General features: G+C 43.2%; 2 protein-coding genes and 1 long non-coding RNA gene across 7 annotated transcripts; 2 read left to right on the top strand and 1 right to left on the bottom strand.

Annotated features, from left to right (window-relative positions):
* The first annotated feature begins 1421 nt into the window (after nt 1-1421).
* Nucleotides 1422-21504, top strand: BLOC1S6 (biogenesis of lysosomal organelles complex 1 subunit 6). 2 transcript variants are annotated; one of them, XM_009005380.5, is made up of 5 exons: nt 1422-1592; nt 6428-6569; nt 14996-15083; nt 17288-17374; nt 18230-21504. In XM_009005380.5, the coding sequence occupies exons 1-5, from the start codon at nt 1493-1495 to the stop codon at nt 18347-18349; spliced, it is 537 nt and encodes a 178-aa protein (XP_009003628.1). In that variant the 5' UTR covers nt 1422-1492; the 3' UTR covers nt 18350-21504. The 2 variants fall into 2 exon arrangements, with proteins under 2 accessions (XP_009003628.1, XP_002753470.1); XM_002753424.7 differs by having other exon boundaries at nt 1422-1574.
* A 14230-nt stretch (nt 21505-35734) lies between these two features.
* Nucleotides 35735-92339, top strand: SQOR (sulfide quinone oxidoreductase). Of its 4 annotated transcripts, XM_035259574.3 has the most exons (11): nt 36055-36115; nt 45837-45905; nt 57119-57369; nt 60155-60325; nt 68118-68171; nt 74618-74812; nt 77094-77303; nt 83651-83834; nt 89775-89842; nt 90138-90316; nt 92056-92339. In XM_035259574.3, the coding sequence occupies exons 3-11, from the start codon at nt 57136-57138 to the stop codon at nt 92111-92113; spliced, it is 1353 nt and encodes a 450-aa protein (XP_035115465.1). In that variant the 5' UTR covers nt 36055-36115; nt 45837-45905; nt 57119-57135; the 3' UTR covers nt 92114-92339. The 4 variants fall into 4 exon arrangements, with proteins under 4 accessions (XP_035115467.1, XP_054095584.1, XP_035115465.1 ...); XM_035259576.2 differs by lacking the exons at nt 36055-36115; nt 45837-45905 and adding an exon at nt 35735-35888; XM_054239609.2 differs by lacking the exons at nt 36055-36115; nt 45837-45905 and adding an exon at nt 35735-35835.
* LOC128928765 (uncharacterized) lies at nt 50163-54990 on the bottom strand. Its single transcript, XR_008474272.2, has 2 exons — nt 54683-54990; nt 50163-51065 (listed from the first exon to the last, which is right to left on the bottom strand). It is a non-coding gene; the product is annotated as an uncharacterized LOC128928765 (long non-coding RNA).
* Nucleotides 92340-144179: the final 51840 nt, after the last annotated feature.

Raw genomic sequence — 144179 nt, forward strand, 5'->3', positions numbered from 1 at the left:
GGTCTCACCCTGTCACCCAGGGTAGAGTGCAGTGGAGATACCCAGCTCCCTACAACCTCTGCCTTCCTGGTTAAAGTGATTCCAGGATAATCTATTTCAACACCAGGTAATTAACAACATTAATTCCCCATTGCTATGCGAGCTAACATATTCACAGCTTCTGGTGTTTAGGCTGTGGACATCTTTGAGGGGCCATTATTCTGCCTACAATCGGTAATAAGGAGGAGCTAATATTAAGAGGAAAAGAAGCTCAAAGAGGAAAGGGTGTGAATGCACTGATAAGGGGAATGGGGAGCCAGTGCAGGTTGCAGAGGCTTGCAAATTCTAATTTTTTTTGAAGTAAACTTTGGTTACAGCTGAGAAAACTGAATAGGCATAATTGGGGAGCAACATTAGGAGGCCACAATTACAGTTGAGATGAGTAGGTATAAGCTAGAGAGGGCAGAGCTAAATCGTTTTCTTTGGTCCAGAGCTGCCTATGTATGCCCTTTGTGTTTTCCAACAAAATTCATGAGACCATTCCACAGGATCTCAGCAAGCGCAGTTTCTGATAATTTGGCCAAATTTGTTAACTAGGTGCTGCAACTGAAGGCATAAATCACTCACCTGTACTTAACAGGTGAAGACCAGAAGAGTGGCAAAGCCCCAGTTAACAAGGCTGAGGCTGGCAGAGACCTAGGCACCGAATGTTTGTTTGCATTGTTTTTATTTTTGAGACAATCTCCCTCTGTCTCCCAGGCTGGAGTGCAGTGGTCAGAGCTTGCTCATCACAACCTCTACCTCCCGGGTTTGAGCGATTCTCCTGCCTCAGCCTCCTAAGCAGCTGGGATTACAGATATGCGCTACCACGCCCAGCTACTTTTTGGTGTTTTTAGTAGACAGGGGTTTCACCATGTTGGTCAGGTTGGTCTCGAACTCTTGAGCTTGTACTCCGCCCACCTCGGCCTCCCAGAGTGCTGGGATTACAGGAGTGAGCCACTGCGCCTGGCGGCACTGAATTTTTTAATGGTCCAAATCGCAGGGAAAGCATGCATTCCCTGTTCTTAAGGTTTTCCTTAAACACGGAGACAATACTAAAAAGCTGTGCCGCCTTAGGGCTGGAAGTCCTGTTTTCTCCCTAGCCTTAGTGAACAAAGCCTGACAGCTCGCCCGCGTCCAACAACGACAACGCTCTTCCGGTCTTCGTGACCCTGGGGAGCAGCCCAAACCCGCCACCGTCCTCTCCCAGCTCCCGCCAATCGGGTTGCAGGGAGCCCCGCACTGCTGAGTCCGCTGACACTGCGTCCGGGGCCAGATGACGATGTCAGCGTGGGGGTCCTCACAACGCCATGCAGTTGAATCAACTCTCGAGCATGTGACCGGAGCCTCCGTCACTTCCGGGTGCGACAGTAGCTTGCGTCCGCTGAGACGCTGGGGTCATTAGGCGCCTCCTCCTTGCTTCTGAAGGGCTAGACGTCTTCTTCCCTTTCCCTCTGTTCCCAGCTGGAGGGATATGAGTGTCCCTGGGCCGTCGTCCCCGGTCGGGGTCCTGACACGGCCACCCGACAGCTTGGAGGCCGGGGAGCCGACGCCGGGTACGTACTGTCTGGCGGGTACGTACGGCCTGGGATGGGTGTGAGGGGCCGGGACCTGAGTGGGTAGGACTCCGGAGAAACCCTGGAGGAGTAAGCGCCTTTTGGCAGCTGCGGCCCCCGGGCTCTGACCCTAGTGCAGAAGTGGGGAACCGCTCTGGCCCCTCTGCCCAGGGGAATGGGCGGAACTGAAGTCCCGAGGGGAAGCGGTGTATTGGGGTGCGATTGGAGGCCGTTGATGGTGAAGCCGTTCTGAGTTTGTGTGACTTCAATACGGTAGTGGTGGGGGATGGATTTACCGAAAGATGATCAATTTAGAATTCAGAGAGGTGACATATTCTATAATACTGATCACTCATTCATGAAATTCTGGTCAGCTTGGTGGTATTACCTCATCTCTATTCCTGCAGCAGTCTTTTTCAGTAGAGTTCCTGGAGAGATTTAAACTCTGATGCCCGAAGGCATCAACTGAATGGAATGAACTTGCTCTGCACCCAAATGGTACTATTTATGTACCATCCTTGGGAGAACTGAGAAAATGGCCACTCAGAGCATTTTCTGTGTTCTGTGGTTCAGATGAGGCTCTAGATGAGAAAGGCTGCAGGGCTTTGGATGCACTTTTTGTTTTACTTCCTGCTTCAGAAGTATAGGGGTTACCGCCAAATAGTGCTCTAGCACTTTCCTGGTCATGCTTTTCCTCAGCGATCTCTTTACACTTTCATAAGTCGTTTCTATAAATATGACTTTCTTGTATGTATTTCCAACTTCGGCCCCTCTCTTAATTCTTGTTTGCTTCTCCATCTGCTAGCTGGATACTTTGACGTGATTGTTTTGTGCTAATATCACACAAGGCATGTACATAAATGAAAACATGTCTCATCCTGTTAATGGTGGTAGGCCATTCTGACTTAAAACTGAAATTTCTCTGGACTTTTTCCTTTCTCTCTCCTTCCACCTCTAGGGGATTCTCCAATACAATTTCCATCTCCTTGTAATTTCACCCTTAAAACAGCCGTTGAAAGGCTAGTCCACCTCCACACTCTTACTCTTTCAAGGCATCTGCTCCACTGCTGTCACATCACTGTCCCAAGTTAAAGCTTCAGTCATGTCATTCCTGTGTTCAGAAACCTTAAATAGCTCCTCACTACTTACTAGCAAACGTCCAAACCATTCACTTGGCATTTAGAGGCCCTTACTAGCCTTCCACATGGTCTTACAGCTCACTATTGCTATGCTGCATATGCCCCATGCCTCTCCAGAAGAGTCCTACACTGTCTTCCAGCCTTTCCTCATGCTGCTTTCTTTATCCATACTGCATCCATTCTACTCTTGCTGTAGATTTCTTCCCCATTTGGAAATAGTCCTCACAGATTGTTGGTGGGAGTACAAATTGGTGCCAATTTCTTAGGAGGGCAGTTTGGCAGTGTCTGTTTAAAAAAATGCGTAAACTGTTTGTCCCAACAATCTACTTCTAAGAAATTTTTCTACAGAAAGTGACACAAATATAACGATAAGCAAGGAAGCTCACTGTGGCATTGTTTGAAATAGCAAGAAGTGAAAATAACCTAAATAACCCATCCGTGGGGGGACTGGTTAAACCAACTGTGGTAGAATTCTACTTTGTTAGAAAGAATGTAGTAGATCCCTATATGCTGGTATGAAAAGATACCTAAGATACATATTTTAAAAGTTGCAAAATGATGTGAGTAACAGTTCATTTGTGATAAAAACAGTATATGCATAGGTATGCAAAGACAATTTCTGGAAGGCTCTGTGAAAAACTCCAGAGTAACTCCTACTGGAGTTAGGGCGTGAGAAGGAGTATTTTTACTTTACAGTTTGTGCCTCCTTCTGTAGTGTTTTAAGCTTTTACAGTGAGTAACACGCAAATAGACAAAAAGAAATGAAAACTCCATCCACTCTTTGAGCTTTAGCTTAATGTCCACACTTCCTTTAGGAATTTTTCCTAGACTTCCCTAGTGAAAGTATTTCTCCCCCGAATTTCCATAACATTTTCTGTTTCTCTAATGGCAGAAACAGAAAATGTTATGGAAATAACGTTCATTTATATTCTGTGATTCCTTGTCTTGTGCCCTTCCAGGGAAGGGGACTTGCCTTATTTTTTGTTGTAACCTCAGAACCTGGTACATAATACAGATGTTCAGCAAACCTTTCTTGTATGAATAGAGTAAGGACCCTCCCTTTCTTCTTTGCTCTCCCACAGTAAAGCTCCTTGGACGTAGTAATTACATATTTATAAAAACATGAGTAACTTCTTAACTATTGCAAGCAGAGGCTAAAAGAGAGAAAAAAAAACCAAAAACAAAAGTAAGAGTAACTGAGACTTACCCAATAATTAACCAGACCATTGGGGCAGGAGGAGGGTTTGTGAGTTAAAATGTATATATGTATTGTAAGTGAAGTGAATTAGTTGTTATTCCTTAAAGTTGAAATGCCGTTTTTTGGTTGTTCGTATCATAAAACAGAGAAAATTGTTTTCTGTATTTATTAATACTTAAAGTTGCTGATTGCATTGTTATTGTAATCAAGCCTTAAGCAATGGCATAATTGATAGATATATTCACTTCCTATTCAGTTGGTACATTAATATCTCTAAGTGCTTCACTTTTCTCTCTCTCTCTCTCTCTATATATATTTTTGGTTTTGTATTTTATATGTGGTGTGCTTCAGTGTCTAGTTAGCTCTTGCCTGTTTGAATGTTGCCTTGCAACTCTGAGAAGTCCAATGTTTGTTCATATATTTCTTAGGGTTAAAATAAAAATTATGTAATTTTATTTGATTTTGAAAAAGCTTATTTTGAATATAATAGCATGTTGTTTTCCTCAATCTTTTTTTTTTTTTTTTGAGACAAGAGTCTTGCTCTGTCGCTCAGGCTGGAGCGTAGTGGCAAGATCTCCACACACTGCAGTCCCTGCCTCCCATGTTCAAGCGATTCTCATGCTTCAGCCTCTCAAGTAGCTGACATTACAGGCAGACAACACTATGCCTGGCTCATTTTTGTATTTTTATTAGAGATGGAGTTTCACCATGTTGGCCAGAGTGGTCTCAAACTCCCGACCTCAAGTGATCCACCTGCCTCTACCTCCCAGAATGCTGGGATTACAGGCATGAGCCACCATGCTGGTCCTGTTTTTCTCAATTTTGCCAAAATTTAAATCTGTGGTAAAAATTATACCTAGAAATGTGTCACAAGCAATGTGTTGTGATAACTGTATTTTATGTAGTGATCTAATTTGATGTTACTGATTGTTACCAGGCTGTGATTGAAGATGTTTCAGAGTTTAATATTAATCATAATTTTAGAGTGTAGTTTTAGTAAAGTGACCATCTTACTTTTTTTTTTTGAGACAGAGTGTTACTCTATCACCAGGCTGGAGTGCAGTGGCATAATCTTGGCTCCCGGGTTCAAGCAATTCTCGTGCTTCAGCCTTCTGAGTAGCTGGGAGTACAGGTGCGTGTCACCACGCCCAGCTAATTTTTGTATTTTCAGTATTTTTAAATTTTGTATTTTCACTGTTGGCCAGGATGGTCTTGATCTCTTGACCTTGTGATCCGCCCTCCTTGGCCTCCCAAAGTGTTGGGATTACCAGCATGAGCCACTGTGCCCAGCCTTTTTTCCTCTGACTGTAAATCAGTGATTCCATCTTACAAACCATTAAACCCTATTTAGAAATTGTATTTTTCTTGGTAGGAATGGTGATTGATAATTACTCATCTTAGACATTTTCGAATACCTAGCACATGTTTACACTTATTATTCAAAGGAAAATGATGAGGCATTGATCCCAGCATCAGATCTAGGTTTATACATAAGACAATGATTATACGCTACTTTCTATGGTAAATTAAGATGCTGAATCTTAAGAGAGGAGAAATTCTTAGAAAATCCCTCTTCTCCTTCCTAATAAATAACACAACAACCCCCCTTTTACGTGTAAGTAACATGTCAAACTATATGTAAAATGAATGTTGACCTATATTTTTGTTTTCACAAAATTGAAAACATACATTTTTCTAGGCATTGCATTTTTGTTTATATGATTTCTTCATACTTTTGAAAGCAAGAATGCTTTAGTTCAGTGACTGTTATTCACATTTTGGCCTCAGGCTCCTTTATTTCATTTTTATATTTATGTATTATTTTGAGACAGGGTCTCGCTCTGCTGCCCAAGCTGGAGTGCAGTGGTGTGATCATAGTTCGCTGCAGCCATGAACTTCTGGGCTCAAGCGATCCTCCCACCTCAGCCTCCTGAATAGCTGGGGCTACAGGTGTGTGCCACCATGCCCAGCCATTCTGGGCTCAAGTGATTCTCCTGCCTTGACCTCCCAAAGTACTAGGATTACAGGTGTGAAGCCACTGCCCCTGGCCCTCAGATTCCTTTGAGAATCCAGTGAAAACTATAAATCCTCTGCCCTGAAAAATATATAAAGACACAGAATTTTGTGTATGTTAATGTTCATTTATCATAGACTTTATCTTATGGTAGTAACTTAAAAACAGTTTTTGAGCGTTTATAACTGATTTTTTAGAGGACGCTCAGAGGTAAAATTTAAAAAGAAAAGAAGGATACCTGTGATTGGTGGAGTGTGTGTGTGCTCTCAACCGCCTTTATGGGCTTCCTTTCCTTTCTACCTCCTACTCCCCAACCTTCTTTTATCAGCTGTGTCAGTTTAAATGGTTCTGGCTGGTCGGAGTGCAGTGGTGTTTATAACGAGTTGATCACAACCAGTTACAAATTTATTTGTTCTTTCTGTACTCCCACTGCTTCACTTGACTAGCCTAAAAAAATAAAATAAATACAAGGTTCCTAAACTTGATTTTTTGCTGGGGACAGGTTTAAGTGACACTTCTCCAGATGAAGGGTTAATAGAGGACTTGACTGTGGAAGACAAAGCTGTGGAGCAACTGGCAGAAGGATTGCTTTCTCATTATTTGCCAGATCTGCAGAGATCAAAACAAGCCCTCCAGGAACTCACGTAAGCAAGTAAAAAACCAGATATACACGCATTTCCGCTGTGGCATAGTCTTAATTTAATTGTATACTGTGTTAAGACATGATATTTTTTAATATTCAATTATAATTGAGTGTGTCTATATCTTTATTGACAGCAGATTGGAATAGAGGAGTTCATAATATTCTAAATGTAAAAAGTGAAATGAATACTTCTAGTTGTTTGATTTCTTCTAAGCAGTACTCCTAAATTTTACCTAGACTCTGTGATTAGGTTTGGTGTTTTATTATTTATGAAACTATTGCCTATTGGGGATTGTTCGGATGGGTATACGCCTGTTTCTGAGTAGAACTGAAAAATTGCCTCCATAAGTCACACTTGTTTTCAGTTGCTGGTTCAGATGAGTTGCCAGAGACCTGTAAGTATCTTTTGAGATGATCTGTTTCATTCCTAGTAGATAACCTTACTAGTTAAGATTGGAAGATAGGTTGAGAAAACAGGATAAGATAGAACAGAACTCATAGAATGGGATCAGTATACTAAACATAAACTCTGGCTTTATCAGCTTCCAGCCACAGACAACAGAGGGCCTCCTGGGTCAGGCCCTCTCTGGATAGCCCAGGTTGGCCTGTCTGTCATTTCTTTCCATAGTGATCAGCTTTACACTGGCAATGAACTGGTACTGCTCTGAGATCTACCTTTTGAAAACTCACTTAAGAGACTTTTGTTAGAGCAAAAGGAGAAGAATAACAACTATGCTCATTTTATAATTATAAGTAATGTTATAATTCTTGGTGTTAAGGTGTTAAATGCATATAAAGTGGTACTGAGGCAGGGTGCGGTATAATCCCAGCACTTTAGGAAGCTGAGGGGGCAGATCACTCGAGGTCGGGAGTTCGAGACCACCCTGGCGAAACCCTGTCTCTACTAAAAATATGAAAAATTAGCTGGGGGTGGTGATGTGTACCTGCAGCCCCAGCTACTTGGGAGGCTGAGGCAGGAGAATCACTTGAACTCAGGAGGCCGTTTGCAGTGAGCTGAGATCTGCACCACTGCACTCCAGCCCAGGTGACAGCGAGACTGTCTCAAAAAAAAAAAAAAGGTACTGAGTTATTCTAAGACTACATGTATACTATAGTTATGGAATTGGCAACCTTCTCAGTTTTGTGCTAATCACAACCAAGATTTTTTTTAACCCTAGTGTGTGATAAAGTTTATATTTTGTTGCTAATCAACCCTTGTTGTTGTATGAGGTATGATAGACGGAAGGAAGGTTAGAAACTGCAAGCAAACATACCTGAAAAATACTTTTACTTTCAGGAAGCTGGGAACCAAGGTTTAATTGCAGAGTTTAATTGATGATATTGTCTAAAATTTAGCGTTGCCCCTGATTATCTTCCTACGCACTCAGACAACAATGATTATTCTGATGATAATAGTAAAATCAGCTACTGTTTGTTATTATATGTACCTATTATATGTACCTATGCTCAGCACTTAAGCATATTTCAGTTACTCCTGACACCAACTTTATGAAGTATCTAGTATTATCTTCATTTACAATTGAGGACACCGAGACTCAGAGAGGTTAAGTAATTTGAAAACGATTACACAGGTAGTAGTACAATTAACTATTGAATATGACGAATTAGTAGTTATTATGCTTTTTTGTTTTCGAGATGGAGTTTTACTCTTGTCATCCAGGCTGGAGTACAGTGGCGTGGTCTCAGTTCACTGCAACCTCCGTCTCCTGAGTTTAAGTAATTCTCTTGCCTCAGCCTCCCAAGTAGCTGGGATTACAGTTGCCCACCACCACGCCCAGCTCATTTTTGCATTTTAAATAGGGATGGGGTTTCACCATGTTGGCCATCCTGACCTCAGGTGATCCACCCACTTTGCCTTCCCAAAGTGCTGGGATTACAGGCATGCGCCACTGCGCCTGACCACATTCTCTGGAACCTTCTTTGAGAGTGGCCAGACTTACGGGTCAGGAAAAACTGTAATTAAAATTACAGTTTTATTATAAAGAGTACACATCAGGACTAGCCAAATGAAGAGTCACACATGGTAATGCCTGGGAGGTTTCTGAACACAAAAGTTCTGTTTCTTCTCCCAGTAACATTAGGATGTGTCACCTTCCACCTCCAACCCCTGCTGCCAACACATCAGTATGTTCAGCAGTGTGGTGTTTGAAGCCACAGTGAACTATGGTCATACTGCTGTGCCCTAGCCTGGGTGACAGAGTGAGACCCTATCTCAACAACAAAATTCAGTCTTTTAATCTGTGTACTTGGAATGTCTCTACTATCTAGATGTTCTTTGCTATTTTTCATTAGCCTCCCATCTTGAAGCTCTAGGGGCCCACCATGAGTCACTTTATTAGTGTAAACTCAGGTGTGATCCAGGGAGCTCACGGATAACAAAGACACTTCTGTCACTTGGAAAATTCCAAGGATTTTAGAAGCTCTGTGCCAGAAACCTGGGACAAAGATCAGACAAATTCTTTGTTAGATAACAGGTGTCTGTTCAGATCTTTTGCTCATTTTAAAATTGGATTGTTTTTCATGTTGTTGAGTTTTAAGAATTATTTGTATATTTTTTATGTGAGTCTTTTATATTTTTTGCAAATATTTTCTCCAAGACTGTGGTTTGTCTTACTACTCTCTTTACAGTGTCTTTTGCAGAGCAGGAGTTTTTAATTTTAATAAATTTATTAAATTTTAATAAATAAATCCGTTTTTTCTTTCATGAATTCTGCTTTTGATATTGTATCTAAAAACTCATCACCAAACCAAGGTCACTTAGATTTTCTCCTGTGTTTTCTTCTAGAAGTTCTAGTTTTGCATTTTACATTTAGACCTATGGTTTATTTTGAGTTAATTTTTTTTTTAAATAGAGATGGGGTTTCACCATGTTGACCAGGATGGTCTTGATTTCCTGACCTCATGATCCACCTGCCTTGGCCTCCCAAAGTGCTGGGGTTATAGGCGTGAGCCACTGCGCCCGGTCTATTTTGAGTTAATTTTTATGGAGGCTGTAAGGTCTGTGTCTATTAATAGATTCCTTTCTTTGCACATGGATATCCAGTTGCTTCAGTGCCATTTGTTGCTGTTGTTTGAGACAGGGTCTCACTCTGTTGCCTAGACTGGAGTGCAGTGGCAGTGTGAGCTCACTGCAGCCTTGATTTCCTGTGCTCAGGTGATGCTCCTACCTCAGTCTCCCAAGTAGCTGGAATGATGGCTGGCCAATTTTTATATTTATTGTAGAAATGGAGTTTCACCATGTTGCTCTGACTGGTCTTGAATTCCTGGGCTCTAGTGATCCTCCTGCCTTAGCCTCCTAAAGTGCTGGGATTACAGGCATGAGCCACTGTACCCAGCCATCATTTGTTGAAAAGACTGTCCTTTCTCCACTGCATTGTCTTTGCACCCTTGTCAAAGAGAAGTTGATTGTTTTTGTGTAGGTTTATTTAAGGGTTTTCTGTTCTGTTCCATTGATCTCTATGTCTGTTCTTTTGCCAGTACCATGCTGTCTTGATTTCTGTAGTTTATTTTGGTGGTGGTGGTGGTGTTTTTCTTTGAGACAAGATCTCACTCTGTTGCCCAGGCTGGAATGCAGTGGCATGATCTCAGCTCACTGCAGCCTCCACCTCCTGGGTTCAAGTGATTCTTGCACCCCAGCCTCCCAAGTAGTTGGGATTATAGGTGTGCGCTACCATGCCCAGCTAATTTTTGTGTTTTTAGTAGAGATGGGTTTTCACCCTGTTGGCCAGGCTGATCTTGAACACCTGCCCTCAGGTGATCACCTGCCTCAGGTGATCACCTGTCTCAGGCTCCCAAGTGCTGGGATTACAGGAGTGAGGCACTGTGCCTGGCCAGATTTCTGTAGCTTTATAGTAAGTCTTGAAATTGGGTACTGTGAGTCTTCCAGTTTTGTTCTTCAGTATTGTGTTGGCTCTTCTATGTCTTTGCCTTATCGTATGAACTTTAAAACAGTTTGTTGTTATCTATACGGTAACTTGCTGGAATTTTGATTGGGATTTCATTCAATCTTTAGATTGAGTTGGGAAGAATTTACATCTTAAAAGATATTGAAGGGCTGGGCATGGTTGACACTGGTAATCCAAGCACTTTGGGAGGCTGGGGCAGAAGAATCTTTTGAGGCCAGCCTGGGGAATGTAATGAGACCCTGTCTCTACAAAATAATTAAAAATATCAGCCTGGCATAGTGTGCACCTGGTCATAGCTACTTGGGAGGCTGAGGCAGAGGATCCCTTGAACCAGGAGTTCGAGGCTGCAGTGAACTGTGATCACACCACTGCAGTCCAGCCTGGGTGACAGACTGAGACCCTAACTGAACAACAACTACAACAACAGTTGAGTCTTTTAATCTGTGTCCTTGGAATGTCCCTATTATTTAGATTTTCTTTGACATTTTTCATTAAGAGTTTTATAATTTTTGTATATAGATCCTGTATATACTTTGTTATATTTGTACCATAGTATTTCACTGGGAATGGTGAGCTACTATAAATGGTATTGTTTTTTAAATTTCAAATTTATTGCTGGTTCATAGGAAGGCAACTGAATTCTGTATATTAACCTTGTTTCTGAAATCTTACTATACTTGCATATTAGTTTCAGGAGGTTTCTTATTGAATCTTTGGGAATTTCCACATAGAAAATCACCTGGGAACAAAGACAGTTATTTTTTTCTTCTCAATTTGTATACCTTTTATTGCTTTTTCTTGTCTTACTGTATTAGATGGAACTTAAAGTATGGTATTGAATAGGAGTTGTGTGAAGGGACATGCCTTGTTTTAATCTTAGGAGAAAATTATGTCTTTTCTCACCCTAAATGTTAGCTGTAGGTTTTTAAAGGTAATCCTCATTAAGTTGAGGAAGATCCTCTCTCTTCTTAGTTTGTTGATGGTTTTTAGTCATGAATAGATGCTGAATTTTGTCATATGCTTTTTCTGCATCAATTGATATGACAACATAATTTTTCTTCTTTAGCCTGTTGATATGGTAGAATTCCTTATTAAGTTGAGGAAGATCCTTTCTCTTCTTAGTTTGATGATGGTTTTTAGTCGTGAATAGATGCTGGGTTTGGTCAAATGCTTTTTCTGCATCAATTTATATGACCATATAATTTTTTTTTTTTAAAGATGGGGTTTCAGCATGTTGGTTGGGCTGGTCTTGAACTCCTGACCTCAGGTGATCCACCCACCTTGGCCTCCAAAGTGCTTGGATTACAGGCGTGAGCCACCACGCTTGGCCTACTATATAATTTTTATTCTTTAGCCTGTTGATGGTAGATTGCATTGATTGAATTTTTGAATATTGAACCAGCTTTGCATATTTGGAAGAAATCCCGCTTGGTTGCGGTGTGTAACTCTTATTACACATTGTTGGATTCAATTTGCTAATACTTTGTTGAGGAGCTTTTTATTGGTGTTCATGAGGGATACTGGTCTGTAGATTTTCTTTATTGTAATGTCTTTATCTGGTTTGGTTTTAGGGTAATGCTAGCCTCATAGAATGAGTTGGGAAGTGCACCTTTTGCTTCTGCAGTAGTTGCTGTTTATCTAAAGGAATATAAGTTCCAAAACCCCCAGTGGATACCTGAGACAGCAAATAGTACCGAACCATATACCGGTTGAATATCCCTTATTCAAAATGCTTGGGACCAGAGTGTTTCCGATTTTGGATTTTTTCCGATTTTGGAATCTTTGCATATACATAATTAAATATCTTGAGGATGGGACCCAAATTTAAACATGAAATTTGTTTGTTTCATATATATCTATCTTATACAGGCAGCCTGAAGGTAATTTTTTAATACAGTATTTTAAATAATTTTATGCATGAAACAAAGTTTTGCCTGTGACTCATCACATGAGGTCAAGTGGTCCATTCATTGTCCAAACGTTTCAGGTTTCGAAACATTTTGGATTTTCAGATTATGGATGTAAACCTGTATATGCTATGTTTTTTCCTATACTTACATAATATGGTAAAGTTTAATTTATAAGTTAGACATAGTAAGAGATTAACAACAATAACTACTAATAAAATAGAACAGTTACAAAGTACTGTAATGAAAGTTAAGTGAACGTGGTCTCTCTCTCTCAAAATATCTTATTGTGCTGTACTCACCCTTCGTGTGATGATGTGAGATGATACAGTATAGCTGCAGTTGACTGGAGATACCTCAAACTGAAGAAGGCAAAACTGCAGATAAAGTGGGACTGATGTATTTTCTGGAAGAGCCTGTGGGGAGTTGGTATTGGTTTTTCCTGAAATGTTTGGTAAAAATTACCATTGAAGTCCCGGCATGGTCACTCACACCTGTAATCCCAGCACTTTGGGAGGCCGAGGCAGGCGGATCATGAGGTCAAGAGATCGAGACCTTCTTGGCCAACATGGTGAAACCCCGTCTCTACTAAAAATACAAAAATTAACTGGGCATGGTGGCGTTCGCCTGTAGTCCTAGCTACTCAGGAGGCTGAGGCAGGAGAATTGCTTGAACCCGGGAGGCGGAGGTTGCAGTGAGCCGAGGTCGCGCCACTGCACTCCAGCCTGGTGCCTGGCGACGAAGCGAGACTCTGTCTCCTTGGAAGATTATTACTTACTGATTCAATTTGTCTAATTAATATAGGCCCACATAGACTTTGTGTTTCTCCTTGTGTAAGTTTTGGTAGTTTGTATCTTTCAAAGAGTCCATTCCATCCATGTTATCAAATTTGTGAGCACCGAGTTGTTGAAAGTATTCATTTATTATCCTTTTAATGTCATGGGATCAGTGGTGGTTATTGCTCTTTCATGAATAATATTAGTACTTTGGGTCTTTTCTCTTTTTTCTTGGTTGGTCTGACTAGAGGTTTATCGACTTTATTGATCTTTTGAATGTGTCTTTTTAATAAGAAGCCTTGATTGAACTTCTCTTGTGTTGAATTGTTATCTTTCAAATGTTGAATTTGTAGGAGGATTTTGAACTTACTTGAGCATTTGGAATAGATCTGCTTATTATTGAAGACTTAGAAAAGGGAACCGTGACCTCGCATAGAGGCTCATGCCTATAATCCCGGTGCTTTGGGAAGCTGAGGCAGGAGGATTGCTTGACCCCAGCAGTTCAAGAACAGCCTGGGCAACATAGTGAGACCTTTTTGTTTCATTGATTTTTCCCCCCTTTCTATTGTTTTCTAGTTCTAATGCCTATTTTTGCTGCCCTGCTTATCTCGGATGGTTGACTTGGTGGGTTTTCCTCTCATCCATTCTGTATTTCACTTTCTGTGATTTCTAGTCCAAGCTAAAGGGACAAATTTATTTGTTTATTTTTATTTGTAGAGATGGGGTCTCACTCTGTCACATAGGCTATAGTGCAGTGGTGTCATTATAATTCACTGCAACCTCTAACTCAAGCAATCCTTCTGCCTCAGGCTCCCAAGTAGTTTGGACCACTGGTGTGTGCCACCTTACCCAGCTAATTTTTTTTTTTTTAGTTTTTGTAGAGATGGGGTCTTGCTTTGTTGTCCATGCTGGTCTTGAATTCTTGGCTTCAAGCAATCTACCTTCCTTGGTCTCCCAAAGTACTGGGATTATAGACATGAACCACCATTTCTGGCCAAGAGACAAATTTATGACCTGTAGGGTATGCCAGACTCAGTGCTAGATGGTAGACATGTTGTAATTGCCCTCAATCTCTTCATTGCTATTTCTTTTTTAATCATTATTCTCTAGATACCACAGTTTTATAAATGTGCTTACATATGTGATTTGCTTATAAATCTGTGCTATCTAGAGAATAATATATTTTTCTTTGTAATATTCTTTAAAATATTTAGGTAGGTGACCCTTTTAATGTCACTTATACCTATGATCCTAACACTGATTGGTGTGGAAAGAAATATCAAGGAAGTTGACTTCTATTCCTTAGTAGATTTTGAATCAGAATTATCATGAGAAACATTAGAAATTATCCGGTCTGACCTTTTCACTTTGTAAATGAGGAGCTATAGGCCAGAGAAATAAACTGAGTTTCTAAGATCATGTAACTGGCTGTTGGCCAGGGAAAGCTATGATTTCTAGTCCTATGCTTTTTTCATCTTACTGCTTAATTATCCCTTTTGACTTACTATCCTTTGATACTGCATTTTTCTCTACTGTAATCTGAAAAGCCATTGTTCCTCATTTCCTTTATGGGAATGTTGCAATTTTAAGTTATAGAAAACATTGGATTTCTTGGGCAAAATTCTATAAAAAATTTCTGTTTTGGAATAATATAGAGAGTTGTTAAAAATAAGTAATAAAATACTTTTAAATGATTGGATTATTTTGAGTTATTACAAATTGAAGGAAGAGTAAAAGGCACAAAGATGAATGTGATTCCTTTTAATGGACCAGTTTTAAATATGTAGAGTTTATCTTGGCTGTGTGTCTTTGTTTCAGACAGAACCAAGTTGTGTTGTTAGACACACTGGAACAGGAGATTTCCAAATTTAAAGAATGTCATTCTATGTTGGATATTAATGCTCTGGTAAGTATGATTTAGTTGATGTAACTTAATGACCTTTTGTCTTAGCAATAGATTTTAAGTTTAGAATTTGTCTTTTTAACAAGAAACCTTGATTGAACGTCTATTTTGTTGAATTGTTATCTTTCAAATGTTGAATTTATAGTAGGAAGTTGAACTTATTTGTGCATTTGGAATAGATCTGCTCAGAGTTGAAGACTTAGAAAAGACAACTGAGACCAGGCACAGTGGCTCATGCCTGTAATCCCAGTGCTTTGGGAAGCTGAGGCAGGAGGATTGCTTGAGCCCAGTAGTTCAAGACCAGCCTGGGCAACATAGTGAGACCCCATCTCTACAAAAAATAATTTTAAAAAATAGCTGGATGTGGTGGCACATGCCTGTAGTCACAGCTATTCCAGGATGTTAGGTGCAAGGATCACTTGAGCCCAGGAAGTTGAGGCCACATTGAGCTGTGATCGTGCCACTGTATTCCAGCCTGGGTGATAGAGGGAGACCCTGTCTCAAGAAAAATAAAACAAACAAACAAAAAGGAACTGAAAGTAAAGAACCTTTGAGGTACCTTTTTTTTTTCTTTAAGGAAAGTGTAATTCTCTTGACCAATTACATGTTTTCTTAAATTACCATTTTATTTAATTATGGCATATTCATAATGCTATAATAAATTTATGCCATAGGCTGAGGTAGACACTTTGAGAATGATCAGTTATGTTTTTCAATATCAATAGCTGAACAGTTGAATTTCATCAGAAGCTCTATAGCTTTTTGACGAGAGGAAGTGGTACTCTTTATTGTAAGAAACGAAGAATTAACAAAAATAAGGAACTTGTTGCTACCTTTCATTTCTATTGAATATTAAAAATAGTTTGGTTTGTGGGCTGGGCATGGTGATTTATGCCTGTAATCCCAGCACTTTGGGAGTCCAGGAGTTTAAGACCAACCTGGCCAACACAGCAAGACCTGATCTGTATTTAAAAAAAAAAACAACCTGGGTTTGCATGACCGTAGCCATTTGTACATACCTAAAAAAGTGGACTTTGCTTTGACAGAGATTGTTTACTAATGTTTTCCATTTATAACAATAAAAAACAAAGTTCATATTCTCTGGCATTGGACAGAGGCCCATGGAAGTAAATACAGAGTTGTTTGCCCGGTAGTTCTGGTTTCTTGTGAGGGAGGGGGACAAGGCTGGCTATATTGACCTATTTTATGTTCCCTGAGATCCTGTTGCAGCAGAAGGAATATTTGTTGAATGAATGAATGTTGAATGAATTAACCAAGCAGATGTAATACCGCTGCTTTAGTCTGAAGGGGCAGGATGGAGTCTTCTTTTTTTTTTTTTTCTCTGAGTCAAGAGTAGTTTTGATAATCATCTATGAACTGAAAACTGGAAGTCCCAGGAACTGAAAACTGGAAGTCCCAGGGTATATAAAAAGGAACTGTAATTTCTGAGCTAATAAGACAATGACTACTTGCAGCTACATTAATGCTGTGAATCTCTCTACTGACTTTTCATTCTTTTCTTCTCTTTCTGTAACCTTGTCTGAAAATAGTGTGCTTTTCTCCTTCTCTCTGACATCTCTAGGCTTGCACCATCTTCCCATCTTCTTCTGACATAAGACTTAATTGTAGATTATGCTGGTTGGCCGAGTTGTAAAGTCTGTACTTATGACTCCTCAAGAAGGAAAGTGTCATCACAGAGATCATTCTGCTAAGTGACTAAATGGGCCCAGGGAATAGGATTAAACTTGTCCACTGTCCTCTCTGTTGAGGGCTCTGTGGCTACAGCTTGAATTTTCCTTATGAGCAGCCTCGTCACTTAAACTGTTTCATGTACTCTGGCTCAGTCTCTCCCTTATAAAGGCAGAGAGCATGTTTTACTTTTCTTAAATGAAACTGATAGCATTATTAGATAGTCTTACCTGAAATTTTAGAATTACATGTTTTTAAAGCAAAATATTGTCTATACCCGTCTTAATATAAATGTCTATTTTATGGTTAGTAACACTTTGTCAATCTGAACTAAGTCAAATGTCTTTAAAATCCTGCTAATGATATAAGAATCTTTATTTTGGAATTAAAATATAGAGATGAGACTGTAAAAATTTTGACCAATTTAGAAAGCATGAACTGTCATTTATATATTGTCTTATTTATGTATTTTGATATTTTAGTCTATTTTAACTTGACTTTTATTTTTCCATGTTAAGTTTGCTGAGGCTAAACACTATCATGCCAAGTTGGTGAATATAAGAAAAGAGATGCTGATGCTTCATGAAAAAACATCAAAGTTAAAAGTGAGTTGAAAATTCTTTCACATTCTTTACAACAGTAGAGGTTTGATTTTTTTTTTCCCATTATTATTATTATTATTACTATTTTTGAGACCGAGTTTTGCTCTTGGTGCCTAGGCCGGAGTGTAGTTATACCATCTCGGCTCACTGCAACTTCTGCCTTCTGGGTTGAAGTGATTCTCCTACCTCAGCCTCCCAAATAGCTGGGATTACAGGTGCCCACCATCACCCCCAGCTAATTTTTGTATTTTTAGTAGAAACGGGGTTTCACCATGTGGGCCAGGTTGGTCTCAAACTCCTGATCTTGTGATACACCCGCCTAGGCCTCTCAAAGTGCTGGCGTGAGCCACCATGCCCGGCCAGTATTCATTTTTTGACTTTCATACCCTCACATACAATAGCATAGTTAATTCATGGTACATTGTTTTCTTTTAAACAATGTTGTTTTTAAAGAAATATTAGAGACAGGATCTTCCTATGTTGCCGAGGCTGGTCTTAAACTGAGTTCAAGCAGCCCTCTGGCCTCGACATCCCTAAGTGCTGGGATTATAAACATGAGCCACTGCGTGCAGGGTAAAATATGTCATTTTTTTTTGAACTGCACTCTCAGCTTCATTACAAGTACTGTGCTGATAGGCTTAGATTCTCTGGATGTGTACTGCAGTTTTCATTTAAGAGCTTAGAGCAACAAATATTTTTCAATCAAAGGGACCTTAAATTATCCCAAATTTAAATGTCCAAGATGAAATTTATTAGTGTGAATGAACTACCTCAAAGCAGAGCACTATTATTTTCAAATTAGGCCATACCTGTAACCCTTGATTGCTCTCTTGGTTTAAAAAAATTTTTTTAACACAGAAAAGAGCACTTAAACTGCAGCAGAAGAGGCAAAAAGAAGAGTTGGAAAGGGAGCAGCAACGAGAAAAGGAGTTTGAAAGAGAAAAGCAGTTAACTGCCAGACCAGCCAAAAGGACGTGAAAAGTTGTGTGTGTGTGTGTGTTTTATTCTCCTATCCCATATTTGGGTTAAGATGACTTAAGTGTAGACTGAAGCTGAGGTAGTGCCTTATGCCATTATGTCACATGTTGAAATTCTTATTCCAGCATTACTGTGTCTCCATGCCTTTTCAAAGGGTTTTCGATATTTTTATGTAAGTTTTTCAAATTGTGTTTAATTTAAAATGTATTATTTCTATCTTGAATCACTTATAAACTAGAAAATGGTTTGATTATTGTGGGTGAAAACTCTTAAGTGGTTAAAAATTCGTATGAGTTTTTTGGCTTCTTAATGAATATAGATTTAAAACTGGTTCTTACTTTATGAAGTGACTTGCCTTTATGGCAATACAATGCTGATTTTTAGTAATTGCCTTTTCATTGCTTAGTTAAGAAGAAATGCCAGCTGTTTAATCATACCCACCTCTGGAAAAGAGGTGAGCCTTTTGAACAGTTGAATTTCATCAGAAGCTCAATAGCTTTTTGGTGAGCAGTGATATACTCTTTATTATAAGAAACAAGAATTAACAAAAATAAGGAACTTGTTGCTACCTTTCTTTCTGTTGAACATTAAAATAGTTTAGTTTGTGGACTGGGCATGGTGGCTTATGGGAAAGAGGTAAGTCTTTGTGAAGAACATAATGGCAAAGTACATGCATGGGAAATAACAGCACTTTAAGTATAGTTCAGGTGAGCAAGATGCCAGATAGATTCTACTAACCATGTACTCTCTCTGCTTCTTAGCATCATTGTCACTGCTTCTGCAGCTTTTGGATTCAAAGTAGATTACATCTATTCTTAAAGTTTGGTGGAGGTGGTGGATCTGTCACACTCAAAAGAGCTTGTATATTTATAATAGTGTAGTATTATAGTAACAGTTATCATACACTGGATAGTTTCTGTGCTTGTAAAAAATTCTTGAAGTGAGGGCAGGCGCTATGATTCACGGCTGTAATCCCAGCACTTTGGGAGGCCGAGGCGGGTGAATCACGAGGTCAGGAGATTGAGACCAACCTGGCCAACATGGGGAACCCCGTCTCTACTAAAAATACAAAAATTAGCTGGGCGTTGTGGAGCGGCGCCTGTAATCCCAGCTACTTGGGAGGCTGAAGCCAGAGAATCACTTGAACCTGGGAGGTGGAGGTTGCAATGAGCTAAGATCAAGGTACTGCACTCCAGCCTGGCAATAGAGTGAGACTGTCTCAAAAAAAAAAAAAAATTATTTTGAAGTGGAATGATGTACACCAACTACCCACTTTATAGATAATTACAGGGATGATGAAAACTTAGAAAATAGCTTCACAAAAGAAGCAGCATGATAACTTTAGTGTTTTCTAGAATTTTTTTCTGTATATTATATGTAGAAACTTACTATAAGTGAGGGAAATCTTAGGAGGTTTCATTGTTTAAAATCAAGAGTGTATTATTTACTGTTTTACAGTATTATTTAATATCCACCTGGTCTCCAATCTCTATTACATAGGGACTGTACAGAGCCTGTAAAGATGTATGAATGTTTGTGTTTTATAATCCACAGTACATTTTTGGTAAGCTGGAATCACTACCTCTGATCACATATCAGGCTAATGATAGAGAAAGCAGTAGGTTTAAGTTGAGGGCTAAGATCTGGTTTGTTTAAAGGTGTAAATTGTTGGAAAGAGTGTTTGCCTCTAATGAATGATGGTCTCACAATTCAGTTGACTTTGACCTAATATTTGAAATATATTTATTTCAAATAAATATATTTTATTTGAAAAGGCTGAGTGTTGTCCTCAAACACTTGCTAAAACTGCCTGGGGCAAGATTCATTAGGGCTTGCAGACAATGTCACCTAAATTGCTAAATGTACTCGTTATGATACGATATCTGACAAAGGTGTTACAGTATTTCTAGGTTGTTTTGGACCAACTGCAGTGGTTATTTAAAATGCCGATTCCTGCACACGACTCTCAATCTACTGAAGCACATCTGTTTTCTTTGTTTTGCTTTGCTTTTTGTTTTTGAACAAAACAAAAAGTGGTTCCACTGCACCTGAAGAGATGAGAACTATAGGCTTCGTGGTCGGTTGGGGTATCCCACGCTAGGCTGCATAGCATTATCACCTGGGGACGTTAAAAAAATACAGACGTTCTTGATTCTTAGTGTAGTTATGATGGTGGATCCCATGTGTTTTTTAAAAAGCTCCCCAGATAACTTTGATGTCAGGAGTCACTAGTATAGACTCTCTAGTGAGTTGTATTATAAGGAATGAAATACTTTAAAAGCTACAAAGCTACCCAGTAACTCTGGCGATTAATTTTGTGAAATAAATTCTGAGCTGCTGCTTTCGATATAATCAGACTTAAGACTGAACCCCAGCAGACAGGCAATTCATAAAGAATTCTGGTTAGTTACTTGAACTTTGTGACCTGTATAAAAAGAAATCGTACTTATTGAACAAATGACAAGGCACAAATACTTTCAGAATTATATTATTTAAGTTTTGGAGAGTTAAAGAAATGAAAAAATGAATATATATTAGTATCGTCTATTTTAAGGTTAATCGTAAACAAGACGTACTGTTATTTTGGTGATTAAAATCCAAAACTTTAGCTGTATTTTAGTAACAAAAATGTATCTTAGTAGACTGTGATGGCTCACACCGGTAATCCCAGTGCTTTGGGAGGCTGAGGTGGGAGGAATCTTTGAGCCCAGGAGTTCAAGGCTGCAGTGAGCTCTGATTGCACCACTGCACTCCAGCCCAGAGGACAGAGTGAGACCCTGTTTCTAATCACAAAATAAACAAACAACATATCCTACTGACTAAACTGGAATGGATCTCTTATAATTAGTCTTGCTGTATTTTTCCACAAAATAGTGAATTGGTACTTGGGAGACTTCTGTTTTTTGTTGAAAACTACCTTTGTTTTGAAATTATATCACCTGTGTTCTGAACTAAAATGATGGGAGCTCATTTTGTATTTACTTTGCAGTATCATGTAAATATGCAAATATTGAATGTAAATATTGATTGTGTCCTCATTGAGTTTTTGGATGATACAGTTTATAATTATACCAATTATACCTTCATACATTTGTCTGATTTTGAGCTTGTAAAATAACTACTTTTTACACATTTAATAAAAAAAGGTCTCTGAATTACCTGATGTCATTTATCAAGCATCCTTCTGTGCATAGCACTGTATACTCCCTTCGTGTACACTATTTCAAACATTCTACTCTTTTGCTCTTCTCACCTGTCATTTCTCTTAATGTTCTCCATCTATTGTATTACAAAATTATGGGTCCATTCAAGAAATCTCTTTTAGAAAGGCGATAGAAAGGCCAGGCATGGTGGCTCATGCCTGTAATCCCAGCACTTTGGGAGGCCAAGGTGGGTGGATCACTTGAGGCCGGGAGTTCGAGAACAGCTCGGCCAACATGGCAAAACCCTTTCTTTACAAAAAATACAAAAATTAGCCGGGTATGGTGGTGCACACCTGTAATCCCAGCCACTACTCAGAAGTCTGAGAATCACTTGAACCAGGAGTCAGAGTTTGTGCCACTGCACTCCAGCCTGGGTGACAGAGTGAGACCCTGTTTCAAAAAAAAAAAGTGATAGAGGCTAGGCACAGTGGCTCACACCTATAATCCCAACACTTTGGGTGGCTGAGGCAGGCAGATCACTTGAGGTCAGGAGCAGCCTGACCAACATGGTGAAACCCTGTCTCTACTGAAAATACAAAAATTAGCCGGGCATGGTGGTGTGCTTGTAATCACAGCTGCTTGGGAGGCTGAGGCAGGAGAATTGCTTGAACCCAGGAGGTGGAGGTTGCAGTGAGCTGAGATCGTGCCCCTGCACTCCAGCCTGGATGACAGAGCAAGACTCCATCTCAAAAAAAAAAAAAGGTTTCCACTATTCTTTGAGAACAAAAATAATAGCTACTAGTAGTTTGGTACAAAGTGCTTCAAAAAGATCCCTGCTTATAAAAATGAAAACTTATAAAAAAATGAAAATTTCCAACTAATAGAATATATTAGGTCAGATTTTAACTTTTTTTTAAAAGGCTGTTTTACTTAAAAAAATGTGGGCTCTGGGGACAGAATTAGTCCATTCAGACCTTCATATACATACCCTGAATAAGGGAGGCTTATAGGCATGTAAAGAACAATAAATAAAATCCAGCTATTTTTAGTTAAAAGTAACAAAAGGTTGCCCCCTAGTGTCACTTCATTGTAAACAGGAAAAGTTTGTAGCTGTTCATTCAATATATTTGTGGATTAGACCATAAATATATTCCTAGTGAGCTCTAGGAAGTCTGTGATGATCAAATCCTATTAAGGAAGGGTTGAAAATCACTCAGAATGATTGTCACTTATTTTTAGGCCTGACTTCTATTAGTCTATTAGAAGAGACAGTTAAAAAGTACAAGGGAATACTAAGAAAAACATGTCCATAAACCTGAAGATTCCTAGCCTCCACTTTGATTATAAAATTTAAAAATTTAAAGCCTATAGGGCCTTAGTAATATAGTGGCTAGGATTATGGACTCAAGTCAGATTGAAGCCAGGTGTGATGACTCACACCTGTAAAACCATCACTTTGGGAAGCTCAAGCAGGAGGAGCACTTGAGCTCAGGAGTTTGAGACCAGCCTGGGCAACATAGTAAAACCCCATTTCTACCAAAAAAGAAAAGGAATCAGACAGGTGTGGTGGCACATGCCTGTAGTCCCAGCTACTTGGGAGGCTGAGGTGGGAGGATCACTTGAATCCAGGAGGTCAAGGCAGTGCACCATGATCCCACCACTACACTCCAGCCTGGGCGATAGAGCATGGTCCTGTCTCTAAATAAGTCAATAAAGTCAGACTGCTTTAGTTCATGTTCCTGCTTGATTTGGGGCCTTAGACAAATTGCTTAAATTCTGTATGCCTAAGTTTCTAAAACTGTGAGGTTAGGATACTAAGAGCTTGTAGCTTCATAAGGATGTAAAGTTTCATGATAGCTATATAAAAGCCCTTATTAACAAAATAGAGCCCAAATGATGACTATTATATCTTAGTACCTTGAAGTCACATGTCTACATTGGGGGACTACTTATTTTGCCACCTTCTGCACATCTATTTTTCTCATTAGGTTTCCACTGCCTATAACGTCTGCCTGTTGGATAGGTGTTCATTCTTTGCAAGTCAAATGGCACTTCTTTATGGTTTTTCTCACTGCCACCCAAAGAATTTATGTTTCTGTGTTTCCATAGTACTTTCATAATACATTGCCTCAACACTTAACAGTATTAGTTGTGTATTTGTGTAAACACAAATTCGTGTAAAAACATGCGTTCTGGGTATGTGACTGAAGGGAGTTGTAGGAAGCAGTGAACTGCTGCCTGGAATCTTCTCCCTACCCCATTCCCTGCAGTCCCACCCTCTGCCCAGCATGCTTAGGAATGTTGATTGTAGGTAACCCAAACAACCCCTGTAAGTAGGAGGTAAATAGAAGGTAACTAGAGGAGCTTAAGAAAGCAACCAGATGGCTTAACATGTCATCAGGGACTTTCTGCCCACTTTCTCTTTTTATGGTATAAAAGGTTAGGTGTATCTTGCAAGCCCTGCGATGTACCTTGTCTTGCTACTGCCCAAGACTGTCTACTAGGTAAGTTTCCCCTGAATACGTTTTTGGCTATCAACCTGGAGTGGTCTGCCTCTTTCTTTGGTCTGAGCTTGCCCTCCGCTTATGGAGGCAATTATTGTTCCAGGAGGGAGTTTTCCTAACACAACAGTAAAGATATTTCTTAATTATAAATGCCAAATAAGGAATATTACAATTAAAAAGTTGAATTTCTGCAATTCAGAGATGGCTAAGGAACCTGTAATCCTTGGATAATACAAGCCACTGCTTCCATGCCTAATTATGTATTTAATTAGACTAAAAAATAATGATAACAGGTCCAGAGATTTTAGAAATTAAATGAGCTCAGACACAATGAGTGAACTGGAGTATACAAAAATAGATGTCATGTCTGTTTAGATTTATATCTTCTCCATCAACTAGGGGCTGCTCAGGTCTCTTAAGTCTCAGGAAAAGAGATAGGCAGATTGAGAGCAGGTTCAACAGATAATCCTGCGCTCAGACTTTTTAACTGGACAAAACACAAAAAGGATAATGCTGCCATCTTGTGGTATTGTTCCCCTAGTTCTACATACTCTAGTAATGTCTCAATTGGTTTGATGAAGTTAAGCCGGCCTAGGCCTTTTTCTTTTTTGAGACAGTCTTGCTCTGTTGCCCACACTACAGTGCAGTGGTGTGATCTCGGCTCACTGTAACCTCTGTCTTCTGGGTTCAAGAGATTCTTGTGCCTCAGCCTCCCAAGCATCTCCCAAACTGGTGACTACAGGTACCCACCACCATGCCCAGCTAAGTTTTTGTATTTTCAGTAGGGTTGGGGTTTTGCCATGTTGGCCAGGCTGGTCTCAAACTCCTGGCCTCATGTGGTCTGCCAGCCTCTGCCTCCCAAAGTGCTCGGATTACAGATGGGAGCCACCGTGCCCAGCTGGCCGCCACCGTGCCCAGCTGGCCTAAGCCTTTTTAACTATAGCTTTTTAGGCAAGTTAGGATTTCTTTGTTTAAACAGTGAGATACTTGAAAGCAATCTTTCTGAAACATTTTATAGGATTTAATATATTTTCTAACTTTTTGAGTCTTCTAGTTTGATATTAGTCTTGAAGTTTTGATCAATTAATGACCAATTAATCTGTCATCTTTTAACAACTATGCTCAGAATCCCCATTTAAGAAAAACATTCCCAGTCCAAAGATCTTGCTGGGATCCCATGTTTTTCCATGCTTTTATTCATCTGAGCCTACGATGTCAGGCCTTAGTTGGTTGGAGATGGGGTGGATACCTGGCCAAGAGTAGGCAACCCATGGGCTGGTCAGTGATGAATTGGCCTGGCAGGAGAAACTCGGCCTGGACGGAGACTGCAGGAAATCTCAATGGCTTAGTCAATTACTGTCTTGGGCATATGCACTAGAATAGAGAAAGTCAGCCCTTTAGTAATTAAATAAGTGAGAGGGCACACAGGTACTCACAGAGAGTGGCTGAGTATTAAGTGGAGATGAGTGGCGGTCCATGAACTTCTGCTTCTGAAAGCGGCCAAAGTAATCGGTTTCCTCAAAACGCCTTGAATTCTGAGCCAATTTGCCTGTATGAGCTCTGTGGGACTTGAGTGCTAGACTTTTCTTGGGTTCCATGGGGTTTGATTACTAGGCTAAGGTTCTTGTTCTCCACATTTTCACAAACATTTTTACAATCCCATCCTCCTGTCCCTTAAAAATCTCTATTTATTGCAACTATAAGCTTATCACTGTCTTTTAGGTTATTCTAGTAAGTTATATTTTTCTTTCTTTTTTTTTTTTTTTTGAGACAGAGTTTCACTGTTGTTACCCAGACTGGAGTACAATGGCAGGATCCCGGCTCACTGCAACCTCCACTTCCTGGGTTCAAGCAATTTTTCTGCCTCAGCCTCCCAAGTAGCTGGGAGGCACGCACCACCATGCCCAGTTAATTTTTGTATTTTTAGTAGAGATGGGGTTTCACCTTGTTGACCAGGATGGTCTCGATCTCTTGACCTCGTGATCCACCCGCCTCAGCCTCCAAAAGTGCTGGGATTACAGGTGTGAGCCACCATGCCCGGCCAGTAAGTTATATTTTTCAAAATGTTTTAATGTACATTATTTAATAATGAGGATCCTACATAGGAGTTTATGTATTTCCATGTCTGCTAATCCAGGAATTCAAGGACAGAGATATCAATGACCAGCACAGAGATGTAATCTTGCTTAGTCACACACCTGTTTTCTTTGCTTGCTGGGTGTTTTCCTTATTTTGTCCAGTTTCTTTCCTTATTCTCATATTTGGCTGAATTTCTAATACCAGATCTACTTCAGCTGCTTCCCAAACCTAGAATTCAGAGCCCCAGCTCTGTTGAGCATCTATTATATTTCAGTTGCTTTATACATGTTATCTCATAACAGGAGCCTTAGGAGGTAGCTATTGTTATTGCCATTTTACACGTGAGAAAGCTGAGACATATTGGGTCTGATAACAGCTCAGGATCACACAGGTTTAAGTGGTGGGGCTGGGATTTGATTTTTGGAAAAACCCAAAGCTACTGAATTTTCTTAAGTGGGAGACCCTAGAAGTAGAGAGAGAATTGACCTGAGGAATTTAACTTTAAATATCTTGATAAAACTGTACCCATGATGGGAAATTATGGGGCAACACCAATTTATCTGCCAATTTTCTTTATCCAGTCTGATGATATTGGAAGAAAAGAAGTGGAGGAGGCATGAGTTTCTCTGTTAGGAGAGAGCCTAGCGGTGAGGATGAACAGAACTGTTATTTTCCTGCAAGGTTGCTTTAATTCTAGACAGACTCTAAAACTCCACACCTCTAGGGATAGAAACAACCAACAGTGAGACTGGAACTAGATGAGATTTGGCTCAGGAGCCTCTCCTTGAGATGGCAATGATCCTGATCGAGGGAAGACAAAGCTGCTAGGGGAAATTAACGACTCCAAGATGGTTAGGACATTTCTGTTAAGGCAGGGCTTTTTTGAGACATTTCATCTCCACCACCATCTGGGGAAAGCTATCTTTGATGCTGCCTTCCTGGGCCTGCATTTCTGGGTCTGTAGCTTACCACTCAGCTCTAGCTCTTTTGTACCTTTATAGCTTTGGAGAAAGAGCATAGCTAGTACTAGAAGCCAAATTTTTCTCACTGGAGAAAGTTTCCCTTAGGGATAAATGTGAAGACAGGAGGTGATCCATAAGACTCTCCTGGCGTTAATGTACTGTGACATCAATGGCTCTTGCTGCAGTTGCAGCTTCCAGGCAAATGCAGTCATTGCAGACACGTTTTTGGTTTGTAACCACCTCACAGCCTAGGCGTCAAGCAAGGAATCCTGAGGTCAGTACATTCACCCTCTCAGAATGGAGGAGCAGGGAGTAGACTGCTTCTGAGTCAGAACAAGTACTTCTTTCCTGTTTGGATTGCAAATATAATAGCAAGGAGAAAGGAGGTGAGGCACACAGGAGTCACTTTGTCCCCATGTGGTCTACCTGGGAGCCCTCTTATTGTATTGACTCAAAAGTCACTCCTCCTGAAAGCAATGTCATCCTGAGCAGCAGCTTGTGCTATACTTACAAGTCAGACCTGTTATTAAAGATGCAGACTGGCCCGGGCGCGGATGCTCAAGCCTGTAATCCCAGCACTTTGGGAGGCTGAGGCGGTGGATCATGAGGTCAAGAGATCGAGACCATCCTGGTCAACATGGTGAAACCTTGTCTCTACTAAAAATACAAAAAACTAGCTGGGCATGGTGGCGCGTGCCTGTAATCCCAGCTACTTAGGAGGCTGAGGCAGGAGAATTGCCTGAAACCAGGAGGTGGAGGTTGCGGTGAGCCGAGATTGTGCCATTGCACTCCAGCTTGGGTAACAAGAACAAAACACCGTCTCAAAAAAAAAAAAAAGACACAGACTGGAATTTAAGTCAGGCTGTGTTACACCCATCCTGGTCTTTGTTCTGGCTCCTATGGTGGCCATGAGGATATGCCTCACACCTCCAGTCACAGGGAGCAGAATGGCCTAAGGGCTCCAGCTCTGTACTCTGAGACCTATCTGCATTTGCACCCAGGCATGCTTCCTACAGGCTGCTCCTAGCAAACAGTTAAGGCTGGCACGGATACTAAGACAGGTCCATTCCTGGAAGACATGGGACTTCTCTGACTGGTTCAAGGACTCCCTGTTAGCTTTGGTGAAGCTCTGCTTGGTAGTTTAATACTTTTCCCCAGTCTTTCTTTTTTTCTTCACTCAGGCAGATAACACAGATAAGAATAAAGAGGCTGAAGGAAGTGGATGTGTTGGAAGGGCTATATTATATAAGGCCAGGCCAGGAGCAGTGGCTTAGTCCTATAATCCCAGCACTTTGAGAGTCCTCAGCTGGCAGACTGAGCTCAGGAGTTCTAGACCAGCCTGGGCAACATGGTGAAACCCTGTCTCTATTTCTGTAATAAGATATTATGTTTATTTCAAAATTAAAAAATACATACGGCCAAAAGATCCACCAGAGAATATGTCCTATGAGAAGGCACACAGGATACACCATGCTCTCAGCCATCAAAATGCACTGATGAGAAAGGCACCAACGTCACTAAGAAGTTCTGCAGGCCGGGTTGATGGTAGGAGTGGCAGTTACAATCTAAGCTTGTCAGTCTCTGTGGGCATGATGGGGGCCAGGAGGTGGCACTTCTCTGGCAGGAGCCAGGAGGTTTTAATTACCTTACCCCAAAGTCAGGGTTTGAGGGGCAATCACTGGGCTTTACTAGCAGGGGGTTGTGGAAATGGTTAATGGAAGATGGTGTCTATTTTGCACTTAGGAGCAAAATAGGCAGACAGTCAACAAAGATGCTATTAGCATCATAACGGGGTCAAAAAGCTGTTCAGGTAAAGGGCTAAATATTTTAGACACTGCAAGTAACATGCCGTTTGTGGCAACTGCTCAGCTCAGCTGTTGTAGCACAAATACAACCATAGACGATCTGTAAGCAAATGAGTATCCCGTGTTTTAACAAACCTTTGTCTATAAAAAACAAATGATTGACTAGATAGGGCCATCAATGGCTCCTGAGCCATCATGTGCTGATCTCTGACCTTTTTTTTTTTTTTAAGCAAATTGGAAGAGCAAGTGGTTGAAGGAGTCATTTCAATAAAAAGTCCTGTTCCCAGACTTGAGTTACTTTTTAGATCTGGACCCATGGACTAGAGAGGTGGCTGGAGGAAGAACCTGCAACCCGATGGCAAACATGTACTGTGCTGATTCCCCTGGTCTCCTCAAAGGGACTTAGGGCCATTTTCTTGGGTGACTATACAATAAAGGGGGAATAATCAGACATTTATAAAATGATTGGACAGGCTGGGTGTGATGGCTCAGGCCTGTAATTCTGGCACTTTGGGATGCTGAGGTTGGCTGATCACTTGAGGTCAGGAGTTCAAGACCAGCCTAGCCAACATGGCAAAATCTCATCTCTACTAAAATATAAAAATTAGCTGGTCATGGTGGTAGGTGCCTGTAATCCCAGCTACTTGGGAGGCTGAGGCAGGAGAATCACTTGAACCCAGGAGGCAAAGGTTGCAATAAGCCAAGATTGCGCCACTGCATTCCAGCCTTGGTGACAGAGTGAGACTCTTTCCCCGTACACACCAAAAAGTTACTGGACAAAGGGTCTGAGCTGCACTGATACTGAGAGATCCAAAGAAGCATCATGGCCCTGATGTTAGAGCAGGGTTAATGAGGACCAGCTAAAAAATGGGGTGCTGGATAAAGTCCAGTTTACAGTGGGCCCAGGAGGCCTGCAGATCCATTCAGTGGTCATACTGCATCTTTTCCCACCACTCACACCTCCAACACCATGGGAGTCAGCTGGTAGAACTGACTGCACTGTGGCTTGGACCTGCTGCAACACCCTTTCCTGTTCTAGCCCCACTCAAGCCAACAGCTTTCTATGTCACCCAGTTTATGGGCCAGAAAAATATCCCCCAGGGGTGGAGTATGTTGTCTCCAGAACACAAAGAGGCCTACAAGGCACTGCCTTCCTTCTTTTAAACAGGGCTAGAAGATACATCAATTTGCTTTTTACTTTAGAATAGCCTATTCCAGAATACTTCCAACCACCGGACCTCTAAAAATCTTACTGAAATGGCCTGTTCTGGACTCTTCACAGGGTTTATCTCCTACCCTCTGAAATGCATGCATCTTATCAAGGCCTCCAGCCTACTAGCCTCTCTGGCTCCTGTCTAATCAGTTTGATGTCATCTCACTGTAATGGATCAATGTGATATGTTCTTGGATGTTTAAGAGGTCCAGATCTCTCAGACTGTCTTATAATAGGAGGTGGGATAGGTAATATGGCTCTAAGGCAAAGTGTAAATTAATATTGTTAGAGGTTTTTCTGCCCACAGAGCGTCAGCCAGCACTTCTAACTGGAAGCTTAAGGAATGCTTGATCCACAGGTGTGGAATCTTACATTGCAGAGCATCCAACCAGGGAATCTACGTCAAGTGAAGGAGGTGTGTGAGCAGGTCATGACCTTGGGATTCTCTGGTTGTGATATGAACTGCACCACCCAGAAGTAACTGGCCTTATAGATTGTTGAGATGGTCTGAAGTTACAACTGAAATGCCAGCTCTGAGAAAAGATGTGAAAGAATGAAGTGCCATCTTTCAGGACATGGTACATTAATTACGTCAGTGACCTCTATAGGGTGCTATGAGGAGCTCTGTGAATTTGTTAAATCTAGGCTTGAGGTATCTGATGACCTGGAAAATGTGCGCAATTGGGTAGTGGACACTTGTTTACATAAGGGAAGTCGAGATAACATGAGTATTGTACTAGTTTGCTTTTCAGATGCTCCCAAAGTCTCAGATGAAGCAGTGAAAAAAGATTCAGAGTTGGATAAGCACTTGGAATCACGGGTTGAAGAGATTATAGAGAAGTCTGGTGAGGAAGGAATGCCTGATCTTGCCCATGTTGTGCACATCTTGTCTGCAGAAAATATCCCAAATTTGCCTCCTGGGGGAGGTCTTGCTGGCAAGCGCAATGTTATTGAAGCTGTTTATAGTAGACTGAATCCACCCACAAAGTGATGGGGTTGCTGGAGATCTAGAGCACCCGTGGTAGCCTTAATAACCTTCTAAAATGCTTTTGATTCTGAAAATTGGAGGAAAATACTTTTAATCACAATTTTCTTCAATACAAGAGGAAAATATTCTTGTGGATTCCCAACGTTTTGTGATATGAGCAGAAAATCATTAGCATTTCCATCATTTGTTCATATTTGTGTTTTCTGACAGTTGCCGCTCGTAGCATTGCCTGTCCAGCATTTTTTGCCAACCTCAGGCATACTCATTATATCTGTATTGAACTTTTGGCCCTAGAAACCAGTGGAGTTATTTCACCACAAATCAACAATGTGCCTGAGGTGCATGGGAAATAATAGCTATTATACAAGGGTCAGGAATAGTTAGCTATATAATTAGCTATTATACAAGGGTCAGGAAACTAAGGGATGGAAGGAGACGGATGGCCCCACTTACCATTATTTCCAGTGGCCCACGTACTACCATTCCCCAATGATCCACTGGGGGATTTTCTGCTTTCATTCTCTGCAATTCTAGGCTCTGCATGACTGGAGGTCCTGATTCTCAAAGGGAACACACTCTTGCCAGGAATATAATAAAGGTCCCACTGAACTATAATTTGTGACTGCTGACAGAGCACTTTGTACTTTTTGTGTTCAGGCACCAGCAGGCAAGAGAGGAATTGGTATACTAGCAAGAGCAATGAACTGATCATTAGGGGAAGGTAAGTTTATTTACAAGATAAACCAAGGAGGAATATGTGTGGAACTCAGGTTTGGCACCTCCTATACACCCTAGCCCCATTATAACTGTGAATAGACAGATGCGGCAACCCCAGCCTTAGAATAGTATAGTTATTGTGAGTTCTGACCCCTCAGGAATAAAGGTTTGGGTTACACCACCAGGTAAGCCACCAAGACCAGCCAAGGCGAGAGCTGAGAGTAAAGGGGATTTAGAATGAATAGTGGAAGAGGGAGAAGGTAAGTACTAATTGTGGTCCTGGGATCAACTGTGGTGATCTTGGGACTGTAATTTTGATGGTTCTATGAATCCCTGAGACCCTTTACTACTTAAGAGATCCAGAGCTGGTTTCTTTCTTGCATCCATGAATGCTGATTGAGATGGAACCTCCATATACATTAGTGCTTCTTCTCTGGGAAAAAAACAACAACTTTAACTTCAGTGACAAAGATGAGGAAACTCCAGCTACCCTGTAGACAGACAGCAGTTTTAATTATTTGATAAGCTGTGAGGAAAACAGCACATTTTGGGTGTGTCGGGGCGTGTTTTAAAAGCCAGGCATAAGACACAAGTATTACCCTGTGATATGGCTTGGCTGGGTCCCCATCCAAATATCAACTTGAGTTGTATCTCCCAGAATTCCCACGTGTTGTGGGAGGGTCTCAGGGTGAAGTAATTGAATTATAGTGATAGTGAGTTAGTCTCATGAGGTCTGATGGGTTTGTCAGGGGTTTTTGCTTTTGCTTCTTCCACATTTTCTCTTGCTGCCACCGTGTAAGAAGTGCCTTTCGCCTCCTGCCACGTTTCTGAGGCCTTCCCAGCCATGTGAAACTGTAAGTCCAATTAAATCTCTTTTCCTTCCCGGTCTTGGGTATGTCTTTATCAGCAGTGTGAAAACAGACTAATCCACCCTGTTCATCTACCTGTCTGGTACTGAGACTGCCTTGTGATTTGGCAGGATAAAACACCATGTGATGCTTGCTCCCTGGTGCATAGCAGAAACTCATGCCCAGCTCCCCACAGGTGTCAATGTAGCTGTGAAGCTTTGGCTGGGTTACTGTCCCAGCTAGCGAGGGTTTGCTGGGGAGGCTAGGGTATGAGCTGTGTCTCTAGCTACTCACCCAGGAAGTATTTGCTGCAGGCAAGGGATGAGGGCGATCATGCAGAAAAGACAGTAGATGAGGATCAGCCTCTTTGCCCTGATCTTCCTCCTGAGCGTTCCCTTTCTTGCAATAAGGATCCCTTTCTCTGTTCCATTCTCTATTTCCACTCATTCCTATCACCAACCCTTCCTGCCTATGTGCCTGCAAATCTTCCCAGAGCCCCGGTTTGGATTTGTTTTCCTTCTCCCAGATATTCTTGAATTGGGGTGTGTTCTGCTTGGTGCCAGCCCTTCCTATCACTTCCTCTTTCCACCCTTTAATGATCTTTCTTTCAGTTTCCCATATCCCCAAGTACACTTTTATTCCTCTGCAAACTTCACATGGGTAGGAATCAAGTCTGATTGTTTTTGACAGTGTATACCATGACAGCAGGCACAGGGCTTGCTGGACACAAAAGGCAAGGACTCAGAGAATATCCATGAGATGAAAGAATGACTACATGAGTAAGTGAGTCAACTCTCAGTCCCCTTCCTCGTCTGATGGGCAAGTTACAACTTCTGCTCTCCTTTGAAATGTTCTCTTTTGTATTGGAAGGAGGGCTCTTGGGTGAAATAGTAGAATAAATACACTGGAGGCTCTCAGCATGTGGGATATGGTCAGGACATGTTTCTTAGCTCTGAATCGATTCCACAGCCACCAAGCTCAAACCACCCAGCAAACAGCACGTCTCCTGTGATTCCTCCCTGCCTGCATCCTTCCCATTTAAACCGGGGTTTCTTGACTTGGATGTGAAGGGTGATGGGTGTGGGAGGTGAGGTGAAGCATTTTGGAACTATAGGAGGGGGCTTTATACTTGTCATAAATTTGGGGCAGAATCTATTGACATTTAGAGAGTGAGAACCAAGAATGCCAACCTGCCATGGTATGTGAACAGTGCCATATAACAATAAACAGTCCTGGCCACACATGGTGGCCCACTTCTGTAATCCCAGCACTTTGAGAGGCTGAGGTGGGAGGATGGCTTGAGCCCAGGAGTTCAAGACCAGCCTGGGCAACATAATGAGATACCTTCTCTACAAAAAATAAATACATTTAGAAAAAAGGCAAGTTGGTACATGCCTGTGGTCTCAATTACTTGGGAGGCTGAGGTAGGAGGACTGCTTGACCTCCAGAGTTCGAGGCTGCAGTGAGCAGTGATTGCACCATTGCACTCCAATCTGGGTGGCAGAGTGAGACCTGGTCTCAATTATAAAAACAACAGAACGACAAACAAAAAACCCAATTAACTGTCTAGAGTTCTGCACAATCTCTGGTGTCCTGTCCCTTGTGTCAACATTCAAAAATGCAAAAAACATTTTTTTGGTAAAGTTATTTAGGTTCTAGTTCAGATAAACATTAGGCATTTTGCATGGTTTTAATACACAAAAGTTTCCAGGAATGGATTCTGTTGGAATAAAGAAAGAAAAGAGTATACTTTATTTTGTTCAGAGCTGCTTTACCAGAGTTATTTGCCATTTCAGAAAATCATGTTGATGGGGCGCTCATACCTATAATCCCAGCACTTTGGGAGGCCAAGGTGGGCAAATCACTTGAGGCCGGGAGTTCAAGACCAGCTTGGGCAACGTGGTGAAACCTTGTCTCTACTAAAAATACAAAAATTAGCCAGGGGTGGTGGTGTACCCCTATAGTTCCAACTACTTGGGAGGTTGAGGCAGGAGAATCACTTGAATCCAGGAGGCGGAGGTTGCAGTGAGCTGAGATTGTGCCACTGCACTCCAGTCTGGGTGACAGAGCGAGATTCCATCTCAAAAAAAAAAGAAAGAAAAAGAAAATAAAATCATGTCACAGAAGCAATTGCAGATGGAATTGAGTTGCCAGTAAACGTCTACAGTCTGCATTTGTAATTATATTGTTCATGATGATTTTGCCATAGATACAGTCAGTCCCTTTGATTAAAGATTTTGCCATAGATACAGTCAGTCCCTTTGATTAAAGATAGAAAGTGGTCAATTGAAAAAAATTTAAAAAGTAATTAAGCAAGGCCGGGCACAGTGGCTCAGGCCTATAATCCCAGCACTTTGGGAAGCCCAGAAGGGCAGATTGCTTGAAGCCAGGAGTTTGAGACCAGCTTGGCCAACATGGTGTGAAACCCCATCTCTACTGAAACATATAAAATTATCCAGGCATGGTGGAGCACACCTGTAGTCCCAGCTACTCAGGAGGCTGAGGCACGAGAATTGGTTGAACCTGGAGGCAGAGGTTGCAGTGAGCCGAGATTGCTCTACTCACTGCACTCCAGCCTCGGCGACACAGTGAGACTCTCTCTCTCTATATATAATTTTCAAAATTCATAAAACTAAATAAATGTAAAAGAAATGCAAATAAACTTTCAAGGCTTTTTAAAAAAAATTTTTGTTTTGTTTTGTTTTTTAAAAACTTCTAGAACTTGCATTTCTCAAGTTTTAAGATTTTTGGGACACCCTGTTATTGTAAAAAAAGTTACTGAATCTGGTACGCTGGAGAACGACTCACTGACACTTCACATCCACCTAGAAAGAGGCGTCAATTGAAAATGTCCCCTCTTGAATATGTGGAGGCCAGTGACTGGAAGCCAGCTTACCCCAGCCTGCGCGTTTTGAGGCAAGGGCTCCAGCGCACACCAAGTTTGAACCTCGGTCGCCTTATTTGTGAAATGAGCGCGGGAATGTCCGTGTTTCTGGGCAGCCGTGGGAACATGGTGAGAAGCCCAGGGCACACTGGAGGACCCAGTGGGAACTGCCAGGACCTCTCTGCACCCCGCCCCGCCTTTGCCTGCCTGGATTACAAAACGCTGTTGGCACCGAGGGGCGGGAGCGTCAGGTGGCTTAGTGCCCTCCGCCAGGCGCACGAGCATGCCGGTCCGCCCTTCAGGGCGCGCAAGGGGCAAGTCTGGCCCGGGAACAGCGCCCCAGGTCGGCTGGCCCCTTGTTCCTGGTTCTGTGCCCCGTGAGCGCTCAAATCCCTGGTGTGTGCAGTGACCATGGTGCCTGGGCTGCGGTGCCGGGCGGGGCCCAGCGGGAACTTTCAGGACCTTTCCTGGGGGGAGCCTCGTTTTCCCCGCCTCCAGCCTCCGCACGAAGGGCCGGGAGGGCGTGAGGGCGGGCGGAGCCCGGGTTCAGGCCTTGAGACCCAGAAGGGAGCGGCTGGTTTTGCTGCGCCAGCGCAGTGACCGAAGGCTCCGCTCACGCCAGGGTAAGAGGCATCCGGCGGCCGATCTCCGGCCCTAGGCCAGGGGAGGGAGACTGCTGGGCAGGGACAGCGAACACCACTGAGGCTGTTTGTTGCCCCAACTCGGTTTCCGCAGCTGGGACTCCGCAGACCGGGTGTGCCGCGCCCCAAGCTTGCCTTCCCCAACTCCGGACACCCGCAGCTCTTGCTGCCCTCGTCTGGAACCTGGGTCTTGGGGGACTCTTGCTTCCTTCTCGGAGTGTTAGAGCCTCAGGGCCGCTGAGAGGCCACCCCGCGAGGGGCGCTTAAACCGAAGTATCGGTGGTGTTGGTGTGTGGATGTTTCTGGCGCCTTCCACTTGTTGCTGTCACTCGGCACCTTCCCCGAGAGGGAGTGGGTGCTCAGAGTCCCGGGGCCGGGGATTGACACAGTCATCCACCGACACTGCACGTGGGACAGAGGGGCGCTCGAGGGGTCGGCTGCAGCTGAAACCTGAAGGGGAAAGGATTTAGGGCACCTGCTGAACAGGAATTGGTGGAAAGGGCAAAAGGATCTTATGGTGGAATCTGGGTTCATTTCCTTTCTTCTTCATCTCTCTCTTTTATTTATCAAAATTCCAACCTGGCTTTTTGCTCAGACACTGAGCAGAGCCCCTGGCTTTGCCTGGGCTGCCCATTGCTATGATGCAGGACTCTGGTCCATTGTGTGCTGTGCTCCCCTTTGGCATTTCTGGGAAGGCTAAAGACTCTTTCTCAGAACAATACTTTTTTGTTTGTTTGTTTTCAGACAGTCTTGCTCTGTCACCCAGGCTGGAGTGCAGTGGCACAGTCTTGGCTCACTGCAACCTCTGCCTCCGGGGTTCAAGCGATTCTCCTGCCTCAGCCTCCTGAGTAGCTGAGACTACAGGCACAGGTCACTACATCTGGCTAATTTTTATATTTTTAGTAGAGACGGGTATCATTTTGTTGCCCAGGCAGGTCTCAAACTTCTGGCCGCAAATGATTCACATGCTTCGGTTTCCCAAAGTGCTGGGATTACACAAGTGAATCACCGTGCCCTACCAGAGCAATACGTTTTAAAAGTTATAAAATAAAAGGAAGAGTATTATAAAGAAAACGAATTGCAAAACACTTGTCAAAACATTAAGAGAATTTATAATAACTAAGGGTTTTTTTTTTTTTTGAGATGGAGTCTTGCTCTGTCACCCAGGCTGGAGTTTGAGTCTCCTGCCTCAGACTCCTGAGTAGCTGGGATTACAGGCATGCACCAGCACACCCAGCTAATTTTTTGTAATTTTAGTAGAGACACGGTTTCTCCATGTTTGTCTTGATCTCAGGCTGGTCTTGAACTTCTAACCTCAGGTGATCTGCCTGCCTCAGGCTCCCAAAGTGATCTGCCTGCCTCAGGCTCCCAAAGTGCTGGAATTACAGGTGTGAGCCACTGCACCCAGCTATAAAAGAATTTATGATATAGTAACATATGTGCCTTTAAAAAACGAATGCAGTATTTAATAACAAAGTTATATTAACTGCTTTGGTTTGTTGGCTACATACATAACTGAAGTAAATGTTAAATTTGAATTAGATACTAGAGAAATAAAAAGATGTAAATAATAAATATCAGTAAAAATAAAGATGTAAAAAATGTTTCCATCAAAGGTCTTGAGTTCAGGTTAAGATCCCCTGATAGTAGAAAGGGCACCAACCAGGAAGTAAGGTGACTTGGCTTCTGGGCTTGACCCTTCCATTGACATTTCCAAGGTCCATTGTAACCTTGGCCGAGACATGGTCTTGCTCTGTCACCTAAGCTGGAGTACAGTGAGGCGATCTCTGCTCATTGCAACCTCTTCCTGGGTTCAAGCGATTCTCCTGCCTCAGCCTCCCTAGTAGCTGGGATTACACCAGGCACACACTACCACACCTGGCTAATTTTTGTATCTTTTGGTAGAGATAGGGTTTTACCATGTTGGCCAGGCTGGTCTAGAACTGCTGACCTCAAGTGATCTCTGCCCTTCCTGTCTTCCCAAAGCAGCCACCGTGCCTGGCCTAACCTTGCTTTTGAACTTCTTTTAGCCTTGGCTTCTCCATTGTACAGTGGAGATAACACCAAATATTTGGGACACCCAGCACTGCACCTGGTATAGACGGCTGAAGTAGGTATCATTTATAGGAACTTATATGTATCCCTCTCACATTTATGGCCTTCGCTGTTATATCCCCAAGCCTGGGGAGGTTCTCAATATTTACTGAATGAATAAGTGGGTTGGAAATGGTTACTTGTGACTACATCCAAAACCAAAATTCATTAAGGAGACAGCTGGTGGTTTGGGAAATGACTTTAAGTCTGGGGCTTTTTTTTTTTAACTGGATGAACAAATATATAAACACATCTGAAAGGGGGAAGCTTGAAATGTTAGGGCCCAGGGTCTGTGTGTGCGTGTCTGTGTGTGCGTGTCTGTGTGTGCGTGTCTGTGTGGCTGGTGTTCTGCCAGGGAAAATGTAACTGAATGTTGACAGGAAACCAGATTCCTTTGCAGAACAGTTTCTCCTCCATGTTGCTTGTGTCTAGGTTTGTTCATCCCATGTGTTGTAATACAGGAAATGTCTTATAAAGAATGGAGACAGACTCATGACAAGGCATTTCTGGGCGTAGATGCACTTTTTTCTTCTCTTTTCCCCTTTCTCTGCTCCATTATCCACTACATAACTCCTCTGCGACTCTGAAGACCTAGTGAATAGGAGCAGTGTGGGTAGTTTATGAAAAGCTGCCTGGACCTGGCTTGAAGCCAACTAGTTGCTTCTTAATTCCAGCCTTCAAGACCTGTGTAATCCCACAGATGAGGATGGTAATAATGATGAAGAAAAGTAGATCTAAAAGTAGATCTAGCCGACCATCCCTGTGCTTTACGTTGCGAAAGTGCTAAATTGGGGCAGGAGGTAGAGAACTTTGTGAAAAAACCAAACCAAACCAAACAAACAAAAAAATCCCCAGGAAATTTAGAACACACTGGGACTATCTATGCCTATAACTTTGGGGAGGGCAAATACTGATGTTAGGAACTCAGTTGGGCCCCCTCTCCACCTCCACCAAATTCATATGTTAAAACCCTAACCCCCAGTATCTTAGAATGTGACTATATTAGGAGATAGTGCCTTGAGCACCTGTAGCCCAAGCTACTTGGGAGGCTGAGGTGGGAGAACTGCTTGAGCTCAGAAGTTCGAGGCTAGCCTGGGCAACATAGCAAGACCTTGTCTCAATAAAAGAATAATTAACTAGCTGTGTTGGCTCATGCCTGTAATTTCAGCACTTTGGGAGGCTGAGGCAAGCAGATTGCTTGAGGTGGGGAGTTCGAGAACAGGCTGGCCAACATAGAGAAACCTTGTCTTTACTAAAAATTCAAAAAATTAGCTAGGTGAAGTGGTGCACACCTGTAATTCCAACTCCTTGGGGGCTGGGAGGCATGAGAATTGCTGGAACCTGAGAGGAGGAGGTTGCATTGAGCCTGGAGATCATCACATCACTGCATTCCAGCCTGGGCAACAGAGCAAGACTAAGTTTCAAAAAAAAAAAAAAAAAAAAAGGATAATTAAATTAGGTCATTAGGGTGGGTGGGGTCCTAATCCAATATAAATAGTATCCTTACAAGAAGAAGACTCATTGGGAGCATGTGTGCACAGAGAAAAGGCCACGCAAAGGCACAGTGAGAAGGTGGCCATTTGCAAACCAGGGAGAGAGATCCCAGGAGAAACCAATCTCATCAGCACCAAGGTCTTGGACTTTTAATCTCCAGAATGTTGAGAAAATAAATGTCTGTTCTTTGATAAAATAAATTTCTGTTCTAGACGTCATCTAGTCTATGGTATTGTGTTATGGCAGCTCTAGCAAATTGATAGAACTGGTTCTACCAAGTGGACAATTGGTTAAAAAAAATGGCTTTGACTAGGCACCATCTCTTTTAAGTCATGATCCCGACATGTCCATCACTTGCCCTTAGGATCCCTTACCTCACTTATGCAGAAGAATCTCTCCTGTACTCTCCTACTGCAGACACCCCTGCAGGATCCCCTGTGGTCCCTGGGATCCTGCTTGAGGTTGTTAAAGTCATATTCACCTTCATGACTTTGACTGTTAGGAAAAGAAAAACTTGGCATGTTCACAAGTGACCCAGGTTAGCTTGTTGTGCCATGTACTTAGTAAGTATTTTATAATGCATGGTGGGTGATGAGTGATGATGTTGATGATCTTCCTTAAGTACCAGGGGATGACTCCCTTCTGATCATAATGAATCTCCACTTTTTGGCCCTAGCCCAGCCCTCAGAGAACTTTCATTCTGGGAATGAAAGTTTTTTTCATTTAATGGAATGGTTTCCATTCGAATTATGTTCCAGGCCTGCTTATAAAGCCTTGTTATTCTTTGCCACAAAAATTCACATCTCTGATCAATCTAAGGAGTTATTAGAACAAATATCCCCATTCGGATGCCTGCTTGTGAACTTCCCTTTTCCTTTTCTCATTCAGAGGCTAGCAGAGTGTTCGAGAAGCAGGGGACCTTTCACGATACCCAGCCTAATCCTTTACTCCATTGATGAAGAAAGCATGGCCCAGAGTGGGTCAGGATGAGCTGTGCCTAGCACTCCCTGGACTGTGGCCCTGGGTCTCTTGACTCTTAATCTGCCCTCAGACAAAGCTTCACCAGTAACGAGTCAGTGTCACCTAGCTGGACACACCTCATGAGCTGTGTACACCTCATTCTGTCTTAACAATTAAAGGATTGAGTTTAGAGTTTCTCCAACTATGTTCAAATAGCAGATGTATACCTTGTATTTAGAGTGTTTTCTGATTATGGTTTATGCACATGCTGGATTCCAAGGAATGATATGCCTAAGTGAAATGGCCAGTCCCGGTTTACAGTGAACTGCTTGCATGTGAGACTCTGAGTGGAAATCCCAATGCTCCTGAGGCTGATGAGCAATTTTAATGTAATTTAACAAACAAAAAAACAAGTTGATCCCTGTTGTGCGACTGGGAGTACACTGATTGCACATTAGGCTCCCTTCTCCAGTGAGTCGTGTCCTACAGTCTGCAGGTCGGCACACACAGGTGTATACAGACTAGGAAAGGAAACCTGAAATTTACCTGATCAGAGGCCAACTGTGAGTAGTAGCGTTGAAGGGGAGCTAATGGTGCTTATGTATGTACTAGAATGTGAGAACCAGGCTCCCACTAACTATAGCAAGCAGAAAAACAAGAATATTTTTTGTTTTGTTTTCTCCCCCCTATATAATTCAGTCAAAACTCTTTTCAGTTGAAATATTCCAATTGACTGACATTTTTTTCTTTTTCTTTCCTGGAACCTGAATGCAAGCATTTTCCTTATGTAGATATAATTTTTGTTTTCTGGTTAGCATTTGTATTGGTTTGGTGAAATTGTCAGTTCTCTTGTTAAAATGCTTTCTCTGACTATAAAATAAACATAGGCTAGGGAAATTTGTAGGAAATTTCTCAGTAGCAAAGAGAGCCACTGTTTCACTGCAGTCCTCATTAGCAACTCTTTTTTTTTTTTTTTTTTTTTTTTTTCTTTTTTAATTTTTTATTGGATTATAGGTTTTGGGGTACATGAGCAGAGCATGCAAGACAGTTGCGTAGGTACACACATGGCAGTGTGCTTTGCTTTTCTTCTCCCCTTCACCCACATTTGGCATTTCTCCCCAGGCTACCCCTCCCCACCTCCCCCTCCCACTGGCCCTCCCCTTTTCCCCCCAATAGACCCCAGTGTTTAGTACTCCCCTTTCTGTGTCCATGTGTTCTCATTTTTCATCACCCACCTATGAGTGAGAATATGCGGTGTTTCATTTTCTGTTCTTGTGTCAGTTTGCTGAGGATGATGTTTTCCAGATTCATCCATGTCCCTACAAACGACACGAACTCATCATTTCTGATTGCTGCATAATATTCCATGGTGTATATGTGCCACATTTTTCCAATCCAGTCTATTATCAATGGGCATTTGGGTTGATTCCAGGTCTTTGCTATTGTAAACAGTGCTGCAATAAACATTCGTGTACATGTGTCCTTATAGTAGAACGATTTATAGTCTTTTGGATATATACCCAGTAATGGGATTGCTGGGTCAAATGGAATTTCTATTTCTAAGGCCTTGAGGAATCACCACACTGTCTTCCACAATGCTTGAACTAATTTACACTCCCACCAACAGTGTAAAAGTGTTCCTTTTTCTCCACATCCTCTCCAGCATCTGTTGTCTCCAGATTTTTTAATGATCGCCATTCTAACTGGCGTGAGATGGTATCTCAATGTGGTTTTGATTTGCATCTCTCTGATGACCAGTGACGATGAGCATTTTTTCATATGATTGTTGGCCTCATATATGTCTTCTTTCGTAAAGTGTCTGTTCATATCCTTTGCCCACTTTTGAATGGGCTTGTTTTTTTCCTGTAAATCTGCTTGAGTTGTTTGTAAATTCTGGATATCAGCCCTTTGTCAGATGGGTAGACTGCGAAAATTTTTTCCCATTCTGTTGGTTGCCGATCCACTCTAGTGACTGTTTCTTTTGCCGTGCAGAAGCTGTGGAGTTTCATTAGGTCCCATTTGTCTATTTTGGCTTTTGTTGCCAATGCTTTTGGTGTTTTTTTCATGAAGTCCTTGCCTACTCCTATGTCCTGGATAGTTTTGCCTAGATTTTCTTCTAGGGTTTTTATGGTGCCAGGTCTTATGTTTAAGTCTTTAATCCATCTGGAGTTAATTTTAGTGTAAGGTGTCAGGAAGGGGTCCAGTTTCTGCTTTCTGCACATGGCTAGCCAGTTTTCCCAACACCATTTGTTAAAAATGGAATCCTTGCCCCATTGCTTGTTTTTGTCAGGTTTATCAAAGATTGTATAGTTGTATGTATGTTGTGTTCCCTCCGGTGCCTCTGTTTTGTTCCATTGGTCTATATCTCTGTTTTGGTACCAGTACCATGCTGTTTTGATTACTGTAGCCTTGTAGTATAGTTTGAAATCCGGTAGTGTGATGCCCCCCGCTGTGTTCTTTTTGCTTAGAATTGACTTGGCTATGCGGGCTCTCTTTTGGTTCCATATGAAGTTCATGGTGGTTTTTTCCAGTTCTGTGAAGAAAGTCAATGGTAGCTTGATGGGGATAGCGTTGATTCTGTAAATTACTTTGGGCAGTATAGCCATTTTCACGATATTAATTCTTCCTAACCATGAACATGGAATGTTTCTCCATCTGTTTGTGTCCTCTCTGATTTCGTTGAGCAGTGATTTGTAGTTCTCCTTGAAGAGGTCCCTTACGTTCCTTGTGAGTTGTATTCCAAGGTATTTTATTCTTTTTGTAGCAATTGCGAATGGCAGTTCGCTCTTGATTTGGCTTTCTTTAAGTCTGTTATTGGTGTAGACGAATGCTTGTGATTTTTGCACATTGATTTTATATCCTGAGACTTTGCTGAAGTTGTTTATCAGTTTCAGGAGTTTTTGGGCTGAGGCGATGGGGTCTTCTAGGTATACTATCATGTCGTCTGCAAATAGAGACAATTTGGCTTCCACCTTTCCTATTTGAATACCCTTTATTTCTTTTTCTTGCCTGATTCATTAGCAACTCTTAACCAGTAACCCTGTAAAGAAAATTCCTGCAGTTTTGCCCCTAAAGAGTGAGGGAACTAAAGAACCCCAGTGCGGCTCCAGTCCTTGACTCATCAGAAAGCTGTAGAGCTTGTTCCTGTTTCCCCGATGACTCAGTCCTGGCCCACTACTGGTGCACTTGCTTCACAGCTTAATATTTAAACAAATGTTTGGATTTATAACAGCTCCAGAGGGAGATATGTTAGCATGGCCCTGCAGGGCTAAGTGAAGATTGCTCCATTTTCTTTATTTGTTAATGATATAGTAATGCAGTTCCTGAACACAAAGGCAAGAATAGCACTGCCACTACTCAAGAGGAGGTGTGCCAAGAGGAAGAACACAGCCGCTATCCTTTCTTGGAACAACACTCATTCAGTTTTCAAGGGGCATGCCTTCCTTCTCTCTCACAGTGCCTTAGACCTTTTCTCCACTTTAAGTAATTCTAGTACTGCTGCTTACATACTCTCTTCATTATATTCACCGGAACAAGTGGATATACTGTCATAGTTCACAGTCTTCCTTCTTCTTTATCTCCTATAACTGATTGTTGCAAAAATGTCAGTGTGTATCTTACATTCACACCCTTCATCTCTGTTCCCATTGCCCAGACCCTGCGCTCACTGGTACCTGAATTTCTGAAACAGCCACTCAATGGATCTTCATATTCCTGGTCTTTCCTGTTATAACAGACAGACTCGGGCTGGGTGCGGTGGCTCACGCCTGTAATCCCAGCACTTTGGGAGGCCAGGGAGGGTGGATCACGAGGTCAAGAGATCGAGACCATCCTGGTCAACATGGTGAAACCCCGTCTCTACTAAAAATACAAAAAATTAGCTGGGCTTGGTGGTGCGTGCCTGTAGTCCCAGCTACTCAGGAGGCTGAGGGAGAATTGCCTGAACCCAGGAGGCAGAGGTTGCAGTGAGCCGAGATCGTGCCATTGCACTCCTGGGTAATAAGAGCAAAATTCCGTCTCAAAAAAAAAAAAAAAAAAAAAAAATGCAGACTCTGCTTACCCATCACTGGCTCTGCAGTGCCTAGCACAATGCCTGGCATCTAGCAAACACTCAGAAATGCTGACCTCAACTAAATTACTCCAGTTCATCCTCTCAACTTCCCCTGGAAACTCTAAGTCTTTTAAAATCCAGTTTTATTAAGACCTTCCAAGGGCTCTCACAGCCATTAGCAGTAACCACAGGCTGAATGCACACCAGGGCTCAGCAGGTAACAAATGAGCGACATAGGCTGAGTGGGGCTGGGATGAACTGAAACCTCGTGCAGGGTGGAGAGTTTCCATGTAAGAATGTGGGCCTAGTGTTAAAGGCCAAGAATCTGCAATATTTTTGGTGAGATCTCCAAATTTTTTAATGTTGATGACTAATTCAAAATTCAAGAAAAGCACTGTGAGCCAAGCAAAACACGGCTCTGGCCTGGACTTGGACTGCAAGTTGCTGCTTTGTGACCTCGAGATCAAATTGCCATTGTCTGGGATTAAGCTCTTGGACCTAAACTTTAGTAACACATGCCTATCCACTCGTTTCTCCTCTTCCCAGTGCACACCTGCCCCAGACTGCCCTCCTTTATGTCCACAGTTAGGAGATTCTCATTGCAAGCGATTCTACTTTCAAAATCTTGAACCCAGCTGTCTGAAACTAGCCCAAACAGGTCCTTGCCATCACTTCTCTGTTTTTGCTCACATAATTCCTTTTTCTTCGGCTGCCTAGATGTCAACTTTGACTTTTTTTTCTCCCAGAAGACTTTCCCACGTCTCCTGAAATTATTCTCTCTTCCAGCCTCTATCTTATCTGAATCTTTATTTGCATTTCTAATGCTAACACCTAATTCAGGCCCTTATCGCTCACACCTGGACCACTGCAATAGCCTCCTTACTGATTTGTCAAAATCAACACACGTCAAACTGGCTTTGTTTCTCCTCCAATAGGAGGGTCAGTTTGTTCCAACACCAGATTCTCCTCTCAAAGCTGCCTCTTTGTGTGATTACTTTCCAGAATTTTGTTTTCCCATGTAAAGCCTCAATGCCCTAGCTCAATGAGTGGGAGGGGGCCAGGCCTGGAGAAATTGCTGTCTCTCAGCACGTGTCTTTTATATAGTAGGCGCTCAATGAATACTTGTGGAAATATTCGTAAACAGCAGCAGAATTGTGACCATGCAGATTTCAGGTAAGTCTGTTTTGTAAAGATATACTTACTTACCCATTTGGCATAGCTAAATGTAATTTAATCTGCATATCATTTGTGCAGGTAAAAATTCTCCTAATAAAAATTCAGCCCAATTTGTTTCCTGATTTTCAGTTCTGCAAATGTAGCCATATGTGTGATTGAGACAAATTCAGTGTAGGTATAAACCTGAATTTGCACATAGACCCTGCAGAAAACTTGTTTCTTACATTCCTTTCTGAGCACTTCTGGCTGATGCCCTCCTTTATCAAGGTTAAATGGATAAAATAGATGTGAAGATGTTTCTTGGTGAAGAAGATATCTCCAGTTTCCATAGAATGGAGGATAGTATATGACAAAGGAAAGGAAGGCCAGGTGCAGCTTCTTCTAGAGCTGTTACTGCATTCAAAACTCAAACTGTAGCTATGTTATTTTGTTGCAACAATTTAGCCCAATCACCCACAAAAAGGCAACATTCTTCGGTAATCTGTAATTAAATTGCATTTTAAATGCCACCTGTCAGTTTAGTGGACAGTGAGGAGAAGCAGCAGAACAAAAATGTGTTAACATGTAAAAGCTTCCATCTGACTGAATAGTTTGGCACATGCATCTTAATCTAGATATATTACGATGTACCTGGGATTTGTTTTAATTAGGTATGCTGATGCCAACAGATCAGGAGGTGACTGGCATGATGGAAGCAGCTTTTACTCACTGTTCCCTAGAAACAGGAGGCATAACAGCCCCCATGGGGCCACCTGGGAAAGCACCTTCGTAGGTCAGGGGGCAGAAAAAGTCAGGAGAAAGAACAGGCAAAAGACTGTATTGTGAGGCAGGGGAAAGGGCTGGCCAGATTTGGGATTGTCTTGTTTGAGTAATTTTGGAGTGTTCCAGGGTGCATGGGCTACCTGGAGTCGTAATTGTCTGATGCCTGGCCCTGGAATAATCAGGGCAGCGGAAAATGACCTCCTGGAGTGTAAAAACCAGATAGAGGAGGTGGTTCAGAGTATGGCTCTGGATTGGTTGGTTTGTACACCAAAGATGTGCTCACAGGCAAGTTAGGCAAGCCATTTACCATCTCTGAGGGTTAGCTAGTCCTGGGAAGGACAGTCTCTCTGGGATTAGCAAGGCCCCAGAATGTCAAACCACAAAAAAATACAGATAATGAAAAACATCATTAATACAGTAGAATTCAGAATATTTACAGGAAGGGGAAACAGTTGCCTTTCTGGTTTCATGAAGTATCTAATGCAGTGCCATTGATATGTGCTGTAAATATTACTCAGCACATTACTTGCATGTATTTCAGATTAAGGTGAGATTATGCTAAGGATCTCATTTATGGGCTAATGTTTGACGTTTTCTTGGCACACAAAGTCATGCTAATTGGGTGACAGTAACAATGTCCTTTTTGAGATATCTCTACATTTAGACCTGCCTTCTTACAGTTAAGTCAGAGGGTATGATGGTTAATTTTATGTTCTAGTTTGACTGGGCTATGGGGTGCCCAGAAATTTGTTCAAACTGTATTAGGGTGTGTCTGTGAGGGTGCTTCTGGATGAGGTTAACATTTGAATGGGTAGACTGAGCAAAGCAGATTGTCTTCCCCAGTGTGGGTTGGCATCACCCAATCAATTGAAAGCCTGGATAGAACGAAAACACTAACACTCCCATGAATGAGAGGCAATCATCCCTCTCTGCCTGAGTGCCTTGGAGCTGGGACATCAGATGTTCTCCTGCCTTGAGACTCAACTGAAACATGGGTTTCCTGTGTCTTGAGCCATCCTTGAGACTGAAACCATACCACAGGCTCTCCTGGGTCTTCAGCTTGCTGATTGCAGATTTGGGACTCAGCTGCCATAATCTTGTGAGCCAGTTTTCAGGAACGTCCTTCAAGTAACAGGGAAATGATGATGTTTGCTTTGGTTGCCTCCCTTGTTCCTTTCACCTCCTCCAGTTAAATATTGTTTTGACCCTTTATTGGCTGTGGGTGCAGGGAGTTTTCACATATTCCAGGAGGTAGCCAGGTTGTAACTAGCAAGCATTGCTATGTTTGTATTTCTGATGAATTGTCTAAAAGAGATCTCAGAACAAAGGGTCCTGATTCACCAAGGATTCAGGTATTTGTTGTGATTTACTTTCTCATTCAAAATACATATTAAATATTGTATCTAATTTTGTATTTGTAATTTTGGGTTATGAAACCCCAAATTTGAAGCCCCAAATTGTATAGGCGTCAATGCCCGTAAAACCCAGATCTGCCCCTGCTTAGAGGCCTGCCCCTCTAGGAGATAGCATGTGGGGCCACCCAGGGATGCAGGACTCTTCTGTTCTGTGCCATCCCAGCAGAGAGGCCATCCTAAGATCTGGAGCTGGACGGTCCAGACTGGGAATTGCTCCCTCTCTGAATTGCTAGCTCCTTCTAATGCCTGCAAATTGCTGCTGCAAAGGATATTCAGAAAAGTTGCTCTTCAGAAAAAGGATTATTCTAGCTCTGGCCCTGCTGCTGCTGCATTGTGTGAAGCCCTTAAGTGACCTCGCCTCTTGGAACCTCAGTTTCCCCATTTGTAAAGTGACATCAGTGCTTCCAGTGTGGGCTCAGGTTTGGGCCCTGTGAATTGTAAAGCTCTATGCACATGGGAGGCTGTACGATTATAAGTTGTGTTGCTATTACTTGTATTGCTAATATCTTGCTGTTGTTAAAATACGCCCAAACCTTAACATTTCAGTGACTAAAGGGCAAAACCCGTGCCCACTCTGACATACTGTTTTTTGATTTTTCATTCATTAACTCATTTTAACTTTTTATCATGTAAACTTTCATCAAACATGTACAAAAATAGACTGCCACAAGGAATGCTCATATATACCCATCCACTGATTGCAAATTATTGCCAACTCATGGCCCATTTTGTTTCATCTACACCCCTACCCACTTACACCTCCTGAAATATTTTTAAGCAAATTCCAAATCATTTCAACTATAAGAATCTCAGTGCATATTTCTAAAATATAAAGATTCTTAAAAAATAAAATCAGTACTATTATTGTATCTTGCCCTTCTCTGCCAAAAAAACTTAATTTCCTTCTTTTCAGTTTATTTAGTAAGCTAAAATTTAATAACATGGAGGCTGAAGTGGGTAGATTACCTGAGATTAGGAGTTAGAGACCAGCCTGGCTAACATGGTGAAACTCCATCTCTATTATTAAAAATATAAAAATTAGCTGGGTGTTGTGGCAGACACCTGTAATTCCAGCTACTCAGGAGAATGAGGCAGGAGAATCACTTGAACCTGGGAGGTGGAGTTTGCAGTGAGCCGAGATTATGCCATTGCACTACAGCCTGAGTGACAGTGTAAGACTCTGTCTCAAAAACAAAACAAAACAAACATATATTCCCTCTCACCTCCCTCCCTACTCCATGGGATTCAACCAAGCTACTTTAACTTTTTTTTTTTTGTTTTTGAGACAGGGTCTAGCTCTGTCACCCAGGCTGCAGTGCAGTGAGGTAATCTCCACTCACTGTGACCTGCTCCTCCCGGGTTCAAGTGATTCTCCTGCCTCAGCCTCCCTAGTAGCTGGGATTACAGGAGCATACCACCACGCCTGGCTAATTTTTGTATTTTTAGTAGAGATGGGGTTTCGTCCTGTTGACCAGGCTGGTCTCTCACCCCTGAGCTCAAGTGGTGCATCCACCTCAGCCTCCCAGAGTGCTGGGATTACAGGCATGAGGCACTGTGCCCAGCTTGAATTTTATTTTCCTTCAAATTTAAAGTAGCATGGGCCAGGCTCAGTGGCTCAGGCCTATAAATTGCAGCACTTTGGGAGGCCAAAGCTGGCAGATCACTTGAGGTCAGGAGTTTGAGACAGGCCTGGCCAACATGGTGAAACCCTGCCTCTACTGAAAGTTGAAAAATTAACTGGGTGTGATTGTGGGCACCTGTAATCCCAGCTACTCAGGAGAATGAGGCACGAGAATCACTTAAGCCTGGGAGGTGGAGGGTGCAGTAAGCGGAGATCATGCTGCTGCGCTCTAGCCTTGGTGACAGAGCAAGACTGTCTTAAAAATAATACAATAAAATAATTTCTGTTTATAGGCATTTTCCTAAATTATTAGTTTGAATTAAGTTCCATTGCTTAGTCATGTGACCTTAGGTGAGTTGTCTACCTCTACTCAAACCCTCAATTTTGTCATCTGTAAAATGGGGATTCTATTTATAAAGTTATGAGGAGTCTTTGAGACAGCACAAGTACAACTGGTAAACACTCAATAAACGTTAGTTTTTATTGCGGTGATAAGTTTTCCTACCAAATTCTATCTTCTGGATTTGAAACAAGAAAATATTTACGTAAGAGGCATGAATAACTGATGATAGCATTAGGGCTGACTTAATTAAATACTCCCAGAAAGCCCAAGTGGGAGGATCTAGCTGAGGAGGAGGAGTTTTCCAGCAGTCCCTCCACCTGGGCACCAGGTGTAAGCCTGACCTGTACTGTACGTAGTGCTCGCTCGTGTCCTGAGACTGGAAGCTATAGAGATCAGTACTGACATCTCATAGTAAGTAAGCTTGGGCTGGGTCTGGCAGGAGGAACAGGATGGGCGACAAGAGCTGGAGACTCTTTGTTGTCTGTTTTTCTCTTTGATTTTGGAAGTGTTCTGCAAAGGTGATCGGTTAAAGGTTGGCCCTCTGGTTATTGAAACTCAAAGCAGAGTGGGCCCAGCCTACCCTAGGCTTGAGAAAAAACAGTTGGAAGTCAAAGACACACGGTGTCCTCAAAAGCAAAAATAGCTGAAGGGTTGTTGACAACCCTTGGCTTGGTGGATCTTTCATTAAGAACGATCTGAATAATTCTTACTTAGCCAGCAGCTCAGTTTGAACTCTGCCGGGTGCCCTAGCTGCTCTCAAACCACGTCACGTGATGTAAGATTAGCAAGCTTTTGACACAGGCAGACTGTATTGTTTGTCCAGGAAGGGCTGCAGTGGAAAGGTATGAAGTCCCAAAGACTTGTCCAGACTGGGTCTGGAACCAGGGGCCGGTGATGAAAGTAGGGGATGCCCAGTCAGCTGCCTTGTCTTTCAATCCACAGGGCTTTCTTCTCCAGTTAGACTGCAGTCACATCAAAGCATTCATTCCGATCTTTGAAGGAGGCACTCAATCAATCTAGAATTAATAGAGGAATTTTTATCTAACTTAAAAGCATAATATAATATAATTTTAAAATATATTGCATGTGCCATATGGTAAATGAAAGTTAATCTACCTTATTTATTGATTGTCTTTTTCTTTTCTTTTTTTTTTTCTTTTTTTTTTTTTGAGACAGTCTTGTTCTGTTGCCAGACTGGAGTGCAGTGGTGCAATCTTGGCTTACTGCAGTCTCTACCTCCCGGGTTCAAGTGATTGATTCTCCTGCCTCAGCCTCCCAAGTAGCTGGGATTACAGGAAACTGCCACCATGCCCAGCTAATTTTTTTGTGCTTTTAGTACAGACAGGGTTTCACCATGTTGGCCAGGCTTGTCTCAAACTCCTGACCTCAGGTGATCCACCCACTCTGGCCTCCAAAAGTGCTGCGATTACAGGCATGAGCCACCGTGCCTGGCTTCACTTTTTAGAATCACTGGAGTAAGGTGGATGAGAAGGTGGGACACTGGCAATGTTTTTTTTGAGACAGAGTTTTACTCTGTCACCCAGGCGGAGAGCAGTCGCATGACCTTGGCTCACTGCAGCCTCTGCCTTCTGGATTCGAGGTTCTCCTGCCTCAGTCTCCCAAGTAGCTGGGATTACAGGCATGTGCCAACACACCCAACTAATTTTTAATTTTTTATTAGAGATGGGTTTTCACCATGTTGGCCAGGCAGATCTTGAACTCTTGACCAAAAGTGGTCCACCCACCTTGGCCTCCCAAAGTGCTGGGTTACAGGCATGAGCTACTGTGCCCAGACTATTTTTTTTTTTCTCCTTTGTGATGGGGTCTGGCTCTGTCACTCAGGCTGGAATGCAATGGCATGATCTTGGCTCATTGCAACCTCCACTTCCTGGACTGAAACCATCCTCCTACCTCAGCCTCCAGGCTAGCTGGCACTACAGGCAGGTGCCACCACACCTGTCTAATTTCTTTTTTCTTTTTTGAGATGCAGTCTTGCTCTGTCACCTAGACTGGAGTGCAGTGACCCGATCTTGGCTCATTGCAACCTCTGCCTCCTGGGTTCAAGCAATTCTCCTGCCTCAGCCTCCTGAGTAGCTGGAACTACAGGCACATGCTACCATGCCTGGCTAATTTTTTTGTATTTTACTAGAGATGGAGTTTTACCATGTAGCCCAGGCTGGTCTCCAATTCCTGAGTTCAGGCAATCCACCTGCCTCAGCCTCCCAAAATGCTGGGATTACAGGTGTGAGCCACTGTGTCTGGACATTTTTTTTTGTATTTTTGGTTGAGATGGGGTTTCGCCATCTTGGCCATGGCTGGTCTTGAACTCCTGGCCTCAAGCATTCCTCCTGCCTGGGCCTCTCAAAGTATTAGGATTACAGGCATGAGTCACTGTACCCAGCCTGGATTTTTAAGTGTGTTTCATCTTGTAAGAATGTAGCAATGAAGTGTCTGCATTCTCCTGTATAGTTGGTAATTAATAATTCTCCTCCTTCCTTTTCCTTCTCCCTCTCCTTCTCCTCCTCTCCTTCTTCTTCACAGTCTCATTCTGTTGCCCAGGCTGGAATGCAGTGACATGATCTCAGCTCGCTGCCACCTCTGCCTCCTGGGTTCAAGCAATTCTCGTGCCTCAGCCTCCCAAGTAGCTGGGATTACAAGCGTGTGACACCATGCCCTGCTAATTTTTGTATTTTTAGTAGAGAGGGGATTTTGACATCTTGACCTCGCTAGTCTCAAATTCCCGACCTTAAGTGATCTACTTGCCTTGGCCTTCCAAAGCGTTGGGATTACCGGCACGAGCCACTGCGTCCGGCCGGTAGTTAATTCTTATTTCTTAAAAAAGTTATATGTTTCAGGATATCTTTAGAGGAGACCAAGAAATCATATCAGATTTATGCTCCTTGTTGATAGAAGTTTTCAGTTTTCTATTTTTTTCTCTGCTGACTTTAGGTCCAATTTGGTCTTCCTTTTTTTTCTTTTTTTTTTTTTTTTGAGACAAAGTCCCCCTCTGCTGCCCAGGCTGGAGTACAGTGGTTTAATCTTGGCTCACTGCAACCTCTGCCTCCTGGGTTCAAGGGATTCTCATGCCTCAGCTTTCTGAGTAGCTGGGATTGCAGGTGCAGGCCACCATGCTCCCCATGTGCAGCTAATTTTTTTTTTTTTTGTAGTTTTTGTAGAGACCAGATATCACCACATTGGCCAGGCTGGTCTCAAACTCCTGATCTTAAGTAAGGTCCACCTGTCTCAGCCTCCCTAAAGTGCTGGGATTACAGGTGTGAGCCACCATGCCAGGCCCTCCTTTTTTTTTTCTTTGTGCTTTCTGGTTAAGATTGTGTGTGTGGCTGGCTGGGCTCAGTGGCTCACGTCTGTAATCCCAGCATTTTGGGAGGCTAAGGTTGTGGATTACTTGAGGTCAGGAGTTCGAGACCAGTCTGGCCAATACAGTGAAACCCTGTCTCTACTAATAATACAAATTTAGCTGGGTGTGGTGGTGTGCACCTGTAATCCCAGCTACTCAGGAGGCTATGGCAGGAGAATTGCTTGAACCCAGGAGGTGGAGGTTGCAGTGAGCCAAGATTGTGTGGCTGTTGCTGGTTTGCTGCTTACTATATCCACGGCTGACAAAGAGAGGGGAGATGGAGCTGCCACCTTGAAAGTGATTGTCACAACCGCTGGCATCAATGTCTGCAGCTCGATTTCACAGGCTGCTCTTTGTTAGACAGGAAAATGTTTTGGGGCTGGTTTTCATTAAACGAAAAACCTTACCGAGGACTTCTGTACCCTCACTATCTGCCTAAGTAATTTCCTGTTAACTCTTGTATCACTAGGAGGCCAAATAACCTCAGACAGGGCAACTGGAAACCAGAAACTTAGCCAGGGCTCTTCCTAGATTGCTCCCCCTGCCCCTGCCCCATGGGGCTCTTTCTATGGGGTTTGTTCCATGGGGATAGATATAGTGTCAGAACCATGAAAACATGATTTCCCTTTTCTGGAAAGTGAAGTTTTGCTGTGATTCTATCATTCTGTGAACATTCAGAAAGAGAGACAGGAAGTGATACTGGGTGCACACCGTAAAATTTCTTCTTCCTTCCCTAGGAAACAACGATAAATTGCTTGATGATTTCTTCCTCTCTTCAATCTCAAAAAATCTGAGTAATTTTAAAAATTTACAATGTATAGTGTATTAAAGAAAATTTGAGAAATGTATGCAAAAAAAGGAAAAAATCAATTATAATCATATCAAAACCATTGCTAATATTTAGGTATAAGTACCATGAAAAATGGTTTCCCTTTTCTGGGAAGTTGTAGAAAATATATATTATATATGTATTTTTTTTCCCATGTAACATTATCACATAAGCATTGTTTCGTTGCTGTTGAAACACACTGTCCTAAAGATCATAGCGATAGTATAGTGTACTGGTTTAAAGTAGAGGCTCTGACACCATCATACCTGGGTCCAAATCACAGTTCACCACTCATGGGCTGTATAACCTTGAGTCACTTAATTGCTATCCGCCTTAGTTTTACATCTGTTAAATGGTAACTCGCAAGCTAAATGCTTATGTAAAGGACTTAGTGAATGTTTATTATCATCTAAAGGAAGATTTTATAATTAATTTCATTTACTTACTTCGAGACAGGGTCTTTCTTTGTCCTCAGGCTGGAGTACAATGGTGACATTATGGATCACTGCAGACTTGACCTCCCAGGCTCAGGCGATCCTTCCACTTCAGCCTCTAGTAGCTGGGACTACAGGTGTGCACCATCATGCCTGGCTAATTTTTTTTTGATGGGTTTCCTCATGTTGTCCATGCTGGTCTCAAACTCCTGGGCTCAGGTGATCCTCCCATCTCCGCCTCCTAAAGTGCTGGGATTACAGATGTGAGCCACCATGCCAAGCCAGTATCCATAATTAAAATGTTATGTGTATAGTAGAGACTTTTAGAAAATACAGAAAAGCAGAAGAAATCGAAATCACTTGTTATTCTCAAACCCAGAGAAAACCATTTACCAGTGTTAAGATTTTGGCTTTTTTTCAATACATTTTCTCTTACATAGTTGAGAGAATATTGCATTTCTAATTTGTATCCTGGTCACTATGTAAACATTATATATATATATATATATATATATATATATATATATATATTTTGTTTTTTTTAGACAGAGCCTCACTCTGTCACCCAGGTTAGAGTGCAGTGGCATGATCTTGGCTCACTGCAACCTCTGCCTCCTGGGTTCAAGCAGTTCTCATGCCTCAGCCTCCCTCGTAGCTGGGATTACAGGTGCACACCACCATGCCTGGCTAAAAGTTTTCTATTTTTAGTAGATACAGGGTTTCACCATGTTGACCAGGGTGGTCTTGAACTGCTGACCTCAGGTGATCTGCCTACATTGGCTTCCCAAAGTGCTGGGATTACAGGTAGGAGCCACCATGCCCGGCCTATATATTCTTTATGAACATAATTTTAAAAGACTACATAAATCATCTTGTGTTCCATATTTTAGTTAACCTTTCCCTACTGTTTTGATATTCAGATTGCTCTCTGCCCCGGTGTTAAAGTGGTGACCTGAGCCTTCCCTGGCCTGTGTGGAGCCTGCAGTTTTTTTTCTGTCCCCAGGACATAATTAGCTGTAATCCACAAACCAATTAACAGAGGGGTGACTGGATTATGAATACATTTGTGAGAAACATCTTTGTAAAGGTTTTTCTTCTTCAGTATTAGAGGTTATTTCCTTAGATTATATTCCTGGAAATGGAAATGCAGGGTCAAAGCTAAGTTTCCTCTGCTCGTCTTTTCTATTCCCTATCATTTTTCCCCCTCGCCAAGGCCTTTCCTTCTTTTTCTAGCCCCTTTGCCCTCTCAGCTTTCTTTAATCCCCTTGTGCAGCCTTCCTCTCCTCCAGTCAGAGGTGAAATGATATAATTAAGTCATTTCATTAAGAAGTTAGTAACCTTAGCAGCTAGAAGTGCTAACCCCCAGCTGGACACTTGCATTTTAATAAAGGGTTCTTGGAGCAGTGTTGAACCCAAAGAACTGGACTTGGCGGTAGGATTTGGGGCACTGTTAAACCCAGGGAAGGAGATATCGTGAGTTGGGGCCCCTGAAGTTTTATAAGTGAATGGGGTACTGGACGTCAGGCCAGCTTTGTACGTGGGGTAAAGCAAAGGTCAGTCTCGGAGAAGACTTAATTTCCTCTCTGCCAAAGCACTAACTGCTCAGAGTAGAAACAGGTTTTCTTAAAGGTAAAGTGAGTCCCTTGGAGGAACTATTAAGGAGAAGTTGTTTACTGAGTTGGATGTAATAAAAGACTGGTCAGCAGCATGTGCAGGTTCCTTCTATAAAATATAACTTTATGATACCAGGCAGGGCTCCTTTTATGGCTTTCTAAAATCATCTGGTTGAAATTGCTAGAGATGTGGAGGGCCTTCACCTGCGTGTCTGTAGGTAGTGATTTGATTATATTGTATTTCCCTGGGTGAGCAGAGCCAGGAGGCCTCTGGATGGGGGCTGAGGCCTTGATTGCCTTGGCGGGCACTCTGAGTTGCAGAAAGTGGGTTTCTTGCTAGACAGTTTCTGTTTCAGCAAAGTCTCAGGTGCCTTTTACTGCAAGGAATGTTGCAGGTCTCTATTTGTGGACTTATGCATCAGTTTTAATGGACTGAAAACCCAAAGAAAGCATTGGGGAGTGTGTCTCGGTAGAGAATGGGCTGACAGCTGGATACAACCAGATGGTGCCCTAGATCTTATGGATGGACAAGGATGGGTACAAGCAGATTATTAGGAAGGACTTAAAGAGTTGGGGAGCCTGGTTCAAACAAATTCCTTGATGGCCTGAACGTAGCAGGAAGGGGAGAAATGGAAAGCATAGCCCATTGATAGCTATTGATTGGGTGCTCTCAGGACACCTTGGGACCATAGCCAGTGGGGGAAGTGGTCTTGAGAGAGAATGGGGACCAGCTGGAGGGGCCAGATGCCAGCCTCCCTTCCTCCTGGAAAGGAAACACTTCAGTCACACGATAGTTTCTACCTTGGCACTCACAGCCCTGTCTCTTCCCTTCCAGCCTGATCCTGCCTGAAGATGGTGCCGCTGGTGGCGGTGGTGTCGGGGCCCCGTGCCCAGCTCTTTGCCTGCCTGTTCAGGTTGGGCACTCAGCAGATCGGCCCCCTTCAGCTGCACACAGGGGTCAGCCACGCAGCCAGGAACCATTATGAGGTGCTGGTGCTGGGTGGGGGCAGTGGTGGGATCACCATGGCCGCCCGCATGAAGAGGAAAGTGGGTGCAGAGAAAGTGGCCGTTGTTGAGCCCAGTGAGGTAAGCCTCCCCTTTTGAGTGCCTAGGTGTGTGTGCATGTGTGTGTGTATATGTGTGTGCGCATGTGTGTGTGTGTATGTGTGTGCACCTGTGTGTGTGTGTTCCGGGGTTGGGCATGACTATCAAGCAGTGGGTCTTCATGTGTCAACATTAGTGCTTCTCCTGGGCACAGAAAGCAGCCCATCCAAAAGGACTGGGAAAAGTGGAGGGAAGGAGAGAGGGAGGACAGATCTCTTGGCTGTTAGTGTTCTCCTCTGTATTAGTTTCTTAGGGCTGCCATAACAAATCACTACAAATTGGGTGGCTTAAAACAACAGACATTTATTCCCTCAGAGTTCTGGATACTAGGAGTTTGAAGCCAAGCTATGGGCAAGGCCACGCTCCCTCTGCAGCCTGGGTGAGAGGGATGGACAGGGGAATTTGTCTCATGCGTCTTCCCCAGCTTCTGGTGTTTACCCTGAAATCCTTGCCATTCCCTGGCTTACAGCTGTGCCGCTCCCTTCTCTGCCTTCATCTTCACAGGATGTTCTCTGTGCGCCTCTGTGTCCCTGTGTCCCTGTGTCTTCACACGACCCTCCTGTAAAGCCACCAGTCATTGGGTTTATGGCACACTCTATTCAAGAATGATCTCATCTTAATTCGATTACATTTGCAAAGACCCTATTTCCAAATAAGGTCACATTCCCGTGTACTCAGGTTAGAACGTTAACATCTTTCTCTGAGAGAGACACAGTTCAACCCATGACATTCTCCCGATGCCACCCTCCTGCCCAGAGGAAAATCAATGGCTGCTGCACTTTCCTCTCTGTTCCCTTCTGTAGAAGGGAGGATGAGCTGTGGAGCCGGGAGACCTCTGAAAAGCTGTCAGTGGGCTTAGAAATTTAAATGCAAGGGCAGATTATAAGGGAGAAAAGGTAACTGGCACTAGGAGGGAACACTGAGTAAGGCACTGTCACAAAAAGCATGTTAAGATTGTCCAAAAGCTTGAGAAAAGTCTTCAAGGGTTGCGGTGGTTTGCCTAATGTTTCACATGGAACTAGGCATGTACCGGTTGGGAGCTGTGTCCTTGGGAGGAAAAAGCAAAGTGGATCAGATGTCTGTTTCAGAGGGAGGACATGACAAAGAAGGCATACTCCTTTCCAAGACTCGTTCCCAGTAGGGGATGATGTCACCCAGGGCTGTGATTTGAGAGGGAACTTGGGGGCAGTCTCTATCATTTTCCTTTTTAAAGTGGCATCTCTTCAATTCAGTAACATCACTTACGTGGCAGTGGTCTGAGAGCTGTATCAGGTGGCCCCTCTTTCCGGTGTATGTTGTATTTTAGCCAATGGATGGGCAGGTCTCCAGTCGGGCTTCTCTTTGTAAGGAGACTGGCTCTTCTGGGAGCTGGGCACAATTTGGTGGCCAAAATCAAGTTCGTCCTGCCCTGTGAGGAAGTGCAGGACAGGAATTTCTGGAAGGAGCTGCCAGAGCCCCAGGCTTGGTACTTTCCCTACTGAGTCTGGTTTAGTGATAGCTGAAGCTGATGTTCATAGTCCAAAAATAAAATCCGAGCTTGTGTTTTTACTCCTCTTACTGTTCAAGATAAATTGGCCAGTGATGAGTTCTTATAACTGGAGACCTCTCCCGCCTCTTGGATCATATTATTGTTTGTAGAGGGATTGCAAAGTCATTCCCGGTGTCCTCTTCACCTCTCTGTGGGTTTTGGCAATGCTGGCCAGCCGCTTTGAGGCATTTTGGCAACATTGAGAGCTCTTGGTCCCCAGTCCACTCTAAGTGGATTGGAATTCTTAGAGGCCATTAAACAAGTCTGCCCTTTGCCCCTATGTCCAGAACTTTCACACTAACTTAGATCAAGAATGGACTATCTGTTGCTGGGCACGGAGGCTCACACCTGTAATCCCAGCACTTTGGGAGGCGAAGGCAGGCAGATTACCTGAAGTCAGGAAGTCAAGACCAATCTAGGCAACATGGTGAAACCCCATCTCTACTAAAAAGGCAAAAATTAGCCAGGTGTGATGGCATAGTTACTTGGGAGGTTGAGGTAAGAGAATCACCTGAATCTAGGAGGTGGAGGTTACAGTGAGCTGAGATCATGCCACTGTACTCCAGCCTGAGTGATAGGGCGAGACTCTGTAGAAAAAAGAATGGAGCATCTGAAGCAAGAAAACTCCAGAAAATAATGAAAGTTTGAGTATGCATTGCATTGTAGAGTAGGATGTGGTACGTATTGTCTTTGGATGTGAAATCTCTGAGTCTCTGAGAAAGTAGAAGAAGGGCTGATCAGTAAACAGCCCTCATTGGGCTTAGGAAAAACAGTTGGAAGTTAATGAAGTTTAGATGATCCCTGGAAGTGGCTGTAAACTTTCCAGACTTACCACTGTCTCCACATGCTCCTGAGGAACCATATTTGGGCTGCCAGGCTTAATTTTTAAAATATTTGTTAACATAAAGTACCCATAATAAATGTATGGATATGCATGTGTATATAACGTACATTTTAAACACCAAGCCAACTTTCAGCAATAAATAATGCAGTGGTCACTAAAGATAATTTATAGCTTTTTCAAAGGTCTTGGAAGAATTTTTGTGTTGAATGACCATCCTTCAGAGCTCCCATAATAGGAGACGTCTAATAGGGGGAGCTAACTTTGTGGAGACTTTTCCATACAATGCTCTATGGGTCAGGAGGGAGCCATTGAGAGAATTTAGCTTATACTGTTAGCTATGACCCTTTCTGATCAGCATCAGATTGCAATAAATCTTCAAATACTTTGTTTTTTAGAGACATTTCTACCAGCCAATCTGGACACTGGTGGGTGCTGGTGCCAAACAACTGTCCTCCTCTGGCCGCCCCACAGCGAGTGTGATTCCATCCGGTGTAGAGTGGATCAAAGCTAGAGTGGTTGAGTTGAACCCAGACAAGAACTGCATTCACACAGACAACGGCAAGGAGGTAACTACTGGGGCCTTGGGATTTTTTGTTAATCTGAGGGCTTGTATTAATATGCAACCATCTTTTTTTTTTTTTCTTAGTGTGTTTTTTTTTTTGAGATGGAGTCTCACTCTGTCACCCAGGCTGGAGTGCAGTGGCGTGATCTTGGTTCACTGCAACCTCCACCTCCCGGGTTCTAGTGATTCTCCTGTCTCAGCCTCCCAAGTATCTGGGATTACAGGTGCATGCCACCACACCCGGCTAATTTTTATATTTTTAGTAGAAATCGGGTTTCACGGCCGGGCGTGGTGGCTCAAGCCTGTAATCCCAGCACTTTGGGAGGCCGAGGCGGGTGGATCATGAGGTCAAGAGATAGAGACCATCCTGGTCAACTTGGTGAAACCCCGTCTCTACTAAAAATGCAAAAAATTAGTTGGGCATGGTGGTGTGTGCCTGTAATCCCAGCTGCTCGGGAGGCTGAGGCAGGAGAATTGCCTGAACCCAGGAGGCGGAGGTTGCAGTGAGCCGAGATTGCGCCATTGCACTCCAGCCTGGGTAACAAGAGTGAAACTCCGTCTCAAAAAAAAAAAAAAAAAGAAATAGGGTTTCACTATGTTAGCCAGGCTGGTCTTGAACTCCTGACCTTGTGATCTGCCAACCTTGGCCTCCCAAAGTGCTGGGATTACAGGCGTGAGCCACCACACCTGGCCCAGTATGCAAGCATCTTAAACTGGATAGCCTTGTGTTGAAAGAGCAGTGTATCTATGCATGTGTATGCATGTACGTATGTGTGTTGGATACTGCACAAGATGGCAGGGTATGTGGTAAGTGGAGGATAGATGGAAGGACTGAGTGATGTTGAGTTAATAAATAACTAAGATGAGTATTTGTTAAACACCCACTGTACACCCTATTGCTTAGTGTAGTATCTTTCACCTGAATGTTTATTGTTCATATGTTGCCACATGTTACAATAGCAAGCACTTTCCTCTTTCTATTTTTTTGAAGCAACCGGATTTTCTCTTGACACCTAGCCTCCCAGAGCAATAGGATGCTGGAAAAATATCTATCCATCCACCCTAGGGGGCGCTCTGCCAGAGCTGTAGGGAAATCCTGGGACTCTGAGGTTCATGCCAGCGTTAGGGAGAATTGTTTCCAAAGCTTGAGGCTCACAACTGCTCAGCACCTTTAAGAAGTCTCCCACCCTCACCTCTCAGGGGTCAAAGTTTTTCAGCAGCTGCTGCCCCACGTTTGAATGAGGTGATAGGAGCAGGATAGTGGAAGAGCTGCTCAAAAGCCATCTGCAACTTCCTTTCCCTTACCTGCTGCTGAGCCCAGGACAGGGGCAGGCAGGGCAGCGATGGTGTTCTGACCTGTTCCAGGCTCCTGTGGTTTTTGGGCTCCCAGGGTGTTATTGGTCTTAATCCTCTGTGCCTTCTCCCTTCAATTGGTGACTCTGGCATTTTCACGGAATTGTAAAATCAGAGTTGGTGAGGATCTAAAACGTTTTCAAGTTCGAACCTTCCCTCCGATGGAGATTCATCTGCTGAGGCATTCTCTTTTTTTGAGACAGAGTCTCACTTTGTCACCCAGACTGAAGTGCAGTGGCTCAATCTCGTCTCACTGCAACCTCCACCTGCTAAGTTCAAGCTATTCTCCCACTTCTGCCTTTCCAGTGGCTGGGACTACAGGTGCACGTAGCCATGCCTGGATAATTTTTGTATTTTTTGGTAGAGATGAGTTTTTACCATGTTGGCCCGGCTGGCTTGAACTCCTGATGTCAAGTGATCCCCCTGCCTCAGTCTCCCAAAATGTTAGGATTATAGGAGTGAGTCATCACGCCTGGCCTGCTGAGGCATTCTTAAGCTTTTTTTTGGATCACAGATCTTTCTGGATACCAGATGAAAGCCCTCTCTAGAAAAATGCACATATGTACCAGATTTTGTATTTGCTTTTAGGGAGTCCAGAGATTTTCTGTAGCTTTTCCCTGGACCCTGATCAAGAGTACCTGCTTTAGCTGAGTGTGGTGGTTCCCACCTGTAATCCCAACACCTTGGGAGGCTGAGGTAGGCAGATCACTTGGACCCAGGAGGTCGAGGCCAGCCTGAGCAACATAGCGAGAACTTGTCTCTACAAAAACATTAAAAAAATTAGCTAGGTGTGGTGGTGTGTGCCTGTGGTTCTAGCTACTTGGGAGGCTGAGGTGGGAGGATCACTTGAGTCCAGGAGTTCAAGGCTGCAGTGAGCTGTGACTGTGTCACTGCACTCCATCTTGGGTGACAGAGCAAGACTCTGTCTCAAAAAAAAAAAAAAAAAAAAAAAGAGTACCTGCTGTATAGCATTTATGATCCTTGGCTTTCTGGCCTCCATTCATTCATTCATTCATTCCACAAATATTTATTAAGCATCTACTATAAGCTAGGTGCAGTTTTAGGCATTAAGAATACATGAATGAACAAAAACAGACAAAATTCCTTATTGAACTGGATATTATATTTTACTCAGGGAGAACATACAATCAACAATAGACCTAGTAAGTAAATTACATAGTATGTTAGAATAGGATGGTTATTCATGGAAAAAAACAGAGCTGATTTGGAGCTAATTGGTATTGGGGCACATGGAGGTGGGGGACTAAATACCAACAATAGGTTGGTATTTACATAGTCCATGACCAAGGAGTTCTCTGATAAGTTAGGTCTTCATAGTTTTAGACAGGTGGGTTATGTGAAAGTTCTGTCTTTACTGAGCCAGAATCCACCTTCCTGTAACTTTTTTTGTATTCTGTCTTGGACACTCAGGATGTTGTTCTTTTTAATATACTTAATACTTTCTTAATACTTTTATTCTTTGTTTTGTCCTGTGTATGAGAGAAGAATGTCTTCTCTGTTTTCTGTGGAGAAACCCTTCAGCTATTTGAAGGTGGCTCTTCTGTTTTATACACATTTTCTCTTTAGGTAGATGTGTCCCCCGATCCTCATCTCCCTCAATTCTTCCTCACATTTCATGGTTTCTGGTCCTTCCAGCACCCTCTTTATTCTGCTTTGGACACCATCTGGCTTGTAAGTGCTGCATGAAAGAGGTATCTGGAAGAGAAGGAACTTTATAGAACAGCCCAGAATAGAGTGGAGCCATTCTCTCCCATATCGCATGCTGCCTAAGTTAGCATTTGCCTTTTTAGTGACAGTTACCATGGTGCCGATTCACACTGGGCTTGAGGTCAGTGCACATCTCTGGTCCCTTTTCACATGACCCATGATCAAGTCAGGCTTCCCCCATCCTGAAAAAGTGCAGTTGTAATTGATTTTACCTAAAGGCAGAAATGAATATATATAAGCAAATGCGTATCTGCATATATATTTATATTAATTAAAAATTAAAAAATTACATACGGCTTTTGCCCTGTTAATGGTTCAGAACTTTCTTATTTTGCTCAATGTCTCCAGGAGACTGGACTGAACTACACTCAAGATTGTTCTCTGTTCATAAGGTTGAGCTTGGTGGCTCTTTTACATTGCCAGTGTCCTGCACACAGGTCAGGAGACCTCTCTTGTATCACACACACCATCTCTTTGGTACAGCAGGGACTGTCTGATTGTTGGATACTTTCAAGCTACAGGAAGAGCTTGAGAGTCCTCTGTGGTTGGGTTCATGCTCATCTCAAGGACTGTATACTTTACTCATCTCTTGGGAATGGCAGGCACTAGCAGGCGTTCTCACTGCTGCGTCCTACCTATTACTCTTAAGGCTGGACACTTAGGAAAGATGTAGTCCCTTGTTTTAGGGCTAGAGAAGAAGTTGGTGCAATGTAGCAGGACTTTCTTACAAGATTTTATGAAGCAAAACTACTTCATAGGCAGATATCGGAAATCAACGTGTAACATCTCATGTGAGAAATCATCTCGCTGATTTTAGTTCATCTTCCCAACCTTTCTGGGTCTTTCATATTTATGATTGTCACTCCATTTGCAAATTTTCCTATCTCTTATTCACAGATGGTTCCATATAAGTTCAAGGTTTTAATTCTGTAACATGTCCCTAGAGAGCTTTTTTAGATTGCACAAAATTAATCTTTAGCAAATATTATTCAATTGACCAAATCATTTCATTCTTTTTTTTTTTGAGATGGAATTTCACTCTGTCGCCCAGGCTGGAGTGCAGTGGTGCGATCTTGGCTCACTGCAACCTCTGCTTCCCGGGTTCAAGTGATTCTCCTGCTTCAGCCTCTCCAGTAGCTGGGATTATAGGTCTGTACCACAACACCCAGCTAATTTTCGTGTTTTTAGTAGAGATAGGGTTTTGCCATGTTGGTTAGGCTGGTCTCGAACTCCTGACCTTAGGTGATTCACCCACCTTGGCCTCCCAAAGTGTTGGGGTTATAGTCGTGAGCCACTGTGTCTGGTCCATTCCATTCTTAGTTTACACTTTCCCACCTTATTCACTAGATGAAAGACTGAGCTGAAGGCATTGCTGAAACCTAGACTAAGTGTGTCTCTGACTCTTCCCTGATCCAGGGGTGTGTTTGTCTGAAACACGTCTCAAGGCTCTGTGTAGACCTGCCCTGGCTCCTTCTCCAGACTAAACCTGGTTCTATTCTCCCCTTGTTCCTGCTCATGCCATACTGGCCTGTTATTTCCTCAAATGCCTCAGCCTTTTTCTAACCCCAGGACATTTGCACATGCTGCTCCCACCTCTACCTCTTGCTAGCTCCTATTCATCTTTAGCTTTGATATGACTCCTTCAGGCAAGCCTTCCTTGACTTCCCAGACTAGGTCAGGTTCCTCCTTGACATGCCATCACAGCACTCGGTGATTTAGCAATAATTTGTGTGATTATCTTGTAATGCCTGTCTCACTTACTAGATGGAGTTCCTGAGAAGCAGATAGTGTATCCTTCTTCTTCATTGTTTTATGCCCAGGTCCTAGCACAATATCTGGCACATAGAAGGTGCTCAGTAAATATTTGTGAGCAAATTGTGTCTGTTTCTTCATTTGGAAAATAAGAATAATAATAGTAGTACCTGGCTACCTTATCAAGTTGTTGTGAGTGTTAAATGAGTGAAATATGAAGCACTTAAAACAGTACCTAGCACAGAGCAAATAATCAATAAGTGTTGCTGTTATTTTAAAAAGAATACATAAAAAGGAAATGATATATTTATTGAGTATCTACTATATGCCAGCAGTTCTTGATTGTTGATTGCTGATTGAAAGCAGCAGGCTTATCATCTGTTTTGAACCTATTTTGGTGTCCCTTCCCTCCCTCCCTCCCTCCCTTTCTTCCTTCCTTCCTCTCTTTCTTTCTTCCTTTATCAGTTTCTCTCTCTTTCTCTTCCTTCCTCCTTCCCTCCCTTCCCCCCTTTCCTCCCTCCCTTCCCCCCTTTCCTCTTTCCCTTCCCCCCTTTTCTCCCTCTCATCCTCCTCCCCTCCCCTCCCCTCCCCTCCCTGCCCCATCCTCTCCCCTCCTCTCTTCAGAGAGCCTTGCCCAGGCTGGAGTGCAGTGTCGAGATCACAGCTCACTGCAGCCTTGAACTCTTGGGCTCAAACTATCTGTCTCAGCCTCCTGAGTAGCTGGGATTACAGGCACACACACACTACCATGCCTGGATAATCTTTTAAAAAATTACTATGAAATGTCTATTTAATAGTTGAGCCTAGACTTTCGCAAGGGATTAATAGCCTATTTACTAACGGGTCAGCGTCAGAATTTCTCTTTCTGACCCCTGTGTACTGTGAGAACACTTGCACGTGTTCAGCTTTTTGGCGGGGTCTACACTGTTGTCTGTAACTGCTCAAGTCTTGTCTATAGGCTTTTGCCGTTTCTGAGGGTTTAGGTCATCGACCTGAAAACTTGAACTCATTCAAAAAGCTCGAGGTTTTCTTCTTGTTCTCTTGCTATTGAGGGTTTATTCTCTCTTAACAAGTTTTCCCCCATAGTCTTAAGCTTGCACGTTTTTAGTCCTTAGACATAATGAATATTACGCTCTAATAAAATAGAGCACAATCAATATTATGTTGTACTGTGCTTGGTGGTGGCCTGCACAAACCAGAAGCTCCCGTTGTCGACAGTGGTCATATGTTTCAGCTGCATGTCATCACCACCAGGCCCCACGCTAGCTCTTACCTAATGTGCCTGGGTCACTCGACACGGGTTGGCCAGCCATTTAACGGACCTGGTGCACTTACCTGCAGAAGATGGAATTTCAGGACATCATCTTTCTATGGACAGGCAAAAATGAGCAGGACTCCCACCTTGGTCTGCTTCAGTTTTAGACAGATGAATAAGCTTGTATTATCTATCCACTTAGAGAAGTTGTATTTTTCACAAGCAACTGGAATCATTCATCTATCCATTTGCCCAGCACACATTAGAGTTCCTCACTTAGATTTTGTGAGGAATATAAGGAATAAGACAGAACTGTTATCCTCTAGTAGTGATCAGAGTGGTGGGGAGAACAGTGCTAGGAAGCCTTGTGCACACTGTGTGGGGGAGCTTCTGGGAGGGGCCAGTGGTGAGGGTGATGGTGTCATCACTGGAAAGCCTGCTGCTGACGTGCCTTTGGGGCTGAAGCTCCCGGGTGCCAGGGCAGGACCTCTTCTGCACCTTGCTTCCCTTGGCTCCTCAGCCGGAGTCAAGCGCTCTTAGGTCTTGGAGTCCTCTCTCCAACTGTGATTTGCTCAGGTTGCCTGCTCTGCTTGATCATTTAGTACAGGATCATGGTAATCACAACCTGTTTCTTCTTCCTGGGCTCCTGAGCCTCACGGCAATTAATCTTCAGCTCCGGTCTTCTAGGCAAGTTCTTGTAACTTACAACCACTTTGCTTACATTTTTTGGCCTAAGTTTGTCTTCCCCTTTGTCCTAAACCCACATTTCCATCCTGCTATTTATGGGTACAATACCCATATTTGAAGTAGAGACTTTTTTTCATCCCACACAGGTCATTAAATAAGGTCAGGTGCACTAGATCATAGCCTTTCAATGACCTTCAAAAGAGCAATTTCCCAATTATGATATTGGTCCAATCCACATGACAAGCCAGACTTGCTTGGGATTCACATATGTATGTATTCAAATACATGTATATTTTGAGACAGGGTCTCACTCTGTCACTGAGGCTGGAGTGCAGTGGTGTGATCTCTGCAACCTCCACCTCCCAGGCTCAAGCAATTCTCCCACCTCAGCCCTTTGGAGACTACAGGTGCACGCCACCACACCTGGGTAATTTTTGTATTTTTTGTAGAGACAGGGTTTTGCCATGTTTCCCATCTGGACTCCAACTCCTGAGCTCAAGTGATCCACCTGCCTTGGCCTCCCATGATGCTGGGATTACAGGTGTGAGCTACTGTGCCTGGCCTACCCCATTGATTTTAGACAGTTGATTGTCTTTTAAGATTAGGAAGCCATTCTCTTACCTCTCAATGTGAAAAAGTGTTAATACAAGGACCGTACAAATAATTGTGGCCTCTCACTGTGTAAACATATAGCTGTCTCAAGCTTTCTGGGGCTAGGCAGGTTATAAAATATTTGTGAAGCAGTGAGATGTGAGGCATAGACAACAGAAGGTGTGATGGTGAGTGGACCCCTCCCTTCCTGTCTGCCCACCTACCCTGGCCCCAAGACATTTAGATTAAAAAATGGGAACCTGAGTGGGACTCCCAACCTTGCTCTGCTTCAGCTTTCTCATCTGTTCTATGGGCTAATAATGTTTCCCTGCCTCCCTCAGACCACATGGAACCGCATCTGGGGTCCAAGTCAGTCCTGGAGCTGCCATTTCTTGGGTCCTGTCTAAAATGATGTCTATTTGTGTTGCAGATCTCCTACCGCTATCTCATTATTGCTCTCGGAATCCAGCTGGACTACGAGAAGGTACCGTGTGGAACTTTCTGTGTTATGCTGGCTTATCTATGCTGAGCAGATGCTGTGGTTAGCTGGTTTATTATGTTCATTTGACAAGAAAGGGGTTCTAAGAAAATATGGTTTGATTTCTTGGCAGTCCTTTTATAGTTTTAAGGAAGTCTTCTCTAAGAGTCTGTCAATAATAATAATAACACATTGTAGCTTTAAGCTTTAATCAGAGTTCAGTGTGCTCATGCTTCATGATAATTCTTGCAAGACAGCAGTTTTCTTTCCACATTTGCAAGAAAGCTGCCTTTCTATGTGGCACTGAGTTGGCTGTATTGAAGATTAAATTTTCCTTTGGAGTAGGATTTAGATCGTACATTTTAAAGCAGACTTTAAGGGGCGGAACCCCAGCCGTTAGTTCATCAGTTCCTGGAGGGACTTCTGCGTTTTGTGGTGTAGATGCTGGGTTTTCAGTATGAAGTCACCGATGCAGTAGAAATGCCAGAAGTTCCTCAGATCTCCCTTTTCAGTAAGCCAGGGAGCCAGATGTGATCTGACTGTGTGAGATTCAAGTTTATTTTTCTAAAACATAGTGGAGTAAATCAGTAAATATTATCATTTCCAGAAGCTGTTGGGGACTACAGGTAAATAGTTGGAATACAGAAACATCGGTGCTAACCGGGTCAAGAGCTTCAGGAAGGTCAGAGTTGGCCCAGTAAGCATCTTTGAAGTGTGTTTCTGTGTAAATAAACGTGAGTTGTGACATGTCCGAGGGAGGGTAGTGAAAATGTCTTGGGATGTGTTGTAGGAAAGTTCAGAGAAGCAACAAGTTGTTGTGAATGTTGTAAGATGATTTTGAGTCATGGTGCCGTGGGCCATGAGTCTGTTAGAACGACAGGCAAGCGACAAAGTAGAAGATATGGAGAAAGATGCCTATTACAACTGCTTTTGAGAGGTCCATACCTTCCAGAAAAGCCCCCACAGTGTTGACCTAGTGAAGGCAATGCATCTCTATGGTGCTGTCTTCCCACAGCCCCAGTGTCATGTAAGAAGGACTGCAGAGGCCAGTGCCCAGAGTCCATAGCAGCCTCTTGTAGCAAACCAAGTCACAGTGATATTTAAAAGTAGCTATTATTAAGGAATTTCTATTATATACCAGGAACCACACTAGAATCACATATTGATTCTTTTTTATTTTGAGATGGAGTCTTGCTCTGTCACCCAGGTTGGAGTGCAGTGGCGTGATCTTGGCTCATCGTAACTTCCATTTCCCAGGTTCAAGCAATTCTCCTGCCTCAGCCTCCAGAGTAGCTGGGATTACAGGTGCCTGGCACCACACCTGGCTAATTTTTGTATTTCTTTTTTTTAGTTGAGATGGGGTTTCACTGTGTTGGCCAGTCTGTTCTCAAACTCCTGGCCTCAAGTGATCCACCTGCCTCAACCTCCCAAAATGCTGGGATTACAGGCATGAGCTACTGCGCCCAGCCAGGAGTCAAAAATTGATTCTTTACAACTACTTGTGAGAAAGGCATTTTTATCTCCACTTAATAGATGAGGAAGCTGAGGCTAAGGGGATGTAATAACTTAACTATGGTCACTGTGCTACTTGGGACTCTTTGATTGAAATTCAAGGAAACTACTCAGGTTGGTGTAAATAAAAAATGGAGATCATCTTTTGAAAATACTGAGATGTTGAGATCTATCCAAGCTGGCCGACCACTAACAGCTCAGGACGGTAGCTCCCAGTGAAAGCTCAGAGAATGAGACGACGCCACATCTTTAGACAAATTTTCGTCAGTCACCGATTAGCCGATTCCCAGTGGAGGAGCCCCACGGGTCGCCAGCGTGACTCTTGTGGCTGCCGCAGCGGTTTTGCCGGCGTCTCGGCGCAGCAGCTCTTCATGCAGAGCCAACGGGACTGCTTCCCCTACTGACCGGAGTTTGGAGCTCCGGGAAGTCAGAGCCGCTTGTTGCGGACTCAAGAGGGAAGCCAGACCAGAGATTCCCGGGCAGAAGAGCACCATCAGTCTTATCGCTGCTATTTAGGCTGCTACAGTGGGTTGCTCGGATCCCAGCACTGGGAATCAATAAGTTGGACGTCGACTCAGAAACCTAATTAGAAAGACGGTTCATCTACAATGAAGGGAAAAAAACAGCCTAAGAAGGCCGAGTATACTCGAAATCAGAACCCATCAGCAACGGAACAAGCCCTGATGGAAAAGGACTCATCAGCAACCGAACAAGCCCTGATGGAAAAGGACTCATCAGTAACGGAACAAGCCCTGATGGAAAAGGACTGTGTTCCATTATCTGAAGTAGGCTTTAAAAGGTGGATGATAAGAAACTTCTGGGAGTTAAAGGAACTTCTTCTAACCCAATGTAAAGAAACTAAGAACTTGGAAAAAAGGTTCGATGAAATGTTGAAAAGAATAGACAATATAGAGAGGAATACAAATGAACTTATGGAGTTGAAAAATACAACACGAGAACTTAGTGAAATATGTACAAGCTTAAACAGCCGAATGGATCAAGCAGAAGAAAGGGTATCAGAGGTCGAAGACCAACTTAATGAAACAAAACGACAAGACAAGAATAGAGAAAAAAGGATAAAAAGGAATGAGCAAAGTCTCCAAGCAATATGGGACTATGTGAAAAGACCTAATATACGCTTGATTGGTGTACCTGAATGTGACAGAGAGAATGAATTCAAGCTGGAAAATACTCTCCAGGACATTATCCAGGAAAATTTTCCTAATTTAGCAAAGCAGGACACTATTCAACCCCAGGCAATACAGAGAACACCACAAAGATATTCCTCAAGAAGACCAGCCCCAAGGCACATAATCGTTAGATTCACCAAGATCGAAATGAAGGAGAAAATATTAAGGGCAGCCAGAGAGAAAGATCAAGTTACCCATAAAGGTAAGCGTATTAGGCTTACAACAGATCTCTCAACGGAAACCCTACAAGCTAGAAGAGAGTGGGGGCCAATATTCAATATACTTAATCAACAGACCTTTCAGCCCAGAATTCATATCCTGCCAATTTAAGCTTTACATTTGAAGGAAAAATAAAATCTTTTAGAAACAAGCAAGTACTCAGAGAAAAATCTCTGTTACCACCAGGCCTGCTTTACAAGAACTTCTAAAAGAAGCATTATACACAGAAAGGAACAACCAGTATGACCCTTTCTAAAAATACACCAAAAAGTAAAGAGCATTAACATAAAGAAGAATTTTTATCAACGAAAGGACAAAATAGCCAGTTAATATCAAATGGCAGCAACCCTAAATTTAAATCGACCAAATCTCCCAATCAAAAGATACAGACAAAATCTAACGGTATATCCAAAGATATACATAGACTCAAAATAAAGGGTTGGAAAAAAAAAAATGTACCAACCAAATGGAGAGCAAAAATAAATAAATAAAGAGCAGGAGTTGCAATTTTCACATTTGACAAAATAGATTTCAAAGCTACAAGGATACAAGGGTAAAAGGATTAATGTAATAATAAGAGATCTTAACACTCAGATACATAAGACCCATAATGAGATTTAGATTCAACGAGACAGAAAATTGATAACGATATCCGGGACTGGAACTAAGATCCAGAACAAATAAACTCAATAGAGCTCTCCATTTTAAACACACAAAATATACATTATCCACAAAATCTAACGATATATCTAAAGATATACAAAGACTCAAAACAAGGGGATGGAAAAAAACTCACCAACCAAATGGAGAGCAAAAATAAATAAATGAAAAGCAGGAGTTGCAATTCTCACACTTAATAAAATAGATTTCAAAGCTACAAGGATGCAAGGGTAAAAGGATTAATGTAACAATAAGAGATCTTAACACCCAGATACATAAGACACATAATGAGATTTAGATTCAACGAGACAAAAAATTGATAACAATATCCAGGACTTGAACTCAGAGCCAGAACAAATAAACACAATAGAGTTCTCCATTTTAAACACATAAAATATGCATTAACCACTTTAAACACTCAAAATATTGATTGGCCATTATTGAAACCTATTTTAGGAATGAAGTAATATTCCTTTTTCCCTCTTTTTCTTTTTTTCCCCTTCTTTTTCTCTTTTTCCCTCTAAAAAAAAAAAAAAAAAGAAAATACTGAGATGTTTCTGAGACACTAGGGCAGGAATGCAGGTGGGCCTCTGATAGGGCTGGATCTCCACTTTGGGTTATCTTGGACTCAGGCAACCTCTTTTTGTCCATCTCTCTCAGCCTCTTTCTCAGGCCAGCTTCACAGGGTCTCTGCAGCAGGCCGTCCTGCCTGCTGGTCTACTCTGTGTGAAAGGATAGTCCACAGCTCCCTAGTTCTCAGCCTATTGCTGGAAGCCAAAGGGAAAGTCACACCTCACTCATCTCTTTCCCTGACTCTGCCTTCCCCTCGCTCCCCTCTTCCTTACCTCTCTCTGCTTCAGCATTCCCAGGGAAGCAACTTTGACTGAATGAGGAGTCGAAAACACCCTTTACACAGGTTTTCCTGAAAAAAAGCTTGGTTACCACTTTATGACACCTTTTCAATAAACGACAGCTTCTTAAAACTAGAGAAAAATAATAAAGGTGATAAGACTTCAACTGCTTGTTTATCCCTGGGACAGTGAGATTTACTATGGGAACTAGAAGATATGGTGGTCCTGTGAGAAGACCCCCAGGCAGGTGGGTGGAGGCCTTGGCGTCTGGTTCTTTAAAATTCTGGGCAGGGCTCCATCTATTCTATGGGCTAATAATATTCCCTTGCTTCCCTCAGAGGAACATGGTGAATATCCAATGTGAGCATTGATGTGAAACTTTGAAAACATTTAAATGTAAGGTTATTTAATATTAACAATGATAGTTATTATTATTGAGGCTGCCAATGTTACTACTATCTAACTGTATTGGGTGAACAGTAGCAAAGGAATAGTTGCTTTAAACAATGAGTGTGGATAAGTAATGAACCCAGGCCACTGAGGAAATGAGAGGACTCTGTTTCTTGAGACTTCAGAAATAGGTATCTGGAGTGACTTTGGAGGTGGCCCAGAGAATGACCTAGGGAGGCTCTGAAGGACTAGCCCATCTTGATGATTGTTTCTTGATTACTGAAGTTGAACCTGCTGTTGCTAGAAACTAGGGCTTAAGTCTCTTTAACTCAGTCGGTGTCATCTTCATTGCACTCCATGAGCCTTCTAACATTTATAATAGCTATCCAGTTGATTTTTTTCTTTTTTTGAGATGGCATCTTACTCTGTCACCCAGGCGGGAGTGCAGTGGTGCGATCTCAGCTCCCTACAACCTCCACCTCCCAGGTTCAAGCAATTCTTCTGCCTCAGCTTCCCGAGTAGCTGGGACTACTGCTATACTCCCATGTAGTAGTAGTTAATTTTTGTACTACTTTAAATTTTGTACTACTCTATTAAAAATACAAAAATTAATGCCCAGTTGATTTTTGTATTTTTAATAGAGACGGGTTTCACTGTGTTGGCCAGTATGGTCTTGATCTCTTGACATTGTGATCTGCCTGCCTCAACCTCCCAAAGTGCTGGGATTATAGGTGTGAGCTACCACACCTGACCCCTCCAGTTGATCTTATTGGCAGTAATAAGCTGACATTTACGGGATACTTGCCATGTACATGTGTCCTTTCCATGCATGGCCTCATTAACTTCTGCCCATAACCCTATGAAGGAGATACCTTATCCCTATTTCACAGATGGTGAACGTAAGATTCTCAAACCTGAATGTGCATCTGAATCACCTGGAGGGCCTGTGAAACAGATTGCTGGGCCTACTCCCAGAGTTTCTGAATCAGTAGGTCTAGAGTGGGGCCTGATAATCTGCATTTCTAGCAAGTTCCTAGATGGTGCTTATGCTGCTGGTCAGAGGACCACAGTTGGAGACCTGCTGACTTAGAAGTATGAGGTAATTTATGCAGGGTCACAATGCTAGTAAGTGGAAGAGCCAGGACTCAAACTGGTATGTGGGATTCTAAAGTCCATGTTTTTAGGTACCTGGCTTTACTGCCTTTACCTAGAGTTTGGTCTGGTACAGCCTGATGAAGGATGAATTAAGTTTGCTATTCTTGATGATATAAATAGCTCTTGGTCCTGCCAGTTGTTCTTTCCAGTAAGGCAGCTGGTTCTTGTAAAAGCAAGCTGGCTGGTGTCTTGTCCTCACTCTGATGGTGGGAAAAGTTATATTCAAATTATATTCACAAGGCTAGGGATTTGGAGGCTTCTTTGGAGCTGAGCGCATTCTGCAGTTTGACGGGTGACTACAGGTGCCACACCTCTGGTCTTAGAACCCTCACCCACCTGCCTGAGCTAGGCGCTTGGGTATTGGAGGGTAATGATGGTACTGAAATATTTGAAAGGTTGTAGAAATGGCAAAGAACAAGGACTTTAAAGACATTTGTGCTTTTGTTTAAAAGAATTTTTGTGTGCTTTGTTGTAGATTAAAGGCCTACCTGAAGGTTTTGCTCATCCCAAAATCGGGTCGAATTACTCAGTTAAGACTGTAGAGAAGACATGGAAAGCTCTGCAGGATTTCAAAGAGGGCAATGCCATCTTTACCTTCCCAAATACTCCAGTGAAGTGTGCTGGAGCCCCTCAGAAGATCATGTATTTATCAGAAGCCTACTTCAGGAAGGTATGTCCTTTCCAGGGACGCAGATGAGCAGCAGACAGTGCTAATTCACTGATTGCAGGAATTCCATTTTATCTCTCTCATAATCCCTTTTATATTTCTAAATTTTCATTACATATGTACAAAATTACATAATTGGAAATTTACAAAATAGAAAAGAGGAGGAAATCACTCATAATCCAATTGCCTTAATACAGCTGCAGTTATCAGTTTGACACGACTTTCCAGCTTATTTTCTGTATTCTTAAATATGGTTACAGTCATAATGTACATGCAACATTTAGATGTATTACATAATATTAAATAGTATTTTTTGCATATTTTAAAAATGTATATAAAAAAGTCTACTGGAGAGACATGTTAGAGATTGTTTAGATATTTCCATATAATTAGACAATTAGTTACAGGTTGCTCATTTTTATCCATAGTGCTATCAACTACTTCCACTCAAGCTGAAGGTCATTAATATTTTCTGTCCCTTGGGTATACATTTTAAAAAATATAATAGGCAAAATGCCAATTTTAAAAGCAAAAAATGTTCACATAGAGCTTTTCTTTTTTTTTTTTGAGATGGAGCCTCACTCTGTAGCCCAGGCTGGAGTGCAGTGGCACGGTCTTGGCTCACTGCAACCTCCGCCTCCTGCGTCCCTGTTCAAGTAGTTCTCCTACCTCAGCCTCCCAAGTAGCTGGGATTACAGGCGCAAGCCACTATGCCCAGCTAATTTTTGTATTTTTTTTTTTGGTAGAGATGGAGTTTCACCATGTTGGCCAGTCTGGTCTTGAACTCCTGACCTTGTGATCCTCCCACCTCAGCCTCCCAAAGTATTGGGATTACAGGCATTAGCCACCACATCCGGCCTCTCATAGGGCTTTAACCCTTCATGGAAAGAGATATTTGGGCAGGAGGAGACTTTCTCAGCATTCTCCAAATGCCCTCTGTGTAAGAGCAGGTGTCTGTATCTCAAGTACACCTGGTTTGAGCTTGTGGGGGAAGCTGTTCTTGCCCTCCCTGCTCTTGCCTGGGGTGTGACATTTAGTTTACCAAAGTGTGGTTTGGCTTGAGATGGTGGCAGGATTTCAGGCAGCCCGTAGTCCTATACAGGGACATGTGGGAAGATGGATGGGGAAGAACAGGCTGGGGAGTGGTTGGATGTGTGCATGGAGGATGGGACTGGGCAAGACCTTCCCCCGAGTTCTGTAAACTGCAACAACTCTGTGAGGTGTGGAATTAAAGACAGTTCTAGCAATCATTTCTGACTCCAAGAAAGTTCATACTGGGTCCTAAAGGGTTGGCACAACCTTTTGTGGCACTTACCCACCTACCTTCTTCAGATGGTGAGATCCAGTGAGCAAGTCTTGAAAGGAGCCAAGCAAAGAAAAGTGTGAGAAACCAGCTCTTCCTTCTGTCCCGGAAACTTCCTTTGTGTAACTCTTTTCTCTCAAGTCTCGGATGGCCTGAGAGGAAGGTTCTCTTTCGAGTGCAATAAAATCTTAGACATTTGGGAGAATACTGGTTTCTATGAACAATACCAAGAAGGTAGAAACTCAGAGTTTTTCTTTTTGTTATTTGTTTGTTTTGTTCTGTTTTTTTAGTTTATTTTTGAGACATTTCATTCTGTTGCCCAGGCTGGAGTGCAATGGTGCAATCTTGGCTCACTGCAAAGTCTGCCTCCTGAGTTCAAGCGATTCTCCTGCCTCAGCCTCCTGAGTAGCTGGGATTACAGGTGCCTGCCACCACACCCAGCTAATTTTTGTATTTTTAGTAGAGACAGCCTGGTCTCGAACTATGTTGGCCAGACTGGTCTTGAACTCCTGACCTCAGGTGATCTGCTGGCCTCGGCCTCTCAAAGTGCTGGGATTACAGGCGTGAGGTACTGCGCCTGGCTGGAACTCAGTTTTGCTCACTGCTGTTCCCTTAGCACCTAGGACAGTATCTGGCTAACTCTAGAACTCTGTTAAATGTTTATTAACTGAATGAATACATGAATATATGAATAAATATTCCATTCTGCTCTATTCTGTCTTGACCTGGACTTAACCTTCACCTCTGGCATTCAGTTGAACAGTGCCCACCTCAGCCCCCAACTCACATGGGTACTTAGTTGTAGCTCATGGGCAGAACAAAAGGAGGAGGCAGTGGATTGGTCTACCCATCGCCCTGCCAGGGTACAGTGATGGCAAAAGCTAGCAAGATCTCTGCTGAGGGTTTTAATTCTTGTCTAGATTTAAAAAGAAGGCAGCTGAAGTCATGCTTTGGTGTTGGTGGTTTTCTTATTTTTCTCAGACAGGGAAGCGATCCAAGGCTAATATCATTTTCAACACTTCTCTTGGAGCCATTTTCGGGGTTAAGAAGTATGCAGATGCCCTGCAGGATATCATCCGGGAGCGGAACCTCACTGTTAACTACAAGCAAAACCTCGTTGAAGTCCGAGCCGATAAACAGGAGGCTGTATTTGAAAACCTGGACAAACCTGGAGAGACCCAAGTGATTTCAGTGAGTGGTGAGGTTGAGCTGTCAGCCTGAAGCATTGTCTGTTGAAATGCTGAAATGCGCCATAGATAAACGAGGCTCACAGCACCCTGTCTGCCATCATTGTGTGCTGGGGAAGGCTGGGTTAAACGAGCATCTTAGGCAAGTGATAGGGCGAGAAGGTAGGCCAAAATGGGCAGGGAAGAGAGATGTAAGAGGCTTCGTCAGTGGGAGGTGAGAAGGTATTGTCAACTGGTGCCAAGTGAATTTTTGTCTTATTCCTTTGACTCAGTTTTTCCTGGCATTGAATCACTTGAAGTAGCCAGAAAATATTCCACAGCTTTGGTTATTGTGTAGAGGTAAGGGAGGGCTTCCTTGCATACAAGATCTGGGGATTGTCTCAACTGGTGGCATGTGAGAAACAGCCCTGCTTGTGAGCAGAAAGTAACCCTGTGGGTAGTTCAGGAACAATAGGGATTGGCTGGGCATGGTGGCTCACGCTTGTAATCCCAGCACTTTGGAAGGCCAAGGTGGGCAGATCTCTTGAGGTCAGGAGTTCAAGACCAGCCTGGCCAACGTGATGAAGTCCTGTCTCTACTAAAAATACAAAAATCAGCTGGATGTGGTGGTATGTGCCTATAATCTCAGCTATCTGGGAGGCTGAGGCAGGAGAATTGCTGGAACCTGGGAGATGGAGGCTGCAGTGAGCTGAGATTGCAACACTACACTCCAGCTTGGGTGACAGAGCGAGATTCCATCTTAAAACAAAAACAAAAACCAAGAAATAATCTCAAACTTAGAGAAGTTGCAAAAATAAAAATAGTTCAAAGAAAATTGTATATAACTTTTACCTAGATCGCTCACAGAATTTTATCCCATTTGCTTTAGCTTTATTATTTGATCTCTTTTTCTCTCTCATTTTCCCAAAGGAAATTTGCATATATCATGCATCAGGTCTCTTTAGCCCCAAATACTTAAGTGTTAATTAACCTGGAGTGTTCTCTTACATAACCACAGTACAGTTATCAACTCAGTAACTAGCACAGATGCAATATTTTAAGGAAGGAAGGAAAGAAGAAAAAGGAGGGAAGGAAGGAAAGGAGGAGAGAGGGAGGGAAAGAAAGAAAGAAAGAGAAGGCCAGGGTGAGAACTACTGTTCAAGAGAGCAAGATTCGGTAATCCTCTTGCCCTCTCACATCACAGATTCTGATATGCCAAACATTTGGCCCAATGAGAATGACTGGTAGATTTGCTGATGTGCATGTGGGGGAGGGGAGGTGTGTGTATCACTTTTCTCGTGGCTGGCCATTCAGTATTCAGGCTGTCTTTCAGATTGGACAGGAAAAAGTTGGTGAGAAAGGAATGGAGAGAGCAGGATCCCTGGACTCCCTGGTTCCCAAACTCCTTGGCTGTCACTTGCAATTGTATATAATTTTTGTATTTCTTGCTCCGTTTCCTCATTCTGTCATCCTTAATCTAAAGTCCATGTGGGAAGGGGAAAATGCTGAACATCATTGTATAATTTCAACTGTCCCAGCCATGTTGTATATAGATATGCCATGTTGTTATATATATAAATATATATACATACATATAAAGAAAAAGAAAGAAAGAAATATTTTAACCTACTATTTGTATTCCAGTCTGGTTGATTGACCTGACTGCATTACAGCATTTTTTCCTCTCCAGTGCAGGACTCAGTCTGCAGTCAGGGATTGCATTTAATTGTGATGTCTATTTAGCCTCCTTTAACCTGGGACATTTCTATAGCTTTTCTTTGTCTTCTATGATGTCGATACTTTGAAATAATACAGCCCTTTCCCCACCACTTTTCTTTCAGTAGAATGTTCCTCCTTTTGGGTTTTTCTGTGTTTTCTTGTGATTAGTTTCAGGCTCTGCTATTTATTTATTTTTGAGACAAAGTCTTGCTGTGTTGTATAGGCTGGAGTGCAGTGGCGCAATCTCAGCTCACTCCAACCTCTGCTTCTCAGGTTCAAGTGATTCTCCTGCCTCAGTCTCATGAGTAGCTGATACTACAGGTGCGTGCCACCATGCCTGGCTAATTAAAAAAATTTTTTTAATTTTTAGTAGCCATGGGGTTTCACCATGTTGGCTAGGATGGTCTCCAATTCCTGACCTCAAGCCCATCTGCCTGCTTGGCTTCCTGAAGTGCTAGGATTATAGGTGAGAGACATTGCACCCAGCCCCAGGCTCTGTTTTTTCAGACTGGAACATTGCTTAAGCATTGCACCCTTCTAAGGTGTCACATTTGCAAGTAAACAATGTTCATCTGCCTTCATTGATGATGTTAATTTTGATCATCAGTCAAGATATGGTCCAGTTTTCTAACTGAATAATTACAATTGGTTTTCTCCCTTGCTACTACTAAGAAGTCTGTGGGAAGACACTTTAAAACCATGCAAATAGTCTGCTTATTCAAGTCTCCCCCTGAGAGTTAGCGTACATTGACGATTCTTGCCTAATGTGATCTTTACTATGGTGGTTGCAAAATGATTTTCTAACTAGCATTTCTGTACACTTACCAGTAAGCTCTTGGCATTCTGTCAGCAAGAGTCTTTGCTTTGCTTCTCTCTTAGTTCATTAACTATTGGTATGAACTCATGAGTTCCTTTATTTTTTACAATGGTGTATCATTCATTATTGTCCTTATTTTGGTGCTCAAATGGTTCTGGATTCGGTCAGTAGGCACCTGTTCCAGCTGGGTTTTCTGTCCCTGTGGCATGCTCCATCATGTGTTTGAGCACGTCCTTATGTTCTGATGTCATGGGTTGTCCCAGCCTCGTCGAGTATCTATCTGAGCCAGCTCAGGGTCATCATTTTGAATAGCCGCTGAGTAGTTATGCACAGAATCTGCTGGAATGGTTGGAGCTAGTTTGCACTTTACAAAAGGCTCTTGAATTACTGCTCTTTGTTTTTATGTGTGTTCTTTTTGTAGTTTTCCTTTTTCCTGGCTGTCACACAATTGTAAGTGACTTTGGAAGGTCCCTCCAGCTCTAGCTCTTTTAAATTGCTGCTCCTCAAATGGGCTAGGAGTGAGAGCTCATTTTTACTTTACAAAGGAGCCCATTCTAGAGAGCCCATCTGAGTGAGCCAAGATGGGTGGATCACAAGGTCAGGAGTTCAAGACCAGCCTGGCCAAGATGTTGTAATCCTGTCTCTACTGAAAATACAAAAGTTAGCCAGGCGTGGTGATGGGCGTCTGTAAACACAGCAACTCAGGAGGCTGAGGCAGAGAACTGCTTGAACCCGGGAGGTGGAGGTTGCAGGGAGTTGAGATCACGCCACTGCACTCCAGCCTTGGCAACAGAGCGAGATTCCGTCCTGAAAAAAAAAAAAAGAATTAAATGTAACCCAAAGTTTACAATTTTGAGTATTTGAGAGCTTGTGAACTGATCCAAGTCTCCTAAGTTAAAAAAAATCTTACCTTGTTTTACACCACAGAGTCCTGGAACTAGGAGAGACTTTGGAGATCGTCTAGGCTAGTGCATTTCTTTATGGATAAGCAAATTGAAGACCAAAGAGATGAAGTGACTTGTCCAAGTAGTAGCATTCTATTTTCCTTTGTAAATGAATCTGTTTCTTCAAGCCAGAGCTTGTCAGAAAGTGATCCACAGGTTTTACATGTCAGAATCACTAGCAGATGTTGTTTAAGTACAAATTCCTGTGCTTTACCCAGATCTACTAGATTGGGATCTCGGCATGGAGCAGCCTGGGAACTTGTATTTCCCATAAGTCTCCCAAGTGCTGCTAATAAACATTAACATTTGAAAACCATCACATGGAATGGACTATGTATGTTAATAAAGGAGGACCAAGTTATTTATCCTGTACAGTTACGGAAATGATGATAGATAAGGAGCAACCTACAACTAAGTACCAATCTTCCTTTCTTTTCTTTCTTTCTCTCTCCTTCTTTCTTTTACCTTCCTTCCTTCCTTCCTTCTTTTCTTTCGGAGTCTTACTCTGTCACTCAGGTTAGAGTGCAGTGGTACAATCATGGCTCACGGCTCACGGCTCACAGCTCACTGCAGCTTCTATTTCCCAGGCTCAGGCAATACTCCTACCTCAGCCTCCTGAGTAGCTGGGTCTATAGGCATGCACCACTATGCCTGGATAATTTTTGTAGAGATTGGATTTTACCATGTTGCTCTGGTTGGTCTCAAACTCCTGGGTTCAAGTGATTTGTCTGCCTTGGCCTCCTAAAGTGCTGGGATTACAGATGTGAGCCACCACATCCAGCCCATGTTAATTTCTTTTTCTTCCTTTTTTTTTTTTTTTTTTTTTTTGGAGCAGGGCCTTGCTCTGTCACCCAGGCTGGAGTGCAGTGGTATGATCTCCACTCACGGCAACCCCTACCTCCCTGCCTCAAGCAAGCCATCCTCCCACCTCAGCCTCCTGAGTAGCTGGGACTACAGGCGTGTGCTACTATGCCCAGCTAATTTTTTGTATTTTTGGTAGAGACAGGGGTCTCACTATGTTACCCAGGCTGGTCTCGAGCTCCTGAGCTCAAGTGATATTCCCGCCTTGACCTCCCAAAGTGTTGGGATTACAGGTGTGAGCCACTGCACCTGGCCATTAATTTCTAATGAATCCATAAAGTACACCCTAGTATTTCTTCCTTTGTAGGATGTTAGTTCATATAAAACTCCATATCTTTATGATGATTGTATGGAAATATTTAACTTTCCTTTTGGAAAAGATGTGTGGAATGTATATGTACTTGTGAAATTCAAACACATTAACTCCACCTAGATGACTCCAGTAAGGTTTAGACTTCAGTTCAAAAAAGTAGTTCTAGGTCAGGTGTGGTAGCTTGCACCTGTAATCCCAGCACTTTAGGAGGCTGCGGTAGGTGGGTTGCTTGAGCCCAGGAGTTCGAGACCAGCCTGAGCAATGCAGCAATACTGAGTCTACTAAAAGAAAAAAAGAATTAGCTGGGGGTGGTGGCTCAGTGCAAGCCTGTAGTCCCAGCTATTTGGGAGGCTGAGGCAGGAGGATCGTTTGAGCCCAGCAGTTCGAGGCTATAGTGAGCTATGATCAAGCTACTGCCCTCCAGTCTGGTGACAGAGTGAGACACTGTCTCAAAAGTAGTTCTAGTTGACTGCAGAAATGCAGTAAGGGCATTAATAATTTGGTGGATGATAGTTGTTGACCATTTCACCCATTATCCCACAAACATGCATTCAGTTTTAATGTTCATTAACAGACCTGGCCTCAGGGACCCATGTCCCCAAGAGCCAACCCCCACCCCAGATTATCCTGCAGGGGAGCGGCAGCCATTTGCAGTGCTTCTTCCCTGAGGCTAATTAAGCTTATTTTTGTCTGAAAGTTGTAATAAGTGCAAGTCATCTTCCTAATTCCCATTGCCATCAGTGACTGCTGAGCCTCTCTGAGGGCACAGGACTTCTTATGGAAACAAAGGGCTATTGACTATCTCACAAGGTTGGAATTGCCTTGAAGTGCTTGTTTTTACCCCAATGACATATTGTGAACATTTCAATCAGTGTATCCTTAACTGGACCCACTAGCAAATTGATGAATTTGCTGAATGCAGTTTGTTAAAAATAAATAAAAAGAATAAAAGAATCAACTATAAAATGTGAAAGAATATTACAAACAGAAAAAGTTAAATGAGCCCTCAAAAGTGATCAGGATGGGTCAGTGCAGTACTCAACAAAGGTAACCTTGATACAGTGTTTTGGAAAAAAAATTCACTCCTGCCTTCTGCACTGAAAAGTAAATCCAGTACTGAATCAGACCCCTTGCTCCTTTTCCAAAGTGCTAGGTAATATTTTTACCACCCCGTTCATCTTAAATTGTTGTTCTGACAGTTTCCTTTATGTGTTTTGAAGTTGACACATATTTGGGAATGATGCTTTCTTACCAGCTCCTAACACGGCCTTTATGAGTTTAAGGGATGCTGAGCATCACCTTACAGAATAACATGGAGGTGCTAAACTTTACAAGCTGACAGCTGAGGGTCAGGGAGACTGCAACTGAAATATACTACCCCCTTATTTTAGTATTAATAGAAACATCAATGGATTCTTTCAGAAAAATAGTGAGCTTTACTCCAATATCTCATATACCCCTATGTGTGTGTCCACAGGGATCTCGTGGTCTCTGTATGGGGAGATCATGTCAACTGAGAGAATGGTTATTTAGCTTATCACCACCCTCCAGGAGAACATGTAAGATCTTAGAGAGGGCGTGGACTGGGACAAGTGCTGATTGTATAATGCTCTGTACAGCCATAGCACAATGTATGGAGTAAGGAAGTTTGTGGGAGAGCTTGTGGAGCTGCAGAAATATTGAATAAATGCAAATGTGGATTCTCTCCTTGTGTGTAGTATGAAATGCTTCATGTCACACCACCAATGAGCCCACCAGACGTCCTCAAGACCAGTTCTGTGGCTGATGCTGCTGGCTGGGTGGATGTGGATAAAGAAACTCTGCAACACAAGAGGTACCCAAACGTGTTTGGGATTGGGGACTGCACCAACCTTCCTACGTCAAAGACTGCTGCTGCAGTGGGTAAGATAACCAGCTCTCTTTCTCTCTTTCTAAAAATACGTCACTCCAAGGCACTATTGTGACAAAAACAAAAGCTTGGCACCGGCCAGGCACAGTGGTTCATGCCTTAATCTCAGCACTTTGGGAGGCTGAGGCAGGCAGGTCATTTGAGGCCAGGAGTTTGAGACCAGCCTGGCCAACATGGTGAAACCTCATCTCAACTAACAATACAAAAATTAGTTGGGCGTGTGGTGGGTGCCTGCAATCCCAGCTACTCAGGAGGCTGAGGCAGAAGAATTACTTGAATCTGGGAGGCGGAGGGTGCAGTAAGCCAAGATTGCACCACTGCACTCCAGCCTGGGTGACAGAACAAGACTTCATCTAAAAAAAAAAAAAAAAAGCTTGGCACCAACAGCGTTCCATTAATAATGAAGAAACTTTTGTGTCCTAAAAATGACTTTGACCTTCCTAAGACAGAAGCAAGTTCTCAATGAACCCAGTGTCATATAAATAAAAAAGTACCTTTTGAGTACTTTACCCCAGGGTAGCATGATCTTATCTGCCTTTTCTGTGTCAGAGGGGTTGTTGTCAGAAGAAGGGGCATTAGAAAGAATACGTCACCTTTCCAGTGCTCTGGAATTCCGTTACTTCCCATACTGCCATACAGGCATCTCTGGCATTCTTTGCCTCTGACACCAGGCAGGTTGGCTGTTTTTCTTCTGCCTGAAACACCATAAAGCCAGGGAAGCATTTGTTTTCCCAGAAAACACATGCAAGTCAATGAAAGCTTACAGACCAGAAAATTGTCCTGTTAAGACAAACACATTGGAGCATGCCCTGAGTGGTACACGATTAAGGCCTCAGCCTGGAAAACTAAATTCTTCACCTAATGTTCTGCACCAGCAGTGATGGGGAGAATTGCCTTTTAGATTCTGTCTTACACCGACAGAAACTGTCTTCTCTGGATGCTATAAAACACAGGACCTTCCTCCTGATGGTTATGGTAGTGTTTTGTGTGAATTAGGCACCTGTGGAACAGATTGTGTTACTTTTGCTGACTGTTTCCATGTTAAGGTAGACTATCTAGGAAATTCACTGAATATCTTTTTCATTATTAATACTGATTTCCTTCCAACTTTCTATTTAAAAAAATCTCAAACCTATACATATTTGAAAGAAATTGTAATACTCATATACCCTTCAGGTATTAATCAATTATTAATATTTTGTGACATTTGCTTCATTATATTTATGTGTGTATATACACATATATATTTATTTGTGTGTGTGTGTATGTGTTTATATATATATATATATATATTTTTTTTTTTTTTTGAGTCAGAATTTTGCTCTTTTTGCCCAGGCTGGAGTGCAGTGGCACAATCTCAGCTCACTGCACCCTCCACCTCCTTGGTTCAAGTGATTCTCCTGCCTCAGCCTCCTGAGTAGCTGGGATTACAGGGCTGTGCCACCAGGCCTGGCTAGTTTTTGTGATTTTAGTAGAGACGGGGTTTCACCATGTTGGCCAGGCTGGTCTCAAACTTCCGACCTCAGGTGATCCGCCTGCCTCTGCCTCCCAAAATGCTAAGCGTGAGCCACTGTGCCCGGTCCATATTTATGTATATTTTCCGAAAAATGTCCTTTGTTGGCCCAGCCTCTCCTTTCCTTAAATCCATCAGCCAGTCAAAGATCACACAGGACATTGGGCGTCATGTCTCTTTGGTCCCCTTTAATTTAGAACAGGCCTTCTGACATTTGTTTCTTTACTTTCATGACATTGACATTTTTGAAGATTCCAGGCTAGTTATCTTGTAGAATACCCCACAATTTAGAATTATCTACTTGTTTTCTTTCTCTCCTTCCTTCCTTCCTTCCTTCCTTCCTTCCTTCCTTCCTTCCTTCCTTCCTTCCTTCCTTCCTTCCTTCCTTCCTTCCTTCCTTCCTTTTCTCTCTCTTTCTTTCAATGGAATCTTGCTCTGTCACCCAGGCTGGAGTGCAGTGGCATGATCTTGACTCACTGCAACCTCTGCCTCCTGGGTTCAAGTGATTCTCCTGCCTCAGCCCCACAAGTAGCTGGGATTACAGGTGTATGCCATCATCCTCAGCTAATTTTTGTATTTTTAGTAGAGATGGGGTTTCACCATATTGGTCAGGCTAGTCTTGAACTCCTGACCTTATGATCCACCTGCCTTGGACTCCCAAAGTGCTGGGATTCAGGCGTGAGTCACTGTGCCTGGCCTTGTCTAGCTGTTTTCTTATGGTTAGATTCAGTTTATATGCTTTGGCACGAATCTCCACACCTGAGGCTGTGTACCTCCCTCTGTGGCATCTCAGGAGCCCATCACATTAGTTTGCCTTGTCTTTGGTGAAGCTAGACTGCCTCACTGGGTTAAGAGACAGTCTATCTTTTTTTTTTTTTTTCCATTATAAAAGTACTCACTGTCTTGTAATTTATAGGTAGTCTGTGGGGTGATAGTTTGGACTGAATTCATGTAATGTAAGCCTGTTGAATTTATGTGGTGAAATTACCTGTGATGTGAGGCCCAGATGACCCAGCTTAACTCAATGTTCCAAATAGGTAAGACTGAATACGATTAAACAAAAAGTTCTAAGTGGAAAATCTTGCTCCCAGTCCTGCAGTGCATCTGTGCGGCTTCCATGTTCCCCTAACCATGGGAGAGCATCCCCATTGTTTTTACATCTGTGTCTTACAATCTGCATCCTATTCTATGGTTGCTCAAGAGCTTATTTATTGAGTCCACTCTTAATTATATCTGGGTTGTTTCCAACCCGTTTTTATTTCAAACAGCACCATAATGAGTGCTCTTTCTCTGTTATTTAGGTTGGTGCAAAAGTAATTGCAGGTTTTGCCTTTACTCTTAATGGCAAAAACCACAATTACTTTGGCACCGACCTAATATTTCACATGTGTGAAGGTCTACTTGCTCTTCTCTTCAGTGTCCAAATTACAATAGTACTAGCTTTTCTCGAGCAGATCTGCATTTTATCTTAGATTTCCTTCCCCAAATCCTCTGAGTATCCCAAGGCAATACGACACTCGTTTCACTAATCTGTCCTTGGGTTTACTTGCCACCAAACCACTGTTCAGACCCCTGTGCTACTGCGAACAAGACCCAGCTTGCTGTATTGCTTCTGGCTTCCCTGAGCTCATGTCCCCTTCTCTCTGCCCCAGGATGCTCCTTTAATTACTCCCAGCACAGCTATGATCAGGATGTGGCATTTAACAGAAGTTAACTGAAGGCATGGGCATGATAGAAGGGGATTGTAATACAGGGTAGAAACTCCTGCACACCTGCACCATGCATACTTCAAGGCTGGACTTTGGGTGATGGCTCCCTGGCTCCCCAGGCCTCACCTCTCTGCAGTGGCATCTACTGGACATCTCTGCTCCTTTTCCATTGGCCTTGATGTCCTGCTGCTGTGACCTCCTCAGATGTTATTAGTCCAGATTCCACACTCTATGGCCCTCAAGGAAGAACACGGTTTTCCAAAAGGGAAATATGATCTTTAGAGATGTTGCTTTGCCAACAGTGAATATAGCTATTTAATTTTTTTCTTTATTTTAGAGACAGGGTCTCACTCTCTGTTGCCCAGGGCGGAGTCCAGTGGAGCGGTCACAGCTCTCTGCAACCTTGACCTCTTGGGATCAAAGTGATCCTTCCACATCAACCCCCCCACCCCAAGTAGCTTGAACTGTAGGCATGTGTCACCACACCCAGCAAAATTTTAAATTATCTCTAGAGACAGGGTCTCCCTATATTGCCCAGGCTGGTCTCAAACTCCTGGGCTCAAGCGATCCTCCTGCCTTGGCCTCCCAAAATACTGGGATTACAGGCATTAGCCACCACACTTGGCCTCATTTAATATGTACATATTTTTAGATTCTTGCTCTGTCACCTAGGCTGGAGTGCAGTGGCACGATCTTGGCTCACTGCAACGTCTACTTCCTGAGTTCAAGTAATTTTCTCACCTTAGCCTCCCGAGTAGCTGGAATTACAGGCACCTGCCTAATTTTTCTATTTTTATTAGAGATGGGGTTTCACCATGTTGGCCAGGGTGTTCTTGAACTCCTGAACTCAAGTGTTCCACCCACCTCAGCCTCCCAAAGTGCTAGGATTACAGGCAGGAGCCACCATGCCAGCCTCATTTAATATTCTTACGCAGAGCTGTTTACTCTTCATTTTCTTGAACACCCCCCCTGCCCTGTTCTAGAAAAAAAATCATTGCTGCGTCTTTGATTTGGGCATCAGGAAACGAAAGCTTGTGGGTCAAGTGCAGCCCATTGCCTATTTTTGTATAACTGGCAAAAAATGGTTTCTATGAACCATTACAGTCATTTTGAAGATAGGGAATGATAACTCTTTTTCTCATTCTAAGAAAAATAATTTTATTCTTCTCATTAGTAGACCTGTATTACAAACATATTATTATATTTAGAATTTTCTGAATAAGATGTTTTGGTGGAAATTTGTTTTTTCTTGTTATATAATATCTTTGATTTTGCCCTGTTGGTCCGCAAGGCCTGCAGTGTTTCTTTATAGAAAAAGTAGACCCTGATTTGGGGGATTACAAAATAACTACTTGAATAAGCATTTTATAATACAAAGGTAACCCATCTTTCCTCAAAAGCGAATCCCATGTTCTACCCCTAGGCCTCTGGGCCTCAAGTCATCTTGGCCTCCCAAAGTGCTGAGATTATAGGTGTAAGCCACCACGCCCGGCCACCAACTGCTGTCTCTTTAAAAGAGCAGTCTTTTTTTTTTTTCTGAGATGGTGTGTTACTTCATTGCCCAGGCTGGAGTTCCCTGGTGTGATCTCAGCTGGCTGCAACCTCCACCTCTTGGGTTCAAGCAATTCCCATGCCTTAGCCTCCTAACTAGCTGGGATTACAGGTGTGTATCACCACGCCTAACTAATTTTTGTATTTTTTTTAGAGACAAGGTTTCATCATGTTGGCCAGGCTGGTCTTGAATTCCTGACCTCAAATGATCCACCCACCTCAGTCTCCCAAAGTGCTGGGATTATAGGTGTGAGCCATAGGACTTGGCTGGGCAGTTTTAATTATCAAAATTGAACACAGACTGGGTTTAGATTATATGAAAGGAATTATTACTAATATTTTGGGGGTGTGAAAATACTATGCATTTGTGTTAAGAAAATTCCCCATTAGAGATACAGACAGAAAGATTTATGAGTGAATTGATGTGATATCTGCTCTAACAATACAGCAGGAAAAAAAATAGTATGTGTGATGAGATGGATGAAACAAGAATGATGGAATTTGAACATTTTCATAATAAAAAAGGCAGTCTCCCCACTCTTGCCAAAGAAAAAAACAAATTCCTATCTATGTATCTATCCATCTATATATGTATCTATCTATCTTTGTCTGTCTGTCTATTTAGGAAAGAGACAGAGAGATGGGAATGCAGGTAGATCTCTGTATCTATATCTATATCTAAATCTATATCCATCTGGCCCTGCCTCAGCCAGGGCAGTCCAGTAGAGAGGAAACTGCGCTTTGCCTTAATGGAAATGCCTGGGGCTACCAATCCAGACTGCCATTGAACAGGGACACAGAGATAACCCGCATGGCCAAGAACACTGACTAAGTTGACACATAGACTAATTGACAGCCTCGACCCCAGAAGGAGAAGCACTGGGGTTGGGGTAGAGCCATCCTAACAGCTACACTGGAGAGAGTCAGCACTTTCATTTCAAACCCATGGAGCCACATGTGTGGGCCTTTCATGAATTAAAGAACCACCTCTGGTAGTCAGAACTTCAGTCGGTGAGAAGGTCATGTTCTTTCTAGTCACAGTCTCAAGGGACGGGAAGTGGAATCTTCTTAAAAGGGTTTACATGAAAGTTATTTGCAAATTAGTTTTCATGGAAAAGCTAGATGCTTATGTTTTTCTGACTTTTTGATTTCTCTTATAGCTGCCCAGTCAGGAATACTTGATAAAACAATTTCTCTGATTATGAAGAATCAAACACCAACGAAGAAGGTTTGTATGCCTCGTAAGAATTACTGTCTCAATGATCATCTTCCATTCAGTGTGAAAGTAGTGTTTTCCCATGGTTTTGCACTTTCTTAATTAGTGTCTCCAATATGGGCACTTCTGTTTTTGCCATTAGTAATATTTTTTATTATATAATTTACATTTTTTCACAGCACAAAAAGTTAGAATATACAGAAAAGAAAAAATTATAATTACTCAAAGCAAATAATAAATTCTAAATTATTAATATAGTACCATGAAAAAAATCTACTTTCCAACTCAGTCTGATTTGCAATTTTAGTATGATGGCTACACATCATGTCCACTGGTGACCGACTACAACCGTGTGATTCTTGCCGAGTTTGACTACAAAGCGGAGCCGCTAGAAACCTTCCCTGTGGATCAAAGCAAAGAGCGCCTTTCTATGTACCTCATGAAAGCTGACCTGATGCCTCTCCTGTATTGGAATATGATGCTAAGGTAAGTGCACTGCTTGGTTTCTGGATGAGGAAAGGGATTAGTAGTACATCTCCACCCGCAGGGGATGTAGCCTCTTTTCTTCATGATTAGCAGTGACTAAATCTTCTGTTTTCCACACTCTGGGTCCTCTTTTGCTGCTTGGATAAATAATAGTAAATCACTTTCACATATCAAGTACTCTGTCATCTGCTACCTTACCTTTTGTTTTTTTTGAGACAGAGTTGCTCTGTTGCCCAGGTTGGAGTGCAGCAGCCTGAACTTGGCTCACTGCAGTCTCCACCTCCTGGGTTCATGCAATTTTCCTGCCTCAGCCTCCTAATTAGCTGGGGTTACAGATGCCGGCCACCATGCCTGGCTAATTTTTGTATTTTTAGTAGAGATGGGGTTTTACCATGTTCGCCAGGCTAGTCTTGAACTCCTGGCCTCAATTTATCTGCCTGCCTTGGCCTCCCAAAGTGCTGCGATTACACTGGTGAGCCATAGTGCCCAGTCCCTTACCTTTGTTTTTATTTGTCATAGGAAAAAGCAAACAGTGATTAAGAGCACAGACTTTGTAGTCAGACCTGTATTTGAGTCATATTTCTGCCATTAACATGGGAGAAGTCATTAGCAGTGTCATGACAGCCATTTATAATGACATATAAAGCTGTGTGTCCCAGGGAAAGTTGCTTAAACTCTCTGTGGTTAAGTTTCTCATCTGCAAAATAAAAGTAACTTTGCCTACCTCACAAGATGGAGATTACTGTGATAACACATAAAGAGGCAGGTACATAGTAGGCATTCAATAAGTAAATAGTCATAAAAATGGGTAATTCCTCTTATTCATTCTTTTTTTTTAAATTTTTTGAGGCAGGGTCTTGCTCTGTTGCCCAGGCTGGAGTGCAGTGGTGTGATCTCAGCTCACTGCAACCTCTGCTTCCTGGGTTCAAGCGATTCTCCTGCCTCAGCCTCCCAAGTAGCTGGGATTACAGAAATGTGCCACCATGCCCTGCTAATTTTTGTATTTTTAGTAGATATGGGGTTTTGCCATGTTGGCCAGACTGGTCTTGAACTCCTGGCCTCAAGTGATCTGTCAGCCTTGACCTCCCAGAGTGCTGGGATTACAGGTGTAAGCCACTGCACCCAGCTGCTCTTCTTCATTCTAAAAGCTGATGATCTCATTTGACTTTTCCAAACCCATATGAGAGATAAGTTATGGTATCTACACCGGTGGTCCTGAACCAAGAGTGATCTTCCTACCCCTTGCTGCTCCAGGGACATTTGATAATTCCTGGAGACATTTTTTTGGTTGTTACAACTGGAGGGGTGCTACTTACATCTAGTAAGCAGAGGCCAAGGATGCTGCTAAACATCCTACAATGCGCAGGTCAGCCTCCCACAGCAAAGAATTATCTGGTCCAAAATGTCAGTAGGGCTGAGATTCAGAAATCCTGACCTATAGTTAACTATGAGCTAATGAAAGCAGAAAGAGTAGCAGTTTGCATGTAGTAGAGGCTTGTACAGGTATATCAAATTGAGTCAGCATGTCCAGGCTCACACAGCAAGTCAGTGTCAAGGCTGGGACTGGAAGTAGGCCGTCCCCTCCTAGTCACGTTATCTTTCCAGCTCACTAGACAATCTTGCTTCATGTGCTGATAAACATCCTCTGTGAGCAGCCTGGCTTCCCTTTCAGCATCCTCCTGGCTGAAATCACCTCATCTGTCTTGCTGTAAGTACATTTTTTGTGTTATTTCTTACAGGGGTTACTGGGGAGGACCAGCGTTTCTGCGCAAGTTGTTTCATCTGGGTATGAGTTAAGGATGGCTCAGCACTTGCTCATCTTGGATGACTTCTGGGCCAAGACTGCAGTCACGGAATGACCAAGAGCAGCATGAAGGACTTGGAACCTATCCCTGTAAAGAGATTCTTGATGGATAATGGTGACCAAATGCCTCCCTTTCCAGTACCTTTGAACAGTCACCCTGTGGGCTGCTCATGATGGGTTTGATTCTTTGGGAATAATAAAATGAAAGAATAGACTTTATTTTATGAATAAGAGTTTGTCACTGATCGTGTTGTATGAGAAAATTTTATCTAGGCTGGTAGGAATGAAAGGTCACAGCACTTGGGAGAGAATTATGGTGGTGGTGGGCTAGCTTACGTGTTATCCACTGTGAGTATTCAGCTGACAGCTGGCATAATTTCACAGAGCCTATTTGGATTCACTGAAAAGGGTCATTCCAGGGACAATATTGTTTCAGTCACAGTGTGCAGTAGCCCTGAACACGTGCTGCTTAGAACTCCTGCTGCGGGAGCACAGTGGAGTAAGAGCCCAGCTGCCACCCCTCTGGCTCCACCACCCGGTTTGTGCTAAGGCCATACTTTCTTCCAGCCAGTGACTGAACGTGGTGGGGCACTAGTGCTGCCCCGTTCCTTGGAATGCGGGACTTCTCCACTGGACAACTTGGGCCCCAGGACCCACCATCAACCTGGCTGAAACTTCCTAAGAACTGTGCTGTGTCTGAGGGTCTTCTATCCAGTCCTCCTTCCTTCCCCCTCTGTTTTCATAGGTGTCCATCTTGTACTGTGACCTGAAGGCCCGCCTTGCCTTCTCCTGTTCCTGCTCCTTTATCCTTCCTAGGCACGTCCCCTCTTTAAATCTCCTGCAAATCTAGTTCTCCCCAGGCACCTGTTTCTCAGGGAACCTCTGCACAGTGGGGTTAGAGGAATCCTGATGTGTATAGCAAGCATTTGCTAGATTCAGTCCCAATTTTGCCCAGCAAAGTTTTGAATGAGTTTGTAGTAGAGATATTGCAGGAAATAGTTCAAGTTAATTTGATGTTTAGCAGTGGCTAAACATCTTGATGTTAGAGACTTTGGGCATTCACTCACTCACTCAACAAATATTTATTGAGCATATACTACCTTCTGAGTGCTATTCTTGGCCCAGGGCACACACTGTTGAACCAGATAAATAAGGGCCCTGTCCACATTTTTGTGGTTCCTGTGATAGTTTCCTCTTCCTTTCTCGGGATGCCAAGGAAGCTTGCTGAGTGAGGCCCCGGTTGGATCAGGGAAGTAGACTTTCTTCAGCGGTGTCCATTCTGGGGGCGGGCAGGGACCTAACTACTCCAGCAGCTGGCCACAGGACTGGGAGATGTTCTCGTGGGTGTCTGCAAATCCTGGTTTGCCTGGGATGTCCCTGTTTAACACCTGTTGTCCTGGCATAACTAAATAGTGTCCCCTCTAGCTCTCCAAGATGTTGCAGTTTAGACAATAGATTATGAGCACTCCCTAGTCTCAGAATGGGAGAGTAGTGCTACGAACGATGCTAATACAGGACTTGTCACCTCATTGGCTTTCACATGGTGCTTATGAGACAAGCAGGAGTAGGATTAGTCTGCCTTGTTCTCCGAGTCCTGGCAAAGAAACTCCATCCCTTGATAGAGTTCCTGCCCAAATCTGCTGCCACCTGGGTCCTGGTGGTCTGCTCACTCTCCTAGGCATGGAAGTCACGGAGAACCAGGGACTGTTCATCTCAAATGGTTCTCCTCTGCAGGGTCTAGGAAGGCTTGGGAATTACCCGGTTGGGACTCTCTCCCTGGATGTAGACAAAAGTGCTGGAAAGGCAGGTTTTTGCATTTTCAGAGGATGAGGCTGTGATTCTTGGGAATGGCTGAGGCTCCAGGTGGAATAACTTTGAAATCTCTGGAGAAGTTACCTCCAGCCTCTGTTTATGATGATGCATTCTGAATGAAACCTTCAAGCATCAGGGAATTGATTTCAGGTTCATATTATGCTGGGTAGAAAGTATTACCAAGGCTGGAGACAGCAGTGACCATGACTGGACAGTTTTCATTCCCCTGAGCTGGGAGAGACAAAATGTGCTGAATTCCAGAAAAGCTTAGCCTTTGAAACCTCATCCACAAATGTGGGGTGCGAAGGGAGAGGGCTTCCCTGGGGCCTGCCTCTGTAAGTAGGAGTGGGTGACAGGAAGAGGAGGCAGGAGCAGGATCGGGATAACCTTGGGGTGGGGAGGTGGTTGCAGGTCCCACCCTGCAGAGGGCTCCAGACTCAGGCCCTCAGAGTCCATAGGTGACATGGTGCTGAGACTGCTGACTTGGGGAATCTCTTGAAACGCTCCCCGCCTTTCCTCCAGAGCGTCTTCCTTCTCAATTCCTGCTTTGGTGTCAGCCCTGGGTGAGCTGTGGGTGTAGTAATAGAGCTGAGGTTGTAGTTTAGGGGTCACTGGGGTACAGGGAGGTAGGCTAGGCTTAAGTGGACTTGGAGATCACAGCGTTTGTGATTTTATGTAATTTTTTTTTGTAAAAAGTTTTTTTTTTTTTGGAGGGAGTCCTGCTCTGTCACCTAAGCTGGAGTGCAGTGTCCCGATCTTGACTCACTGCAACCTCTGCCTCATGGGTTCAGGCAATTCTCCTGCCTCAGCCTGCCAGGTATCTGGGACTACAGGTGCACACCACCATGCTGGGCTAATTTTTGTATTTTTGGCAAACGCAGGGTTTCCCCATAATGGCCAGGCTGGTCTGGAACTCTTGACCTCAGGTGATTGACCTGCCTTAGCCTCCCAAACTGGGACTACAGGCATGAGCCACTGTGCCCGGCTGGTAGTAATGTTTTAAATGCTATTTTTTCCTTGTCTAAACATTGCAGAAAATTTAGAGAACATTTGTAAACAAAAGGAATAAAAATCCCTTCCACATTTGCCACCCAGTTATAGTAAGTGTCTCTCAGTTGACCTAATATCAAGTTTCTGAAGATTAAAACAGGATGACATCGTAAGTAGTGTTCTGTGGCTTGTGTCTTATGCTTAATAGACATTGAAGACCTAGTGGTTGGTTGTGGAGAAGAGGTGGGCGATCTCTCAAGGAGCACAGGGCCTTTGTACCTGCTGAGAAGACTGCTCATTAACCATATGCATGTCATGTGCTGAGTAGGGTATTGGTACATAATCAGCATTAGATATTTTTCTCATGTAATTTTTTTTGTTTGTATGAGACAAGGTCTCACTCTATTGCCTAGACTGGAGTATAGTGGTGTGATCTCTGCTCACAGCAACCTCTGCCTCCCAGGCTTAAGTGATTTTCCTTCCTCAGCCTCCCAAGTAGCTGGGATTACAGGCATGTGCCACTACTGCATGGCTAATTTTTAAAATTTATTTAATTTTTTTTTTTATTTTTAGTAGAGATGAGGTTTTATCATATTGGTTAGGCTGGTCTCAAACTTCTGACCTCAAATGATCCACCCTCCTCGGCCTCCCGAAGTGCTGGGATTACAGGCGTGAGCCACTGTGCCTGGCCTTTTTCTCATGTAATTGTTACAACAACCTTGCAGTAGAAATGATCAAAGACATGGAATATTATTCCTTTTGAGGAAGCTGGCTTTTGTAACACAATGTATAAAAGTAGCTCCTCTGGATTTTTTTTGGTTTTAAATGCATTGGTTAACTCTGTTCCGACATTAAAACAAAGTTTCTCCTTCACATCCTAAGACCCCAGAGCTTTCATTCAGGATGGGCCCACTGTGATCGTCTCAGGGAGGGAAGAAATGCTTTGGATAAGATGAAGCCTTTTGAGTGGATTAAGGAAAACTATGTTTCTCTGGTTAGGTTAACTGGCAAGTAGCTAAGAAAATTTTTTGTCTGTATGCTAGAAGTCAAGGTTAACTCTTGACAATAGGTAGGGAGGAATGTCACAAGAAGCAATTGAGAAGACAGGTGGTGAAATACCAGGCAGTTTTCTCCCTCAATATTGATTTTTAAAAAGAAATTTCCCTGGAGTATAGCATGCTATGAACAATCCTAAATTAGGCCATAATTTTCCATACTTGCATGAAGTAAAACTCCTGTGATTGCATCCCTCAGTTACAATTTGGGGCTATTCCCAGGCCTACAGTAGAACAGAGGCTGCAGAAGGGCAGATCCTGTGGCGCTATACTAGGTACCAGCAGGGTCGAGTTTTCTTGAAGAGCAGGTGATAGAACAGAGGACTAGGAGCCCCAGACCTGGATTTGGATCCTGGCTCTCCCACCAGCTCCTGCGTGAGAGTGTCCAGCTCAAGCATATTCCTCACCTGTAGCCTGGGTAACTTCCACAGAGTTCATATGAGGATTAAGTAAATCAAGGGAAAGCTCTTAGCAGTTTGGCACCTAGATGGTGGCTACTGTTGTTCTCCCTAGGAGTCTAACAAAGCATTCAGAAACATAACTCCCCCTGAAACAAATTTCTATCAGTCCTGCAGGAATGGGATCATGACAGGGGTTTCCAGCATCCTTGCACTAGTCAAAGGGCATACAACAGATTCTGTTACTTGCCACCCTTACATCTCGTCTCATTTCAGACTTCCAGCATTGGGAAATGCCCAGTGTTACACATTCACCAATGTCAGGTAGTGGGTAAAGTACAGGTTTGGATCCAGCCTCTGGGTTTAAATCCTAGATCCACTTCTCACTGGCTGTATGGACCAGGGGAAGTCATTCCAACTCTCTGGGGCCTAGTTTTCTTTCTTTCTTTCTTTTTTTTTTGAGATGGGGTCTCACTCTGTTGCACAGGCTGGAGTGCAGGGGTGCCATCTTGGCTCACTGTAACCTCTGCCTCCCAGGTTCAACTGATCCTCCTGCCTCAGCCTTACCAGCTGGGACTACAGGTGCATGCCACTACTCCCGGCTACTTTTTTTTTTTTTTTTGCCTGCCTCTCTGCCTGCCTCCCTCCCTCCCTTCCTTTTTTTTAGACATGGTCTCACTCTGTAGCCCCGGCTGGAGTGCAATGGTGAGATCTCGGCTCCCTGCAACCTCTGCCTCCCAGGTTCAAGTGATCCTTTTGCCTCAGCCTCTGGAGTAGCTGGGACTATAGGTCCCTGCCACAGGCCAAGCTAATTATTGTATTTTTAGTAGAGATGGGGTTTCACTATGTTGGCCAGGCTGGTCTTGAACTCCTGACCTCAAGTGATGTGCTTCCTTCCTTTCTTGCTCTTTTTCTTTCTTGCTTTTTCTCCTTCCTTTCCTTCCTCTCCTTCCCTTCTTTCTCTCTCTTCTTCTCTCTCCCCCCTCCCTCCTTCCCTCCCTCCCTCCCTCCCTTCCTTCCTTCCTACCTTCCTTCCTTCCCTTCTTCCTTCCTTTCTCCCTCCCTCCTTTCTTCCTTTCTTCCTTCCTCCCTCCCTCCCTTCCCCTTCTTCCCTTCCTTCATTTCCTTTTCTTTCTTTTTCTTCATTTTCTTTCACTTCTTCCTTTTTTCCCTTCCTTCCTTTCTTCTCCAACTTCCTTTCTTTATTTTTCTTCTTTCTTCCTTTTTCAAGACAGGGTCTCACTGTTGCCTAGACTGAAGGCAGTAGTGTGATTTCAACTAACTGCAACCTCTGCCTCCTGGGGCTCAAGTGACCCTCCAGCCTCAGTCTCCCATGTAGCTGGGAACACAAGTGCACACCATGTCTGGATAATTTTAGTTTTTGTAGAGACAAGGTCTATGTTGCTGGGGCTGGTCTCGAACTCCTGCTCAAACAATACTCCCACCTTGGCCTCCCAAAGTGCTGGGATTACAGACATGATAGTTTTCTTATCTATAAATTGGGGATTAAAATAGCATCTATCTTGCTGGGTTATTTTGGAGATTAAATATGTCAAATACTTCTTACATAATGCTAATCAAATACCAAGTACTGTTCTAGTTATAAGTTATTATTCATCACCTCAAATCAATCAAAATTGGCTGCTTCCTTGTGACTTCTAATGAGATATCCCATAGAAACAGATGAGCTCCTTTCCTGGAATGAAATCGTCTGACCCAAGGTATGTGGACTCTGATAGGTTTAGCTTATGGAAGGCCCTTTGCATTCAACCTCTTTTTTATCTCAAATCAATTACTCTCTCCAGAGCATATAAAAACATGCCATAGAGGCTGGGTGCGGTGGCTTCATGCCTGTAATCCCAGAGCTTTGGGACACTGCGGAGAGCGGATTAGTTGAGGTCAGGAGTTCAAGACCAACCTGGTCAACATGGTGAAACCCTGTCTCTACTAAAAAATACAAAAAAATTGCTGGGTGTCCTGGTGTGTGCCTGTACTCCCAGCTACTTGGGAGGCTGAGGCAGGAGAACCACTTGAACCTGGGAAGTGGAGGCTATAGTGAGTCAAGATGGTGCCATTGCACTCCAGCCTGGACGACAGAGCAAGACTGTCTCAACCCACCCCCTCCCCACAAAACATACATACCATGGAGATATTACTCTTGGAAATACTATTTGTTATAGAGGATCAATGAATAAAAAAATTTCTTATTAGTCCCATAAATATTTCACTTCTTGTGCATCTAATATATTTAGGGCTCTGGGGATTCATAGATAAAAACCTTTGCCCTCAATGAGATCTGTTTAATTACTCAGGTGTCTATCAGGTGAATTGCCAAGATAGATGTCCCATCTGTATGTTCTGATAGTGTATTTTAGAATATCACACTGGCTTACATCAGACATTCAGGGAAAAGAAGAGGAAGTTTGAGCTGAATTCTTATACTAGTCAGAGCTCATTTGGTTGTAAGTGACAGAAATACAACCCAAATAAGCCTATGCAAAAGACGGAATTTATTGGCTCATGTAACTGGGAAGTCTAAGGGTAGACTTCAGGTATGGCTGGATCCATGAGTCAAATATTAGAGTTACAGCACTCTCTCTCTTATCTCCCAAATCTTTTTCCTCTGAGTCACTCTTTTTTTTTTTTTTTTTTTGAGAGAGTCTCACTCTGTTACCCGTTGCAACCACCTCCCAGGTTCAAGTGATTCTCAGCCTCTGGAGTAGCTGGCATTACAGGCATACACCACCATTCCCAGCTAATTTTTGTATTGTTAGTAGAGATGGGGTTTTGCCATGTTGGTCAGGCTGGTGTTGAACTCCTGACTTTAAGTGATCTACCCATCTCGGCCTCTCAGTGTGTTGGGATCACAGGTGTAAGCCATTGCACCTGGCCATCTCTGAGTCACTCTTCTGCTGTAGACATATTTTCTCAGTGTGGCCAGGGAAGAGGGCTATGTTCATGGCCTCCCAGATTGGTCTCTTTGGAGGAAAGCAACAAACTTTGCTTTCTAAGTGTCCATAGGTATATTTTAGGTGAGGATTATCACTATCACTTGATGCATAAATGTGTTTTCCTTATCAGAATGAGTACACGGATTTGTCAGCTTTTGTTTGGTGCTGTATTAGTAGGACCTAGAATAGTATATATGGCACATAGTAAGTACTCAGTAAATATCTGTTGAATAACTGAACTTACTAGCTAAATTTTGGTCATTGCCCGCTTCATATCTAGGGAGTGGTTTGCTACCAAAAGAAGGACACTGGGAGAAAAATGTTCTGAGCAGGCCAAACCATTATCATCTCTGTGGTGCTGAAATGAGCAAGACTTGGTCAAACAGGAGTAGAAATTCCCAGGCGCAGGGAATAGTATGTGTAAAGGGGTAGAGATGAGGGGATGCAGGACCTAGAGTTAGTTTGGTAGGGGTAGGTACTGGACCACATGAAGACAGACTGGGAAGTGGTCTGAAGGCCCTGGGGCTGCATTTTTTTTTTCTTTGCTTTTTGCTTGTTCCTTCAGCTCCACCCTCCACCTTCTGCACATTGCCCTGTGCCCCCCAGAAGGCTGACAGGCATGGTATCAATGTCCCCTCCTGATTAACTGGCTTCTGGTTGGGTTTGGCCAATGGAGGGTGTTGGTAGGAGACAGGAGAAGGGGAGGAGAGTAAGACTGACCTTTTTATTACTCTGGCTTCCTCCTTGCAGGGCTGCCTTGGCCCCATGATGAGGTAAGAACAGAAATTAAGAATATACATTTATGGCTGGGTGAGGCGGCTCACGCCTGTAATCCCAGCACTTTGGAATGCTAAGGTGGGTGGATCACTTGAGGTCAGGAGTTCAAGAACAGTCTGGCCAACATAGCAAAACCCCATCTGTACTAAAAATACAAAAAGTTAGCGGAGTGTGTTGATGGGCACCTATAACCCCAGCTACTCAGGAGACTGAGGCAGGAGAATCACCTGAATCCGGAAGGCAGAGGTTGCAGTGAGCCAAGATCACCCTATTGCACTCCAGCCTGGGCGACAGAACGAGACCCCATCTCAAAAAAAAAGAATATACATTTATAAACTCTTATAGCAGTTTGACAGAGAATTTTATTTGCTGAATCTAATATGGCTTGAGGATCCCTGATCTGAAAATCTGAAATCCTAAATACTCCAAAATCTGAAACTTTTTGAGAGCTCACATGATGCCACAAACGGGAAACTCCACACCTGACCTCATGTGATAGTTGCAGCCAAAACTTTATTTCATGAGCAAAATTGTCTTCAGGCTATGGGTAATGGTATACCTAATACAATGAATTTCATGTTAGATTTGGGCCCCATCCCCTGCATATCTCATTATGTACAGTAGGTGCAAATATTCCAAAATCTGAAAAAATCTTAAATCCAAAACACTTCTGGTCCCAAGCATTTCAGATTAGGGATACTTCATCTGTAATTTAAAAAACTGGGCTTATATGCTATGTGGGTTCTCTCATCTTATTGTTTCCTATTAATTTTTTATTGTAAGTCACCAAAGCACTAAGCTGAGGAGAATAGGATTAAAAAAAATTAAATGCAACGGGGATAGAAATCCCAAACCCAGTCCTTCAGCACAGATCATTAGAGAAACCCGACGTTCTATGACTCTTTTGGGTTCTGGAAATTGCTCCCTCTCTTTATCCTGATGGGCCTGGAGGGGAAAGAGCTCTGCTGCTTTCACCCCGAATGACTGCTCTGTGCCTGTGGTTCCCCTAAACCTGAGCCCCTCGTTTGTAAACAAACTCATCTGGAATTAACCTAATTTGACTGTGTCATCTGCTTCCTGTTGGGATCTCAACGGACACAAGGTAACCTAAAAATGATGCAGGGCTATTGAGGGAGGTTATGGAGGAATGACAGGCGATTGTGCAGCCTGAGTGAGGTGTGGACTAGGGAGAAGACTCCAGACAGAGTGACCAGCGCCAGGGCCAACTCACTTTAAAATGCTGAGGACTTGAACTAAGGCAGCCATACTAAGAGCAGGAAAAAAATCCATAGATATTTAAGATATCCTGTCAGCTAGGAAAACAGAAACCTGTTTAGATTTGAGTCCCATTAAGCTATAAATAGCTTAAGGAGAAAGGAATTAAATATTGTAGAGGGTAGCAAACTATGAGCTTTGAGCCAAGTGCAGCCAGTGGCCTGTTCTTATAAAGTTTTATTGGGACATGGTCATGCCTATTTGTTTATGTGATGTTTGGGGTGCTTTTTTGTTGCAAAGGCAGAATTGGGCGGTTGTGACAGAGACCATATATGACCTGCAAAGCCTAAAATATTTACTCTCTGGCCCTTTACAGAAAGAGTTGACTGATTCCTGGAATACTGGGACGGCAATGCTCACAGAACTGTAAGGGAACAAGAATCGTGGAAAACTACTGTTGGTTTTCAGATCAGAGGGCTGAATAAACTGCAGGAATATTGGCCCTGGTGATCTTGGCTGCGGGTCAGCCATATCAAAGTAGGTGATTGCAGGAGACCACCTAGAAGCCTATGCTGGCCTCATGTCTACAGATGCAGATGCCCACAATGCCAGAGGAGGAAGGGCTTCTCCTCTTCTGCCTTCCTATCTGTCACGAGTGCCCCTCGTGGGCTGGCACTAAGTAAAACTGATGCACTTTTCCAGAGTTTCCTCTTGATACAGTGGTGAGTGTAGAGGGGACAGGGATAGGGAAGCCCAGGGCTTTGGCATGATTAGAGATGGTAGGGATTTGGAGACTGGGAGGACTCCTGGGCTTCGGTGACAGTGACGAATTGTGGTGCCGTTCACGGAGAGGAAGAGAAGAAGAAAAGCAAAAAATTCTGGACAGGAGGGGAGTCCCTATTGGGAGGTTAGATTCCCAAACCCCTGCCAACTGTGGAGTAGAGTCACAGCCACCTGCTCCAGTGGGGCTGTACTTAGATGGATTCATGGAGTAAAACCATAAAGTACTTTTGACACAAAACACTGGTATTCTGAGCCCAGGATGAACAGATCTTGCCATGCATGGCTGATGGATATCTAGTTCACATGCTAACAGTCATACGTCTTCCTCTTCGCAGGTTTGAAGGAGACCTTCCAGGAATTGGAAAGCATTGGCAATTTCTTTGGCCCAGGGCCCTGTTGGCATACACGGTCTTGTGAATGCCAGAGAGGCCTGAAGCAAAGTAACCAAGTGAGGAGAGTAGACTGGAGGGAGAGGAAGTGACAGGCAAAGGGGTGGAGAGGAGAGTAAGGGAGCCCCGGGGAGGAGCCTCACTACAGAGGTGAGAGGTCAACTAATGCCGGTCGTTTGGTGAGGGGGGTAATGGAGGATGTGGGGAAAGGGTGCTGGTACCACAGGTGCTGACCAGCCCAGGCCTCTGCCTCCACCTGGCTTATTGTCCGTCAGGACTTCATCTGCCTCAGAGCAGGCTCCCTGCTGTTGATGGGGGGACTGTGCTGTTAAATTTAGCAAGATTTGGCAGAAAACTCTTCCCCACACTATATCTTTCTTTCTTTCTTTTTTTTTTTTTTTTTGAGATGGAGTCTTGCTCTGTCACCAGGCTGGAATGCAGTGGTGATTCTATCGCCTCAGCCTCCCGAGTAGCTGGGACCACAGGCATGTGCCACCACGCCCAGCTAATTTTTTGTATTTTTTAGTAGAGACGGGGTTTCACCGTTTTGACCGGGATGGTCTCGATCTCTTGACCTCATGATCCACCTGCCTCGGCCTCCCAAAGTGCTGGGATTACAGGCAGGATTACACCACGCCCCGACATTTCTTTGAGCAGACACTAAAGGACCTCAGTTGCATGACTTTTCACTTCCCCCAATTTGTTAGTAATCCAGCTCACGAATCCATCCTTACAGCCTACTAATCCATGTTACATCCTACTAGTTAGCAATTGTCTTCTAAATGAGGAATGCCTTACAGTCACTTTTATGTGCAAATACAATATTGTAGGCACTTAAACATCGATAACAGTAAGAGCAATAAGGTAATTGCTTTAGACTGAATGTTTGTATCTCCCCCAAACACATATGTGGAGGCCCTCAACCACAATGTGGCTGTATTGGGAGACAGAGCATTTATAGAAGAATTAAGGTTAAATGAGTACACAATAGTAGCGCCCTGATCCGATAGGAATAGTGTCCTTATAATGAGAAGAACCAGAGAGCTCTCTCTCTCTGCCATGTAAAATGCAGTAAGAAGGTTGCTGTCTGCAGGCTAAGAAGAGAACCTTCACCAGAATTCAATCATGCCGGCACCCGATCTTGGACTTGCAACCTCCAGAACTCCAAGAAAAAAAAATTTTTTTTTTTTGAGACAGAGTCTCACTCTGTCACCCAGGCTGGGGTGCAGTACCATGATCTTGGTTCACTGCAACCTTTGCCTCCCAGATTCAAGCAATTCTCCTGCTTCAGCCTCCTGAGTAGCTGAGATTACAGGCTTGTGCCACCATGCCTGGCTAATTTTTGTACTTTTAGTAGAGATGGGGTTTCACCATGTTGGTCAGGCTGATCGTGAACTCCTGACCTCATGATCTGCTTGTCTTGGCCACCCAAAGAGCTCGGATTACAGATGTGAGCCTCCGTGCCTGGCCAAATTTCTGTTGTTTAAGCCACCCCAGTCTGTGGTATTTTGTTATAGTAGCTCAAGCTGATTAAAATAGTATTTGAACGGTTGTGGTTAAGATGAAACTTTTCTAGAATTCAATTTACAGATTTAGAAAAAGGCTGTCATTTATGAGTAGAAACATGTTCATTGTCAAAAGGCCTGACACATTTGCAAGGTAACATGGCAAAAGAGAAGTTGAACTGAGATTTGAACCTCAGTCTGTCTTCACAGTGTCTTGGAGGAAATTGTCGATGTCAGGATTACTTTGGAGTTCTTTTCTTGTTCAACACTATTCTATTTCTGCTTAGGTAGTAAAGGAAAGGGGAGAAATGCCTTTGTCCAAACTCTTTCACATGCCAAGTAGAAATAAATAAATAAAAAAAAAAAAACTCACTGGTGTAAGTACCAAGGAAGTCTAGGAAGGAGATCAACCCTGGGTAGATCAAGAAGCTCAATTTCTTAATGTCCTGACCTTTCAGCACTGACTTTCTTTGTGTTGGGGTTTTTTTTTTTTTTTTTTTTTGAGACGGAGTTTCGCTCTAGTTACCCAGGATGGAGTGCAATGACACGATCTTGGCTCACCGCAACCTCTGCCTTCTGGGTTCAAGCAATTCTCCTGCCTCAGCCTCCCCAGTAGCTGGGATTACAGGTGTGTGCCACCATGCCCAGCTACTTTTTTTTGTATTTTTAGTAGAGACGGGGTTTCACCATGTTGACCAGGATGGTCTCAATCTCTTGGACTTGTGATCCACCCACCTCGGCCTCCCAAAGTGCAGGGATTATAGGCGTGAGCCACCGCTCCCGGCCTTCTGTTAGTTTCTTTCTCAGGTAGACTCACTTCATATGTTGACCAAGTGGGCCTTGGTAGGGCTAGACTTTCCCGGTCTGGAGCCCTTTTCTGTTAACAGTAAAAATCTGGTGAGAACTTTGAGGATTCAAGCTGGATTTGTGAGCTTCCCGGAACCAATCGTGCTCATCCTTGAAGGAGAGGATTAGGTCAGCCACGTGTGAGCCACACGGACTCGAGAATGGGTGTAGGTGTGGGGTTTAAAAACCCACATTTACTACAAGGATAGGAAGGTAGAGCCATCCTGTCTTCTCCATTAACTGTGTTAATCTATTCATTCTACAATTACCATTGCATGGGGCCTGGCGGGCTGCTGGGGTTTCTCAGGTGAATAAGATGAACTCTAGCCTTGGAGGAGCTTCCAGTCCAAGGGAGCCAGAGTTCACAGAGAGGGCCCCCTAGGACACTGGCATGGCATCCTGCTGGCCAGGAAACTGAAATTCTGCTTCTCCAGACAGGATAAGTTTTTTTTTTTTTTTTCTTTTGGCCATAGGACACCATGGTTCCTGCCAGCATGTACTTAAGACAGCCCTTTCAACGTCTCAGGTCCTGTCAGTGGGTTCTGTGACAGAATCGTGCAACTAATGGCACGCGGAGAGGGTGCGGGAACGGGGAGAGGCGCCTGGCTAGTTCCTGGAGCCCGGGCTGTGGACGCCCCCTGCGTGTCGCGCGGAACCTGAGGGGTCCCTGTCCTTCCTGGACTTTTAAAGGCCATGTCCAGAAACCCTCGGCTTTACCAGTCAGAACTAACGCCACGCAGTGAATGTTTGCTACCTGCGCACTGTCATTGCTGGGTGAAGGGGCTCGAACCCCCGTTCCAGGAGCCCCTGCTCTTCTCTCCAGACACCTTCCCACCAGCCCACAACGCACAAGGACCACAGCTTCCGGAGGCGCCACGCGCTCTCTTTCCTGGCGCGTTCCCTCTGCTGGAGTGCTCCACCCCTTCCGCTGGCGAACTCCTATTCATCCTTCACGATTCCTTCCAAGAGCTAAGTACAGACCTGAGAGATTTCCTCTTCCGAGTCCTCAGGGAGCAACAGTCCTTAAAGTTCAGCTGGCGCTGCAGTGCTGCAGCCTCGCGCCCGGGCACCTCCACCGCGCTGGGTCCCCCCCGCCCCGCCCTGGGTCCCTCCACTGCACTGGGTCCCCCCACCGCGCTGGGTCCCCCCACTGCACTGGGCCCCCTCCACAGCACCCGGTACTCCGCCCCCGCCACGGCATCCAGTCCTCTCTCCTTCGCAACTGGTTCCCCACCCTACCCCCGCCACAGTGGCATCCAGTTCCTCGCACCCGGCCCCCCAGCCTCCGCAACGGAACCCAGTCCCCCCGCTCCGCCAGGGCACTCAGTCCCTCCCTGCCCCCTGCTACAGCACCCGGTCCCCCGAAGGCTCTCGGTCCCCTCCACGCAGAGCCTCCGAGAGCTGGGACTTGGCTTTTCCGGCCGAGGTGCTCAGTATAAAGGAGTGCGTAAGTGAGACAACGTGGGACGTGCTTACCACTATACAAAGACAGAAAGGAAGACTATTATTTTATTTCAGCCCCTTATTTAATTATAAAGCATTTGTGAGCAAAGCTGATGAACACCGATTTCTAATTTCTAGTGTGAGACAGGACGCTTGGGACACAAGCCGTAAATGAGACGTGGGGCTTACGTTTTCGGTAGGTGAAATTTAATGTACATAAGGGTAAGCGTACGAAACAAAAATAACTCGAAGTTAAATAAGGTCTTTTTGCTTAAAGTCTACAGGCTCTGGGAGGTGAGTTTGCTCAGCCATTGCCATCATCACAATCCTAATAAAAATAATATTAATAACCACAATTGATCGAGCCCTTTGAGGCGGACATCCAGTTAGGCATTTTACATCCCATTTCTCGTTTAATCCTCACGATCACCTTAAGGGAGTGCATTTTACCGGTTTTACGGGGGACTGAAGCCTAAGAAGTAACTTGCTCAGGTCACGTGGCTAGGAAGCGCCAAGGTCAGGTCAGAGCCACAAGAGGGCGCTCCTCCCCTTTCCAGTCTATGTTATCCTTTGGTTCCGGCTTTTGCTCGGGGCGCCTTTCGCATGTAAACACCCCACATATACACCTTCTTTCTCTTTCTCCTCCTCCCCAGTCTCTCTCCTCTCAGTCTGCCTTTCTCATCTCAGTTTCTCCCATTCCTTACTTGTTTGCTCTCTCCCTCCTTGTTTTCTGTTTATGTGTCTTTCAAGGGATGAGCAGTCTTGGGAATATGGGCTGTAGGTAGAGGGAGAGCATTACTGGAACTGAAAATTATGCTGTCTGGTCTAACAGGAATCAATGTTTTTGAATGTAAGAGTCTTGTAAAATCTAGGTGTTGGTCATCAGTACCACATGGGATGAAAACTGTAAAGCTATGAGCGGCCGTTGTGAGTTGTGGCTGGGAAGCCGCATGGGGTGTGTATGAGCACAGGCACCTGCAAGCTTCCCTGGAGCCTCCTCCAGGTTAGTCCTGGGTTCTCCCTTTCACTTCACATTGAAGTGTGATCTTCAATCCTAAGTTCACACTTAGGATTGAAGCCTTATTCACCTCTGTGCATTTGCTCATGCTTTTCCTGTCACTGGTGTTAATTTCCCCAGTCTCTCTGCATGTCTAACTAAATTCCACTTTTTTTTTTTTGAGACAGAGTCTTGCTCTGTTGCCCAGGCTGGAGTGCAGGGATGCGATCTCAACTCACTGCAACTCACTGCAACCTCCGTCTCCCAGGTTCAAGCGATTCTCCTGCTTTAGTCTCCTGAGTAGCTGGGATCACAGGTGTGCACCATGCTGGGCTAATTTTTTTTCTTTTTAAGACGGAATCTCGCCCAGGCTGCGGTGCAGTGGCATGATCTTGACTTACTGCAACCTCTGCCTCCCGGGTTCAGGTGCTTCTTCTGCTTCAGCCTCCGGAGTAGCTGGGACTACAGGCACATGCCACCATGCCCAGCTCATTTTTTTGTGTTTTTAGTTAAGACAGGGTTTCACCATATTAGCCACTCTGGTCTTGAGCTCCTGACCTGGTGTTCCACGCCCTTCGGCCTCCCAAAGTGCTGGGATTATAGGCGTGAGCCACCATGCCCAGCCTAATTTTTTTATTTTTAGTAGAGATGGGGTTTCACCTTGTTGACAAGGCTGGTCTCAAATTCCTGGCCTCAGGTGATCTGCCACGCTTGGCTTCCCAAAGTGCTGGGATTACAGGTGTGAGCCACTGCGCCTGGCCAAAATTCTACTTATTCTTTATAGAGGAGGAGTACTAGCAGTTTCTGACTTCGCCATCTGCAAGTCAACAATCTAGTTTCAAACTGTCAATTGATTTAAAAGTGATAGTTTTCAAATCTTCATTGAGGCATTTTGTATTCACTGATTCTTCTTGCTAGAGTTTAGGCTTCTGAAAGGCACAGACTCTGTCTACATTTTGCATTGAAGCCTTTCTGTGTATCCTTATTGGGCTTTGATGCTGGGTAACTGCATGATTGTGATAACCAAACCCGGTGGTACATCCCAATCAGCTTTTTTCAAAATAGGGCTTTCCGGACCTTCACCAGGAGAGTCTGTCTTGCGGTGTTTGGGCTGAAGCCTTGCAACTGTGTTACATGAACAGTTCGCCCCCACCCCTGTGGCATCTGCTTCTGCTGCACTGATGCCTTCCCCAGCTCACATCATGGCTGCTTGGGGCCAGAGGGGGTTCTCTGCGACACTTGCAGAAAAGCTTGGGTCTGCTGGTAGGGGTGGAAAATGGACTGCTGCCACACTGCAGCCCGCTCCAGAGTGGCTTTAAAGGACAGTGGGGAGGGAATCTTCCTAATGGGCCGAGCTGTGAGCAGTACCCTTGTTTGTCCATATTGTATGGAGAAAGAAGGGGCATGAGATCGCTTACATGGACTCCTGGGGAGTGGTGAATGATTTGGTTGGAAGTCTGGAAAGAGCAGGAGTCTGGGGAGAGGTGTGGCTGAACCTACAGGAGTGGTCAGAGAGCGCACAGCTCTCCTAGCTGACCATCAATACCCAGCTGAGGGTGAGCACAGCAAAGGAGAGGCTCAGGAACCAGGTGGACAAGATGACTTGTCTGGTAGACACCTGCCAGCCTCTGCCCTTAGTCACTCCAGTGCTTATGTTACCAGAAAGGGGTCCTAATCCAGATTCCAAGACAGGGTGCTGGGATCTCCCACAAGAAGGAATTTGAGGCTAATCCACAAAGTGAAAGCGAGTTTATTAGGAAAGTAAAGGAATAAAGAATGGTGACTCCATAGGGAGAGCAGCCCTGAGGGCTGCTGGTTGGCTATTTTTATGGTTGTTTCTTGATAAATAAATTAGGGGTGAGTTATTTATGAGTTTTCCAAGAAAGGGGTGGGCTGTTCCCAGAACTGAGGGCTCCTCCCCTTTTTAGACAATAGAGAGTAAATTCTTGATGTTGCCATGGCAATCTGTAAACTGTCATGGCACTGGTGGGAGTGTCCTTTAGCATGCTAACACATTATAATTAGCAAATAGTGAGCAGTGAGGTCACTTTTGTGGCTATCTTGGTTTTGGTGGGGTTTGGCCAGCTTCTCTACCACAATCTGTTATATCAGCAAGGTCTTTATGACCTGTACCGTGTGCTGACCTCCTGTCTCATCCTGTGACTTAGAATGCCTAACCTCCTGTGAATGCAGGCAAGTAGGTCTCAGTGTCATTTTACACAGACCCCATTCGAGATGGAGTTGCTCTGGTTCAAACGCCTCTGACACTAACACCACGGGCCCATGGCTGGAGGGGCTACGGTAATGGGGATAGAGGCTCTGCAGAGAACCAAGAGCAAGGCCCCCTCTGACCAAAGCTGGTCCAGTTACTGCCATTGCTGAATACACGACCTGTTGATGGCAGAAACCAAAGATGAGCCCTCGGCATGGCCCCACTTCTTGAAGAGTCTAGCTAGACATTTGCTGGCAAGTTGATTCCATCAGACCTTTCTCACCCTGCAGGGGACACTGATTCATTCTTTTTTGGAATATTCCTATCAGATGCCATTTGTTTGCTCTTCCTGTGCCTCTGCCGGTATCATCCAAGGGTTCACAGAGTACCTGATGACTGATACGAGGTTCCATGTAACAGCTTTTCACACAAGAGGCCCATTTCACAGGGGAGAAAGTGTATTACGGCACCCAGCAAGGGTCCTCTGGACGCACCATATTGCCTGGGAGCTAATAGGAGATACAGTGGCCTGTGGGCCTTTTACCCCTCGGCTGGAATCAGCTCGTGGTAGATGTACCTTAGATAGAGCCCCCAGAGACACCCAGGGACTCTGAATGCAGGTATTTCCATAGAGAACAGGAGGCCAGAGGAAGCAGGACTTCAGGCCTGGTAGAGTGTGTACGGTGGGACACTAGATGTCTGAGAGTGGGAATCTGAATTTTTAAAGTCTCTTAGGGCATGTCAGGTGCTCTCCTAGGGTTGAGAACCACCATGGGCTGGAAAGAGGATGAAACATGGAGGAGGAAGAGCCAGGTGTGAGGCCTGGCACCATCAATTGCCCAAGGTGACCTACCTTCTTCACAGACTGGGGTGTGAGGCCTGGCACCATCAATTGCCCTGGGTGACCTCCCTTCTTCACAGACTGAAGAAGGGATGGCAGTTACTGACTTATTCATACTGTTTTCTCATTAGAACCGATAAGATATCAGCTAGGAACACAGTGTGTGAACCATTATTAAATGAGTTAATACACATAAGATATGTAAAACAGTGCCTCAGTTGCCCAAGAGCAGTATAAAAGGATTAGCTATTTTTATGCAAATGGTTGTTACTGTTAAGAGCAGTGGGGGCACAGAGAAGTCACTGATGAGGCCCCCAAACACCTCATTCTTCCAGTTCTTGGCTGGCTGAGAACCCAGCAGCAGGCCACAGGATGGCCAGTTCTCGCTCTCTTTTTTCCCTTCCAGTTTTTATTTAGAAATAATTTCAAACTTACAAAAATTGCAAACATAAAAGAGTGAAGGAGCCTTGATACACCCTGAATTCAGATTCCCACGCTGGAACATTTTACTCCCGTTTGCTTTGTCATCCATGTTCTTTATCTTTCTTTTTTTTTTTTTTTAAATTTTTATTGGATTTTAGGTTTTGGGGTATATGAGCAGAGCATGCAAGACAGTTGTGTAGGAACACACATGGCAGTGTGCTTTTCTTTCCTTCTCCCCTTCACCCACATTTGGCATTTCTCCCCAGGCTATCCCTCCCCACCTCCCCCTCCCACTGGCCCTCCCCTTTTCCCCCCAATAGACCCCAGTGTTTAGTACTCCCCTTTCTGTGTCCATGTGTTCTCATTTTTCATCACCCGCCTATGAGTGAGAATATGCGGTGTTTCATTTTCTGTTCTTGTGTCAGTTTGCTGAGGATGACGTTCTCCAGATTCATCCATGTCCCTACAAACGACACAAACTCATCATTTCTGATTGCTGCATAATATTCCATGGTGTATATGTGCCACATTTTTCCAATCCAGTCTATTATCAGTGGGCATTTTGGTTGATTCCAGGTCTTTGCTATTGTAAACAGTGCTGCAATGAACATTCGTGTACATGTGTCCTTGTAGTAGAACGATTTATAGTCTTTTGGTTATATACCCAGTAATGGGATTGCTGGGTCAAATGGGATTTCTATTTCTAAGGCCTTGAGGAATCGCCACACTGTCTTCCACAGTGGTTGAACTAATTTACACTCCCACCAACAGTGTAAAAGTGTTCCTTTTTCTCCACATCCTCTCCAGCATCTGTTGTCTCCAGATTTTTTAATGATCGCCATTCTAACTGGCGTGAGATGGTATCTCAATGTGGTTTTGATTTGCATCTCTCTGATGACCAGTGACGATGAGCATTTTTTCATATGATTGTTGGCCTCATATATGCCTTCTTTCGTAAAGTGTCTGTTCATATCCTTTGCCCACTTTTGAATGGGCTTGTTTGTTTTTTTCCTGTAAATCCGTTTGAGTTCTTTGTAAATTCTGGATATCAGCCCTTTGTCAGATGGGTAAACTGCAAAAATTTTTTCCCATTCTGTTGGTTGCTGATCCACTCTAGTGACTGTTTCTTTTGCCGTGCAGAAGCTGTGGAGTTTCATTAGATCCCATTTGTCTATTTTGGCTTTTGTTGCCAATGCTTTTGGTGTTTTGTTCATGAAGTCCTTGCCTACTCCTATGTCCTGGATAGTTTTGCCTAGATTTCCTTCTAGGGTTTTTATGGTGCCAGGTCTTATGTTTAAGTCTTTAATCCATCTGGAGTTAATTTTAGTGTAAGATGTCAGGAAGGGGTCCAGTTTCTGCTTTCTGCACATGGCTAGCCAGTTTTCCCAACACCATTTGTTAAACAGGGAATCCTTTCCCCCTTGCTTGTTTTTGTCAGGTTTATCAAAGATTGTATAGTTGTAGATATGTTGAGTTGCCTCCGGTGCCTCTGTTTTGTTCCATTGGTCTATATGTCTGTTTTGGTACCAGTACTATGCTGTTTTGATTACTGTAGCCTTGTAGTATAGTTTGAAATCCGGTAGTGTGATGCCCCCTGCTGTGTTCTTTTTGCTTAGAATTGACTTGGCTATGCGGGCTCTCTTTTGGTTCCATATGAAGTTCATGGTGGTTTTTTCCAGTTCTGTGAAGAAAGTCAATGGTAGCTTGATGGGGATAGCATTGATTCTGTAAATTACTTTGGGCAGTATAGCCATTTTCACGATGTTAATTCTTCCTAACCATGAACATGGAATGTTTCTCCATCTGTTTGTGTCCTCTCTGATTTCGTTGAGCAGTGGTTTGTAGTTCTCCTTGAAGAGGTCCCTTACATTCCTTGTGAGTTGTATTCCAAGGTATTTTATTCTTTTTGTAGCAATTGTGAATGGCAGTTCGTTCTTGATTTGGCTTTCTTTAAGTCTGTTATTGGTGTAGACAAATGCTTGTGATTTTTGCACATTGATTTTATATCCTGAGACTTTGCTGAAGTTGCTTATCAGTTTCAGGAGTTTTTGGGCTGAGGTGATGGGGTCTTCTAGGTATACTATCATGTCGTCTGCAAATAGAGACAATTTGGCTTCCACCTTTCCTATTTGAATACCCTTTATTTCTTTTTCTTGCCTGATTGCTCTGGCTAGAACTTCCAGAACTATATTAAATAGGAGTGGTGAAAGAGGGCATCCTTGTCTAGTGCCAGATTTCAAAGGGAATGCTTCCAGTTTTTGCCCATTCAGTATGATATTGGCTGTTGGTTTGTCATAAATAGCTTTTATTACTTTGAGATCCGTTCCATCGATACCGAGTTTATTGAGGGTTTTTAGCATAAAGGGCTGTTGAATTTTGTCAAATGCCTTCTCTGCGTCAATTGAGATAATCATGTGGTTTTTGTTTTTGGTTCTGTTTATGTGGTGAATTACGTTGATAGACTTGCGTATGTTGAACCAGCCTTGCATCCCCGGGATGAATCCTACTTGATCATGGTGAATAAGTTTTTTGATTTGCTGTTGCATTCGGCTTGCCAACATTTTATTGAAGATTTTTGCATCTATGTTCATCATGGATATTGGCCTGAAGTTTTCTTTTCTTGTTGGGTCTCTGCGGTTTTTGGTATCAGAATGATGTTGGTCTCGTAAAATGATTTGGGAAGTATTCCCTCTTTTTGGATTGTTTGAAATAGTTTTAGAAGGAATGGTACCAGCTCCTCTTTGTGTGTCTGGTAGAATTCGGCTGTGAACCCGTCTGGACCTGGGCTTTTTTTGTGTGGTGGGCTCTTAATTGCTGCCTCGACTTCTGACCTTGTTATTGGTCTATTCATAGTTTCAGCTTCCTCCTGGTTTAGGCTTGGGAGGATGCAGGAGTCCAGGAATTTATCCATTTCTTCCAGGTTTACTAGTTTATGTGCATAGAGTTGTTTGTAATATTCTCTGATGATGGTTTGAATTTCTGTGGAATCTGTGGTGATTTCTGCTTTATCATTTTTTATTGCATCTATTTGGTTGTTCTCTCTTTTCTTTTTAATCAATCTGGCTAGTGGTCTATTTTGTTGATCTTTTCAAAAAACCAGCTCTTGGATTTATTGATGTTTTGAAGGGTTTTTCGTGTCTCAATCTCCTTCAGTTCAGCTCTGATCTTAGTTATTTCTTGTCTTCTGCTGGGTTTTGAGTTTTTTTGATCTTGCTCCTCTAGCTCTTTCAATTTTGATGATAGGGTGTCAATTTTGGATCTCTCCATTCTCCTCATATGGGCACTTATTGCTATATACTTTCCTCTAGAGACTGCTTTAAATGTGTTCCAGAGCTTCTGGCATGTTGTGTCTTCGTTCTCATTGGTTTCGAAGAACTTCTTTATTTCTGACTTCATTTCATTGTTTACCCAGTCAACATTCAAGAGCCAGTTGTTCAGTTTCCATGAAGCTGTGCAGTTCTGGGTTGGTTTCTGTATTCTGAGTTCTAACTTGATTGCACTATGGTCTGAGAGGCTGTTTGTTATGATTTCAGTTGTTTTGCATTTGTTGAGCAGTGCTTTACTTCCAATTATGTGGTCAATTTTTGAGTAGGTGTGATGTGGTGCTGAGAAGAATGTATATTGTGTGGATTTGGGGTGGAGAGTTCTGTAAATGTCTATCAGGTTTGCTTGCTCCAGGTCTGAGTTCAAGCCCTGGATATCCTTGTTGATTTTCTATCTGGTTGATCTGTCTAATATTGACAGTGGAGTGTTAAAGTCTCCCACTATTATTGTGTGGGAGTCTAAGTCTCTTTGTAAGTCATTAAGAACTTGCCTTATGTATCTGGGTGCTCCTGCATTGGGTCCATATATGTTTAGGATCGTTAGGTCTTCTTGTTTTATCGATCCTTTAACCATTATGTAATGGCCTTCTTTGTCTCTTTTGATCTTTGTTGCTTTAAAGTCTATTTTATCAGAGATGAGAATTGCAACTCCTGCTTTTTTTTGCTCTCCATTTGCTTGGTAAATCTTCCTCCATCCCTTTATTTTGAGCCTTTGTGTATCCTTGCATGTGAGATGGGTTTCCTGGATACAGCACACTGATGGGTTTTGGATTTTTATCCAATTTGCCAGTCTGTGTCTTTTGATTGGTGCATTTAGTCCATTTACATTTAGGGTTAATATTGTTATGTGTGAATTTGATACTGCCATTTTGATGCTAAGTGGCTGTTTTGCCTGTTAGTTGTTGTAGATTCTTCATTATGTTGATGCTCTTTAGCATTTAGTGTGATTTTGGAATGGCTGGTACTGGTTGTTCCTTTCTATGTGTAGTGCCTCTTTTAGGAGCTCTTGTAAAGCAGGCCTGGTGGTGACAAAATCTCTGAGTACTTGCTTGTTCGCAAAGGATTTTATTTTTCCTTCACTTCTGAAGCTCAGTTTGGCTGGATATGAAATTCTGGGTTGAAAGTTCTTTTCTTTAAGAATGTTGAATATTGGCCCCCACTCTCTTCTGGCTTGTAGTGTTTCTGCCGAGAGATCTACTGTGAGTCTGATTGGCTTCCCTTTGTGGGTAACTCGACCTTTCTCTCTGGCTGCCCTTAGTATTTTCTCCTTTATTTCAACCTTGTTGAATCTGACGATTATGTGCCTTGGGGTTGCTCTTCTTGCAGAATATCTTTGTGGTGTTCTCTGTATTTCCTGCATTTGAGTGTTGGCCTGTCTTGCTAGGTGGGGGAAATTTTCCTGGATGATGTCCTGAAGAGTATTTTCCAGCTTGGATTCATTCTCTTCGTCCCCTTCTGGTACACCTATCAAATGTAGGTTAGGTCTTTTCACATAGTCCCACATTTCTTGGAGACTTTGTTCATTCCTTTTTGCGCTTTTTTCTCTAATCTTGGTTTCTCGTTTAATTTCATTGAGTTGGTCTTCGACTTCAGATATTCTTTCTTCTGCTTGGTCAATTCGGCTATTGAAACTTGTGCATGCTTCGCGAAGTTCTTGTATTGTGTTTTTCAGCTCCTTTAATTCATTCATATTCCTCTCTAAGTTATCCATTCTTGTTATCATTTCCTCATATCTTTTTTTAAGTTCCTTAGTTTCTTTGCATTGATTTAAAACATGTTCTTTTAGCTCACAAAAGTTTCTCATTATCCACCTTCTGAAGTCTAATTCCGTCATTTCGTCACAGTTATTCTCTGTCCAGCTTTGTTCCCTTGCTGGTGAGGAGTTTTGGTCCTTTCTAGGAGGTGAGGTGTTCTGGTTTCGGGTGTTTTCCTTCTTTTTTCACTGGTTTCTTCCCATCTTTGTGGATTTATCCGCTTGTCGTCTGCGTAGTTGCTGACTTTTCGATTGGGTCTCTGAGTGGACACCCAGATTGTTGATGATGAAGTATTTCTGTTACTTGGTTTTCCTTCTACCAGCCTAGCCCCTTCGCTGTACGACTGCTGAGGTCCACTCCAGGCCCTGCTTGTCTGGGGTGCACCTCTAGCAGCTGTGGCACAGTGAGGGATGCTACCCGTTTCTTTTTCTGCTATCTTTGTCCCAGGATGATGCCTGCCAAATGTCAGTCTTTTGGATATAGAGGGGTCAGGGAGCTGCTTGAGGAGACAGTCTGTTCTTTTTAGGAGCTCAATTTCTGAGCTGTGAGCTCTGTTGTTCATTCAGGGCTGTTAGGCTGCTATGTTTGATTCTGCTGCTACAGAGCTCATTAAAAAAACCCTTTTTTTCTCAAATGCTCTGTGTTCGGGGGTTCGGGCTTTATTTTTCGATGTCCGTTGAGGTGTCCTGCCCATCTAGGAGGCAGACTAGCCACTGTTTGCCTGCTGAGTCTTCGTCCTGCTGTTGTGTGATTCACCCTGTTCCTGCAGGCTCTGCTGTGGCCTCTGCCACACCCTGCGGCGGAGTCTCTTCGTTGTAGTGTATTGCCTCGGCAACGGAAGGCTGCGTCAGCAGTGGGCATGTATCTCAGTAGGGACGGGTTGCCTCGGCAACGGCTGGCTGCGTCAGCAGTGGGCGTGTATCTCAGTTGGGGCGGGTTGCCTCGGTAGTGGTGGACGCCCCTCCCCCACAGAGCATCTCAGACCGTCTGCTCGGGATAGTTTGAAATCGCGGTTTTGTTCGTCCCACTGGGTACCCCGAATGCTCTGTCCCTGCAATCCCCTGGGCTGGCCTACTGTCCAAGTCTCGTTCAGTCTCAAGTCCAGCCCTCTCAAGTCTCAGGTTGCCGGTTCAACCGGGCACCCGGACAAGCGCGCCCTGTGGGGATTGCTGGGTAGGGCCGGCCGCCGCCGCCCCGGCTGCCGGCTTCGCCAGGCAGACTTACTGCCTGGCGTCCCATGTCTCCCTTACACTTGGGAGTTTCCCCGTTCTGTGGGCAACAAAGATCAGTCTCGAAATGCAACTCCGACTCACCTCTTTGCGGATTCAATGAGAGCTCCAATCCTGGGTTGTTCTCACAGCACCATCTTGAGTCCTCCCCTCTTTATCTTTCTTCCTATCTCTCTAAATTTGTGGAATATATGTACATACATATTTATATATACAGATATAGATGTACATCCACGTATACATATTTATTATTTATACTGTCATATATTTTATATGCATTCCCATTTTTGAGGGGAATAATTTAAAGGTGAATGACATCATGGCCTTTAATCCTCAATACTACATTATACGAAATACTAAACTATAATACCAGGAGTACTAGATGCTACGGAAGGGATGATCTTTTCTGTAACCACAGTGCAGTTGTCAGCCTCATGCATTTACACTGATACGATGTTATTTAATCTACTGTTCACATGCTAGTTTTATTAGTTGTTCTAATGATGTTTTTCCAGCATCTCCCCCCCTGTCCAGCACAGGATCCCGCATGGATCAGGCTGCATTTAGTTGTCCTGTTTCTTCAGTTTTCCTTCATCTAGAACATTTCCGTAGCCTTTATTTGTCTGTTATAACCTTGACATTTTTGAAGGACACTTCCCTTCCCCCTGTTGTTTTGACAGGACGTTCCTCATGTAACATCTGTCTGGTGTTCCCTTGTAAGCTGCTTGTGGCTGTGTGTCCTCGGCCGCATGGGTCCTGTTGTTCAGGACCGGCAAGAGTGCTGGTGGCTGATGAGCCCATGGCTGCTCTCGCTCACTTTCCTGACAGCATCAGAGAGGGAGCTGGCAAAGCCAGAAGTGCAAATAAAGCCATAAGCTTCAGGAAATCTTGGGTGTCATTCCATGTCAACAATACAACTGCACGGATAGAGAACTGGGCGGCTGGAAGCACTGTCAGAAATTCAAGCCAGTAAAACCAGGCAGAGCAGTCATTCCACAATTACAGCCAGCTGCACATTTCAGTGATAAAACGTTTGCTTTCTGAACAATGGCACTCACTGGTTATGAAATAGATGGGTTAGTTTATGCATATTTTAGCTCTGAAGTTGCTACTGTTATATCCATTTTACAAATGAGGAAACTGAGTCTTGGGAAGGCAACTACAGTAATGCCACCTGACAAGCTTTGGCGCTAATGTCCAGTTGTTTGTCTAAATGCCCTATGCTGCCTCCATGAGAGCAGTGCTTTGCACAAGAAGTCCCTAAGTTTTAGTTTGAGGGAGGTGGGCTGTAAACAAATCAGTGAAGCCATTGATGGACACTGACTATCCACAGATGTTACTAACTCCCTGACTGTTTTTTCTTTTCTTTTCTTTTTTTTTAAATAGAGTTTTCTCTTGTTGCCCAGGCTGGAGTGCAATGGTGCGATCTTGGCTCACCACAACCTCTGCCTCCCAGGTTCAAATGATTCTCTTGCCTCAGCCTCATGCATGTAGTTGGGATTACAGGCATGTGCCACAATGCCTGGCTAATTTTTTATTTGTAGTTGAGATGGGGTTTCTTCTCCATGTTGGTCAGGCTGGTCTTGAATTCCCAACCTCAGGTGATATACCCGCTTTGGCCTCAAACTGCTGGGATTACAGGCATGAGCCATGGCGTCTGGCCACTGCTTTTTTCTTTAATCTTCACTCCTGACAAATCATAGTCTTGGGAAGTTCAAGGTCTAGGGCTCCCATTTGTTGGAGGTGGACGGCATTGACACGGTGAGAGGGCCAGTGCATACCATCTCAGGTCTCTGTTGCTCGTATAGAGCCACCAGTCCTATTGAATTAGGGCCTAACCCTCACGTCTCATTTAACTTTACCACCTACAAACCTATGTCTAGATATAAGCTCACTGGGGATTATATTTTCAACACCTAAACCTATGGGGCCACACTCAAACCACATCATGACCATTGATTTTGAAGGCTGACCTGGGTGTGTCCAATGTGTCCTCACGGCCAGATTCAAACCATTCATTCCTGGAAGAATTCCAGAAAATGATGCTGTGCTCTTATGGTGCATCACATTGGGAGGCACAAGATGCTGAATTCTTCCCTTGGAGTTACCTTGACCACTTTTTCAAGTTGGTTTCTGTCATATTTCTCCACCAAAAAGCCACTGTTCTTTCCACTGTGGCTAATAAGTGTTTTGTAGGGAGGTATTCTGGTGTTATGCCAGTAACTTTACCCACCAGCCTTAGCTTTTACTGAACCTTTTCCCACCAGCCTTAGCTATTACTGACATCTTCCTCTATCATGGTTACCACATCGTAGAAGATCTATAATCTCCCATTTCTATCATCCCATCTATGTTTATTAGTTGGCATTCACTGTGAGGAAGGCTTTCCCTTCTCACCCTCTTGTTTATTTGTATCTTTAAAGCCTCATAGATTCTCATTTTATCCGATGGATTGTAAATCATCACTATCATTATTTATTTTGAAGTTCAGATTTTTCAAGTTTGGCTAGTGGAACTCCAGGTGGCTCCCAAATCCTTTTGACGTGTCTGTGTCAATCTTTGAACACATCTTTACTTTCTGAAACATGATATTCCAAACCTACCTTATACTTTGTACTTATTTATTTAATTATTTATTTTCCTAAGGTCTCATTGAGTCTCGTTTTATTCAATGGCTGTAACCTATCACTGTCATTATCTATTGTAAAGTAACTGCTAATTTTACCTTTCCCCTAAAATTCATCCTATATTTTTGCCATATTATACGTCTAAAAGCATAGCTACTATCTTTATTTTTTGACCACGCTGGCAGCTTTAAAGAAGCAGGAAAAATGCAAGCTTCTCATCCAGCATTCGAGACACTTCACACTTTGTCCCCATCTGCCTTGGCCATCTAATTTCCCAAGATTACCTGATGTGTTTCACCATGGGCGTTCTGAGTCAGTCCCTCCCTCTCTCGCTCCCTCGTTCCCTTGCTCCCTTCCCTCCCTCCCTCCCTCCCTCCCTCCCTCCCTCCCTCCCTCCCTCCCTCCTTCCTTCCTTCCTTCCTTCCTTCCTTCCTTCCTTCCTTCCTTCCTTCCTTCCTTCCTAGAAGCTGCAATGTGCCAGGCACTGAACTAGACGCTGAGGACACAGCTGTGAATGAAATGAAGTTCTTGCTGTCATGGAACTTGTCATGGTAAGAGACAGTAATCAAACAAATACACAGGAATCAGGTAATAGTAAATGCTGTGAGAAAGAATAAAGGAAAGTATGGAGATAGAGTGAATGGTGTGTGATTGATGGTGTATCTGTCTCTCTTTCTACCTGTGTGTGTGGATATACAAGTTTTATTAGGACATTTTACTTAGGGCCCATCAAGGACTTCCCTACCTGCACACCATCTTTGCTCATATCATTCCTTCTATTCGGCATGCTGTTCCTTGTTGACACTTGAGCTTAAACTTGAAGGAATAGGATTTTTGAATCCTCATGTCTTCTCTGATTGCCCCAGACTCTGTGATCCTTCTCTTCCCTGAACAACAACAGCAACAACAGAAAACCAAGTAGAAAACATGGTCTGTATACTAGAGCACGTTATATTAAAGTGACAAAGTTATACTGCCAAGCATTATAATTTATATATATAATAAGATATAACATATATACGTTATGTAATATTATATATAATATAATAATACATATTTATCCCTTTCTTTTTTCTTTCTGTATCACATAGTAGATGCTTGATCATGTCGAATTAAAACATAAATAAAAGGACCCGTGAAAATGAGAGAGACAGGAAAATTGGGGACTTTCAGAAGATAATGAAAAGATGATTGTAACAACTTTTTCTAGAACCTTCGGCTATGATCACACCCAACTGCAGCTTCTGCAAGTTTGATATTCTAGAGCTAGGGTTTTATTTTCTAATTTCATAGATGGCAGATGACTGAATGACAGTTTCACATCATATTTTTATGTCAACTGCTCTTGATGGCTATTTCGATTGACTTTATACCCTGGTGAATTCTTGCAGCAAATCTTTTTTGAAATTTATTTTATATTTTATTTTTATGTTCCTGGGTTACATGTGCAGGGTACAGGTTTGTTACATAGATAAACATGTGCCATGGTGATTTGCCCTGCAGCAGATCTTGGGGAAAAAATTGCCATGTGAGAATTCAATGTTAGCTTGAAACAAGAAAGCAAGCAGGCATATAATCAATTAGCGCAGCCTCGTCCCTGCTATTGCACTTTCTTTTCTTTTCTTTTTCATCCCCAAATAAACATAATACCTGTGATGTTTAAAACCTAAGTCGGATACTTTCTGCATGATGGAGCTTCTCTCAGGTTGTCTGCGATTTCAGCGCAGCCCGGGAAGAGGGCGATGGTGAACTGTACCAATGGTACTGTAGGTGGCGCTGTGTACTTGGTGCATGTGGCCAGCACGTCTGGAAGATTTCTTTAGAGAACGGATGGCGTCTGGCATCGTTTTAGTTAAATGTGATCTATCGGTTTAGCTTCTGTGGAGCAAGTCTGAGAAACAGATTAGCCAATTTCTGACCCTAAAGGGAAGGTCAGCCGTTCTGTGCTCAAACGTAGCATTCACCATACGCTGCATCATGTCCCGGGCTGGGCGTTCGAATGGTGCGCATAGGCTGTGAAAATGACCCTAAGGGGTTTCTTTCGAGCCTTTGCCGGGGCGTCTTTTTTGGGTTTTGCACTTTGAAGCAGAAACTACATTAGAGTCACATTCTAGGCCTCTGGAGGTTACAGGGAGGTTAAACATGACTCCAGCTGTCTTTGGGCAGCAAGGCTGTTCGGTGCTTTCACTGATATAGCTCAATTTTTCAATCCAATGTATTGCTCTTTAAAGTGGGCCCTTGGTTGAATAAAGTCTATATTGCCCCCATCCGGTTCCCAAGTTTTTGGAGCTCTTTCTTTGTTAAAAACCTTTATGACCATTCAGGAACATTGGCCTTATGCTGGTATAGAGGCTCCGTGATTGTGTACTGCAGATCACCCAGTAGGAAAAAATTGGGTGCTGAGTGGATCATTTGTCAGCCACACTGCAGGATCTCGAATTCCTTAATTAAACTTGCAGATTTCAGGCTTTAGAAAATGAATTCGTGTCTTATTTTTACTGAATTTGAACATGTAGAATTGAGAGAATTGAAGAGCACCTAAGAACTGTGGACTAGATGATCTCCTGTAATATTACAGTTCTAATGATCTAAACACATTTACTAAAGGCACATCTGACTTCAGGTGGCTCTTATATTTTCTTACATTTAAGAGAATATACTCATGTATTTATATTGAAGGGGATGAGAGGATGCTTCCTATCACATTTCTCTTGTGAAGTTATTAAAGATGAATTTGAATATTTTTACTTTTTTTCTGTTGTTTTTAGACGGCCTTCTCCTTTTACTTGTGACCAGTAGATGGCTCTGTGGCTTTCCTTGAGTTGACAGGAATTAGTTTGGTGCCTCTCAAAGAAGAAGGTTAGTTCAGTTTTGCCCTGGCCCAAGGGGAAATCTTGAGCAGTTTTTTACAATCCCACAGGAGAGGAGGATGGCTGATCCTCCACCTAGAAAGATTTAAAGGGTACTGACCTGTCTTAGTCTGTTTTCTGTTACTATAACAGAGTACCATGGACTGGGTACCACCCTCCCATGCCATCCCTATTCTCTGCCTCTGGATCTCTGAGAATCTTAGGTTATGTGTGAATGTGTATGGAAAGGGATTGTCCAGTGGAGTCATCAGATAATGACTAAGTCTGGGGACTCACGTGGGCATCAGTCCCGTGGATGGTTATTGGGCAATGTACTGGCGCTTGTTGATCAAAGGTCCTTCCCAGATGCCAGAGGGAAGGATGCCTAGTGTGACTCCTCAGCGCTGGCCACGTAGAGTGCCCACTCTAAGGTAATGGAGTCTGGAGTATCTGAGTATCTGCAGTACTGACTCAGCTTCTGTTCATTTCCCTGGTGCTGGGGGTTGCTGCTTAAAGAAGGTGGGGTGTGGGGCATATCTCTGGATGCTGTCTGTGTGCTTCTGTCCACATGGGCTCTCCAAATGAAGGGCCTTTGTCAATTCCGCCCATCACTTTTCTTTCATTGCTTTCATTCTAGGAGTGGGGAAAACCGTGCCCAATCACATATATTTTTAAATCTTTTCATCGTATTCTTGTAAGGTAGAAATTGTGAGTGCTCATCCACACCTGGTTCTCCTTTCCTCCTTGGCACAAATGAAGATGAAGCTTTCCGGCCTGTCTTGTAGTTAGGCAGAGACATGTGACCTGTTCTAGCCAGTAAACTTTGAATGGAAATAGTATTTCATATTTCCAGGCTGTGGGACTGAATTGTCTCCCCCAGTCCTTTCAACCCCAGTATATATGCTGAACCATATAGCTGACTGATAAACAGGCTGAGGAATTTAACAGCACATGTGAGTTCTCCATTCTCTCTTCCTCTCTTTACTGACCTTCAGGGGATCTGTATTCCACAAGATGTAGCTAAAACCTAGAGTGGGGAGGCCCAACCCAAATAATTTTTCTTGTGCTGATCTACTGATATTTTTGGTTCAATTTTTGCTGTAGTATAACCCAGCATTCACCAGACAGACCAACTCAACCTGGACCTTGCCTTGGAAAACAAAAGCTAAGCATGTGATCATTTGTCTCTGCAGTTCCACGGGATAAATCCTCCTTCAGGCAATGGGTGCCTCATGTTTGGATGCATGAATGGGATTGACTCACAACATGGCTGAGAATATCAAGGTGAAAGAGTTGGTTAATTGATCACGATGTTATAGTGCTACAATTACACATGGCCTCAAGCAACCTAAGAGGTTTCAACCTCTTAGTGTTCAAACAGCCCTCCAGATCTCAGACACCTGCTGAGATGCTTGAGGTAGACGTCAAAGGCAGGGTGGGCCTTTGGCTTTTCTCACTTTAATCAGAACAATTTTACTTTTGTCTGTCTATGGTTTTGTATGAGATTTAATTTAAATGAAGAGTTCTGTTGCTAAAGAAAATTTAAAAATCACTCTGGTGGTTCCATAATAAAAGAAATACAGATTTTATGAGTACATGAAGTTCTTAGAGCTTGAAATTTAGTTTGATTCAGTCAGAGCTCTTTATTGATGGCTTCAAGATCATAAGCCTCAGGTCAGCTCAGTTTCTTGATCTTCCAGTTGATCTGAAAAGCTGTCTGACTCATGGAAATAGATTTGCACAAAGTGTAAGAGTCATTGTAGGTCTTCATTTGCTAATGTTTTAAAAAGATATTTATGGAAGACACCAATGGCATACAGTGATACGGCAGTAAGAGTAAAACCATATCCTGAAAAGACACATATGTGTTTCAAATGCTGCTACTCCCCATTCTGTGCAGACATGTCTAATTGATCACAGAATTCATTCCTGCAGAACCCAGATATAGCCCTACAGTTCTTCTCAGTACTCTGTCCTGTGCAGCCCTTTCCCATTAATTAGTGTTAATTAATGAGATGAGACCCCATTATCATCTTTATGCATAACTAATAATGATTTGGGGTTCACTCATCTATGTCTTTGATCGCTGGGTTTTAGAGCTGTGGTTAAGTTGGTTATCGAGTGTGATCAGTACTTCTGAAAGCCCATAATGCACATGATGACCGTATTTCTCAAACTTAAATTAGAGATGTATTCTACATAATAAAGATCCTAGTGAGGCTGAGTGTTTGAAATGAATATGTATAAATCAGAACCCTGGCTTTATTTAGCTTTCTAGGTGACTCCAGTTCTTTCTCAAGACTTATCTCTTGATTTTAGCTACAATTTTTGTTTTAAGAAGCTATGAATACATTTTAAAAAGCAAAATAAAGACTTAAAAAGTAATGACAAGATAATAAATAAATCAGACTTAAGAGAAAAGATAAAATCATATACCAACAAGGTAAAAGGTTAAATACATCAAAGTGAAAGAGATAAAAGATTAAGAGGATAACAGACTAAACTCCACAGGGAAAAAAGATAAAAACATAAAAGTAGATGGTTTTGAAGCTTAAGTACAAGATTAAGGAATTAAGAATGCTCTTTTGGATGTTAATACTTTAACAAAGAGGATTAAGGGAAAAATTTTTAAAAAGAAAATAAAAGAAGCTTGAATTTAGAAAAATAGGTAATAAATCAATCCAGGTAAAGGAAAGAAATGTTTAAATTAGCACAAACCAAGACAACAAAATTCTCAGCACACACACAAAAAATCACACCAAAAAAAGGAGAAAAGCTAAAAAAAAAGGAAAAACCCCAGAATGTTTCCCTAGTAAACAAATACCCAACAACTTCAAAACCAGCATCTATTTATTACAAATCCCCAGCCTGGGCCTTGGTCCCCACACTGGAGAATCCCCTGTTGCAGCAGCAGCGGCATTTATGGCAAGATGAAAGATGCCAGCATGTTATGAGATGCCCTTACTTTTTGCCTAGAAACTTGGAATCTCTGCTTTCATCACTTTCTTTTGCAGTAGTGAAATGGCAGTTGCTCTGTAGCTCAACTAGCTGTGGTTGGGGTCTGGCACAGGCAGTGGCCAGTCCAAACTATGCAAACATCTTGGGCAAAAACCACATAGGAAAGTAATTTGTTCTTCAGAGAAGGAAGGGAAAGTTGGCAGGGAGATGGTGGATAAGTTTGGGGTTGAGGGTTGGTGAAGGTGGAGGTGGAGAGAGATCAGAGTAGATTGAGGGAGGTATTAGGAATAGCTCTTCTCAGTGAAGTAGGAGTTGAGGTCATTTTCTGAGAGTGAGGAGGTGAGACCGAGGATGAGTGGAATGAACACGATTGGGTGCAACTGAGGGGCGGGGAAGTGCCTTGCAACCCAACCTGTTCATTCCTAGTTGAGACCCAGCTGTGACTGTACAGCCTGACTTTGTCTAATGTTGCCAGGCAAAATCACACTTCACTGCTGGTTCTCTTACAAAATAGGGTCTCCGTGGGTGGAAAGCCAAGAGCAATTCGGATCCTAGGTTATTAATAAAAGCAGAATTAAGTGCTGGTTGAACAGAAGTAGTTGATCTTGGCAACTAGCCAGGCCAGAGGGGACTGATTGAGTGGAGAATGGGGCTGAATACTTGCTTCAAAACAGTCTCAGTAAGAGAGGGAACTGTGGCCCTAGGGAGAGGTAGCGGTTGGATGGGAATTTCAGAGCGAGAGCTTGCACTTTAATGTTTTGGCGATAAAACAGGCCTATGCTCACACAATACATGAGGGTGTTTGAAGGCAAGGGAGAAGGCCATTGGGGTGTTTAAAGACCATGAATGGGGCCGGACGCGGTGGCTCAAGCCTGTAATCCCAGCATTTTGGGAGGCCAAGGCGGGTGGATCATGAGGTCATCGATGGATCACGAGATCGAGACCATCCTGGTCAACAAGGTGAAACCCTGTCTCTATTAAAAATACAAAAAATTAGCTGTGTATCGTGGTGCGTGCCTGTAATCCCAGCTACTCAGGAGGCTGAGGCAGGAGAATTGCCTGAACCCAGGAGGCGGAGGTGGCGGTGAGCTGAGATCGCGCCATTGCACTCCAGCCTGGATAACAAGAGTGAAACTCCGTCTCAAAAAAAAAAAAAAAAAAAAAAAGACCATGAATGATATTCACATCTCTGAGGATGAATGAAGGGTATATTGGCTATGGTGAGGGTTGGGAACAAAGGTTGGGAAGTCCTGATAAACAGAGGGGAGAGGTCAGATAGAATAATTGATTCAAGAGGATATAAGAGGAGGTGGTGAAGTAGACTAAGGAGGGAGAAATATGTAGATTTTTCCTTCTGGTTTCTTGAACTGGAGAAAATAGGAGAAGCAGTGGTCTTCCTTGGATGGCATGGGAAGAGGGAAAAGTAGGTTTCAGTTTAGGAGACAAAGTGGAAGAGGAGAAGAGGTAGGATCTGAGAGGCAGAAGGACTCAAAGAATCTTTCTTCTGATACAAGCATGGCCAAAGAGAAGAGAAGGCCTGATTCAGCCTGGAAAGGGAGAGAGTAGAATGGAAGAGAGATAAAAGGAGTCTAGAAAGAGTGTGTACAGTTATTTGAATTGTGGGGCAAATCACTCGGGCAAAGAGACAGGTCCTGATAGTGTGATGGGAAGGGATAGATGTGTGGGGAGTGTTGAGAGGAGTTTATTTGCCATTGGACAGTTTAATGTAACTTATCACATTCTAAGTTTTGATATAAACACTAAGGGCTCATCGTACACTGCATATACTAGTAATCTAAAGGTAGGGTTTTAATTGTTTCTGTGTGTGTGTGTCTGTGTGTGGAGGAAGGCATGGGTGCTACCGGTGGAGGCCAGGATGTGGGCCATTTAACAACTGCTTCCAAGTTATGATGGCTTACAAATATAGTTGTGGCTGGGTGCAGTGGCTTATGCCTGTAATCCCAGCACTTTGGGAGGCCGAAACAGGTGGATCAACTGAGGTCGGGAGTTTGAGACCAGCCTGACTAACATGGAGAAACCCCATCTCTACAAAAAATACAAAATTAGCTGGGTGTGGTGGCACGTGTCTGTAATCCCAGCTACTCGGGGGGCTGAGGCAGGAGAATTGCTTGAACCCAGGATGTGGAGGTTGTGGTGAGCCAAGATCATGCCATTGCACTCCAGCCTAGGCAACAAGAGCCAAACTCTATCTTAAACCAAACCAAACAAAAATACAAAACACAAATACAGCTGCAACCTAAGATAAACAGCGTGCTTTGGTTTGAATATTGTTTGTCCCTACTAAAAGTCATGTTGTCTTAGTCCCCAAGGTAAGAGTGTTATGCTGAGAGGTGGTAAGACCTTTAAGAGCTATTTAGGTCATGAGGAATCCACCCTCATGAAGAGATTAATGCTATCTCATGGGAATGAGTAAGTTTTGCTCTTGTGGGACTAGATTAGTTACTTCCAGAGTGGGTCATTATAAAGGGAGGCAGCTTCTCGTCTTTGGTCTTTTTACACACTACCACTTTCCCTTCTGTTTTCCACCATGAGTTGAAACAGCATGAGGTCCTCACCAGATGTGGCTGCCAGATATTGGACTTTCCAGGCTCCAGAATCGTGAGCCAACGAAACGTCTTTTCCTTATGAATTACCCAGTCTCAGGTATTCTGGTATAGCAACAGAAAACAGACTAAGACAAACAGTGAAAATTAAGGAGTTAAGAGTAATTAGGAAGAGTATTGGTTTGAGACTCAGGATGCCAAATAGGTTATTAAAGATAGTTGGCTTGGTAATCACTGCTGCCAAAGTACCTTCGATTCCCAGCAGTTTGGACAATAGATATGAAATACTCCTGTGTGCTTGAAAAAATTTTCTGGGGCACTAGTTGCTGGCACCTCTTCTGTAGGTAATTACAACACAAATTCTCACACATCTGCTTAGTGGATGGCCTATCAGTGATGCATAACAATGATGATTTGTTTCTGGTCGGATGTGTTAAATTGTCAGCTATCAAATATTTTATATGTGAGACTGCTGGGAGTGATGAGATTGCAAGACCTTTTTCAAAGCATACCCTCCGCAGGAATATCTCAGCATCCTGTGCACCATCCAGCATCCCCTTCCACGAAGGAGAAGAAATCTGGGCCATCAATTTAAATACCAATTAAATGGCTTAAAAACGTCCTGGTACATGTATTGATTCAGAATAACCTGGCTCCAGCAAAAAAGCCTTTGGCTGTGGTGGGAATTTAAAGGCATTTGTTAACCAGGGTTCTAGGTTGCCCTGGGAGTATGTGGGAAGAGGGAAGGGCAATTGACCTCTTTTGACATTGATTCCTTAAAGGAGGGGTTGAGAAAACCTTTTCTCTTTGAGAAGGAGCCAGAAGGGGGTCTTTGAGAAAGCTGAACTAGGTAAGTCTTTTTCTGCTGTTTCTTTTAGTATGTGAGGAAAGGTTAAATAATGTGCCAGAGGTTATACAATTAGTTTCTGTTTTAGGCAACACTTGAACTCAAGACTCTTGTCTGATATTATTTAGGTAGGGTCTTCTTTGTTTCCACCACTTTTGTGGAGTTCATTCTTTAAGATGTTATATACCTAGATTGCATTCAAAAGGGTGAAAAAATGTCATTTTGTTTATTCTGCTCACCCCAAATGTACGTGTTTGTTTTTTCTGTAGTGTTTCTCTATTAGGATGAACTGAGATCTCAGGGAGTATTCCAAAGCGGAATCAACCCCACAGAAACAAAAGCCCACCTCCTCTGGAGCAGGTCTAGTGCTAGTGTACCAGTGCGTCATCCAGGACTGAGCAGCTGCTATTGATGGAGAGAGCCGGTAGGGGTCAGCACTGAGGCCTGAGGTGCTGACCTGAATTCTTTTTTATGAAGTCCAGTGACACCATGGTAGCAGCTTCTAAGTTGGTTTCTAGTCAGCCCTAATGCCTATGTTCGTGTTATCCTGCAATCCCTTCCCCTCAAATGTGGCTGGACCTGGTGATTGCTTCTAATTAATTGAATGTGGCAAAACTGGTGAGATGTCACTTCTGAGGTTAGGTTACAAAAAGACTGGCTTCCTGTCTTCCTTTCTTATTCTCTTGCTTTTTTCCTTTGAAGAAAGTGAGCTGCCATGTTGTGAGTTCTCTATGTAGAGGCCCACACAGCATATAACCAAGGGAGGCTTTGGGCCAGCATCCAGAGAGGATCTGAGGCCCTTTGTCCAACAGCCTTCAAGGAACTGAATCCTGATGACAGCCATGTGACTGAGCTTGGAAGCGGATCTACCTCAATTTGAGCTCTGAGATGACTACATCCTTGTGAGAGACCCTGTGCTAGATTCTTCATTTATGCTGCTCCTGGATTTCTGATCCAAATCAACTATGAGATAATAAATATGTGCTTTTTTAAGCTGCCAAATTTTGGAGCAGTTTGTTCTGCAGCAATAAATGATAGATAATGAATGCAGATATACTTGTTTACTTTCATTGAAGAGTAGTTATTGCAAGGCCTTAGTAGGGTGAAATGTTTTATCCTGCCTCCCCTCGTTAGTGATATAAGCTACTGTCAAGTGCAAGGATATTCTTTGCCACAAGTGTGAATTAATCTTTGGATAGCTTTACTATTTTTAGTGCTCATGAGATTCTGATAGCCAACAACCTTCACAGCATCAGTCATGGCCTTGTGTTCCTTGTATGCTGAGGTGATAAAATGTTTACAGACAACCATCTGAAGCACGTTGAGAATAATGAATTTTCTCCCGAGCTACCAACATTAACAGGTTACCTTTACAATCAACAGTAGCCTACTAATTTTGCAACTCACAGTTTAGACTTGGAGCACATATAAGTTTTACATGATATCTCGTGAATTTGCACATGGTTCTGCGCATTTTAGGACACCCATCATCCCTTCTATTTGAGATCTATCCACTCAAACATTCAGAAGCAATCTATCTCAGACTTTTTCCTCTGCCTGGTCACGTGAAGAGCAGGTTTAGGCAGGAATGATGCACTGTGACACTTGATGTTGGTGTTAGGGTTGTCACCAGTGGTGTCTGCATCCAAGGACTGTTTCTGATTTTAGTTCTAAGGAGTAGACAAGCTGCAAGCAGAACTTGTTAATTGCTTGCAGGTCTTAGAATTATGTAAGAAAAGAAACCTCAAAGATTTTACCTCCTTTGAGTCAATATGCTGACAAGCATGAGGTGTCTCAGGAGGGGGCAGTAGAAGTAGCAGAAACTCGGGAGTTAGATGAATCTGAGCATCGTCACTTACTAGCATACACCTGGGGTGTATCACTTATTTTCCTGAGCCTCAGTTTCATCATCTATAACATGGAGATGATAATATATAATTTGAAGGATTGTTATAGTTTGTTTGATAATGTTCCAGGAGAAATATTCCACACACAACTGCCTGGTGTTGGGGATAGTTTGAGGAAAGTAAAGAAAAGGGACTTCCTCAGCATTTGGGGACCATTAAAGGTTTTTAAGCAAGTCAATGGTGTGCTCACATTTCTATTTTACCGATACTCTGGAGATGGCATAAAGGATAAATTGGAGGAGGGAAAGACTGCAGATAGGAGACCAGTTTGGATGACTTGGCAAGGTTCCAGGTTAGAGATCTGATGGATAAATTGGAATTTAATGATAATATGCAATTATCAAAATAATTAAATATTTTCAAGCAAAAGTTGCAACCATCACACAAAGCATTTCTGAATACATCCAGACTCACCAGTTAGTATTTTGCCACCTTGGCTTTTGTGCTCTTTCAATCCACCTGTCTATATAAAGCTATTATTTTTTAGTTTTGATAGTAAGCTGCAGACCAGATGCTCCTTTACCTATAAATGCTTCAGCATGAATTTCCTAAGAACAAGTATGTTCTTTATATGACCACAGTACAATCACCAAATTCAGAAAACTTGACATTGTAACGATGCTATTATCTAATACACTTTCCATATTCAAATTTCATTACCTGTCCCAATAATGTCATTTATAGCTATTGTTTTTTCTTGTCCAGGATTTAATCCAGGATCATGCATAGCATTTAGTTATCATGTCTTCTTAATTCTTTAGCTTGGGACAGTCCCTCAGCCTTTCTTTGTCTTTTCTGACAATGACGTTTTTGAAGAGTACAAGCCAGTTATTTTGTGGAGTGTCCCTCAATATGGGTTTATTTGATGTTTCTTTGTAATTAGATTTTCATGCATTTTTGGCAGGAATATAATAGAAGTACGTCACATGAGGAGCTATTTGATGTCAGATTGTCTCATTATTGGTTGTGATATTAACTTGGCTAAGGCAGCATCTATCAGGTTTTTCCACAAGTTACTATTTTCTCCTTTGTAATTAAAGAGTTATTTTAGTGAACGACTTCCCAGCCATTTGCTGAGAATTTATTAAGTCCCAGGATATGTTTGATGTTTCATATACTTTATTTCATTTAACAAACTATGAAGAAGTTTATTTTATTTTGTTTTTTGACATTAAGAACAGTACATATTGGCCAGGCGTGGTGGCTCACGCCTGTAGTCCCAACACTTTGGGAGGCTGAGGTAGGTGAATTACTGGAGGTCAGGAGTTCAAGACCAGCCTGGCCAACGTGGTGAAACCCCATCTCTAAAAAAAAAAAAAAGTACATATTTTATTTTCAAGCATACAACAAACACCAAACTGTTCCCTGTGTCCACACACTTTTTCATGAATTGAATTTTTGTGTTACTCCCTACTCTTCCTCCCCTGTTTTACAAATGAGAAAACCGAGGCTTGTCGAAGGTCACACAGCACGGTTATCTGTGATCTGACGTCTGTATTCTTCACTCATGCAGTGTCTCCCAGGACCAGTCAAATGTCTGGAGCTCTCAGTGCCCAGACAGTGCACACCTCCCAGCACAGGTAAACCTGTGTCCATGAAAGACACAGAGGACCCTCAAATGCCTATTAATAAGTGGAAGAAGCCAGTTTGGAAAGGCTGCACATTGTATGATTCCAAATACATGATATTCTGGAAAAGGCAAAACTACGGAGACAGTGAAAAGATCAGTGCTTGCCAGGGATGGGGGAGGGAGGCATGAGTAGATGGAGCTTGGAGAATTTGGAGCAGTGAGGCTGCTCTGTGTGATACTATAATGGTGGATATGTGTCATTGTATATTTGTCCACTCCCATAGCGTGTGTAGCACGAAGAGTGAACCCTAACGTCAGCTATGGACTCTGGGTGGTTGTGATGTGTCCATGAAGGTTTGTCAGTCTTAAGCAATGAACTGCTTTGGTAGAGAGATGTTAAAGGGTGTGGGCTCCATCCGCATACCCAACTCGTTGCTATAAATGCTAATGTACCGCTTTGGTGGAGAGATGTTTCTGTGCGTGTGTAGGGGCAGCGGGTGCCGGAAAATCTCTGGACCTGCTGCTCAATTTTGCTGTGAACCTAAAACTGCTCCTGACAAAAAGTCTGTTTAAAAAAGGAGACTGAGGCCAGGTGCAGTGGCTCACACCATAATCCCAGCACCTTGGGAGGCCGAGAAGGGCAGATCACTTGAACTCCATCTCTACTAAGAATACAAAAATTAGCCAGGTGTGGTGGGGCATGCCTGTAATGCCAGCTACTCGGGAGGCTGAGGCACGACAGTCGCTGGGAGGTGGAGGTTGCAGTGAGCCGAGATCGTGTCACTGCACTCTAGGCTACTCTACAGAGCAAGACTCCGTATAAACAGCAACAGCATCAAAAAGAGGGTGGATCCTGATAGAGGTGTTTTTGTTTTCCTCAGTGATGACAAGTTAATTATCTTAAAATGTCTCAAGTATTACTTTCAAAATAAAAGGTGTATATTCTTCAGTTCTGCTAAAATCAGTGACTGTTTCTAAAGGAAGGTAGGAGATGGGAGGAAAAGCAATACAGCAGGTTGAGAGAGTACAATTTTAAAGCGATAAATAGAGTGTGCGAGTCGGGAACATATGCATGTGCCTGTCTGCTTGTGAATTAGGAAAAAAAGCTACAGCAAGAAAAACAAATACCCTTCTTGTGGCCTTTTCTGCTAACAACATTCTGCATTTTCAACAGCAGGCTTGAAAGGGAAGGAGTCACTCTGTGCTTCTTGCCCTAAGGGCAGGCTGGGCTGACTGGGGCTGCACTGCCTCTGAGATCAAAGGGTTCTTCTGACCCCCTAAGCTGCCTGTTGAGGCCCAAGCCTGCCCTGAGGCTCTCTGCACTTGTCTTCAATCCTCGGCTGACTACCTGCCTCCACCTGCCGGCAGCCTCAAGAGGTAGCCGGGGATGAGGCCACTGTAGACAGGGACTGCTGGGTAAGGGCCAGGAGAGCCAAGACCCTTAGCTGGGAGCATGGGGTGGCCTTGTGGGACAGGACAGCCAGCCTCATGTGAATAGCATGTGAAGGTCTTGGAAAAACTGCCTACCTTGCAAAGACATAAGGTTTAGTCAGTAAGAATGGGATGAGAGGAAATCGGAAAACTTTCTCTAGATATCAAATGGGATATTATAAATAGACTGGAACCTAATTATTTTCAAGGAAGAAAGAGAAGCCAAAATAATAGGTGCTGCAGGGAAAATGTTGTGTTGGATAGTCTGAGGCTCCCCAGGACTCCTGAGAAGGCTGAGCGATAGGATTGCCTCAGGAGATGGCCAACTCATCACTTTCAGCAGAGTTGCTTAATAGCAGAATCAGCCCAGGAATTGGGCTAGATACCTTGAGACAAGTCGCCTGTAATGTGAGTCACTCAGAGAAAATGAAAGGAAGCCGAAGCAAGAGGAAGGGAGGGGAGAGAGGAAGAGGAAAGAAAGAAAAGAGAAGAAGTGAGAACCTGGCGATAAGATAGAAAACGTACACTTTCACAATCAGCCTCCTTAAAGTTTTGGACAAGAACGTTTCAAATTAAAGAACAGGATCAGGCAGTTTGCTCAGTTAAGAGATTATTATGCTTTGGTAGAAGGAATTCTCTATGAACAAATAAGTGAATATATAAATAAAATAGGAAACAGAAATAATTGAATGTTGCAGACAAATTTGGGTTTGTGTCTTATTTATTTATCAAAATATTTGTTACTGTTTCATTCCACCGAACCCACGGCAGCAGTCACCCCAAAAGTGGCATCAGGGGAGTTCCCACAAGGGAGTGCCCCAAACTGTCCCTAAATGGAGTCAGTTAGGACTCCAAAGGAGCCGGTACTCAGTGCCAGGGTTGTCAGTCAAAAGCATTTATTAGGGGAACTTACGGAGCACTGCAGCAATCCTTGAGAGGGACAGTGAGAAGGGCTGTTCTACTGAGGCATGTTCCGGCCGGGGAGTGGGGTGTGGAGTTTACTTGAGGGTTTAAGGAATTTGGCTCAGGCTGGGACTAGTTTCTTTTATGTTTTAGGCAACAACCTAAACACCTTTATGAGTGCCTGGGAATGTTCAGGGCTCCTGCCTGGGTTCAAGCCTGCAGGGAGAAACATGCAGCTGCCCAGGTCACAGAGCATTCACTGTACACTGTATTCCTTGGTCAGGACAGAAAAAAAGTGGGGAACCTGGGGCACCCTACGGTTACTAGGCAAATGTGAGGGAGGGATTGCTGTAATTCTATTTTATAGTGTGGAAGGCAGGATTAAATAGAATTCTTTCTGTTTTACAGGTTCATTGCTACATTAGAGGGAGAAGCAGGCAGTGACCTGGGGTAGCCATATTGGTCCCATCTTCCATTCTGAGCTCTGCTCTTCAGCCCCAGCTCAGCTCTTTATGTTATGGTTGGTTCTTAGCCTTGGGTGTGCACTGGAATTGTACAAAAATACTAATGTCTGGCCCAACCCCAGATCAACTGAACCAGAACTCTGGGGATGGGACCCCAGCATTGGGTGTCTATTATTGTAAAAGCTCCTCAGGTGGCTCTAATGAGGTTACATCTAACCCTGATGTAAGCTGCCTTGAGCAAGCGGACTTTGTTTCTATCAAAGACAACCCGGTAAAGTCTGCAGGGCTATGATGCTGCTCCCACGGGACTGAGCCACCATCCCTTTGCTGAGGTAGCTGACCCCAGCCGGCATTGGCCCCTGTCCTCCAACCCTCTGATCATCTGTAGAGGTCAGCACTTTGGCAGAGGGCCAGGTGGTGTCAAGTGGCATATCTTTGGTAACAGGAGACCCGAGGGAGGAATTGAACCAATAGAGAGTGTCATGTGGCCAGAAACTGGCTCTGAAGCTTTGATGAGGGCCCTCTGATAGGGCAAGGTTGTTTGGAGAGGCAAAGCTCCAGAGTGAGGTTGTCAGGGTGGAGGATGTAGAAGAACAGGGTGACAAGTGGGTGAGCAGTGGTGGAGAAGGGGTGTGGGCTTGGTTTCAGGCATCAGTGGCCTGGGGGTTAGAACTCAGATTAAAATGTACCAAACCAGAGTCAGCCATGTAAGGGCTCAAGGTTAGCCTATCAGACCAGAATTGGGAATCCAGGGGTAGAGAAACTACAGCATCAGGGTCCAGAAGGAAGTTGCAGATGTGGTGATGAACACACAGGCTTGGAGAAGCAGGCTGGCCCAGATGGCCCTCCTGAAGATGGCTGCCTGAGGAGGTTATTCCCAGCTCACCCAACTAGCCGGCTCCCAAGCATGTAATTTGTGGGGCCTAGTATGAGGTGAAAATGCTGGGCCTATTGCTCAAAAAACGAAAAAGTGATGTGAAAAGTACTAAAATGTAAAGCTTTTTTCTTTCTTCCATGGTCTCTCCCACAACTTGTCATGGTAATTTTTATTTGCTCTTTAATGTGTTTCTAAGTAAAGAAAAAGTGAGATTTTAAATTATTAGCATGAATTTTACTGTACAACTTAATACTGTGCAATGCTAGTTTTAAATGCAAATATAAGAAACACTCCACTCGTATGCAGAATCACTGAAATTATACAATTTGTATTTCATAGCTCATGCTTACATGTCTGCTTTGTTCTTATCGGAACAGTAGGCACATGGCATGCAACTAACTCAACTGTTTATTTCACTCTGTGCTGTGTGCACATGCACTGAAATTCTCTACTTTTGCTTTACTGAGGAGTGAGAAAGGATGGAAAGGAAAGGAAATACGGATTGCTCGCTCTCTTCCTTTTCTTTTATGCCATCATTTCCTTTTTTTTGTTTTCTTGAGATAGAGTCTTGCCTGTCACCCAGGCTGGAGTGCAGTGGCGCGATCTCGGCTCACTGCAACCTCCACCTCTCAGGTTCAAGCAATTCTCCTGCCTCAGCTTCCCGAATAGCTGGAATTACAGGTGTGTGCCATCATGCCCAGCTTGTTTTTGTATTTTTAGTAGAGATGGGGTTTCACCATTTGGCCAGGCTGGTCTTGAACAGTAACACAAGTAAGTGACATGAGGATATGAGAAGGTTCCTTGGCCACTTATGTTTCCTAGAAGATCATGAAGGGAAGCGTGGCCTCTTGGAGCTGTCAGCACCCTGCATACTGAGTGGTAGACCTAACATGCTCATCGGCTTCTTACTTTGAGTCTTATTGATGCTTTGTGTGTCCACTGCAATTCTGTACTCACAGGCATCAGGACAGCTCTGCGCTGACGGGGCAGCAAGGAACTTTGGGGAGTATTCATATGGAGCGTGCATATGGAGCATATTGTCTCTGCACCAGTGCAGGCTCCATTGTCCCCTGGGGCTTCACTTACAAAACACAAGTTCAAAGATAAAATTGAGAATTTCCATGAAGGAAGAGTAGAGCATTTAGCCAAGTGCAGGGCCCTAGGTGACATCCATGAAGCTAGTCCTGATGAAAAGACAAGAGTCTTGAGCTAGGGTTGTGTTTTGTATTCAAGAATGATTTCCTTCTGGGTTTAAGTTTGATTTTTAAAATTGAGGAGCTTATTTTATTTAGAAATGTTATCACTTCTGTAATTAACCTTGCATTACAAGCCAAATCAGCTCCTGCCTAGATTAATTTGAGCAGGGGAATACAGAGCTGGGTGAGGAGGAGGGTTAGCAGCTGGGGAAGTCAGAAATCTCAAAAGAGCTGCCTATCAGACTGAATGGAGCTAAGGGAAGAGCCAAATGCTTAGATATCAGACCTGGGATGCCGTTTTGAGAATGGGTCAGCCCCAGAGGCTGAGAGGAAAGGAGATAAACAGACGTAGAGCAGAGGAAAGATCCTGGGGGCTTCAGCAAAGGCAACCGGTAGCTGTCCTGGCTGGTGGACTGAGGGTGATGACTGGGGAGCCTCAGGACAGTCTTGTAGGCATCCAGGCTGGCAGAATCGCAGAGTCTGACTTCATTATTGGCAGTAGTTTTACATGATAGGACACCAGTTTCTGGGGAACTAAGTGTAGAAGGTCAGGCAAGGCTGATTCTAGCTTCCAGAGGAACTAAAGGAGATGAATGAAAGAATTTGAGAGCTCTGGAGACAAAATGGATGCTGGTAGACCAGGCAAGTTTTTGTTTGCTGTAAGAATTAAGACAAGTAGGAGTTCCAGCACTGGAGCTGGGATCCAAGGACTGGGCAAGAATGCCCCCTGATTCAATGGGTATGTGTTCCTGAGCACCAGTAGTCCTTATATTTCTCTGACCACAGGATCAGCCCAACAACCTGAGGGTGGGCAAAGGGGCCCCAGCTGGTGATTGGAAAGACATAGGAGCAGGGAGTTTTTACTTTATGCACATCACTGCTGCTGGAATGAATTGATTTGCTCCCTGATTTATGTTTTGTCTATGGGAAAACACAAAATATTGGCCTTCCTTTCCCCAAGTAGAATGTGGCTGCAAATGATGCCCAAGCATACATCTGTGTTAGCCTGTTAAGCAATTCTGGGGCTCAGCATTCACCTAATTCTGCACTGGTCCTTTTTCCCAGGAGTGCTTATGCAAACAAAAATTCACAAGACAAATTGTTTAAAATCAATCAACTCTGAATAAATAAACAAACCTACATACTAAAATCCGTTGGCAAACATTAAATATTGTAGTTGTTTCCAAATTATAGCCATTTCTCAATCAAATAGCATGACTCTCAGCAGGATGAGCACAGGTAATGGGACCCGTCACACTTCTGGCCACTCTGATGGAGGCCAGGGTGATATGATTTCCCATCACTTGAGCCTGGGGTCACTTCAGGATTCACCGCAGTTCCAGAATGCTCCAACCTGCAGAAAATTGTGCTTCCTTAGAGCCAGGCATCTAAAGGCACCTCATTACCAGGCCCAGGGCTGATGTGCGTGGATTTGTGGGACTGTGTGACTGGGGAGCCTGCATTTCCAAGGATGACTTTTGTTAGTACTGTGCATCTTAATTATTAACATATCATCCCTTGGCCTCCCAGTCACAACTTCTGTATCTGTTTCTTCCTCTTCTTTTCCATAATCCATGAGGTTTTGTTCATCTTTGGGAGACCCAAGCAACAGCCCTTCTCTAATATGGGAAAAGGAAAGGGCAGGCAGTTTGAATTCTTTCGCATTTCCCTGAAATGGTCCATAGATCTGATCTAGTGACTTAGTTCTGCGTGTATAATTAATTGGCAGCATGTTCACAGCTCCTACTAAGCTGCCTGATTTACATAGTGAAGCTAGCAGATGCAGGGCTGGTCTGTCAGCCAATGAGAATTCTTGAGGACAGACAACACAAGGTCACGAATGAAGACTGGAATGAAGATCGTGTCTTGACAGGCTTTGAAGGGAAGTGAAAATAACTAGGCTTTGATTTGCACCTATGGTCACTGCAGGCTCCGAAAGTTGTCATTTTTAGATATTTCCTGTGTTTTCCTTTAGAGTCACAATACGTCAGGCTCAGCTAAATGAAGAACTAAATTAAAACTGTCACTTCAGCTCATAAATAACAGATGTCTAATGCATTTAATTATTTATAGTCTTGAATCTTTCAAAAATGAAAATGACTACACACATTTTTAATGTAGTTCTTGGTAATTTGCCGCCTGACTGATAAGATTTGCCGATAATCCTGCTTGCAAACATGAAAAATAAAACTGAGACTGACTGGTTTATTTCACGAGACTGCTTCTTTGCTCCCTTGTGGCTTTAACAAAATTTAAATTAAAGTGAAATCTAATCACAACAAAATGATGTTCATATACTCACATTAATAATTGAGTTTTTGCAGATCATGAGGTAAGTACTTGGATGCCAGAGAGTTTTGCATTGCCTGAAAAGTCCATGCCTTGTCCTCCAAATCATCTCCTGGCCAGGAGGCTGTGACTACACCGATCAGGGCTTAGTAGACACATGGCCCCTGAGTATGACTCTCAGAGCATATTGGCAAGTTTGGCTAACTATGGTTAAAAACGCCCCTGTGATTTTAGTGACACCAGGAAATGCCCTTCTTCCCCAGAATAGTTACCTCTTTCACGTCTGTTAAGGCTCCAAAATGAGTTAGGTTTATACTATGGTATGATTGGCCATAGTCAGATTCTGAGAGCAATTATTTTTAAGAGGGGAGAGGATATAGTTAAAATGCTTTGATTAGTTGAGTAATTACTTTCTTGGTGGGCAAAGATAAACATTTGTTTTTGGTCTAGTGTTGTAATGAAAAGCGAATTGATTTTAAGGGTCATAAACACCTAGGTTAGAATCCTGGTTTTAACAGTTATAAACTAGTGTCCTTGAGTAAGTTACTTAAAATCTCTAGGGCTCAGTTTCTTTATTTCTAAAATGGGCATAATCACTCCTGCCTTTCAAGGATGTTGTAAAGAGTAAATGAGGCAACACAGGTAAAATACCTGTAACTAGTAGGTATACTATGAATATTTATTTTTTTATTTTTTCGAGACAGAGTTTCACTCTTGTTACCCAGGCTGGAGTGCAATGGCATGATCTTGGCTCACCGCAACCTCCGCCTCCTGGGTTCAAGCAATTCTCCTGCCTTAGCCTCCTGAATAGCTGGGACTACAGGTGCATGCCACCATGCCCAGCTAATTTTTGTATTTTTAGTAGAGACGGAGTTTCACCATGTTGACCAGGATGGTCTCGATCTCTTGACCTTGTGATCCACCCACCTCGGCCTCCCAAAGTGCTGGGATTATAGGCTTGAGCCACTGCACTCAGCTGGTATACTATGAATATTAAGGGTGCCTGTGTCTGGCTGGGAAAAAAGCCACACATTGTTCATTAATGGAAATAATTGTATAAATTGTTCCCTAAAGTTCTTTTTAGCTGAGTCCTTGCCTCCACTGCTCCCCAGCCCTGTTATTTGGTTCCTGTAAGAATCTTCATTGACTTCCCAGTACTGCTCAGTGCTTCCCTTTGTGATTTCTCTGAGCCATGTCACTAGTCATGACTGCTCACACATGTGCTTTGACACAAGGCTGTCAGTCCCTTCAGTTAAGATAGGCACTGTTCCCAGGTTGTCAAGTGTCATAGAGTTACACAGTCATGTGTAACTCTGGTGGGTCGCTGGCACATCTCAGAACCAGCAGCATATACCCCAGAAGTCCCAGGGTGGTCAAATGCCAGCAGGGACTATGTGAAGGTCCCAGGATAATCTAGGGGCTTGTGGAGATTGCAGTGGAGAGGAGAGACCATGGCTGTTGACGACAGTGCAGCTACTCCTTCCCAGCTCTGGATTGTTGCCATGCACAGGCCCGGTGTCACCAGGTCTTTAGTTTTCTCAAGAGAATCCAGATGCCAAGATACTTTTTTTTTTTTTGAGATGGAATCTCTCTCTGTCATCCAGGCTGGGGTGCAGGGGCACAATCTTGGCTCACTGCAACTTTTGCCTCCCATGTTAGGATTCTCCTGCCTCAGCCTAAGTAGCTGGGATTACAGGTATGCACCACCACACCTGGCTAAGTTTTGTATTTTCACTAGAGATGGGGTTTCGCCGTGTTGGCTAGGATGGTCTCGAACTCCTGATCTTAGGTGATTCGCCCACCTTGGCCTCCCGAAGTGCTAGCGCCTGCTCAAATACCAAGATACTTATGTGAAAACTTCTAAGTTTTAATGGTGGCAAGGTCTTCATTCACATGAAACGGAACTCAACAAAACCTGTGATCATCAGTGCTGTGCTATCCAAACAAAGCAGGCCTGTGGGTTCAGTTCTGACCTATGGGCTGAAGGAGTTTCATTGGCCAGAACTCCTGGGTGCCACTTATCTCTCAGGGGGCTTAGATCTCCTGGGAGCAGTTATAAGTTTTCCTTTAGTAGGTATGAAGATTTTCTTCCATCTCTCCTGGGGCTTATGACATTTTGAGATAGCCATTTAGCTCCTGTAGTGATATTCACATCTATTTGGTGACCATAAAAAATAAATATTGAACTTAAAAAAAAGTCAGGTGGTGTCCTTAACCCTCACTCTATCCCTGACTTTCAACCCTCATCGTCCTCCTATCATTGAATCTCACCCTCTCCCCAAGGCTCCAAGGTAAGAAGAGTTCTAAGATGAGATAAGAGCACACATCGCAGTGATAAAAAGCCTTGCATTTTAATGGTTTAAGTTTTAGGCCGTGTGAAATGTTCCAGTGTTAAACAAAACAATCTGCTTCTGATCTTGAAGTAATGAGTGTTTTTAGCTCTCCTTCTTCTTGGCAGAAGTTGTCCCATAAAGACTGGGATGTTATAGGTTCATAATCCCTTATTCTAAAACTTGGGGCAGGTGGGTTTCAGAATTCCAAATCATTTGTATTTTGGAAATGTAACACAAATATTTCTGAGCTTGGGGAAGCACCTCATGATCAAATATACCACTGTTTCTGTAGTGATGAAGTCACACTAAGTAGCCACGTGTCAGTTCAGGTCAGGTTTTGGTGTCAAATGGATTATGGAAAATTACGGGAAAGATTCTGGTTTTCAGAGATTTTTGGATATCAGAATTAAGGATGAGGGGTTATAATCCTGCACATGAAACACAGTTTAGCTGCTGTCCAGTGGTGGTCTCTTTGGCATGGCTTCAGTGGCAAATCCCGTTATGAGCTTCTTTATACTAATCCATGCCTTCTTATCTTCTTAAATCTATAGAATTATATAAGGCAATTTTAATTGTCCCTATTTTTAAATTTTCTATAGTGAATATATATTTTAGCATATATTGGAAAATGTATTAATAATTTCACAGGAAGTTGTATAAAGTCAGGATGGTAGGGTGTCCATATCTGGTGTGCGTGTTGGTGACCTGCTGAAAGCTTAAACTTTGATTTTGCTTTTCCCTGCTGTAGTCATAAGTTCTCCTGTCTGTGGGTGCCTCCTTAGGAAGAGGTAGAGGAATTCCCTCCTTGCCCGTCAGCCTCCTCTTTTCCTCTTCATCCCTTGACCCTCACAGGAGTAAACAGGACTCTGTGTGTCTACAGTCTTATTAAGGCCATGGTGGAACATTTTGATTTCAGGGACATAAAAAGACACCCGTGGGAGAGGAGGTGCAGCTGCACACTCCACAAGGATGGTGGGTAGATACACTGGTGGGTAGTTGGATGGGTGGGTGGATAGTTGGATGGACGGGCAGATAGGTAAGTGGATGGATGGCTAGATGGGTGGGTGGATGCTTGGATTTACACTGGTATAACACCTCTGAGGCAGCAGGATCTTAGAGATTGACCACATGGGGCTCTGAACTGGTTGGTAATTAATTGTGGTGGCATTTAGAGCCCAGAGAATTTGTTATGGAGAGAGTGGAGCTGAGATCTGTGTAATCAAATCTTCTTAGACCATCAGGGTCTGAAGAAGGCTTGATAGCACTACTCTGAGGCAGGGAAAGCAAGGGCTGTCTTGGAAGGCAGCTGAAAAAGACACCAGGCTTAAGGGCCTTTCTTTCTGGACTGAGTTCCTTGAGACATTGAGCCATCCATAGGAAAACTGGGAGCTTTTACAAGGTAATACTGTAGTTGGATCAATCTTGAGAAAAACAAATGTGACTTTCTTTGTATCTAAAGACTGAGGCACTACTATAATTACTACTACTGAAGAAAAAAGAATTATGATGTGAAAAATAATAAAATCTAACTTTTAAGAATTTGAGTATCTTTTGTATTATTCTGTAGTATTATCTGGACTATGTAACAATGTTATCAAAAAGGGAAAAGAGCAAAATTGATCAAAGTTCTGACATGGTGAGGGGATATTAGACCTCTAAAGGAGGGCTGAACGGGGCAGATGACAGGAAGAGAAAAAGCCATAGAGACTGGCAATGCAGGGAAACCTACTCTACAGGTTTACCTCCCGGTCATCTACCTTCCAGAGAAAATCACTGTCAATCTGTGGTTTCCAGCCTTGGATTCTTTGACCCTAGAGGTCAATGCATATCGTGCTGGAACTCCATGAGCAATTTTATGAATTTCTAAAAGTCAGACGGAAATCATATATTTATCTCTGCAGTGGCTGTGTGGGCTAGAAAACATACACATTTATTTGTTTTTTTGCCGGGGATTCTATTACTTGAATGTGGGAACCATGATTATCAACACTGATCAGATGCTGTGTGTGGTTTCAATGTGTATCAATGATTAATAGAAAAATGGAGTAAACAAATAATCAGTGGCCCAACAAATAGATTGTTTGGTGGTCAAAAATACTACCAAATGATGGTGCTCATTTGGGTAGAGGAGATTTATAAAATAAGTTTTCAGGAAAAGGCTGGGAACCCCTGTGTACACAGTTCTGCCTTCCACATTCCCTGAAACCAGATAGCTGGTCATTTTTTGTGTATCCTCTCTTGGCTAAATGATATCTGCTCTTGTGGGCTGTGCAGATGGGTGGCAGCCACCTGCCTCCCTAT

The sequence above is a fragment of the Callithrix jacchus genome, chromosome 8, assembly GCF_049354715.1.
Source record: "Callithrix jacchus isolate 240 chromosome 8, calJac240_pri, whole genome shotgun sequence".
Lineage (NCBI taxonomy): Eukaryota > Metazoa > Chordata > Mammalia > Primates > Cebidae > Callithrix > Callithrix jacchus.

Bases quoted from the DNA above. Each gene is read 5' to 3' on its own strand.
- BLOC1S6 (XM_009005380.5), top strand. From the start codon at position 1,493: ATGAGTGTCCCTGGGCCGTCGTCCCCGGTCGGGGTCCTGACACGGCCA. The intron at 1,593-6,427 runs GTACGTACGGCC...TGCTGGGGACAG, and splicing joins GGGTACGTACTGTCTGGCGG to GTTTAAGTGACACTTCTCCA. The intron at 15,084-17,287 runs GTAAGTATGATT...TTCCATGTTAAG, and splicing joins TGTTGGATATTAATGCTCTG to TTTGCTGAGGCTAAACACTA.
- SQOR (XM_035259576.2), top strand. From the start codon at position 57,136: ATGGTGCCGCTGGTGGCGGTGGTGTCGGGGCCCCGTGCCCAGCTCTTT. The intron at 60,326-68,117 runs GTAACTACTGGG...TTTGTGTTGCAG, and splicing joins ACACAGACAACGGCAAGGAG to ATCTCCTACCGCTATCTCAT. The intron at 89,843-90,137 runs GTTTGTATGCCT...TTGCAATTTTAG, and splicing joins ATCAAACACCAACGAAGAAG to TATGATGGCTACACATCATG.